This window comes from Mustelus asterias, chromosome 17 (assembly GCF_964213995.1).
Source record: "Mustelus asterias chromosome 17, sMusAst1.hap1.1, whole genome shotgun sequence".
Taxonomy (NCBI): domain Eukaryota; kingdom Metazoa; phylum Chordata; class Chondrichthyes; order Carcharhiniformes; family Triakidae; genus Mustelus; species Mustelus asterias.
Window position 1 is genome coordinate 76466831 of NC_135817.1, and position 102283 is coordinate 76569113.

Below are 102283 nucleotides of genomic sequence, written 5' to 3' on the forward strand. Positions count from 1 at the left end.
AAACCTATCTTTTTAGGCAATCTTTTGTCACCTGCCCACATGTGCCTTTTGGTGTCAGGAGTGTGATGGAATACCCTTCACTTGTCTACGTGAGTGAAGTTGCAACTACACTCAAGAAGATTGACACCATTCAGGATAAAGCAGTCCGCTTGATTGGCACCCCACCCACTGCCTTCAGAATTCACTCCCTTCAACACTAATGCACAATGTCAGCCGTGTATTTTGACAGCCCCTTCATAACCTGAAACTCCTATCACCCAAGACAAGGGCAGCAGAATGGGAACACCACACATTGTAAGTTTCCCTCCAAATCTCTCAACATCCTGACCTAGAAATATATTGCCATTCATTCACTGCCACTGGGTTAAAAGCCTGGAATTCCCTTCCTAACAGCACTGTGGGTGTACCTACACCACACAAACTGCAGTGGTTCAGGTCACCACCGCCTTCGCAAGGAAGTTAGGAATGGGAATAAAAATGGTGGGCTAGCCATCAATGCCCACATCCCATGAGAAAACATTTTGGAAGTATTTATCCATTTATGCTCTTGGGATTGAAATGTCTTTTCTAGGCTAAAGTTTGATTTGATTTATTATTCTCACATGTATTAGTATACAGTGAGAAGTATTGTTTCTTGCACGCTATATAGACAAAGCATACCATTCATAGAGAAGGAAAGGAGAGAGTGCAGAATGTAGTGTTACAATCATAGCTAGGGTGTGGAGAAAGATCAACTTAATGCAAGGTAGGTCCATTCAAAAGTCTGATTGCAGCAGGGAAGAAGCTGTTTATGAGCGGTTGGTACGTGTCCTCAGACTTTTGTATCCTTTTCCTAACGGAAGAAGGTGGAAGAGAGTTTGTCCGGGATGCGTGGGGTTCTTGATTATGCTGGCTGCTTTTCCGAGGCAGCAGGAAGTGTCGACAGTGTCAATGGATGGGAGGCTGGTTTGCGTGATAGACTGGGCTTCATTCATGACCCTTTGTAGTTCCTTGCGGTCCTGGGCAGAGCAGGAGCCATACCAAGCTGAGATACAACCCGGAAAGAATGCTTTCTATGGTGCATATGTAGATGTTGGTGTGAGTTGTAGCGGACATGCCAAATTTCCTTAGCCTCCTGAGAAAGTAGTGGCGTTGGTATAATTTATTCAGTTTGTTGAATGTAAGCCTTTCGATGTTCCGGTTTTTTGAGTACGGGATAATTTACTGCTAGTCACAAGTTTAATGGAATACATAATCCGGACAACTGCCCTTCTCTTTACTTCCTGTGTCGTACATCTTTCACTCGCTTGACAAACAACTTCATGTTGTAGTTAGGTACATACAATTAGTGACAGTCAAGTTCATCGTGTATAAATAGTTGTTCATTTATTCTTCATCCAGTGATTGCTCTTTATGAATTCTCTGACTCCTTCCTCTCCCTCCCCGCCCGCCCCCCCCCCCCCCCCCCCCCCGCTTCCCCCACCCCACCCCCAATGCGTCCCAATTTTGCTTTGGTTACTTGCAAACTGACTTTGCAGCTAATGGTTGGATGTTTTATTTCAGATTAAGCGACTCATTAAATCATTTATTAAACGACAAGAGACCATTAACCTCGTGGTTGTGCCGTGCAATGTTGACATCGCGACGACAGAAGCTCTGCAGATGGCCCAGGAAGTGGACCCCACCGGAGAGAGAACTCTGGGTAATTCGACTGAAAAATATCTTTTCTGACTATTTTTTTTAAAATGCCATTCCATTTGCTCAACCCTTAAGCATATTAAAGCTGGAAGTCAATAGGCTGTTGAACACAAAGCGAATGAAAGGATATGGAGATATTGAGGGAAGGTGGAGTTCGGGTAAAATATCAACTATGATGATGTAGAATTAGCTTAAATGTCCATAGCCTAAATTGGCCATATATTGTGTTTATATATATAGGGGTAACACCGAGAATAAAATAGGTTCTTGCCAACAAATGAGACTTGAGAGTTATTCACAGTATGGCATGAAATATACCCAGATAGGTAAATCAAATGTTTTCTGTTGCAAACTATTATTATGTTTTTACCTTTATTGTGCATCATTTTGCGAGTAAATGCTGTCCAGTATTCAGTTGAGGATAGTGTATACATTATATGGATGGACAGATCAGACGATTGCCCGCAATGGGAGGTATGTGGCCAGATTCTTCGGTCTCCCAGCCGCGTGTTTCCCGCCGGCGTGTTGTTTGCTGGTGGTGGGGCTCTCTGGTGCCACCGCTGTCAATGGGAATTCCCACTGACGTCACCCCACACCGGCGAGAGCCCCGCGGGCAGGGGTGCGCTGCCGGCGGGGCTGGAGAATCCCGCCGGCATGGACAGCCGGAGAATTCCGGCCGTGATCTTACGGCCTTGAAAGCTGTGCTGTGCCATGGAAATGTTCACGTGAAACTTCTGCAATAGGTGCTCCGGGTGCTCCGGTTTCCTCCCACAGTCCAAAGATGTGCGGGTTAGGTTGATTGGCCAGGTTAAAAATTGCCCCTTAGAGTCCTGGGATGCGTAGGTTAGCGGGTAAAATTAGCGGGTAAAAAAAAAAGAAAAGGGAATAGCGGGTATGGCCTGGGTGGGATTGTGGTCGGTGCAGACTCGATGGGCCGAATGGCCTCCTTCTGCACTGTAGGGTTTCTATGATTCTATGATTCTATGAGGTAATTTAAGAAAGAAGTTGATCTCTTTGAATAGCGTTCTAAGCAACTTCACCTGTTTGTGTGTAAATGTCACATAATACAGGTATGAAAGCATCATGGTGCCTGATATTGGATATCAGAGGTTGTGAGTTTAAATCCCAGCCTGGCAAATTCTGACATTGAAATCATTTTTATCTACACCTTAGAAGAGTAGAGGTTGCATGCACACCTGGGAGTATCTACTGGGATTTCAGGTGTAAAAGTGTAAAGGTGTAAAAATTAAAAAGTAGGCAGCACAGGTTAGCACTGCTGCCTCACAACACCAGGGACCCGGGTTCAATTCCAGCCTCGGGTCACTGTCTGTGTGGAGTTTGCATATTCTCCCCGTGTCTGCGGGGTTTCCTCCGGGTGCCCCGGATTCCTCCCACAGTCCAAAGATGTATGGGTTAAGTTGATTGGCCATGCTAAATTGTCCCTTAGTGTCAGGGGGACTAGCAGGGTAAATATGTGGGGTTACAGGAATAGGGCCTGGGTGGGATTGTTGTCGGTTCAGACTCGATGGGCCGAATGGCCTCCTTCTGCACTGTAGGGATTCAATGATTCTATGAAAAGTCTACAAGATCTGTGGGATTTTATATTTGGTTAGTTTTAACAGATGGAAAATCCCCTCGGGCCTATTGGTGTTTCCTCTCCCTGGTCGTCCACCGGACATTTTTCAAGGGAGGGGCGCAATGAGTGCAGTTAATGGTCATATTAATTTTTTAAAAGTTAAATAGATTTTCCTCAAATGAATCCTTGGCGAGCATGAAGGTTGGTTAATGTTTGTGGAAAATCAAGATTGACCCATTGAGCTCGATACTGAATTTTTGCACATATGCTCCTGTGAAACTCCTTAGCAGGAAAAGTAAAGTTGGAGAATCGCCCTTTGTACGTATTCAACACACCCTCACTGGTCTGTAGCTGCACACAGCAAGGCAGGACAGAGGAGAGCTACAGATTTGAAAGCAAATAAGAAGATATTTGTCACACAGCGCAGTGACAGTGGGGTGCCACGGTGGTTAGCACTGCTGCCTCATAGCTCCAGGCACCTGGGTTTGATTCCCGGCTTGGGTCACTGTCTGTGTGGAGTTTGCACGTTCTCCCCGTGTCTGCGTGGGTTTCCTCCGGGTGCTCTGGTTTCCTTCCACAGTCTGAAAGACGTGTGGGTCAGGTACAATGGCCATGCTAAATTGCCCCTTAGTGTCCTGGGATGTATAGGTTAGTGGGGTAAATATGTGGGGTGACGAGGGTAGGGCCTGGGTGTGATTGCTAGACTCGATGGGCTGAATGGCCTCCTTCTGCACTGTAGGGTTTCTATGATTTTATGACACTGTTATCTCACCAACAAGGTGTATTAAAATTGCAGGTATCTTAACCAAACCAGACCTGGTTGACAAAGGAACAGAAGGCAACGTGGTAGACATTATACAGAACCTAGTTGTGGAGCTGAAGAAAGGATACATGATTGTCAAGTGCCGCGGACAAAAGGAGATCAATGACAAACTGACATTGGGTGAAGCAATCGAGAACGAGAAAAGGTTTTTCGAAGACCATGAGGACTATAGGTAAAACCAAATACCATTTTTCAAAATCTTGAATTAAAGCTCCTCTCTGGCACCAAGTTGCATTCACACATCAACACTGCGTTCAGTGGTCTACACAGACTGGCATGGCGACACAGTGGTTAGCACTGCTGCCTCACAGCGCCAGGGACCCAGGTTCAATTCCGGCCTCGGGTCACTGTCTGTGTGGAGTTTGTACATTCTCCCCGTGTCTGCATGGGTTTCCTCCGGGTGCTCTGGCTTCATCCCACAGTCCAAAGATGCGCAGGTTAGGTTGATTGGCCATGATAAATTGACCCTCGTGTCAAGGGAATTCACATGGTAAATGTGTGGGGTTAAGGGGTTAAGGCCTGAGTGGGATTGTGGTCGGTACAGACTCGATGGGACAAATGGCCTCCTTCTGTACTGTAGGGATTCTCTGTTCCCAATCTGGCAACACCTGGATTTTAAAATTCTCATTCTTATTTTCAAATATCCCACCAGCCTCACCTCTCCCTATTTCTGTCACCTCCTCCAGCCCTCCCAAGGTCTCTGTGCTCCTCCAAACCCAGCCTCCTGATATTTCTTTCCTCTAACATTGGCAGCTGTGCCTTCAATCTCCAACTTCCTAAACTCTGGAATTCTCTCCCTAAACTTCTCTCTTTTGCCACTTCTTAAAGCTCTTTGACTAAACCTTTGGCCATAGGCTCTAATACTTCCTGATATGATCAATGTCAAAATTTATATTAGTTTAAGTTTATTCTTTCATCAGATATGGGTGTCACTGGCAAGGCCAACATTTGTTGCCCATCCCTAATTGCCCTTGAACTGAGTGGGCTTGTGAGGGCATTTCAGAGAGCAGTTAAGAGTCAACCACATTGCAGTGGGTATGGAATCACATGTCGGCCAGATTGGGATAAGGGTGACAGATTTCCTTCCCTGAAGGACATTAGCGAACCAAATGGGTTTTGATAATCAATGATCATTGTAATGGTCACCATTACGGAGACTAGGGCCGGAATTGTCCATTCTCACATGCCCCACTACCGCTGCCAGCAAGAACAGAGAGGACAGCACCTCTGCTGTCATGATCCAAGACCATAAGACATAGGAGCTGAATTAGGCCATTCAGCCTGTGGGATAGAGGGAAATTTGGCCGATTGGATAAGTAACTGGCTATCTCGTAGAAGACAGGGTAGTGGTGGATGGAAAATTTTCAGACTGGAGGCCAGTTACCAGCGGTGTACCACAGGGATCAGTGCTTGGTCCTCTGCTATTTGTGATTTTTATAAATGACTTGGAGGAGGGGGCTGAAGGGTGGATCAGTAAATTTGCTGATGACACCAAGATTGGTGGAGTAGTGGATGAGGTGGAGGGCTGTTGTAGGCTGCAAAGAGACATTGACAGGATGCAGAGCTGGACCGAAAAATGGCAGATGGAGTTTAACCCTGATAAGTGCGAGGTGATTCATTTTGGTAGGACAAATTTGAATGCGGATTACAGGGTCAAAGGTAGGGTTCTGAGGAATGTGGAGGAACAGAGAGATCGTGGGGTTCATATCCACAGATCTCTGAAGGCTGCCACTCAAGTGGATAGAGCCATGAAGAAGGCCTATTGTGTGTTAGCGTTTATTAACAGGGGGTTTGTGTTTAAGAGCCGTGGGGTTATGCTGCAACTGTACAGGACCTTGGTGAGACCACATTTGGAATATTGTGTGCAGTTCTGGTCACCTCACTCTAAGAAGGATGTGGAAGCATTGGAGAGAGTGCAGAGGAGATTTACCAGGATGCTGCCTGGTTTGAAGGGTAGGTCTTATGAGGAAAGGTTGAGGAAGCTAGGGCTTTTCTCTTTAGAGCGGAGGAGGATGAGAGGCGACTTAATAAAGGTTTATAAGATGATGATGGGGATAGATAGAGTGGACGTTCAGAGACTATTTCCTCGGGTGGATGTAGCTGTTACTAGGGGGCATAACTATAAGGTTCATGGTGGGAGATATAGGAGGGATGTCCGAGGTAGGTTCTTTACTCAGAGAGTGGTTGGGGTGTGGAATGGACTGCCTGCTGTGATACTGGAGTCGGACACTTTAGGAACTTTCAAGCGGTTATTGGATAGGCACATGGAGCACACCAGAATGATAGGGACTGGGATAGCTTGATCTTGGTTTCGGACAAAGCTCGGCACAACATCGAGGGCCGAAGGGCCTGTACTGTGCTGTACTGTTCTATATTCCACCCATCGAGTTTGGTCCACCATTCAATGCGATCATGACAGATTTGAAATGATAATCCTCAACTCCACTTTTCTGTCTTACCCTTGGAATCTTTGATTCTCTTATTGATTAAGAATCTGTCTATCTCAGCCTTGAACATACTTAACAAAGTTAAAGTTTATTTATTAGTCACAAGTTGGCTTACATTAACAATGCAATGAAGTTACTGTCGTCACACTCCGGTGCCTGTTCAGGTACACTGAGGGAGAATTTAGCACGGCCAATGCACCTAATCAGCACGTCTTTTGGACTGTGGGAGGAAACCGGAGCACCCGGAGGAAACCCACACAGACACAGGGAGAATGTGCAGACTCCGCACAGACAGTGACCCAAGCCGGGAATCGAACCCGGGTCTCTGGCGCTGCAAGACAGCAATGCTAACCACTGTGCTGACAGCCAAACCTCCACATCCCTCTGCAGTATAGAATTCCACAGATTCACTACTCTCATTGATATGTAGCAGGGTAGTGGTAGTCCTAGTACCAATCTCTGGAACCCTACTGTATACCTTCTTCTGGTCTGACTGCGCGATTAATTCACTCGGGAGGCTGGATCGTACCCGGGAAATAAAGGCTTTTATTAGCAACAAGAATGGAGCATACTGCTTAACAATACAATCCCAGACTAAAGGGTCACTAGGAAGTGCAGTGACCTTTATACTCCTATAGGTAGGCGGAGCCAACCGGAGTGTACCACAGAACGATACCAACAGGTGGAACACCCCAACCCTAACCCCAACAGTAACAAGAGTAACATATGTACAAGTACCCATAGTGATAACCATCTATGGTTCAGTACCCATAGTGGTAACCATCTATGGTTCACCACAACCACGTCTCTCTTTCCTGGATAGGAAAGGTTTAGAAGGATATGGGCGAAATGCAGGCAAACAGGGCTGGTTCCGTTTAGGAAACCTGGTTGGCTTGGACGAGTTGGGCTGAAGGAACTGTTTCTGGGCTGTATGTCTCTACGACTCGATGTCACTCACAACCAGTTACGTATCCATGTCTAGAATGTTCATAGAGAATAATTGCCATGCGACTAAGATGGTTGTGCAATTCCTTTGCTTCCCAGGCCTCTTTTGGATGATAAGAAGGCCACCATTCCATGCTTGGCCGATAGACTCACAACTGAACTTGTTGAGCACATTCTAGTAAGTTTTTGCCAAATGCTTTATGGTACAGCATGATTCACATTTCCAGAGGTTCAAATCAATCACTTTAACATGAGATTTTGCATGTTATTAGTTTGAGACAGAAATCATCTCTTTTCATTTATTTTTTTAAAGCAATCTTTGCCTGATTTAGAAAAGGAAATTGAAGACAAAATCTGTGCAACGTCCAAAGACTTGGCAATATATGGTGAAGGAGTTCCAGAAACAAGCCATGAAAAAGTAACTTTCATGATTCAGGTTGGTATTTCGTACTCGACATGAGTAAAAAATCGTCAAACCTAACAAGGGGCAGCACGGTAGCACAGTGGTTAGCACTGCTGCTTCACACTCCAGGACCTGGGTTCGATTCCCGGCTTGGGTCACTGTCTGTGTGGAGTTTGCACATTCTCCTCGTGTCTGCGTGGGTTTCCTCCGGGTGCTCCAGTTTCCTCCCACAGTCCAAAGATGTGCGGGTTAGGTTGATTGGCCATGCTAAAATTGCCCCTTAGTGTCCTGGGATGCGTAGATTAGAGGGATTAGCGGGTAAAATATGTAGGGATATGGGGGTAGGGCCTGGGTGGGATTGTGGTCGGTGCAGACTCGATGGGCCGAATGGCCTCTTTCTGTACTGTAGGATTTCTATGATATGACTCCGCTGGCTCTGGACCCTAAATTAGGCCAGAATTCTGACATTTGTTTTAGTCATTTGTGGAACATGGGCGTCCCTGGCTGGCCGGCATTTATTGCCCATCCCAAGTTGCCCTTGGAGGGCAGTTGAGAGTCAACCACATTGTTGTGGCTCTGGAGTCACATGTAGGCCAGACCTGGCAAGGACGGCAGATTTCCTTCCCTAAAGGACATTAGTGAAACAGATGGGTTTTTCCGACAATTGACAATGGTTTCATGGTCATCAGTAACATAGAAACATAGAAGCTAGGAGCAGGAGGAGGCCATTTGGCCCTTCCAGCCTGCTCCGTCAAATTATCACGATCATGGATGATCATCCAACTCAAAAGCCTAATCCTGCTTTCTCCCCATAACCTTTGATCCCATTCACCCCAAGTGCTATATCCAGCCGCCCCTTGAATACATTTCATGTTTTGGCATCAGCTACTTCCTGAGGTACTGAATTCTACAGGCTCACCACTCTTTGGGTGAAGAAATGTCTCCTCATCTCCGTCCTAAATGGTCATAGATTCTTAATTCCAGATACTTTTTATTGAATTCAAATTCCACCATCTGCTGTGGTGGGTTTCGAACCCAGGTCCCCAGAACATTAGCGATAATACCACTGGGTCGCCGCCTCCCCATGACGTGCTGTTCCTGGCATGCTATCTGGCACTCTTCATTGAACCAGGGTTAATCCCCTGGATTGGTGTTAGTGGTAGAGTGGGGGATATGTCAGGGATATGCCTGACTTCCAATGTCTGGCAATGTCTATCGACGCTACATCTGGGCCTTCTGATGGACAGAAATGAAGGAGCCCTTGCTCGAGGGAGTTTCTACTCTTGGGGTTTGCATGGAATGGATGAAGGTTTTGTCTGATGGAATCCCTGCTGATTTCAGCTGCACTTTGCGTCATGGGGGGGCGATGGCCTACCCACCCGGGACGTTGGAGCTCCAGGACCCCTCCCTGCTGGCCTAACCACCGATGCCACAATTGCTTCCCTCCCAAACCCACCGGCAATACTTTACTATCCTACCCCTGAACACCTGGGACTTGGCGTTGGACGCCAACTCTCAGGTTGCCATCCTTAAAATTCTACCCTCAAGAGTTTTGGAGAATTCCAGATGCAGGATCTTTGTGTGGGGACTTCCAAGAGATCTCCCAGTGCATTTTCCAGGGTAACTCCATGGTACAACCATCCAGAGACTGGAAGATCCAACCGGGTCAAAGTTTCTTTACTATGTATTGACATTACATCATTTAAAAATTAGCACCTTCTCCATCATATAGTAACTCAAATAAAAAAATAACTTGCTGGAAAAATGCAGCTGGTCAGGCAGCAGCTGTGGAGAGGGAAACAGTTTTAAGTCCAATGTGATTCTTTTGTGTAAACACGAGGTGCAATTTTGTGCCTGCGTTCATCATCAGCACGAATGGCAACACGGGTGCAATATCTCGCCGGTGAGATCTTGTTTCCCGATTTTCCATGCCCCCCACCAGTGACGTAACGAGGTTCCTGCCCATAAAAGGCAAGAATCTCACTGTAACGCAATTTAGGGGGAGCGATGGCCTATATCGTCTGTGGTATTACGGCTGGACTATTAATCCAGAAACTCCGCTAACGTTCTGGGGACTCGGGTTCAAATCCCACCACAGCAGATGATGGAATTTGAATTCAATAAAAAGTATCTGAAATTACGAATCTATTGATGACCATGAAACCATTGTCGATTGTGGGAAAAACGCATCTGGTTCACTAATGTCCTTTAGGGAAGGAAATCTGCTGTCCTTACCTGGCCTGGCCGATATGTGACTCCAGACCTACGGCAATGTGGTTGACTCACAACTGCCCTCGAGGGATGGACAATGAATGCTGGCCCAGCCAGTGACACCCATGTCCCATGAATGAAAATAAATAAATAAATGATAATATAGTGAGCGAGTCCCGTGCCACATGATATCCCTCCCCCTCCCCCAGTGAATATTCATTGGCAAGTTTTACAGCAGGTTTATAAAGGCCCCTCTGTCGAGCGGATTGACCTGGGGGGGCACAAAGGTAAGTATAATCCACGGTGGGGGGGGGGGGGAGGGGCATGGCCAAGCAGTGTCCTGCGCTGGGGCTTGTGAGAGGGGTCTTCGTGTCCCAATCTCTGTGGAGTCGTCCTTACTGTCTCTATCAGGCTCTGCCCTGACACTGTAAGCCCCACTCACCGATTAATTTTTCACAGTGCCAGAAAATTTGGTCTAAAAACTCAGCTGTGCCACTGGAGAGCTACATGCCAGTTTTCAGTCAGGGCCTGACACTCTGAAAGAATAGGGCAAAATTCCTGTTTCTCTCTCCGCAGATGCTGCCAGACCTGCTGAGATTTCCCAGAATTTTCTGTATTTATTTCAGATCTCTAACATCCGCAGGATCTTGTTTTTATAGAGTAAATCAAAGTTATTCACTAATTTAAGTACTTCATTCAGATTACCTGACTCCCCAAAGCCTATCCACCATCTACAAGGCACAAGTCAGGAGTGTGGTGGAATACTCCCCACTTGCCTGGATGGGTGCAGCTCCAACAACACTCAAGAAGCTTGACACCATCCAGGACAAAGCAGCCCACTTGATTGGCACCACATCTACAAACATTCAATCCCTCCACTACCGACTGCTCAGTAGCAGCAGTGTGTACTATCTACAAGATGCACTGCAGCAATTCACCAAAGATCCTGAGACAGCACCTTCCAAACCCATGACCACTTCCATCTAGAAGAAGAAGGGTAGCAGATAAATGGGAACCCCACCACCTGCAAGTTCCCCTCCAAGCCACTTACCGTCCTGACTTGGAAATATATCGCCGTTCCTTTGCAGTCGCTGGTTCAAAATCTTGGAATTCCCTCCCTAACGGCATTGTGGGTCAACCCACAGCACATGGGCTGCAGCGATTCAAGAAGGCAGCTCACCACCACCTTCTCAAGGGGCAACTAGGGATGGGCAATAAATACTGGCCAGCCAGCGAAGCCCACATCCCACAAATGAATAATAACCACTTCCCCAAAGCAATCACTCATTCCAACAGCAGTATTTGCCCGAGAAACCATAGTTCAAGGCCATAAGGAGCAACAAGTGATCAGCATTTTCACTGTGTCCGGTTTTGTTCACAGAAACTCAGTATCTTTGGTGAAAACCTCAAGAGTTTATCTTCAGGGGAGGAACCTGAAGATTGCATCAAGGAGGAGAGGTGCTTCACAAAAGTACGGATGGAGTTTGAAAACTGGAAAATTCAGCTTGATAAAGTTAAAGTACAATGTGAGTGCAAAACAAAATAGAGGCAACAGTCACGTCATTTTGAAAGCTTGTTCTTTTAGTCCCGCCAGAGCCAAGCAGGGATTTCTGATCGAAAACTGGAGAAATTATATTCATATCTAATTAAACCAGGCTGGAGAATCTTTTATCTTTTACCATATTCCATCAGAACTGTAGAAGTGTCCATCATTCACAGAGATTCTAAAACCTCCCCACGTTCATTCTCCCATTCCTGAGGCAACTTATTTATTTATCTATTTATATAAATAAATTTATCTATTTATATAAAAATAAAAAAAGTTTATTTATTAGTCTTACATTAACACTGCAATGAAGTTACTGTGAAATTACCCGAGTCGCCACACTCCGGCATTTGTTCGGGTCAATGTACCTAACCAGCACGTCTTTCAGAATGTTTGAGGAAACTGGAGCACCCAGAGGAAACCCACGCAGACACGGGGAGAACGTGCAAACCCCACGCAGACAGTGACCCGAGCCGCAATCTCCGTTATGACTCATAGAATCCCTACAGTGCAGAAGAAAGCCATTTGGCCCATCTAGTCTGCATTATCCCACCTTTTTTTTATCTTACCCAGGCCACATCCCCATAATCCCACAGACTGTGACCCAAGCCGGGAATCAAACCCGGCTCCCCGGGGCTGTGAGGCAGCAGTGCTAACCACTGAGCCACCGTGCCACCCTTTGGTACTGTACTCAGTCCCATATTAACCTTGCATTTACCAGACCCTTCTACTACACATAGTATGCTTCTAAATTCTTGGATTCTGAGTTGAGGGAGGAAAGAGAAGTACAAATGATGTCAGCTGTGGCTTAGGTGCCTCTGAGTAAGCTGGCTGTGGGATTTGAGCACTAAAATCTAGATGATACTCTAGAGTGGCACTGATGATGAGGAGTGCTATGCTCTTTGATGTCCCATACTTCATATGAGATGTCTAACCTTTTAGGTAGATTCCACAATCAACATCATTAAAATAGATGGTCCCTTGCTGCTTATGGGATCTTACTGCACATTTCAGCTTTTCATACATTGAAACATGACTACACTGCAACACTATAACCTTTCCTTCTCCCCTATGTACTCTATTAATGATATATTTTGACAGTGTAACACGCAAGAAACCATACTTTTCATTGTATCCCAATACATAGTCGGTGGCACAGTGGTTAGCACTGCTGCCTCACAGCGCCAGGGACCCGGGTTCGATTCCTGGCTTGGGTCACTGTCTGTGCGGAGTCTGCACATTCTCCCCGTGTCTGCGTGGGTTTCCTCCAGGGTTCTCCGGTTTCCTCCCACAGTCTCAAAAACGTGCCGTTTAGGTGCATTGGCCATGCTAAATTCTCCCTCAGTGTACCCGAACAGGCACCGGAGTGTGGTGACTCGGGGATTTTCTCAGTAACTTCATTGCAGTGTTAATGTAAGCCTACTTGTGACACTAATAAATAAACTAAACAAATGTGACAATAAGAAATCAAATCAAAAATATTTCATTAGCTGTGAAGCACTTGGGACAGCCTGTATATAATGTGACTGCCACAATACCAGCCTCCGAGGCCTTTTGCAATGTTCTAGTGAACCCCAATGCAAACTGGAGGCACAGCACCTCATCTTCCGATTTGGCCTTCCTGACTGAACATTGAGTTCAACAAGTTCAGAGCATGAACGGTCTCCTCCATCTTCACCCCATTTCCATTTATTTTATTTCATTTCTTCTTTTCATCTCATTCATCCATTTTTATCACCCTTTATTCCCATTTCCATTTTTCCACTTTACAATTCTCGCTCTCCATCTTGCCGCCATCCCATCACCCCCGCCCCCGCTGCCCTCCCTCCGCCGCCCCCCCCCCCCCCCCCCCCCCCGCTGCCCTCCCTCCTTTCAGGGCAAATGCCACATTCCTCAGGCAGTCCCTTAGCAGTCTGTACCTGTTCTGCCATTCGCACGTTCTGATCACTGAATGGACGCTCTTAGCACCTTCTCAGCCTTCTTCATCCTCATTTACATTTCCTTTGTCCAATTACAGCCCCCCATCCCCACCCCCACCATCATAGTATAAACCTCTTCTGATTTTCTTTGCTCTTAGCCCTGCCGAAGAGTCATCCAGACCCGAAACGTTGGCTCAGTTGTTCTCTCTCCATGAGAGAGATGCTGTCAGACCTGCTGAGATTTTCCAGCATTTTCTGTTTTTGTTTCAGATTCCAGCATCCGCAGTAATTTATTTTTTTAACCACACAATTAATTACCCTGTGTACTTGAAAATGTGACAATTTCTAATGTATTTATTTTGACCTGGAGATGCCGGCGTTGGACTGGGGTAAACACAGTAAGAAGTTGGTGTTGTTAAACCTGGTGTTGTTAAACTTCTTACTTTATTTTGACCAACAGTCCATGATATGATGAGTGTTAAAGTGCGGGAATATGAGAGGTCTTACCGTGGGCGTGAGTTATCTGGATTTGTCAACTACAAGACATTTGAAACAATAGTCAAGAAACAGATTGCAAAGTTGCAACATCCTGCTAGTCTCACACTAAAGAAAGTTATAGGTAAGTCAACTAAAACTTTATTGTTTCATCAAAGAACCATATCCATTCTTCACTAAATGTTGAAAGATTGTAAACTTCACTTTTCTTTGTTGTCCTGTCTTGACCTAGGATATCCTACGTCACTCCCCCTAACGATGCAGATTAGCAAGATGCTCTCTGGCATCAGTTAAAACTTCAACTAGGCTGGCCACAAGAAGGGAGAGTGATGATACTAATGAATCTTCTTCCCAGACCTCTGCAGGGGAGCAATATCCATGGCCTAAAATTGCCACAGTCCTTCTCTCGTTCCACGTGTAAACATGATTTCCATGACCCTTCCGGTGCTGTTCCAGTGGCAGGACAGAAGTATGTCTGAGGTAATTTCAGGCCACCATGGGGGCGGCATGATGGCACAGTGGTTAGCACTGCTGCCTCACAGCACCAGGGACCTGAGTTCGATTCCCGGCTTGGGTCACTGTCTATGTGGAGTTTGCATGTTCTCCCCGTGTCTGCGCAGGTTTCCTCCGGGTGTTCCGGTTTCCTCCCACATTCTGAAAGACGTGCTGGTTAGGTGCATTGACCCGGACAGGCGCCGGAGTGTAGTGACTAGGGGAATTTCACAGTAGCTTCGTTGCAGTGTTAATATACGCCTTACTTGTGACAAATAAATAAACTTTACTTTATAATTTGGCAAGTTGGAGGTCACTATTTGCCATTGAAGAGGTGTTGCCAATCTCTAGGCAAGAACAGCACTGTGTGAGCCCAGTGTCTGAAACAAGAGGAATGGGGAAGTGGTCCTCTCAATTTGGCAATGTCAACTGGCACAAACAAGCGCTTTCCTGTGTGTTAGTCACAAGAACAAGGGGTGGCACAATGGTTAGCACTACTGCCTCACAGTGCCAGGGTCCCGGGTTCAATTCTGGCCTTGGGTCACTGTCTGTGTGAAGCCTGCACTTTCTCCCCGTGTCTGCATGGGTTTCCTCCGGTGCTCCAGTTTCCTCCCACAGTCCAAAGATGTGCAGGTTAGGTTGATTGGCCATGCTAAATTATCCTAGTGTCAGGGGAATTAGCAGCGCAAATATGAAGGGTTACGGGAATAGGATCTGGATAGGATTGTGGTCGGGCAGACTCGATGAGCCGAATAGCTTCCTTCTGCACTGTAGGGATTCTGTGATATTATTAAACTGGAAAGAGAGCAGAAAAAAATTACTAGGATACTATTTAGATTTGATTGTTTGAATTACAAGGAGAGGCTGGATAGACTGGGACTTTTTTCTCTGGAGCGTAGGAGGCTTAGGGGTAATAGAACATAGAACATTACAGCGCAGTACAGGCCCTTCGGCCCTCGATGTTGCGCCGACCAGTGGTACCAATCTAAAGCCCCTCTAATCTACACTATTCCAATATCATCCATATGTTTATCCAATAACCACTTGAACGCTCTCAACGTTGACGAGTCCACCACTGCTGCAGGCAGGGCATTTCACGCCCTTACTACTCTCAGAGTAAAGAACCTACCTCTAACATCTGTCCTATATCTATCACCCCTCAATTTAAAGCTATGTCCCCTCGTGCTAGCCAACACCATCCGAGGAAAAAGGCTCTCACTATCCACCCTATCTAATCCTCTGATCATCTTGTATGCCTCTATTAAGTCACCTCTTAACCTTCTTCTCTCTACCGAAAACAACCTCAAGCCCCTCAGTCTTTCCTCATACGATTTTCCCACCATACCAGGCAACATCCTGGTAAATCTCCTCTGCACCCTTTCCAACACTTCCACGTCTTTCCTATAATACGGCGACCAGAACTGTACGCAATACTCCAAATGCGGCCGCACCAGAGTTTTGTACAGTTGCAGCATGACCTCCTGGCTCCGAAACTCAATCCCTCTACCAATAAAAGCTAACACACCGTACGCCTTCTTAACAACCCTATCAACCTGGGTGCCAACTTTCAGGGATCTATGCACATGGACACCCAGATCCCTCTACCAAGTATCTTACCATTAGCCCAGTACTCTGTATTCCTGTTACTCCTTCCAAAGTGAATCACCTCACACTTTTCCGCATTAAACTCCATTTGCCACCTCTCAGCCCAGCTCTGCAGCTTACCTATGTCCCTCTGTAACCTGCCACTTCCCTCCGCACTGTCTACAACTCCACCGACTTTAGTGTCATCCGCAAATTTACTAATCCATCCTTCCACGCTTATAGAGGTCTATAAAATAATGGAGGGCATAGATCAGCTAGGTAGTCAACATCTTTTCCCCAAGGTAGGGAAGTCTAAAACTGGAGGGCATAGGTTTAAGGTGAGAGGGGAGAGATACAAAAAGGTCCAGAGGGGCAATTTTTTCACACAGAGGGTGGTGAATGTCTGGAACAAGCTGCCAGAGGTAATAGTAGAAGCGGGTACAATTTTGTCTTTTAAAAAGCAGTTAGACAGTTACATGGGTAAGATGGGTATAGAGGGATATGGGCCAAACACGGGCAATTGGGACTAGCTTAATGGTTAAAAAAGGGTGGCATGGACAGGTTGGGTCAAAGGGCCTGTTTCCCTGCTGTAAACCTCTATGACTCTATGACTGAGAGTGCATCGATTGATGACCAGCAGAAATGGAGTGTCTACAAGGACAACTGGGCCAAGTTGCCTCCTCGGGCAAGGAGATATTCTGGACGGGATTTAACGCCTGCATTCGCCCCAAAAGCAGAAAATCCCACCCAAGATCAATCGACCTTTGCATGGTTCCCCCGCCCACCCCCCCATTACGATTCCCCTGGCGGACGGGATGGAAAAGCTCCCCCAACATTACTGTCTGGAGAGTTTCAGTGCAGGAAACTTGTGATCATTGATAGAGAGGCAAAAGTGTGGATCATGCTCAGCAGCTGTGATGATTTGGATCAGTGGTAACTCCCATGCTCTCAAATACAATCAGCTAAACATAATGTAATATCCATAGGAATTGAGTGCAGTTTATCTGAACCCAGCTGGTTTTTGAAGATAGCGCCTGAGACTTTACATCTGGTTTAGCCTAAATGTGAAGTTGGGTCCCAGGATTGGGCACTAAGGAAATTGATTATCCAATCTTTTCAATGGGATGTAGCATTGCTGGCTAGGCCAGTGTTTATTGTCCATCCCTAAAAGCTCTTGAGAAGGTGAGAGCGAGTCACCTTCGTGAACCACTGCAGCCCATGGTGGTGTAGATACACCCACAGTGCTGTTAGGAAGGGAATTCCCACTGTAATATAATTCCACGTCAGGATGGTGTGCCTTTTGGTGGGGAACTTGAAAGCGGTGATGCTCTCATGCCTTTGCTGCCCTTGTCCAGTTAGGTGGTGGAGTGGGGAGGCACTGTAGATGGAGCCTTGGTATGTTGCCACAGTGCATCTTGAAGATGATGCACTCTACTGCCATTGTGCATCAGTGGTGGAGGGGATATTGGGCCAGAAATTGATCAGAGTGGCAATCAGCGTCAGATTGCCATTCAGCCCCTAGGCCGGAATCTTATCACCGTTCACGTTGGTGGAATTGTCCCATCCTGCTGCAGTGAACGGAGATTTGGCTGGCTGCCAAACTCTCCGTCCTTGCTGCAGTGAGAGTGTGGCACAAACGGCAAGTAAGATCGCACCCCTAGCCTTTTATCTTAACATTTTCTCCCTGCCGTCTCACCTGACCTTCCAACTCAGGCTGGGGGAGATCTGAGTAGTGCAGTCCATCCCTGGGCTGTCATTGAAAAATAGATCTGTCGAAGAGGCCGTGGCCACTTTTTTAGAGCACTAGCTTGGGGTGGGAGAGGAATCTTTGTCAGGAAGGGTTAGCAGGCCTTCCAATTAAGCCCTAATTTGATGTCAATTATCCAATGGAAGTCACAGATGTACGAAAGGGGTTACAGATGGCACTGGGTGTTGGGGACAATTGTACGTGAAGTTGATTCAAAGAAATAAAGGTAGCTTTTGAAGAAGTAGAACTCATGCCTCCTTTACTGAACTGCAACTGAGAGGCTCAAACAATCTTATGGTTCCATACAGTGATTACCCAGAACTTAGAAGAGGTTTTAATTCTTTGAGCTTTATCTGAGTAACTATTGATGTGACCCAATTGGCGCCATCCACAGTTTCTGATTCAAATCATATTTTCAGATGTCTTCCAGTGCAGGGCAATCAGCCAGGGGAATTTGCACTTTGGGCGGTTGCCATGCAAACCAGGATTTTGCAGCAGAGTATTTCCACTTCCACTCCTCCAGCCCCCCCCTCTCCCTGCAAATACAACAGCTTGAAGGATGTGACCCCATGTTTAAGGTGGTGAACTCTATGGCGATCAGCCAAGCTGCTTTGTTTTTGGCTGGTTATAGTTTCTTGAGTGTTGTTGGAACAACAAAGAAAAGAAGTGAAGTAAATTCTTTTGAAGTTTACAAGTGGAGAGTTTTCCATTACCATCCTGACTTGTGCCTTGTCGATGATGGACAGGCTTTGGAGAATCAGGCGACGAGATGTTCTCTGCAGAACTCCTAGCCTCTGACCTGCTCTTGTAGCCACAGCGTTTATATGGCTGGTCTAGTTCAGTTTCTGGGGCGGTACAGTGGTTAGCACTGCTGCCTCACAGCTCCGAGGACTTGGGTTTGATTCCCGGCTTGGGTCACTGTCTGTGTGGAGTTTGCACATTCTCCCCGTGTCTGCGTGGGTTTCCTCCAGATGATCCGGTTTCCTCCCACAGTTCAAAGATGTGCGGGTTAAGTGCATTGGCCATGCTAAATTGTCCCTTAGTGTCTGAGGATGCGTGGGTTAGAGGGATTAGTGGGGTAAATATGTGGGGTTACGGGGATAAGGCCTGGGTGGGATTGTTGTTGGTGCAGACTCAATGGGCCAAATGGCCTCCTCCTGAACTGTAGGGATTCTATGATTCTATGAACAGTGACCCCCAGGATGTTGATAGTGGGGGATTCAGTAACGGCAATGTCAATGGGGGCAATGGTTAGTTCTGTCTTGGTGGTGGTCGTTGGCTAGCATTTGTTGTTGCGAATGTAATTTGTCAGCCGAGGCTCGGATATTGTCCAGGTTTTGCTCATGAATATATTATTGTTTGTTCCCACTTTCTACTGTAGAAATTGTGCGAGAGGCTTTTAACGACATCGCTGTCTACAATTTCAAAGGAATCCCAAATCTCTTGAGAGCTGCCAAGGTACTGTGTAGAGACAAACACTCAGATTTAAAATGATCATCATTTTCACCCAGAGAATTGATTTACTAGATTGTTTGGAGTGGAATCTAGCTGATAGAGTATCAGTGAATACCACAGCCCTAGGTAGGGACAGAGGGAGCTCATTGTTGAATGTATAATTTAAAATAAATTGCTGAAAAGATTGCCAAAGGTTTGTGTCCGTACTCAGCAGGATAAACACCAGGATGCCAAATTTCGTACCAAGACAACAATTTATGCTAACCAGAGTAAAGGGGGCTGTTCATTAACCCGGCCCGGCCAGAGGGCGGACCCGGCCCGGCCAGCCTGGTTGAGTATAGTCTGTACACTGTCGATTACAAACAGATGGAACGCATTGTTTGACTTGACAACTAATTGCTGGGACATACAAACCTGGCATTTTACCAGCACTAAATTCACTATGTTGCTCAACTGTGTGAGAGGCAGAACATTTTGGGTGTAGGCTCATTTAACGCAGAATCAACTGCTTAAGGGGCGGCACGGTGGCACAGTGGTTAGCACTGCTGCCTCACAGCGCCAGGGACCCGGGTTCGATTCCCAGCTTGGGTCACTGTCTGTGCGGAGTTTGCACATTGGGCGGCACGGTAGCACAGTGGTTAGCACTGCTGCTTCACACCTCCAGGGTCCTGGGTTCGATTCCCGGCTTGGGTCACTGTCTGTGTGGAGTTTGCACATTCTCCTCGTGTCTGCGTGGGTTTCCTCCCGGGTGCTCTGGTTTCCTCCCACAGTCCAAAGATGTGCGGGTTAGGTTGATTGGCCAGGTTAAAAATTGCCCCTTAGTGTCCTGGGATGCGTAGTTTAGAGGGATTAGCGGGTAAATATGTAGGGATATGGGAGTGGAGCCTGGGTGGGATTGTGGTCGGTGCAGACTCGATGGGCCAAATGGCCTCTTTCTGCACTGTAGGGTTTCTATGATTGTTCCTGTGTCTGTGTGGGTTTCTTCCGGGTGCTCCGGTTCCCTCTGACATTCTGAAAGACTGGTTAGGTGCATTGTTCCAAACAGGTGCTGGACTGGGGGACTAGAAGAATTTCACAGTAACTTCTTTGCAGTGTTAATGTAAGCCTTACTTGTGACTAATAAAATAAACTTTACTTGACTTAAGGGCCTCATGGGAACATTGAAAAACAGAAAGTAGGAGTAGGTCATCTGGCCCTTCGAGCTTTCTGCACCATTCACTACGGTCATGGCTGATCTTTTCTCTCAACACCATACTCCAGCACGCTCCCCATACATAGATCATAGATCATAGAACCCTACAGTGCAGAAAGAGGCCATTCGGCCCATCGAGTCTGCACCGACCACAATCCCACCCAGGCCCTACCCCCATATCCCTACATATTTTACCCGCTAATCCCTCTAACCTACTCATCTCAGGACACTAAGGGGCAATTTTAGCCTGGCCAATCAACCTAACCCGCACATCTTTGGACTGCATACCCAGTGACACCTTTAGAGTCTAGACATCTATTTCCTTCTTCAATATGCTCAGCTGGGGTGCGGGCTGGTGGGTAACCCCAATAGTCGCTCACCCCCCACTCTCCATAAATTGAGGACAGATCAAGGGTAGACAGGAGGATGGTGGGAAAGCCACCTGGGCAGTTTTCCATAAGAGCAGGTGTAATTCATCCAGTCCTTTGAGCCATGTCCATCATCCAATTAGACAACAGCCAATATTTGAACTCCATTTAATTTTAAGATTATGTTCTCTTGCTCTGGACTGCCTCGCGAGACCAAATAGTTTTTCTCTATCAAACCTTTTACCAGCTGAAACACTTCAATCAAATTGCTCCTTCGGTCATGCTCAAATAAATAAAAATCTAGTCTGCACATTGTGGGCGGCATGGTGGCACAGTGGTTAGCACTGCTGCCTCACAGTACAAAGGGACCCGGGTTCAATTCCGGCCTCGGGTTCATTCTCCACCTGTCTGCATGGATTTCCTCAGGGTGCTCTGGTTTCCTCCCACAGTGTGGGTTAGGTTGATAGGCCATGCTAAATTGACCCTAGTGTCAGGGGGATTAGTAGGGTAAATATGTGAGGTTACGGGAATAGGACCTGGGTGGGATTGTGGTCGGTGCAGGCCCGATGGGCCAAATGGCCTCCTTCAGCACTATAGGGATTCTTCTATGATTATGGCCTCATAATTCAATCCTTGGCACTGTTCTGTTATCCAGATAAATTGCCCATCCCAATCACAGAGACAAAATTGGGATGACTGCATATATAAAATCAGAGAATTCCAGTATTGGTGGTACGGTGGCACAATGGTTAGTATTGCTGCTTCACAGTGCCAGGGACCTGGGTTTGATTCCCGGCTTGGGTCATTGTCTGCGTGGAGTTTGCATGTTCTCCCCATGTCTGTGTGGGTTTCCTCTGGGTGCTCTGGTTTCCTCTCACATTCTGAAAGACATGCTGGTTAGGTGCATTGACCCAGAGTGTGGCAACTAGGGGAATTTCACAGTAACTTCATTGCAGTGTTAATGTCAGCCTTACTTGTGACACAAATGAATAAACTTTAATTTTAACTTATTGATGATGACTTCTTGTATTACCAGGTAAGAACTGAAGACCTAAAGAAACAACAGGAAAGTCAGGCAGAAGCACAGCTGCAAATACAATTCAAGATTGAAAATATGGTGTATTCGCAAGACAGCATCTACAGCCAGAAGCTCACCAAAGCAAGGTCTGAAAACAGTAAAGAGTTGGAGGAGAACAAAAATGGTTACCCTTCAAAAACCCACCATTTTGGAGTTTCACAACTGCCTGCCTCTGGTGCCACCATTGAAGAAATGGCAACGCATCTGAAAACATACTACAAGGTGGGTTCAGAATGGATGGAAATAGACATTTACATAGATTGCATGGAATTAATACAGAATGAAAAGATTATGTTAATACAGCTCCGAGCAACATCTCCACGTGATTAGCATGCGAGAAATGACAACGAATATTGTGTGAAAGCCATTTTATGCAAAGTAAGATCCTGTAGAAAGCAATATAATGACTGGTCAGTTAATCAAAGAATTTACAGTAAAATGTTTCACCAGATAGATAATATTCACCAGCATTTCACTAAGTTATCAATTCAATGGTAAGAACTGTGTTATTGTCAAAGATCATACTTTTAGTTTATTTACTAGTGTCACAAGTAGGCTTACATCAACACTGCAGTGAAGTTACTGTGAAAATCCCCAAGTCATCATGCTCCAGCGCCTGTTCGGGTACACTGAGGGAGAATTTAGCACGGCCAATGCACCTAACCAGGAAACTGCAACACCCGGAGGAAACCCGCGCACACATGGGGAGAACATGCAGACTCCGCACAGACAGTGACCCAAGCCGGGAATCGAACCCGGGTCCCTGGCACTGTGAGGCAGCAATGCTAACCGCCGTGCCCACCCACAAACCCTCTTCCGAGTTCTTAATCCCAGCATGGCATCTCTTGGCAAACGCCTTCATAATTGAGAAACCTGGCTGGGATTCTGAAGCCACTGGCAGATTTGGGAGAAGCTGGGAGGCAGTAGAAGTGGGAAACCTCACAACTTTTTAAAAAGTGCGAGGATGAGATGAGTACTTGAAGCGTCAAAACATTCAAGGCTGTGGGACAAGTGTTGGAAAGTGGTATTAATTTAGATTGTGTAGTTCTGTCAGCACATATTCAATGGGCTGAATGGCCTCTTCTGCACTATATCCCTCTATGACAACAACAAGTTCCATGGCTTTGAAGTCCTGGGAACCATGATGTGGAGATGCCAGTGTTGGACTGGGGTGGGCACAGTAAGTAGTCTCACAACACCAAGTTAAAGTTCAGCAGGTTTATTTGGTAGCACGAGCTTTCGGAGCACCGCTCCTTCATCAGGTGAGTGATGACCTGATGAAGGGGCAGTGCTCTGAAAGCTTGTGCTACCAAATAAACCTGTAAGTCCTGGGGAGTAAAGGGTTAAAATAGGAAATGATGGAATGAGTCTTTCTAGCGACAAAAACGAGGATGCTGTAAAGAGTTCCCTTTTTTAAATTAATTCATGGGGTGTGGGTGTCACTGGCTGGGCCAACATTTATTGAACATCCCTGAAGGTATTTAAGAGTCAACCACGTTGCAGTGGGTCTGGAGTCACATATAGCCCAGACTAGGTAAGGACAACAGATTTCCTTCCCTAATGAGCACTAGTGAACCAGTTGGGTTTTTATAACAATCAATAGTGGTTTCACGATCATCAAGGAACAAAGAACAGTACAGCACAGGAACAGACCCTTCAGCCCTCCAAGCCTGCGACGATCATGTTGTCCGATCTCGATCAACCGCTTATATCCCCCTATATCCCATCGGTTCATGTATCTATCCAAATAAGTCTTAAATGTCGCTAACGTAACAGCCTCGACCACCTCACTTGGCAGTGCATTCCAGGCCCCCACCCATCTCTGTTAAAAAATATTCCCTTGCACATCTCCACTGAACCTTTCCCTTCTTACCTTGAACTTGTGCCCCCTTGTAATTGTCATTTCTGCCCTGGGAAAAGGCTTCCAACTGTTCACCCTATCTATACCCCTTGTAATTTTATAAACTTCTATCAGGTTGCGCCTCAGCCTCCGTCTTTCCAGGGAGAACAATCCCAGTTTATTCAATCTCTCCTCATAGTTAATACCCTCCAGGCAACATCCTGGTAAACGTTTTTTGTACTCCCTCCAATGCCTCAATGTCATTCGCCTTTTAATTGCAGACTTTAATTCCATTCAAATTTCACCATCTGCTATGGTGGGATTCGAACCCGGGCCCCCAGAGCATTACCCTGAGTCTCTGGATTAATAGTCCAGTGATAATACCACTAGGCCATTGCCTCCCCCTATGATGGTGATGCAGCAGGAACCTGGGAAGCAAAAGGGAGGAACAAAAATCTTCGTCATTGGTTTCTGTCCATTGAAAAGCCCGCAAAGCCTAAGACGGTATCCCGGGTTTAACCCCATGGGGGAAGTCAATATGCTCATCGCTTCATCTGCTCCATCACTGTGACCAGCGTAAACCCCATTCATAGGTGGGATGGCCAACCTTCTGCCAAGGTAATGGCAGCAGAGAAGAAGCTCTGGGCAGTTTATACCCGCTACTAATTGTTGAAAGTTTATTCCCATAGTCTCACCCTCAATAGGCTTCTACAAAAGAGTAACATAAACTTTCAAATGCACTTTGTAATTGGCTTAAATTGTATTTCACTGACGAGTTTGTTTTTTGGAAGTGTGAAAAATCGGTGTTCAGAATCCAGCAAGTCCCAGTCGCCCTTTCATTAAAGAGTTAATAATAGAACATAGAAAAAAATACAGCACAAACAGGCCCTTCGGCCCACGAGTTGCGCCGGTCATGTCCCTACCTACCTAGGCTTATATATAGGCTTACCTATAACCCTCAATCCTATTAAGTTCCATGTACTCATCCAGAAGTCTCTTAAAAGACCCTATCGAGTTTGCCTCCACCACCATTGACGGCAGCCGATTCCACTCACCCACCACCCTCTGAGTGAAAAACGTACCCCTGACATCTCCTCTGTACCTACTCCCCAGCACCTTAAACCTGTGTCCTCTCGCAGCAGCCATTTCAGCCCTGGGAAAAAGCCTCCGAGAATCCACCTGATCTATACCTCTCAACCAACCAAAATAACAGTTTGTCCTTCAGTGTAATGTTCCCTTACCTCTTACTCTGAAGATAGTGCCTAGCAGAGGTACAGTTCCACGGGGATTATTCATCATCCACCAAACTCACCTCCCACACAAACACAGAGTTGAATTTTGTTGACTGCGCTGGTAGCCCCGATGATAGGGCTGAAATCCCAGGCCAACTGCGCCTTGGCCACTTCTGGGAGCCCCGGTCTAATTCGGGGGCCGTTGGAGAATTATTAACCTGCGCCAGGGTTCCCATCCCTTTCTAAAGGGTGGAGATCGTGTCTCCCACAGGTTACCGGCCAGTTGGACAGCTGGCAACTCTTCAGTCTCAGAAGCATCACCAGTAGCACCCGGCACTGCTGGGCCTGCACCTGGTCTGAAGCAGTAACATAGTCCTGGCACCCAGGCAAGTGGGGTCAGTATCAAGGGATTTTGTCGCTGAGGTGAGGGGGGGGGCCTCTGAGGGTCATAGGGTGCTTCATCAAACTCGCAGGGAGGCCATTGACTCTTTGAAAGAGCATTCCACCCAGGCCCATCCCTCCATCCTATTTCCATATCCCTGCACACTAACCGCGACTAATTTGCATAGCTAATTTTACTCAATGTTCTCCCAGTACAACTTGCCTCAGCTGAAATTAGTCAGAGACACAGTGGTTAACACTGCTGCCTCAATGTGCCAGGGACTCCGGTTCGATTCTGGCCTTGGGTGACTGTGTGGAGTTTGCACATTCTCCCCGTGTCTGCGTGGGTTTCCTCCGGGTGCTCCGGTTTCCTCCCACAATCCAAAGATGTGCAGGTTAGGTGGATTCACCATGCTAAATTGCCCCTAGTGTCCAAAGATGGGTAGGTTCGGTGAATTAGCTATGGTAAATGCACGGGTATATGGGAACAGGGCAGAGGGAAGGGCCTGGGTGGGATGCTCTTTCAGAAAGTGGGTGCAGTCTTGATGGGCTGAATGGCCTCTTTCTGCACTGTAGGGATTTTATGGTTCCCACAGAGCAAGGACCAAAACTATGCAAATATTCTTCATCTGAATGAGCTGGAGGATTTACTGGAATGAATTTGCAAGGAAGTTTATGGTTTATTTTTCACTTCTGTCCTTTATCCTCAGATTGCAACTGATCGACTGGCTGACCAGGTTCCCCTAATTATTAGCTATTACATCCTGCAAGAGTTTGCCTCCAAGTTACAGGTTGAGATGTTTCAGCTTCTGCAGGAGAAGGATCGCATTGACGAGTATCTCCACGAAGAGCGAAACATTGCTGACAGCAGGAAGAACCTCAGAAACAGACTGGCCCGACTGACACAAGCTCAGGATCATCTGGCCAAGTTTTATTGAACGTCATCGGGAATCAAGAAGCTTTCCAAACTACGCCCAGCTCACCTTCAAAGCCTGAATGGTCAAACTCAGAGTTGGAAAGCATTGCTGTATCACAGCTTGGTATAGCTCCTGCTCTGTCCAAGACCGCAAGAAACTACAAAGGGTCGTGAACGTAGCCCAGTCCATCAATCAAACCAGCCTCCCATCCATTGACGCTGTCTACGCTCCCCGCTGCCTCAGAATGGTATCCAGCATAATCAAGGACCCCACGCACCCAGGATATTCTCTCTTCCACCTTCTTTCATCCAGAAAAAGATACAAAAGTCTGAGATCACGTACCAACCAACTCACAAACAGCTTCTTCCCTGCTGCTATCAGGAAATGCACCTACCTTATATTAAGCTGATCTTTCTCTACACCCTAGCTATGACTATAACATTACATTCTGCACTCTCTCCTTTCCTTCTCTATGTACAGTATGCTTTGTCTGTAGCGCGTGCAAGAAACAATACTTTTCACTGTATCCTAGTATATGTGACAATAAATCAAATCAAATTGTTATGAAGAATAATCCCGCTGCTCATACAAATCATAAATAGAAGCCTTCTCAGAGAGGGGAGAACAAGCAAAGACTGACCTCCTTTCTCAACATGTCCCTCGATATATTTTTCTATATTAGGAGTACAGAACGTGTGTATTGCTGAAGAAAAGCTATTTGACTAGCATTCTCCAGGATAGTTCATAAGATAATAAGTGTAAATGGAACATCAATTTTTTTCACCAACAGTCGATATATTTTCCTCTGTGCTATGAATTGCTCCTTTAACCCTTTGTCGTCCAAACTGATGGTATCCTCTTATGTTACATAGTTTGCCTGACTTCCCTTCTAGCTTTGCATTCCCACCACCTTGGTAATTGAACCCTATTCCTTTACGATTGTCATTGTCAATAGCTTACTGCATCCTGACAACTTTGGAGCATTGCAAATTAAAGAACCAGCTTCAAGTTTTAATATTCTTTTATGGTAGCTCACTTCAAAATGTACCAATTGACAGAGACCGCTCCACTTCTTTTGTTAATACTGTGCATTAAAAGATTGAAATGTCCAATGATGCCTTGAGTGTCATTTGTAAGTGAAGGATGAACTCACGTTTTTCACACCAACCATCCATGCAAATCCAGGAGAAATACACAACCAACATCCTTGGCAGTCAAAATGAATAAAATATTGGCTACACGGAAAACTGGCAAAATTACCGGTGGCTCAAAAGAAAGGCAGGTATCGGCAGTAACAATCTGAAAAAGTTACTGCACAGTCTGCAATGGAGTTTAACATTGATGGTTATCCCAAAGTTAATGGGGGGGGGGGAACCCCAACAACAGAAAATGTTCACCAACACACGCTTGGCAGGGATCATCATTCATACTGAACATGCGTGTGCCCACACAATGATCAGAAGCTCTTGCTGGATGTGGGCCAAAGGCAGGCATATGGAGTTAGGCCACAGATCAGCTATGATCCATCTCAGGTTCGATGGGCTGAATGGCCCACTCCAGTTCCCAACTTCTGACAGGCCCTCAGTGACTTTTGAGACCCCCTTCAACTCAAATTAATTTGGGTCGAGTTCTGTATTTGTGATCTATCGCCTGGTGTGGGGTGGATAGGAAAGGGAATGTTCGGAACTGAAGGTCTGGCACGATCCGGGTTTTCGGCAGAATGGAGGTGCTAATCTCAGACAACCAAAACTCTCGGGTGGAAGTTTCAGACGTACGTTCAGGGTTTAGTAAGGCAATTAGAGGATTCAACTTTCCAATCCACCGGAAGTCTGCTGACCGTCCTGAACTTGGGTGGGATTTTGGTAGTTTACTGGTCACTAGGTAAGGGGGGGTTGCTGGGAGGCATGGTGGACCAGTGAGATGGTGGGGAACCCTTCAGGATGGCTTCCCAATGTAATCCACTGCCTGGCCATTTACCTGAGGGCACAAACAGCAGTGGTTTGTCAGCCCACATGCCAAAGGCAGGGGCTGCAAATTGAAGAATTAAAGGTTCAGTTGACAGCTATTGTCCTTGGCTGTTGGCAGATTTTGCAGGCAGAGCGGGCACCCCATCCACCAGGGGGGGGAGGTCTGGCAGCTGTCTCAAGGTGACTTACCAAGGGGGTGAGGAAGGGCACAGTATTCATCTGCTCTCTGGCTTACAGAGGGAGCCCCGGCAGTAACTGTTGCCCCCAAAGCCACCATTGGGGGGGGGCGGGGGGGGCGGTTAACCCTCTGATCATCAGAGCCTTGCCGCCTTGGGGGTTGGCAGAAAAATGGTTTGTTTTCCTCCGTTGTAGCCCCAGCAGGAAAAATACACCTCCTTCCCTCCCTCCCTTCCTCTCTCTCTCTCCCCCTCGCCTTCTCTTCTCTCAAAGTGATCACCACTTTGTGTTTGGTCTCCAGTGTAGAAGAGAGCGCAGTGTGAGCAGCGAGTTCAGTGTGGCAAAGTTGAAAGAAGCACAAGTGAAACTGCTTCACCCGGAAGGAGTGGTTGAGGCCTTGGACAGTGAGAAGAGAGGGGATAAAGGGAGCGAGTGTTACACCTCCTGCAATTGCGTGGGAAGATGTTATGAGAAGGGGTGAAACAGAAAATGGAAGCAGGAGTAGGCCATTTGGTCCTTCGGGCCCAGATTGATGGGAAGGGTAGAATGAGGGATATGCTGTACCATGAGGTCATGCATTGTGGTTGAGTACAATTCTGCTGCCGCTGATGGCCCACAGCCCCTTATGGATATCCAGTCTTGAGCTGCTAGACCTGTTCAAAATGTATCCCATTTGCACAGTAGTAGTGCCATACAACTCAATAGCGGGTATCCTCAGTGTGAAGGTTGGACCTCATCTCCACAAGTTGACTGCGTGGTAGTCACTCCTACCAACACTGTCATGGACAGATATATCGGCAACAGGTAGATTGGTGAGGACAATATCAGGCCTTGTTGGTTCCCTCACCATCTGCCTGCAGATGCAGTTTTGCAGGGATGTCCTTCAGGACTTGGCCAGTGTGGTCAGTGGTGCTGATAGCAGGCTATTCTTGGTGATGGATGTAGACATCCCCCATCCAGAGTACATTCTGTACTCCTGTCATCCTCGCTGCTTTTTCCAACTGGTGTACATCATCAGGCTGTTGCTTGACCAGTCTGTGGCACAAGGCCCTTGATGTTAGTAAGGAGGACTCTGCAGGGTTGGCAGGCTGCGTTTACCATTATCATTTCCGGTGCCTTGGTCGATGCGGGGTAGTCCGTCGGATCATTCTTTTCTGATTGTGATGCAACTGTGGGAATTGCTAGGCCGTTCCAGGCGCGATTAAAAATAAACCACTTTCCTGCGGCTTTGGAGTCACATGTAGACCAGACTGGGTAAGGATGGCAGATCCCCTTCCCTATAGGGCATTAGGGAGGGTTTAAAAACAATCGAGATTGTTGTCATGGTCACTGTTGTGATGGCCAGGAAGGCCGTGGGAGATCATTCATAGATTTCCCCGTGGACTTTGTGGAGTACAAGCTTCCTTATTGAGCAGTCGGAGGCTCACCCAATGAGAGGTGGTCAGCAGAGGTCCTTAAACCTGCTGAGCAACAGCCTGATGTAGTCATACTCACGGATTCATACCTTAAAGGCAATGCCCCAGAACACCACCCTCACCGACCTTGGGTATGTCCTGTCCCATCGGTAGGACAGAATCACCAGAGGTGGCAGCGGGACAGTGGGGTACATTCAGATGGGGCTTGTCTTGGCGGTGTCGTGGCGTTATGTCAAACATGGGCAAGGAAACCACCTGCTGATTACCACCCGATACCACAGCTGGTGAATCTGTACCCCGCCCCCCCCTGCCCACCCTCCCCCCCCGCCCCCATGACGTACATCAATTGGAAAAAACACCGAGGGTAGCAAGAGTACAGAATGTATTCTGGATGGGGGGACGTCTATATCCATCACCAAGTGTAGCCCGCCATCACCACCACTGACCAAGATGGCCAAGTCCTAAAAGGACATCCGTGCTCAATCCAGACCAGCATTGTAAGTCCCAAGTTATAAACTGTCTAGCTGTAAGCTACAGGCCTGGCCTTTCCCTTTGGTGCACAATAAAGGGTCTTTGGTGATGGGAAACTGGTATTTGGCTGATTTCCTATATTGGCGACAAGGAGGATTTTCTTTTCTCCATTTCCCTCTCTGGACAACCTCCGTAAGTCAAGACTCTTCTCCTTTAAGAAAAGTTATTATGCTTCTTTTGGGAAACTTGAACCCTATGACAGCAGTGGAGAAGACTGGGCCCAATATACAGAACACGTGTGTTACTCCTTCCGTCCTATCAACATTGAAGGAGACAAACAACAAAAGGTGATGTTGTTGACAGCATACAGATCCCGACTTTCGTGATAAAATGTCTGACCTATCTGGATGTCCCTGTCAAAAACTGGTCATGAGCTAAGAGACTTGGTGAAAAAAGCCCGCTGTTCAGTAATATCACTTCAACATGGCTGGGAGAACTCCTGGGGAGCCTATCACTGAGTTCTTGGCCAAGTTGTGGAAGTCGACAGAATACTGCAAATGAAATGTTGTGAGACAGATTGGTATGTGGAATAAATGGCCTACCTATCCAACAGAAGCTGTTGGCAGAACCCAATTTGAACTTTAAGAAGTCATTGAAATAGCCTTATCACTTGAGAAGGCAGAAACAGTAACTCAGGAACTATAGGGGGCATCAGGCAGCAATATTCTCTAACAAGGGGGAGGGCCGTTGTGTAATCCGTCTTCAATGGAAAGTCCTTGTGTAAATAGGTATTAAAGGACCCCTTTCAATGTAGGAACCCTAATGTCACCACCAGACAGTTAAGGAAAGGCAGTGATGACCCCAGGTATATTAGAGAACATACTCCAGGAAGGTGCAGTTGCCAGACAATGGATTATTCTAAGCACTGTCAAAGGGCACGGCCAAAGCGAAGTTTCAGGAACTGGCAAAATGTGTGCTGTTTAACAATGAAGCCAAGTCCAATACGTGACTGCACCATGCAGGGATCCCCTCTTCCAGACACAGGGACATTACAATGCAATCACAGCAGAAGTTGCCCCAATAATGGTACAATTACTGGGGAATGACCATCCCTTGAAGATGGAGGTAGACACGAGAGCTGCTGTCTCCGTTATTGGAGATCAACCCTATAAGTGACTCAAATCTAATATCCAAGACCTGAGGTTGGAAGATGCGAAGACCAAATTAGCCACGTACATGGGGGATCCTTTACTGATAAAAGGCACCCCCAGTGGCCCCAGTAACCTATAGGTAGCAATCAGCTCATGTCCCACTCATTGTGACTTCCCACAGACCAAGCCTGATGAAAAGAAATTGGCTCCAGCAGATCCAGCTGAACTGGTTGGAGATCTTGAGACTAGGCTGGAGGGAACTGTACAAAATTATCAGTAGATATCCTAGAGTTTTCCAAGAGGGCCTGGGAAAAATAAAAAAGGGCAAGGCTGAGATTTACGTTGACCCTAACGCCACACTGAAGTATTTCAGAATAAGATCAGCCCTCTTATTCCATGCTGAAGATGGAAACTAAACCAAGGTGCCTTGAAAGTTTAGATATATTAAGGCCCGTGCAATTTGCAGAATGGGCTGAGCATGTAGTCCCTGTTCTCAAGCCCGACAAATCAGTTTTTCTGTGTGGGGATTATAAACTAATAGTCAATCAGGTCTCCAAACTCGATAGGTACCCCATGCCCTGAATCGAGGATTTGTACACAAAACTAACAGGTGGCAAGACATTCTCCAAGCTGGACATGAGCCATACCTACCTTCAGCTTGAATTGGACGAGTCCTCACAAAAATATGTGACGATCAACACACACAAGGAACTCTATGAGTATACTCACTTGCCCTTTGGGGGTCTTATCAGCATGTGCAATCCTTCAAGGATACCCAAGGTGGCAGTATACTTAGATGCCGGCTTGGTCACGGGCCCTTCAGAATAAGAACAGCTGGCCAACTTAGAAGAAGTCTTGCAGAGATTTTCTAGAGTGGGAGTTTGTTTGAAGAGGGAGAAATGCTTTTTCCAAGTGGCTGAAATAACTATTTAAGATACTGAGTAGATGGCAAGGGGTTACATTCAGTTCAGGATAAGGTTTTAAAGTTTATTTATTGGTGCCATGAATAGGCTTACATTAACACTGCAGTGAAGTTACTGTGAAAATCCCCCAGTCTCCACACTCCGGTGCCTGTTCCGGTACACTGAGGAAGAATTTTAGCTTGGCCAATGCATCGAACCAGCACGTCTTTCTGACTGTGGGAGGAAACTGGGGCACCCGGAGGAAACTCATGCAGACATGGGGAGAACGTGCAGACTCCGCATAGACAGTGACCCAAACTGGGAATTGAACCCGGATCGTACTGTAAGGCAGCAGTGCTAACCATTGTGCCATCAAGGAAGCACCAACCCTAAAGCAAACCACAGATATGAAACCCTCCCTGGGATTAGTAAATTATTCTGGAAAATTTATCCTGAACTTGCCTTCCATGCGGGTAATCTTCCACACCCTTCTACAAACGCCAGAGATGGTCTTTGGAAGCTCTGCCGGCAGAGGCTTTCTCTAAAGTTAAACGTCAGCCACCATTATCCAACCTACTGGCCCATTTTGACCCTAAGGAAGAACTTGTGATGCTTCGCCATACAGTATTGTGGCAGTGCTGTCTTTGCTGGAAAGGTAGGATGGAAATGCCCTTTGAGTAAGCCTCCAGATCCCTTTCGGAGTGGAGTAAAGGTATTCTCAGATTGAGAAAGGAAGATTGGTGGTTGTATTTGGTGTGGAAAAGTTCCATCAGTACATCTACAGGCGACGTTTTGTTACAGTTACTGACCATAAACCCTTCCTGGGTCTCTTCAGAGAGGACAAGGCAATTCCCCCCTATCGCCTCCGCTCGGATACAGCACTGGGCCTTGTTATTGCAGCCTACAAATAGCTTCTGGAATCCAGATAACCAATGCTAATGCATTGAGTCGTCTCCCATTGCCCACATGGCTGGCTCCTTTACCAGCACTGGATTAGGTTGTGAGGACTCTGAATGTTTTGGAGATTTTGCTGTGTTCGCAAGGCAGATTAAGGCCTGGACCTAAAAAGAACCAGCCTTATCTAATATAATGCATTTGATCCTAGACGGTGGATTACAAGGACAACCCTATCTTATTAAGAAAAGTGAACTTAGTGTTAAGGACGGGAATCATTCTTTGTGGAGGTCCCGAATAATTGCCCTGCCCCAGGATGACATCCAATATTAACTATATAACGGCAAGCCAGGAGTGTCAAAATGAAAATGCTGGCTCGGAATTATGCTTGGTGGCCAGGTCTTGACTCTGATGTCACATACTCAGTGAAGTGATATGACCTGTTCCAGGAAAATCAAAAACTCCCTCCCTAAGCCTCCCTACATCCATGGGAGTGGTCTGGCAGGCCATGGGTGCATGTATGTGTGGACCTTGCGGGGCTCTTCATGGGTTCCATGGTTTTAATCATGGTGGATGCACACTCCAAGTGGTTGGAGGTGCATCACATGGTTTCCACGACATTTCAGGCTACAATCAAGAAATTACGACAAAGCTTCAGTACACACGGAATACCGGAAGTCCTGGTTTGCGATAACGGCATGGACTTTACTCGTGGTGATTTCCAGAACTTTGTCCTCACTAATGGGTACCCGACAAGCCCAAACTGCATCTCATCATTCATCGTCAAATGGACTAGCAGAACGGACTGTGCAAACCTTCAAAAATGGCATGAAGGAACAAACAGCAGCATCCATGTCTATGTGGAGCTTGCACATTCTCCCCGTGTCTGCATGGGTTTCCTCCGGGTGCTTCAGTTTCTTCCCACAGTACGAAGATGCGTGGGTTAGATTGATTGGCCGTGATAAATTGACCCTCGTGTCAGGGGGACTAGCAGGGTAAATATGTGGTGTTACAGGAATAGGGCCTGGGTGGGATTGTGGTCAGTACAGACTCGATGGGCCGAATGGCCTCCACCTGCACTGTAGGGATTCTATGAGTTAATGTGCCTGACCCAGCTCGGCCTTTGATGGACCTCAGACTGACTGTTAAATGGTGGAATGGACCTTCTTGCAGTGGGGATACTGAGAGAGACATGGGCCAAAGGGAGGAGAGATGTTATGGTGGCCACAAAGGCCACGGAGGGTCATTGATAAATCTCCTTGTGGACTTCGTGGAGTACATGCTTCTTTATTGAGCTACCAGAGGGTCATCAAATGAGAGCGGACAGCGGGGGTTTTTAATCCTGCTAATCAAACCAGACTGGCATTGGTTCCAAGGGGTAGACTGTCTGGCTGTAACCGTCAGGCAAAGACATTCACTTTGGTACCGAATAAAGGGTGTTTGGTGATTGGAAACTGGTGCCTGGCTGAATTACTGCAGTCACCATTACTGAGACAAGAGTGCACAGCTGACCATTCTAGAGACTTCTTTGTGACGGCCAAATGATAAAAAGAGCTTGGCCCATAACCTCCGACTAGCGACGGAAAGCCATGGACCACCAAAAACAGTTGAATTTTTTGCACTTACTTCGGTTGAAAAATTGCATTCCAGGTGGGTGGCACAGTGGCACAGTGGTCAGCACTGCTGCCTCACAGCACCAGGGACCCGGGTTCAATTCCTGGCTTGGGTCACTGTCTATGTGGAGTTTGCACTTTCTCCCCGTGTCTGCATGGGTTTCCTCTGGGTGCTCCGGTTTCCTCCCACATTCTGAAAGACAAGCTGGTTAGGTGCATTGACCCAAACAGATGCCGGAGTGTGGCGACTAGGGGAATTTCACAGTAACTTCATTGCAATGTAAGCCTTACTTGTGACTAATAAATAAACTTTCCTTCTTAGCTCCCTTTGGCCTTCAGTGGGACTATCTTCACAGGCCCCAGCGTGGCGCAGGAGGACTCTAACCAGGCCCTTATGACGGGGCCAGACTGACAATGTCCACTGAAGTCTAGCTTGGAAACAGAAGCTTAAAAGTGAAGGCAGAGAGATCAAAAGGATTCTCTCCTAATATAAATGTATGTTGAAGCTTTATTTGGTTTTTTTGCTACTTCTTTTAAGTAGTTAATCCTATTGTTATTGGCTCATTTAAAGTGTAATTTTTAATTTTATTTAATATGAATAAATGAACATAGATTTTATTATTTGTTTTAAATCTGTGAAACTACTTAAATCCCATCCCCGTAACCCCTTGCATTTACCCTAGCTGATCCCCCTGACACTAAAGGGCAATTTAGCGTGGCCAATCCACCTAACTCACGCATCTTCGGACTGTGGGAGGAAACCAGAGCACCCAGAGGAACCCACGCAGACACGGGGAGAACTTGCAGACTCCACACAGACAATGACTTGAGGCCGGAATTGAACCCGGGTCCCTGGCGCTGTGAGGTAGCAGTGCTAACCACTGTGCTACCATGCTACCCATTGGGGCAAGACTGCAGTGCAACCCTTGAACACCTAGATAACAAGGACACCTATATCAGACTCTTATTTATTGACTACAGCTCAGCCTTCATCACCATTATTCCCACGAAACCCATCTCCAAACTCTGTAGCCTGGGCCACGGCACCTCCCTCTGTGACTGGATACTGAACTTCCTAACTCACAGACCACAATCAGTAAGGATAGGCAATAACACCTCCTCCATGATCATCCTCAACATCAGTGCCCCACAAGGCTGTGTTCTCAGACCCCTACTATACTCCTTATACACCTATGACTGTGTGGCCAAATTCCCCTCCAATTCAATTTTAAGTTTGCTGATGACACCACCGTAGTGAGTCAGATCTCAAGCAATGACAAGACAGAGTACAGGAATGAGATAGAGAATTTGGTGAACTGGTGCAGCAACAATAATCTCTCCCTCAATGTCAACAAAATGAAGGAGATTGTCATTGACTTCAGGAAGCGTAAAGGAGAACATGCCTCTGTCTACATCAACGGGGACAAAGTAGAAAGGGTCGAGAGCTTCACGTTTTTAGGTGTCCAGATCACCAACAACCTGTCCTGGTCCCCCCCATGCCAAAACTATAGTTAAGAAAGCCCACTAACACCTCTACTTTCTCAGAAGACTAAGGAAATTTGGCATGTCAGCTACGACTCTCACTAACTTTTACAGACCATAGAAAGCATTCTTTCTGGTTGTATCACAGCTTGGTATGGCTCCTGCTCTACCCAAGACCGCAAGGAACTACAAAAGGTCGTGAATGTAGCCCAATCCATCAGGCAAACCAGCCTCCCATCCATTGACTCTGTCTACACTTCCCGCTGCCTCGGCAAAGCAGCCAGCATAATCAAGGACCCCACGCACCCCGAACATTCTCTCTTCCCTCTTCTTCCTTCGGGAAAAAGGTACAAAAGTCTAAGGTCACGTACCAACCGACTCAAGAACAGCTTCTTCCCTGCTGCTGTCAGACTTTTGAATGGACCTACGTCACATTAAGTTGATCTTTTTCCACACCCTAGCTATGACTGTCATACTACGTTCTGCACTCTCTCCTTTCCTTCTCTATGAACGGTATGCTTTGTCTGCATAGCGCGCAAGAAACAATACTTTTCACTGTATACTAATACGTGTGACAATAATAAATCAAATCAAATCAACACTTTAGTCATGTCAGCTTTAAGAAAGCAAACTGTTGGTTTAAACTTGGAATGATTTCACATCGGGACTTCCCTGCATAATCCCTGTAAATTGGGATTCAGGCTGGAAGTTACGGACCCCAGACTGTCGAGCTGTAAACCGCAGGCATTGTCTCTGGGATTTTCACAGTAACTTTATTGCAGTATTAATGTAAGCCTACTTGAGACACTAATAAGTAAACTTAAACTTCTCTTTTGTACACAATAAAGTGTGTTTAGTGACGGGAAACTGGCATTTGGCGGAATTACTACAGTCACCATTACTGAGACAAAAAGTACACAGCCGGAGGGGTTCCAGAGACTTCACTCCGATGGCTAGCTGCCACAAAAGAACTTCTCCCAGAAGCTGCAGCTGATTAACTTTCAGTTTCAATTCACCAGAAACAAAACCGAAATCACTCAGATGACTTCATTCCAGCCAGCCCCTGTATTAAAAGTGTTTGTGTGATTGGGCTGGCTGCTTTATCCTGAGGGTCGGGAACCTCAGTTTTCAACTGCTCTGTTGTAATTCTAAGCTCAGAGGTTGGAGTTCTGAGTCATTGTAGCTCGTCTCACTCGCAACTGAATTGTTCAGAAGTCCTGCACCTCTGAGTAGCATTATCCATTCACTGGGTGAGATCGAGACATCTAATTTCTGTCTGCCAGCCTAATACAGGTAAAAGTTTCTTAAACTCTACCGAACTGGTTCAGTTTAATGTCATTTGTTGTACAAAAGATTTGCAATGATTTCAGTAATTTCCGTCCCAAACCTGTGAGTCCTGCTTTCTGAATATAAATGTTTACTTTTTCATGTCATTTAATTTCCTTTTTCCTTTGTGTCAGTTTCAGAAAATGTAATGTTTATCGCGTTACAGATCTTGTCAGATCCTGTTGTTCCTGTAGGTTAGTGCCTTTAGCTAAGGCACCCCCCACCCCACCCCACCAATTACCACCCCGTCCAGTCGCCGCCCCCGCTCCACCCCCTCCATCCCACTCCGGCCGATCGCCATCTTGGCTAATCCCCGATGCAGAGTATCCCGCACTAGAGGTACCCCTGCCTCCCCGTCATGGCCTCACCCTTGTCATGAAGCTTGCCCCTTCAGACCCTGCTCCCTCAGCAACCACCCCCCCCCCCCCCCCCACACCCCCTTGGCACTGCCTGGTTCCTGGTGGGCACTGGCAGGGCACCAGGCTGGCAGTGCCAGGCTGGCATTGCCCAAGGGACATAGCCCAGCCCTGTCCCCAGCCACCCAGGGGTCTTCAATGCCTGCCGGTCCCACCAGCGAGGCCATCACATCAGGTCCCCATTGGTAGGGAAGATAAGTGATGGTGAGGACCTCCACTGGCGAGATGGTAAGGATAACTGAGCCCAGATGATTGTGTCCAGGACTCACTAATATGTCTGATTTGATCCAAGTTTTCAAGTTAAGGCGAACAGAAAGGGTTGGTAACCAAAGGTATGAATAGATAGGGAGCAAAGAGTTGAGGAGATCTTGTCCCACAGTGGGAAGTCTCTCTCTAAGTCAGGAGCTCCCAGTTCAAGTCCCACTCCTAGTCCTGGTGGCCATGGAAGATGGGTTCATAATGTGAACAAAGAGGTTGAATGTCAATTACTAAGTATCGCCCGCAGGTGCCAATGGCAGACAGCAAGATTAGCCATGCAATGGAAAGAAATTGGAGCCTCCACCATCACTACCCATAGCTCTAGGCTCCAACATGCATTTAAAAGCGTATGTTGCCACAGCAACTCAGACCCCTTGTGGGGAGGGGAGCCAGTTGTCTCGGTTGTCTGGTCCGCTGGTGCAGACTGACCACTGGCAACAGCACAGGGTTACATCCCTGTCCCAACAGGGGTGGGTTCAGGACCTGTGTCCTTGCCACACAGTGGTGGAAGTTGTGTGGATTGGACCTGCTCTTGGGAAGGTAGTAAACACTGTAAGAAGTTTAGCAACACCAGGTTAAAGTCCAACAGGTTTATTTGGTAGCAAAAGCCACACAAGCCTTTTGCTACCAAATAAACCTGTTGGACTTTAACCTGGTGTTGTTAAACTTCTTACTGTGTTTACCCCAGTCCAACGCCGGCATCTCCACATCTTGGGAAGGGAACCCTGAGGAAGTAGGGAATGAGGTGACAGCTTGTGATTGAATTGAATGACAGGGCAGGTTTGCAAAGCTATAAGGGACCCACCATGTTTCCAAAACCCAATGTTCCTGCAAAACATTGAAAGTTAAGAGGATCTCCAGGTGTACTGGTCACAATTTATATGAGACGATGTGGATTGCTCTACAGGAAGCCAGCATGGATTTGAGAGGCCGAATAACATCCCTCTGTGCCAAATGACTCCATGAGCTACATTTTCCGGAGTGGCAGAGACCCCACATGTCTGGCTAAAAGGTCGGGCGGGAGCCTGGAAAGGCTGCCTTGCACCAATGAAATGGCCAGTGAATTGAGGCTGGACTTCCATTCGTTAGGACAGGCCCCACCCCCAAGAGTTGCTGGCTGATCAGAGGCCAGCAGCTCTCCAGTACCAACAGCGCCACTGTGAGCAGTGGCAAATCCTGGTACTGCACCAGGAGCTTGATGTGGCATTCAGCGCTCGAAAAGTAAGCTTACATTAACACTGCAATGAAGTTACTGTGAAAATCCCCGAGTCGCCACACTCCGGCGCCTGTTCGGGTACACTGAGGGAGAATTTAGCATGGCCAATACACCTAACCAGCACGTCTTTCGGACTGTGGGGGGAAACCGGAGCACCCGGAGGAAACCCACACAGACACGGGGAGAACGTGCAGACTCCGCACAGACAGTGACCCGAGCCGGGAATCGAACCCATGTCCTTGGCGCTGTGAGGCAGCAGTGCTAACCACTGTGCCACCTTGCCGCCCTAATGGGACTTGGTAAGTAATTGGGGTGTTATAGTGGGGTAAGGGGTTTGGGGAATGGGTGCGGTGGGAGGGTGCGAGGGTTTGGAAGAGGGAGCGGATTCTCCCGGCCCGCTCGCCCCCATCCCATATCGCGATTGCCCGGAGAATTGGGAGTGGACGGGAAAGCGGGTTTGGTGCCATTCGCCAAACCCGCTGCGACCCTCGCAAGACCTGCTGCCGGCCCCGATCGTGTTCCTGGCCATAGTGCGCAGGAACCTGGTGCATATTAAAAAGACAAACATTTAAATATAATTAGTGGATTTGCAGCCTGAGTCAAACAGTCCTCCCTATCCACCCGCTTCCCCAGCGGGATCTGCAGCGAGCGGGGCTTTGTACTGGCGTGTTGGACCCCGAAGGTCGAGGAAGCACCACCCACCCCTCAGCAAATGAGAGGCATCATCCCCCCCCCCCAACCACCCCCCCACCCATCATGCAGGCCTGAGGTTTATCCGACCCGATCCCCCACTCAAGCTTCCTCCCCCCTCAGACACCCACTGAGGCCCACAGTCAGTACCCCTTTACCCTCAGCCCCCTCCCCACCCCACTCAGCTTCCCTCCAGACCTAGCACCTTGGCAGTGCCAATAGTGCACTGCCTCAGGCACCCTGGCACTGGCACCCTGGCCTTGAGGGGGCTTGAGCAGATAGGTGCAGTGGCCATTTGCCCCTCTGCTGCTGCCAGGCTGCAGAAGAAGGGTGCCTCCAGGGTCCTAGGGGTTGGGTGGTCCCGGGCTGGGGGCAAGGGGTTGACCTCACCACTCTCTGTTGAGATGGGGGTGTCATGGCTGGACTGCCTCTTCTAGCCCTGGCAAACTTGACCCCTTGGCATGGTGATTTCATGATGTGGAGATGCCGGTGTTGGACTGGGGTAAGCACAGTAAGAAGTCTCACAACACCAGGTTAAAGTCCAACAGGTTTATTTGGTAGCAAATACCATAAGCTTTCGGAGCGCTGCTCCTTCGTCAGATGGAGTGGTCTCTGTTCTCCAACAGTGCACAGACATAGAAATCAAGTTACAGAATACTAATTAGAATGCAAATCTCTACAGCCAGCCAGGTCTTAAAAGGTACAGATAATGTGGTTGGAGGGAACATTAAACACAGGTTAAAGAGATGTGTATTGTCTCCAGACAGAACAGCTGGTGAGATTATGCAAGACCAGGGGCAAGCTGTGGGGGTTACTGATAATGTGACATAAATCCAACATCCCGGTTTAGGCCGTCCTCATGTGTGCGGGACTTGGCTATCAGTTTCTGCTCAGCGACTCTGCGCTGTCGTGTGTCGTGAAGGCCGCCTTGGAGAATGCTTACCTGAAGATCCAAGGCTGAATGCCCGTGACAGTCACGGGCATTCAGCCTTGGATCTTCAGGTAAGCGTTCTCCAAGGCGGCCTTCACGACACACGACAGCGCAGAGTTGCTGAGCAGAAACTGATAGCCAAGTTCCGCACACATGAGGACGGCCTAAACCGGGATGTTGGATTTACGTCACATTATCAGTAACCCCCACAGCTTGCCCCTGGTCTTGCATAATCTCACCAGCTGTTCTGTCTGGAGACAATACACATCTCTTTAACCTGTGTTTAATGTTCCCTCCAACCACATTATCTGTACCTTTTAAGACCTGGCTGGCTGTAGAGATTTGCATTCTAATTAGTATTCTGTAACTTGATTTCTATGTCTGTGCACTGTTGGAGAACAGAGACCACTCCATCTGACGAAGGAGCAGCGCTCCGAAAGCTTATGGTATTTGCTACCAAATAAACCTGTTGGACTTTAACCTGGTGTTGTGAGACTTCTTATGGTGATTTCAAGCAGCCTGTGATCAACATCTGCATTCCTGCCTGCCAGCTGTGCAAATTCTGAGGGGGGCAGGGGCTGGACACCCTCAATCCTACATGGTTTGGATGGGAGGTGTCACCCGTTATTTGTGGGTGGGGGTGGGGAGGACACCCGTCTCAGGTGAGGGGTTGGTGGTGCTCCCCTGGTCAGTGGCGAGGTGGGCACCATTCCATTTTTTTGGCGGAGCGGGGGGCTGATAAACAAGCACGGAGATCCGGTCACCCTTTAAAAATGGCGGCCCTGTCTCAGAACAGCGGGGCTGGCCACTGGGTTACCCGATATGAATAAATCAGCATCTATCAGGTGGGAGAATCCCATCAGATAGATACTGTTAACACCAGCGGGAAACTCTCCAGGTTTCCCACTGGTGTGGGCACTTTGTCCCAATTCGGGAGAATCGCGGTTGGACTGTGGGGGGAGGAGGGATGGGGAAGCTGTGGGGATGACACCTTTGGGTGAGCCCTTCAATGGGCAGAAGGAAACTTGACAGGCCGGGCACTAACGTCAGCTTCACACCACTGGTTAAATGCCAGCGGTGAAGGGTTGAAGCCCTTAAGTAAGCAATCACTACCCCCTTAAGTGTCTCAGTTGGCCGACTGGTGGCCAGACTCCCAATAACCACCACCCCCCCCCCCCCCCCCCCCCCCCCCCTCTCCCCGCACCACTCGCCTCAGATAAAGTTGGGACAGGCCACAGCTGGATTTTACCCGTTGCCCCGCCTTCAAACCCAGCAGCAGAGGAGTGTAATACCACGTCCTATAACTCTATAAATGGAACCGTCAACATCGCTGATCACGTTTGTTGTTCTGTGGAATTGTGTCCTGGATAAATTTTCCTGAAAAACAACTGACTATTCTTCAAAAAATAGTTAATTGGGTGTGAACCCCCTGGGAAAGCCGCATGTTATCAAAAATATAAAATGCAAGTCCTTCCTCTTGTCGCTGCTGCTGTATCGTGCTAAGGTGTGGCGTCACAGCCACATGTGATCAACATATTAGCATGACTTACCCTTCATGCCATATTTCATGCAGCAAAAGTTTCACTGAAGGGGAAAAAAAAGAAAGCCCTCCAACGCTTGGTTTTTACAGTCATACAGGAAACAATGCAACCCGTACACCTATCAGGTAGAGGCAGCCCCCAATGTTTGGTTCTCGGGTTTTCTTTATTCATTCCTAGGACATGGGCGTCGCTGTCTGGCCAGCATTTATTGTCCATCCCTAGTTGCCCAAGGAGGGCAGTTGAGAGTCAACCACATTGCTGTGGCTCTGCAGTCACATGTAGGCCAGACCAGGTAAGGACGGACGGTTTCCTTCCCTCAAGGATATTAGTGAACCAGATGGGTTTTTAATGACAATCAACAATGGTTCATTGGTCATCAGTAGATTCTTAATTCCAGATTTTTATTTATTGAATTCGAATTCCACCGTGTGCCGTGGCGGGATTCGAACCCGGGTCCAATGAAGATTGGCTGAGTTTCTGGATGAATAGTCTAGCGATAATAGCACTAGGCCATCACCTCCCCTCTCTCGATTAGTACCAGTGCTGGCACAATGACCCAGGTTTTACTCATAGAGTCATAGAGTTTTACAGCACAGCAAGAGGCTCTTCGGCCCATCATATCTGTGCCGGCCAATGCTGGGGACAGGGAAGAATGATCAGTCTGAACTTTGCCTCCTTGGTACAATTCATGAAATCCCCAACCCAGGTGTGGGAGCCGTAAGGTGGTGCAGTTGGGATTTAATTTGGCGGTGTTTAAATCCTAGTGGTATAGATGCATAGATGAATGCATAGAGGCTCGATGTCAGCTATAGGTCAGTTCCTAGCACTGAGTCTGAAGGTTTTAGTGTCAGGTCTCACCCCTGAGACTGAAAGTCAAGAAATCTAAGGTGATGTTTGTGTGGTGAGTAATCAGTCAGTAACTGTCGGAGTTACCGGATTTCAGGCGAGGGTTAAATCAAGACCCTGTCTGCCCTCTGGATGTAGAAGATGAATCTTCCATGGAGTGACAGATCTGTCACCTTAGATTGTGACACCACTCCTATTCACATTCGCAATGACAGAGCACCGGACTTCTGGCCTAGGCCTCGGAGTCAGGCCCCAGGCCTCTTCAGAAATACGGAGCCTTCCTGATAGCAGAGCCCTTTCTCATTGCGCAGGATTGACAGCCCCTTTTCACAGCGCTTGGCATCATATTTTGACAATTCTTCATTTACTAACAGACTGAAAAGCCTCATCGGAAAGAATGGTGACGCGAGACTGCAAATCTGGAGAGAATCGGGAAACGCAAGTCTCTCTGGAGAGATGGGGTTCTGCAATATTTCCCGCTCCTTCCTAGTGATGTCACAAGGTTCAAGCCCGCAGTGGAACTCCATTTAAATATATTGTAATCTAATTAACTGACCCCCCCCCCCGCCACCCCACCCCTGCCATATTTCCTCCCCATTTGTATTTTCATACTTTGCCAATGTGACATCACATCGCCGCGGGTTACAAGAGGATCTTCCCCAGATGTGAGCCTGTCATGGGGAACCCCGCTGAGGTGTAAAGTTGAATATAGCTCCAGTGCGATTCGGACATGGATAGGTACTGCCCCCTGGCACAGGTTGGCACTGGCAGGTTGGCATAGGCCAAACTGGCAGTGCCAATGTGTGCCAGGCGGCAGACCCTAGGGGGAGCCTCATGGTGCGCAAGGGGGACATGTGTGTATAATGGTGGGGGGGGGGGGTTGGGTGTGGAGGGATATGGTGGCGATGTCTGTTGTTGGGGTGGGGGTGGGGGGGCGGGGAGGGGAGGAGAGAGAGAGGGTGATGCCAGCGTTGGACATGGGAGTGGGGACGTTGCTGGTCTTGATCCCGGGGGAGGGGCAATGCCAGCATTAAAAGGAGCAGCGGGGGGGGGGGGGGGGGGTGTATGGTGTGGGAGGGTGTGTTGAGGGGAAGCTGCCATTGATCAGAGGGGGTTGGGTGGTTGGAGCCCCTGAGACCTCTGTGTGGAGGTAGGGGGGAGGTTATTTCTTAGTTTGATCAGGGCACCCTTCTCAGTGCAACCGGCTTTACCAGTGTGTTTAGCCCCCGCCCCTCAAAATGATGGCGTGGAACTTGCCTCCCAGCTTTCCATTGACAAAGTGCCATAGGAAGTGGAGAGGAAACCGCCTGTTTCTCTGGATAATCAGTAAAACAGATTATCTGGCCATTATCCTATTGCCATCTGTGAATGCTTGTGTATAAATTAGCTGCCAAGTTACCCCAGTGATTATACTTCTAAAGCACTAAGGGCTTTGTGATATCTTGAAGTTGTGAAAGACTCCAGATAAAATTACATTTATCTTTCTTTTATAAGGCAGTATTGAATGTAATGTCCAAAGCAATTTCAATTAAGCGAATGGATTCAAGAGAAGGAACTTCAGTCCATTTCCCCCCCAGCTGAGGCTAGTTTATGGTCAGTGTCTCTATCGCTGCTCTACCTGAGATCAGCCAGTTTAGCACAAGGTTAGTTGGTACCATCCCAATCACTTACTGCAGGTACTTTAGTGTGAACATGATTTGCCTGCTGTGTACATGGTAACCTGTATAAGGACATTTCATAAACACTTCCTGACGATGCATCAGTATAATTACCCTCTAATCTCTGAAAGACATTGGGTGGAATTTACCCGTCCCGCCTGCCACAGAAATCGGGACATGGACCTTGCAAAGGTCTGTTTTTTAAAGTTTATTTATTAGTGTGACAAGTAAGGCTTACATTAACACTGCAGTGAAGTTCCTGTGAACTCCCCTAGTCACCACACTCTGGCACCTGTTCGGGTACACTGAGGGAGAATTTAGTATGACCAATGCACCTAACCAGCACGTCTTTCGGACTGTGAGAGGAAAGCAGAGCACCCGGAGGAAATCCACACAGACACAGGGAGAACGTGCAGACTCTGCACAGACAGTGACCCAAGCTGAGAATCGAACCCGAATCCCTGGCGCTGTGAGGCAGCAGTGCTAACCACTGTGCCACCGTGTCTCAGGTGGGATTTTCCGGACTTGGGGCGAGTGGGGCAGGAAAATCTCGCCCATTATGCCAGTTGAACATAAGTGCACTAAATTAAAAATAAATCAATTATTTCATTTATATAGCACATTTCATGATCCCTGGACGTCTAAAAGTGCTTTCCAGCCCTGAAGTACAATCACTGTTCCAGTGTAGGAAATGTGACAGCCAATTTGTGCACAGCAAGCTCCCACAAACAATAATTTGATAATGACCAGACAATCTGATTTTCTGTGATGTTGACTGAGGGGTAAATATCGGCTGGCACACCAGAAGCAACTCCCCTGCTTTCTTCCAAAACCGCGTGGTCAGATACTGACATCTTTGAAAGTGGAAGGGAAAATTTTATATGGCCAATCCACCCAACCTGCACACCTTTCGGACTTTGGGAGGAAACCAGAGTACCCGGAGGAAACACACACTGACATGGGGAGGACGTGCAGACTCTGCACAGACGGTGACTTGAGGTCGGAAATGAACCCGGGTCCCTGGCGATGTGAGACAGCAGTGCTAACCACTGTGCCACAGTACTGCCCATTATGCCACAGTGTCACTGAGGCTATTCACAAAAGCTCAACTTTGCTCCTTGACGTGAGGTGTGGTGACCCTCAGGTTAAATCACCATCAATCAGTTTTCTCTCTCTCAAAAAGAGGCTCTGGTCCTCTGGGACTTGGCCACTTTCATAAATTTCAATACCTGACCACATGTAGGCCAGACCAGGTAAGGACAACAGATTTCCTTCTCTAAAGGACATTAGTGAACCAGATGGGTTTTTTCCGACAATCGACAATGCTTTGATGGTCATCAGTAGATTCTTAATTCCAGATATTTTTATTGAATTCAAATTCCACCGTCTACTGTGGCAGGATTCGAACCTGGAACCCCAGAACATTAGCTGAGTTTCTGGATGAATAGTCTAGCAATAATGTCACTAGGCCATTGCCTCCCCGTTGAACCTGTACTGTTGGCAACACTCCGCATCATGATGCAGCAATCCAGCCAACTGGGTTAAGTGATCCCCGAGTCAGATAAGGTCTCAGTTCAACATCTCGTTCAAAAGACTGAATCTTAAACAATGCTGCACTCCCTCAGTTCTGCACAGCAATGTCAATCTTGATTTTGCTACTCAAGATGTGGAGATGCCGGCGTTGGACTGGGGTGGGCACAGTAAGAAGTCTCACCCAATAGGTTTATTTGGAATCACGAGTTTTCGGAGCGCTGCTCCTTCATCAGGTGAGTGACTCACCTGATGAAGGAGCAGCGCTCCGAAAGCTCTTGATACCAAATAAACCTCTTGGACTTTAACCTGGTGTTGTGAGACTTCTTATTTTGCTACTCAATCCCTGGAGTGGGCCTTGAACCGACAGATTCAAAGGGAAGAGTGCTACCAACTGAGTCACTGTTGCTTCAGGGGAAAAGCCAACCAAAGCTGACACTAAACACATGCAGCTCATGGAGAATACTGGAGATGTCATCACCAGTTTTACAAGACCGATCTTCATTCTGAGCTGGGCTTATCAACATGTCACACAATAATATTGTCCACAATGTTGTAACATTGTTCAAGGTGATAAGGACAGTTGCTTACTGGAACATAGCAGCATGAGCCCTTCACTCCCATTCTCCCAATCAATGAGATCATCCGTGGCTGAGCAGTATCTTATCTCCATCTTGGCTCATTAGTGGCTGTTACAATGGTTTTCTTGTTGTATTTAAAACTATTGTTCCCCTCGAGTGTGCAGACAAAGGAACAGAGTGGTTCAAGATGAATTTTACTAAAGCTGTAGGATTCTGAATGAACCCATTCAGAGTGAAAAATTCTGAAATACAAAGGCAATTGAAGTCTCAGCTTCGATTGCAATGCGCTGCCGGGGAGGGTGGTGGAGGCGAGTTGCCTCATCTGCTTTAAAAAGTACCTGGATGAGTGCTTGTCACGCCATAACATTCAAGGCTATGGGTCAAGCGCTGGGATTAGGTGGGCAGGTCAGAGCCTTCCATGCGTCGGTGCAGACTGCACTGTAGTATTCTGTGATAAGAGTAATTAGCATATTACCAATAGACAAATAGGAGTTATCTCTATCCAATCATAGTTGAGGTCACATCATGCATACATAAGGGTATAGTGTCCAGTTAAAACTTGTGCATGTTATATTATGAAAAAATGGTAGCTATATCTCTGATCAATGGTATAGCAATCTCCATTTTTCCATTATTCCTTGTTTTTATGGGCAAACATGAACTGCAGCTGCACATCATTCGATTAGATGGTCCTTGCCTTTTATCTGGGCTTACTTTCCCTGTGTGACTGAGGTTCAGCTTGCAGCTTATGTGATTTTTAAACCTGTGAGATTATTAACCCTTTTATGACGTAAGGGCTCCATATCATTGTACATCCTCCTGTGGCAAAAATCTATCAATCTCAGGTTAAAAAGTGATTGATTGGGCTGGCACCTACTGCTTTTCTGGCGAGAGTATTCTGCATTTCTACCACCCTCTGCATGAAGAAATGTTTCCTAACTTCTTTTTTGAATGGCCTGTCCCCTTGTCAGAGAGTATCCCATCAGTGGGAAAAGTTTCTCACTATAGAGTATTTTACCGGCACGTCCACCCCGATTTCGGGGGCGATGAGGCTCGGAGAACGGCATCCTCTGTTGGCCTCGGGCGGGATCTTACAAACCTCGGGCGGACGTGCCAGTAAAATTCCACCCAAAGAGCCATACAGCGCAGAAAAGGCCCTTCGGCCCATTGAATCTACACTGACATTATCTACCACTAAAGAGGCGCTAATCCCATTTTCCTGCACTTGTCCCATATCCTTGAGTGTTATGATATTTCAAGTGATCATCCCAATATTTTTTAAAGGTTGTGAAGTTTCCAGCCTCCACTACCTTCACAGGCAGCGCATTCCAGATTCGCTACTCTACTCCATCAATTCCTTCCAGAGTCCTAAAACCTTCAATCAAATCACTGCTTACCTTCCTATATCATGGAGATCAATGCAGGATTCTTCATCAGCCCCTTTAACATGCATTCTCTATATAAAATGATAACTGTTCCCCATTACCTGCATTGCTGTATTTTTGTTAATCAATTGATTCAGTTTGACTAGTTAACCAAGTAAATGTCTTGTGAGCCTCTTAGCCAGTTGGTGATGGTCTTCTGCCATTAACAATTAACACTGGAACAAAAATCTACTATTTATCTCCACAGATTAACTGCAAGACTTCCATAGACACTGGAATTTGGCGGCAAGCATGAACCGGAATAAGAAATCGCGTTCCCAGGTACTGTGTCCCCAGGTACTGTATCCCCCAGGTACTGCGTCCCCCAGGTACAGCGTCCCCCAGGTACAGCGTCCCCCAGGTACAGCGTCCCCCAGGTACTGCGTCCCCCAGGTACAGTGTCCCCCAGGTAGTGCGTCCCCAGGTACTGCGTCCCCAGGTACTGTGTCCCCAGGTACTGTGTCCCGAGCATGTAAAAGGAAAATTCAAATTGAGTAATAATGCTAAACGCACAGTATCGCACTGGTTGCCTTTACATTCCACCATTACATTCTCCACTTCTTACTGTGCCCACCCCGTCCAACGCTGGCATCTCTGCATCATGCCTCTCCACCTGTTACACTCCCACCCATAAGCAATCTGTCCGTTACACCCCACTCCCAGGAAAAGTATCAGCTATGAGGAGAGACAGGATAGGCTGGGGGGGGGGGGGGGGGGGGGGGGCGTTGATAGAGGTATACAAAATTATGAGAGGCATAGATAGATAGGGGAGATTGTAAAGAATATTTTCTCCATGGCAGAGATGTTTACGACCAGAGGGTGTAGGTTTAAGGTGAGGAGCAAGTGGTTTAGAGGGGATCCATAGAAAGATTTTTTTCACCCAGAGGGTGTTGGAAATAGGGAACGCGCTGTCTGAGAGTGTGATGGAGGCAGCTACCCATTGAAGAAGCATCTGGACAAGCACTTAAATCACCAAGGCATAGTAAGCTACGGTCCAAATGCTGATAAATGGGATTAGTATAGGTTGATTTTGATGTTTGACATAGACATGATGGGCCGAAGGGCCTGTTTCTGTGCTGTATGACTCGATGATTACAGTCCCTACCCATTACACTCCCCGCATGTTATACAACATGTTCATTACATGTAACGAGTAGGAAGTGCAGTGGGCAAGGAGTGTAACAGGACGAAGAAGCAACACTGTCCATTTTCAAAGGCACAAGTTCAAATTTCTTTCCAGCAATTGTTGGAATCACAGTGGTTAGCACTACTGCCTCACAGCGCCAGGGACTCAGGTTCGATTCCCGGCTTGGGTCATTGCCTGCGGTGGAGTTTGCGCGTTCTCTCCGTGTCTGCATGGGTTTCCCCCGGGTGCTCCGGTTCCCTCCCACAGTCTGAAAGACGTGCTGGTTAGGTGCATTGACCATGCTAAATTCTCCCTCAGCGTACCCCAACAGGCGACTAGGAGATTTCCACGGTAATTTCATTGCAGTGTTAATGTAAGCCTACTTGTGAGAGTAATGAATAAATTTTAACTCTTCAGACTTTCTTGATGGCCTTGGGAGATCAGAATAGAATTTTCCATGAATTTTCCAGATTTTTAACATCTATGTGTTACATTGATCTCTGCTTCCTGGAGTGATGGCTGGAATCTTTCTGGAAGCCAGGTCTGGAGGAGAAAGTTGATGTGAATAAATCCGGGTGGCTGAGCATACGCGATCTTCCTCTTTCCAGCCCATTAATTGAGCATCAGCGAAAAGGTCAGAAAGGTTGTGCTGGGACAGGAAGAAAGACACCCAATGGGAACACGGGATTAGAGAAGACAGATTTAGAATTACAAGTAATCTAGTAATCCTTAACATTACAGGATGTTTTTCATCCCACAGAACAGTGAATAATATACTACAGCCTCCGAGCTAAAAAGCTCAATGTTAGCAATGTTACTCAATGTAATCCAAAGATGTGCAGGACAGGTTGATTGGCCATGATAAATTGACCCTAGTATCAGGGGGATCAGCAGGGTAAATATGTGGCCTTACGGGAATAGGGCCTGAGTAGAATGGTGGTCGGTGTAGACTCGATGGGCCGAATGGCCTCCTTCTGTAGGGAGGCACGGTGGCACAGTGGTTAGCACTGCTGCTTCACAGCTCCAGGGACCTGGGTTCGATTCCTGGCTTGGGTTACTGTCTGTGTGGAGTTTGCACATTCTCCTCGTGTCTGCGTGGGTTTCCTCCGGGTGCTCCGGTTTCCTCCCACAGTCCAAAGATGTGCGGGTTAGGTTGATTGGCTATGCTAAAAAAAAAATTGCCCCTTAGTGTTCTGGGATGCGTAGATGAGAGGGATTAGCGGGTAAAATATGAAGGGATATGGGGGTAGGGCCTGGGTGGGATTGTGGTTGGTGCAGACTCGATGGGCCGAATGGCCTCTTTCTGCACTGTAGGGTTTCTCTTCTCTGAAATTCTATGATTGTTATGCAGTTGATTCCTCAAAACAAACAACTTTAATTCTGCCTAAGGGGAGACAATTGCTACATTTATCACAAAGCCAAGGCAATAAGTGGTGCAGTGTGAATTTGGGATCATCACTGAGTGATATGCTGCAAGACAGATTCGTGAATAATTTAAATATTCAAATAAATATCTGATTAGGATTGAATCTGATTGGATAAGAAGAGAGAGACACCATTAGGTACCCTATGGGATTTTCAGTGTTCCTGAAGCAATGGCCAGAGAAAGGAGGCCATTCGGGCCATCGAGTCTGCGCCGACCACAATCCCACCCAGGCCCTATCCCCATAACCCCATGCATATACCCTAGCTAGTCCCCCAACACTAAGGTGCAATTTAGCTTGGCCAATCCACCTAACCTGCGCATCTTGCAAGCTGTGCCCAGCATACCTTCTAATTCTATCTTTTACCACCCTTCTATGCTTCTAAAACTTCATTCTAACTCTTTTAAACTATCTTTCTCTACACCCCAGCTATGACCGTAACACTACATTCTGCGCTCTCTCATTTCCTTCTTTATGAATGGTATGCATTGTCTGTATAGTGCACAAGAAACAACACTTTTCACTGTATGTTAATACATGTGACAATAATAAATCAAATCAAACCGGAGAAAACCCACGCAGACACGGGTAGAATGTGCAAACTCCACACAGACAGTGACCCAAGCCAGGAATCGAACCTGGGTCCCTGGTGCCGTGAGGCAGCAGCGCTAACCACTGTGCCACCTAAACAGGTCATGAGGGAACGTGCCTGATTAACATTTGATCTTTTTACACCACGTTCTCCTCTCTCTGTGGAGCCCATATTAAGGAGTCTGAAATGTTGCTTCTGTTCCTGTTGGTGGGGGGAGTGAGTGGGATGTGAGTTTGAGGATGTCCATGGGAGACAGCAGCCAGGCCAGGAATGAGTAGTCGGGCTGGGATTTGTTTGATCTTTTGGAATTGTGTCTGTTGATGTCAAGTTACACAGTTACTTTCTTTCCTTTCCAAGGGGCTTGAATATTTGTTGCCGTCAACAATTAACCCACTGCCGGAACTGCCTCAAACCGGTATTCCAAGCGCGGTGCCGGTTGTTAATGGAGGTGATGCTAACTGCACGGGCCCTGCTGGTCTGACTGAGGTCTGGCTGTCTGCATTTGGTACACTGGACACACAAAAGGAAGAACAGAGAAAAATCTCGGTTAAGGCAAGCGACTTTGTGTTGTGAAAGTAATGCAGGAACCACAGCCTCCTGCAATCTATCCGCCCATCCTGCACCCCTCCACCACCCCGCCTCCCCCACGCCCTCTACACCCCCCCACATCCCACTCACCCCCGCCCCCCCCCCACACACACACCCGCGACTTCTCCATTCATCTCTCAAGGGCATAGATATGCATGATGGTGGGAACTAGTGGCATTGCCCAATTAGGCATGACAGAAAAAAAAGGACAAGCATTTATATATCACCTTTCACAGCCTCCCAGTGCACTTTACAGCCAATGAAGTACTTTTTGAAGTACTGTAGCTATGTAGGAAGTGCAGCAACCAATCTGCACGCAGCAAGCCCTGCAGACAGCAATCAGATAATCAATAGCTGAGGGATATGTATTGGCCAGAAATCCCCAGTGTTTGTTACATTGCTATTTTTACACGCATCTGGCATTTCCTCACGTGGGCAATGGCCGGGAGCTTCTGGCCTCCTCTTGGTGACACCCGCTGAAGGAGATTCGCTGGTCTAGCCAAAGGTCCGTCGATTTTCAGGGAAACCAGGCAACCCCAGCGGTGGGCGGGGCCAGGAAATCCAGCCCAATGTCTAGATCTCAGTTAGCACACCACCGTGCTCGATTATAAAATGCAACAAGAGATTTTTGCTCTTGCAAGTCATCGCTGTGTACAGTTTAGTGCCCTTATCCGAGGAAGGATGCCCTTGCTATAGAGGGAGTGCAGCAAAGGTTTACCAGGCTGATTCCTGAGATGGCAGATCTGCCATGTGGGGAGAGACTATGTCGGTTAGCATTATATTCACTGGAGTTTAGGAGACCATGGTGTGGAGTTGCTGGCGTTGGATTGGGTAAGTAGTCTCACCTGATGAAAGAGCGGCGCTCTGAAAGCTCGTGCTACCAGATAAACCTGTTGGACTTTAACCTGGTGTTGTGAGACTACTTACTGAGTTTAGGAGAGTGAGAGGGGATCTCGTGGAAACTTATAAAATTCTAACTGGATCAGACAGGGCAGATTCAGAGAGAATATTCTCGATGGTGGGGGAGTCCAGAACTAGGGGTCATAGTTTGAGGATAGGAGGTAAAGCTTTTAGGACTGAGGTGAGGAGAAACTTCTTCAGTCAGAGGGTGGTGATTCTGTGGAATTCACTACCACAGAAAGTAGTTGAGGCCAAAATGTCTGATTTCAAGAAGAAATTAGTTCCAGCTCTTGGTGCTAAAGGGATCAAGGGATATAACGGGGAAGGTGAGATCAGGATATTGAATTTGTTGATCAGCCATGATCAAAATGAATGGCGGAGCAGGCTCGAAGGGCCGAATGGTCTATTCTTACTTCTAAGTTTCTATCTTTCTATCAGGCATGAGGGGCAGCTGCTTGGACAGATTTTTCTCAAGCAGATAAAACAATTATGGTGGACTCAGAACATCATGGCAATCCATAGACAGCTACTCGTGATTGTCAAGAAAAATACCGACAATGCACTCTGTAGCACGTGGTAACCTTGTGGCGCAATGGGTAACGTCCCTGCCTCTGAGCCAGAAGCTCCAGGTTCAAGTCCCAACCCAGGACTTGATGGCCAAAGATTGAGTGTCAACCTGCAAATAGTTTTAATAGACCCAAGGCTGGCAGTAAGAGTGGGAGAGTCTCCTAGTCAGCCGTGCTTGATGCGGAGTGGCGCCCCTCAAGCTATAAGCCTCTGGTGACAGATTAGTGACCTGCTCCAGGACTAACTAGCTATGGAATCAGACAAAAGAAGTCTGCCTTAGTGCCCCACTAGGTGCAGGAAGGAAATTGGAACTCTGTAATTGTGTTAGGGAAAGAGTGGATATGTAATAAGAACATAAGATATAGGAGAAGCATTAGGCCATTCAACCCATCGAGTCTGCTCCACCATTTGATCAAAGCTGATAACTTTCTCAACTCCAATCTCCCATTCTTTCCCCGTAACCTTTGATCCCCTTACCACTCAATAACCTGTCTATCTCTGTCTTAAATACACAAGTATAATATCTTATTCCTACTCTGGAAACTCAATTAAAATATCATTGTTAAAAAGAATATTGCATTTATTTGTTTGACAATGTTCTCTCTTTCAGGCAATGGACACCGCGTTTTACAATGAGTACGAAATGAAGGTACGACCTTGCATCGATCTCATTGACTCACTGAGAGCATTTGGTGTGGACAAGGACTTGGGACTTCCTGCCATCGCAGTGATCGGAGACCAGAGTTCCGGGAAAAGCTCAGTGTTGGAGGCACTGTCGGGGGTGTCACTTCCCCGGGGGAGCGGTAAGGCAATTTTAGAATCAATCATTACCTGTTCGTCTCACACGCTCTATGTGTTTCTTAGTGTGTTTCCTTTTCGTTCAATCAGCACTCTATCCTATGACAACATTATAACATGATGTGGAGATGCCGGCGTTGGACTGGGGTGCGCACAGTAAGAAGTCTCGCAACACCAGGTTAAACTCCAACAGGTTTATTTGGTAGCAAATACCATAAGCTTTCGGAGCACTGCTCCTTCGTCAGATGGAGTGGTCTCTGTTCTCAAACAGTGCACAGACACAGAAATCAAATTACAGAATACTGATTAGAATGCAAATCTCTACAGCCAGCCAGGTCCTAAATGTACAGACAATGTGGGTGGAGGGAGCATTCAACACAGGTTAAAGAGATGTGTATTGTCTCCAGACAGTACAGCTTGTGAAATTGTGCAAGTCCAGGAGGCAAGCTGTGGGGGTTACTGATAATGTGACATAAATCCAACATCCCGGTTTAGACCGTCCTCATGTGTGCGGAACTTGGCTATCAGTTTCTGTTCAGTGACTCTGCGCTGTCGTGTGTCGTGAAGGCCGCCTTGGAGAACGCTTACCTGAAGATCCAAGGCTGAATGCCCGTGACCGCTGAAGTGCTCCCCCACAGGAAGAGAACAGTCTTGCCTGGTGATTGTCGAGCAGTGTTCATTCATCCGTTGTCGTAGCGTCTGCATGGTTTCCCCAATGTACCATGCCTCGGGACATCCTTTCTTGCAGCGTATCAGGTAGACAACGTTGGCCGAGTTGCAAGAGTAGGTACCGTGTACCTGGTAGATGGTGTTCTCACGTGAGATGATGGCATCCGTGTTGATGATCCGGCACGTCTTGCAGATGTTGCTGTGGCAGGGTTGTGTGGTGTCGTGGTCACTGTTCTCCTGAAGGCTGGGTAGGTTGCTGCGGACAATGGTCTGTTTGGGGTTGTGCGGTTGTTTGAAGGCAAGAAGTGGGGGTGTGGGGATGGCCTTGGCGAGATGTTCGTCTTCATCAATGACATGTTGAAGGCTTTGGAGGAGATGCCGTAGCTTCTCCGCTCCGGGGAAGTACTGGACAACGAAGGGTACTCTGTCCACCGTGTCCCGTGTTTGTCTTCTGAGGAGGTCGGTGCGATTTTTCGCTGTGGCGCGTCGGAACTGTTGAACAGGAGCACTCCTCGTCACAATGGATGTCTCGGCACTCTACACCAGCATCCCCCACGATGATGGCATTGCTGCAACGGCCTCAGTACTCAATGCCGTCAACTGCCAGTTTCCAGATGCAATTTTACAACTCATCCGCTTCATGCTGGATCACAATATCTTCACCTTCAACAACCAGTTCTTCATCCAGACACACGGAACAGCCATGGGGACAAACTTCACACCTCAATATGCCAACATCTTCATGCACAGGTTCGAACAAGACTTCTTCACCGCACAGGACCTTCAGCCGATGCTATACACTCGATACATCGATGACATTTTCTTCCTTTGGAGTCATGGTGAGCAATCACTGAAACAACTATATGATGACATCAACAAGTTCCATCCCACCATCAGACTCACCATGGACTACTCTCCGGAATCGGTTGCATTCTTGGACACACGCATCTCCATTAAGGACGGTCACCTCAGCACCTCACTGTACCGCAAGCCCACGGATAACCTCACGATGCTCCACTTCTCCAGCTTCCACCCTAAACACGTTAAAGAAGCCATCCCCTACGGACAAGCCCTCCGTATACACAGGATCTGCTCGGATGAGGAGGATCACAACAGGCACCTCCAGACGCTGAAAGATGCCCTCATAAGAACAGGATATGGCGCTCGACTCATCGATCAACAGTTCCGACGCGCCACAGCGAAAAACCGCACCGACCTCCTCAGAAGACAAACACGGGACACGGTGGACAGAGTACCCTTCGTTGTCCAGTACTTCCCCGGAGCGGAGAAGCTACGGCATCTCCTCCGGAGCCTTCAACATGTCATTGATGAAGACGAACGTCTCGCCAAGGCCATCCCCCCACTTCTTGCCTTCAAACAACCACGCAACCTCAAACAGACCATTGTCCGCAGCAAACTACCCAGCCTTCAGGAGAACAGTGACCACGACACCACACAACCCTGCCACAGCAACCTCTGCAAGACGTGCCGGATCATCAACACGGATGCCATCATCTCACGTGAGAACACCATCTACCAGGTACACGGTACCTACTCTTGCAACTCGGCCAACGTTGTCTACCTGATACGCTGCAAGAAAGGATGTCCCAAGGCATGGTACATTGGGGAAACCATGCAGACGCTACGACAACGGATGAATGAACACCGCTCGACAATCACCAGGCAAGACTGTTCTCTTCCTGTGGGGGAGCACTTCAGCAGTCACGGGCATCCAGCCTTGGATCTTCAGGTAAGCGTTCTCCAAGGCGGCCTTCACGACACACGACAGCGCAGAGTCACTGAGCAGAAACTGATAGCCAAGTTCCGCACACATGAGGACGGTCTAAACCGGGATGTTGGATTTATGTCACATTATCAGTAACCCCCACAGCTTGCCTCCTGGACTTGCACAATTTCACAAGCTGTACTGTCTGGAGACAATACACATCTCTTTAACCTGTGTTGAATGCTCCCTCCCCCCACATTGTCTATACATTTAAGACCTGGCTGGCTGTAGAGATTTGCATTCTAATCAGTATTCTGTAATTTGATTTCTGTGTCTGTGCCCTGTTTGAGAACAGAGACCACTCCATCTGACGAAGGAGCATTGCTCCGAAAGCTTATGGTATTTGCTACCAAATAAACCTGTTGGACTTTAACCTGGTGTTGTGAGACTTCTTACTGAACATTATAACAAACATTGCCTCTCCATCTTGCCATGCAGTTTTGCAAGTTTACTAAACTAAACTGAGGAAAACATCTTTATAATCGGTTTATGTACTGAACACATTAAAATGAGGGAGTGAGGACTAAGTCAGTGAACCTTCTTTACCCCAATGGGAATAGAGTTAGAGTCATAGAATTCTACAGTGCAGAAGGAGGCCATTCGACCCATCAAGTCTGTCATTTCATCACGTAGGCAATGGCCGGGAGCTTCTGGCCTCCTCTTGGTGGCACTTGCTGAAGGAGATTCGCTGGTCTAGCCAAAGGTCCGTCGATTTTCAGGGAAACCAGGCAACCCCAGTGGTGGGCGGGGCCAGTAAATCCAGCCCAATGTCTAGATCTCAGTTAGCACACCACCGTGGTCGGTTATAAAATGCAACAATAGATTTTTGCTTCTGCAAGTCATCGCTGTGTACAGTTTTGGTGCCCTTACCCGAGGAAGGATGTCCTTGCTATAGAGGGAGTGCAGCAAAGGTTTACCAGGCTGATTCCTGGGATGGCATATGAGAAGAGACTATGTCGGTTAGGATTATATTCACTGGAGTTTAGGAGACCATGGTGTGGAGTTGCCGGCGTTGGACTGGGGTAGGCACAGTAAGTAGTCTCACCTGATGAAAGAGCGGCGCTCTGAAAACTCATGTTACCAAATAAACCTGTTGGTCTTTAACCTGGTGTTGTGAGACTACTTACTGAATTTAGGAGAGTGAGAGGGGATCTCTCACTCCCGACCATAATCCCACCCACTCCCTATCCCCATAACCCCATGCTAGTCCCCCTGACACTAAGGGACAATTTAGCATGGGCAGTCCACCTCACCCACACATCTTTGGACTGTGGGACGAAACCGGAACACTTATAGAAGAGTTGCTAAGAAGGGCCTTACTACAGCTAGCTTAATGCATAGAATAGTTACAACACAGAGGCTATTCGGCCCATTGTGTTCATGTTGGGTCTCTGCAAGAGAAACTCAGCTCATCCCACTCTCCTGGCCTTCTCTGGGACAGTACATTCCAGATCCTAACCATTCACTGGCAATAAAGATATTACAATCCCCATGGAGACCAATAATTTAAAAAAGAAGTGTTAATGTAAGCCTACTTGTGACATAAATAAATTAGCTTTAAAAGCTTTTGCCATTCGATAGGGGACAGAAATGCCAGTAATTCTCCTTTGGAGGAAATAATAATCAAAAGGATGGACTGTTAATGAAGAACGTACTTATTGAGTTTGTTTGTAAGAGGTTCATAAGGTACCAACTCGGACTATCCAGTCAATTTAAATTGTATTTTTAAGAGAATACACCAATGTTTAAAATGGAAGATTCTGTAAGACAGACTGTTGTTTAGGACCACTTTGCCCTAACAGCACATCTCCAAAATAATCCCTCGCACAACCCACATGTTGATCTGAATTGAGATGTTATTTTTAGTCATTGGTTTTGTATTCAACATGACAGGAATTGTGACAAGATGTCCACTGGAACTGAAGCTCAAAAAAGTCAAAAAGGAGAATGTTTGGAAAGGAAAAATAAGCTACAGGGATTACTCACACAGACTTAAAAGTGCAACCGAGGTGGAACAAGAAATTCGTAAAGGTTTGTCCCAACAGTTTTTTCTTTCGTCCAGTACTGATAAAGAAACATAGAAAAAAGGAGCAGGGGTAGGCCATTCGGCCCTTTGAGTCTGCTCTGCCATTCATTATGATCATGGCTGATCGTCTAACTCATTAAGCTGACCCCATGTTCCCCCCCATATCCTTTGATGCCCTTTAGCCCCAAGAGGTACATCCAACTCCTTCTTGAAAACATATAGGCCGTGCACAATCTTACCATTTTGCCCCAAAGGCCGATGGGCGGGGCAAGCCGGTAAGAGCATGAGGGAGTCAAGAAATCAGGTTTGCGCCCAATTTCTCGCCTCTCTTGATCTTACCAGGACCGGATACTCGGTGAGGCCAACCTCGCGCCCATAACGGAGGCGAGACTGATTTCGGTATTTAATTCCTATTTAAAATTGAATTGAAATATTACAAGTTAGCCCCGTCCGGGCTCACTTGCCTCTGCAGCCTTGTCGGTGAAGGTTCTCTCCGGCGAGGATAACGTATGGTCCCCATCAAACGGGAAAAGACATGATGGCCTCACTGGTAGAACCGGGAGCCATGGAGGCCCTCCTTGGGAGCTGGGGAGAAGGGGGGCTGGAACCTGACACTGCCCACCGGGCACCCTGGCACTGCCTTTTAATTTATCCCTCAATTTGTTGATTCAGTTTATTTGGTTAACCCAAAAGAAGCACTCACACACACAGACACGCAACCTTCTTTACAGAATAACACAATTCCCCAAAACTATTTTTAAAAATAACATCCATCCTCACACTGTCAGATTGCAGTTTGATTGACAACTCCAAGTACTTGTTGAGTCTTTAAGGTGGGACTATGAGTAAAAATGCTTGAGATAAAAGAAAGTTAAATGTAGTGAATCGTCCAGTACAGATAAAGAAACATAGAAAAAAGGAGCAGGGGTAGGCCATTCGGCCCTTTGAGTCTGCTCTGCCATTCATTATGATCATGGCTGATCGTCTAACTCATTAAGCTGACCCCATGTTCCCCCCCATATCCTTTGATGCCCTTTAGCCCCAAGAGGTACATCCAACTCCTTCTTGAAAACATATAGGCCGTGCACAATCTTACCATTTTATCAATTTTTTAAAAATATTGAATTGATCAATAGTCATTTAAGAACTTTATTTAGTCTCCGCACAGATCCTGAGGTCTGCCCAAGGTGGACACCGTGGGTGAGTTGGCACGGAGGGTGTAAAGGTGGTGGGTGGGAGGCATGGTTTCACATGAGTTGGCACTAAGTTGGCACACTGGCTATAAAAAGACTTTGGGGATGAATGGGGTGGGGTATGGATTGGAATGGAAGGTGTGAGGGGTCTTGGAACGTTGCTAAAGGAGCATATGATGGTATGGGGTTTGTGTGAGGTGGGGGTGAAGGGGTATGAGATACAATTCTTTTTGGGGAATTGTCTGCACTCTGCCCCCCGAACCCAGCAGTGAATATTCGGGCTTCATTATACCATAAGATACTGAGGAATAGCCTGAGAAAACACAACGACAAATCCCCATCCCGAGTATCATTATTGCTGTCAGATTCTGATCGAGTGATTATCCTCCAATGTGACATCTTAACAAAGTGCATTTCATGATAACAAAGCTATTACAAGGCCAGCATCTATTCATATAAGAAGGATGTCTTTTTATTCAATAATTCAAGAGTATAATATTACATAATATGTAATATATTCGTTCCTTTGAGACCTGAGCACTTTCATCATGCACTACTTCTTGGTCAATTCCCCAACCACTCTCACCTTTTCCCCTTGCCCTTACTATCCTACCTAACTGAAGCAAGCTGTCTACACAAACTCATTCAATACTTTTTTATTCATTTGTGGGACATGGGCGTCACTGGCTGGTCAGCATTTATTGCCCATCTCTAGTTGCCCGAGGGCAGTTGAGAGTCAACCACATTGCTGTGGTTCTGGAGTCACATGTAGGCCAGACCGGGTAAGGATGACAGATTTCCTTCTTTAAAGGACATTAAGGATGACAGATTTCCTTCTTTAAAGGACATTAGTGAACCAGATGGGTTTTTACAACAATTGACAATGGTTTCATGGTCATCAGTAGATTCTTAATTCCAGATATTTTTTATTGAATTCAAATTCCACCATCTGCTGTGGTGGGATTCGAAGCCGGCTCCCCAGAACAGTTTCTGGATTTATCGTTTAGCGATGATTCTGGATTAATAGTCTAGCCTTTGCCTCCCCTCTTAATCATTTACTTCAATCAAATTACCTCTCAGTCTACTCACCTCTAAGGTTTAGAGTCTCAGGTCCCTGAGATTATCTCACAAGTAAGATGCTTCAAACTTGCAATTAAGCTCCTGACCCTCCTTCCGTACCCTTCCAAAAGCTTCAATATTACCCACCATGTCAAAACTGCACACAGTCTTCTATCTGAGACCATATCAAGGCCTTACAATGTCAAGTTCACTTATGACTCAGATGCTAACAGATCTATAACAAACATTTGGGTTTTGGATGAATGGCATATCTTAGCTATCAGCTTATATATTGATTTGCAGTGATGCATATATCCATCATATATGAAATCTCATCTGGACTAATAAAGACCACGCGGTATGGATCACCTGACCCATCCTCTTAAAGGGTCATGCCACAACGTACATCACAATATCTATTCCATATTTTTGATAGATGCATCAAATGCTTCTCAGTAGGTGCGAATAGTTGGGTGATTGGCACAGAATAAGTTCAGGGCATTAGCTGAAGGGAGGGAAGATGTTGTAATAAGCCTCATAAACAATATATTTGAGCCTGATTTCTCTTTAAGCTACATTAACTACTCACTGCACAAGATAGTGTGTCTTATCACGATGTCTAATCTAGCTACTTTTCAATATGTGACATCTTACCAGCCCAGAATGCAATCGCAGGAGAAGGACTGGGAATCAGCTGTGAATTGATCAGTCTTGAAATCGAATCCACCAGTGTCCCTGATCTGACTCTTATAGATTTGCCAGGAATCGCCAGAGTTGCAGTTGGCAAACAGCCAATAAACATCGAAGACCAGGTACGAAGAACTCAATTAATAGATCACCTTTTCTATTTGCTGAAAATAAGGACGATTGTCTCATTGGTTTTTGTGAGGTCTTGATCATAAGTTTTGCATCTGGAATTTGGCTAGGATAAGCATGATAGGTTTCACTTCAGGTGTGATTCAAATGACCCATAGGGAGCTTTTGCCAAACAAAGTTTATTTAAGAATACAGTTAACATGTATAGTAAGAATATTAGCAACAACTTCTATCAATTACAAACAACACCAAAACAACAACGATAATGCTTAACCTTTAATGAATATAGAACCTGTCTCAATCAAACCAATCCCATAAACAGGACCCTTCAACAAGTTTAATACAGCACAGCCTAATGCTCATGTGATACTGGAATTGAGTCTTTTGGATGAAGTCTGCAGTTCTCTGGATAGACTCAGAACAGTTTGATGTCTGACCAGCTTCCCAAAACACCAAGGACTCTAGGCAAGCCACCAACAGCAGATTTTCAACTCCACGAAGGCTTTCAGCAAACCCCCAGAATTTCCAAAACCAGGGAGAGACACTTCTTTCCAGCTTGCTGTCCCTTCTAAAACTAAGACCTGCAGCTCAGAACTGAAAATGAAAGCGCTCCTGTCACCTGACCTGCCAACCAGTTTTTTTCCCACCAGTGCAGAGTCATAAACACCCAGTAAAAATAAACAAACCCCCTTTAAGCAGCAATAAAAGGACTCCTCCTGACAAATCGGTGCCATAATGAGAAAACAACTGAAGCCAAAACTGCCTACTTACAACTGCAGCAAATATGATTTAGAAAAAAACATCTCTTAAAGGTACACTAACGTCACAAATTTAATAAAATAACATATACTGTAAGTCATTATCCCTGATTTAGGTTTAGAAGTTTATTCTGGGTATCAACAACCACCAAATTATTGTTTGCGCACAACATATTTATCCAGCGCTCTACAAATCTTACACTCAATAAGACTCATAACCAACCATGTGTCCACAAATTCAAAGTTGCCTGGGCTTAATGTTTGAGGATCAGAGCGGTCAGAGAGTCAGAAAGTCAGAGATCAGTTCTCTCCTTCTGGTCTCCAAGTGATTGGTCAGCCTGCTTTATCCTGAACTAACCAGTGATCACCTCAGGGCCTGGTGTTTTTATACTCCGTTCAGTGGATCCTGCCCACATGATGGGCTCTGGATCAGCTGAACCTGCCTTCCCGAGGTTCAGCAATTGGCCAGTTGTCTCTTGGGGCCTTGTCAAGTTTTAATCATTTTGCATAGCTAGTTTCTTATGCTCCAACCCTCACACGATTAACAAGCCAATGAACTCATCTCAAACAAATTCTCGGTTTCCAAGCAACCAGTGTATGTGGCACATTCGCTAAAATTTAACTATAATTTTAATCGTACCAATTTAACATTTAATCTCATTGAACGCCAACCTGTAGGATTTTGTCTGTTCAATTCCTTTAACAGTAGCACAGTACACCACATCAATCAAGATAGCCAGACCTTAAAGTTAAAGATTACTTAAACTTTGATTACTGCAAATAAACATCATGCCAGTCCTTAAAGGTTAACAGGATCAATTGAAGACCTTATTAGATTCAGTATGTTCCACTCCTGTCTTCTTCAGACTCTTCTTAATTTGTCTCAGTTATTTATTATTTACGTACATCAGTTCCCCCTTCGATAAGTTTCTTACCGTTCACAGATTAGGTGGGAAAAGGGGGATCGCTTATACTTTAATCGTACTTCACTGCTTGTAAAACAACCTCCAGAAGTTAAAAGCAAATTTCTGCGGGTGCTGGAATCTGAAACAAAAGCAGGAAAATGTTGGAAAATCTCACATCAGGTCTGACAGCATCTGTGGAGAGAGAATAGAACCAGCGTTTCGGGTCTGGACAACCCTTTTCATCCAGACTCGAAACGGCTCAATCCTCTCTCCACAGATGCTGTCAGACCTTGTGGACATCCTGAAATGTTATACAGACACAAGTCTTTTCTTCTCTTTCTACTTTATATAAATGTCCCACTTTTACTAAATCTACTGATACTGAACTCATTTTCTGAATCAATGCGCTCTTAAGAACAAATCACAGAACTCTTACAGCACAGAAGGAGGCCATTCAGCCCCTCCCTGTAATCCTGCACATTCTTACTTTCCGGGTAACTCTAATTCCCTTCTGAATTCCTCGACTGAATCTGCCTCCAGCACACCCTCCGACAGTGCGTTCCAGATCTTAACCAATCGCCGCGTGAAAATATCTTTCCTCATGTCGCTCTTGCTTCTTTTGACTTAAATCTGTGTGCCCTCTCACTTCATGAATGGGAACAGATTTTCTCTCTCCGCTCTGACAAGCCCACTCATGACTTTGAATACCTCTTTGAAATATCCCCTCAACCTTCTCTTCCCCAAGGAAAACAGTCCCAACCTCTCCAACCTAAGTACGTGACTGAGATTCCTCATCCCTGAAACCATTCTCATGAATCTTTTGTGCACTCTCTCTAATGCCGTTACATCTTTCCCAATGTGTTGGGCCTTCAACTGAACACAGTTGAGGCCGAAGCAGTCTTTTATATATGAGTTTACAATAACCTTGTATTTCTCCTCTAAGCCCTGATTAATAAAGCCCAGAATACCGTGTGCTTTATTAACTGCATGCCCAGCCTGTCCTGCCTCCTTCAATGACTTATGAGCACAGATACCCAGGTCCCTGTGCTCCTGGACCACTTTAGAGTTGTACACTTTCTTCTATATGGGACAGAATTTTCCATTTGTTTAACTAAGATTCCCCTCCACGCTCACGGGTAGAGCCCCCCTCCCCCAACCATGCATACTGGGGCAAGGGGAACCCCCTCACCTCACAGACATGGAAAACACCCACACCCTCACGGACACTGGGAATCTGCCCCCACCTCCCATGGACCTCCCCAGTGGAAGCCCCTCTGACACTGCCCCCTGGCACTGCCCCTAGTGCAAATTTTGTAATTACACCAACCTTCACATATCGCCTCAAGTGTTTTCCACTCCATCAGCACGCACACAATAAACCTTCCTGTCTGTAAAAGGAAAATGGCACTTGTTTGATGAACTTGAACGTGGAGTTGATTGCCATAAGTTTCATCATTCCTTTTGATTCTGCAGTCACATGATCTGTGTCCCATTTCAGATTAAGAGCCTCATTAAGAAATTTATTAAACGACAAGAGACCATTAACCTCGTGGTTGTGCCGTGCAATGTTGACATCGCGACGACAGAAGCTCTGAAGATGGCCCAGGAAGTGGACCCCACCGGAGAGAGAACTCTGGGTAATTGTATATCAGCTAAGGAAAGGGAACTATGAACCCTTTAATTGGACCCCGCGACAGAGAATAATCTTTCTGTTGTGGTGTTAGTAAAGAGAAAAGGTTGTGAAAAGAGTTTGTGTCTAGCCAACATGTCCAGTGCAATGTCTGGGCATCTCTGGTCCTAGTCCCCATCCGATATTTATTCTTTTCTGGAGAGGTTGGACAATAGAGACTGTGGCAGGAAACTATAGATTCTATCAGCATGAGTGGGCAAAGATGGGCCAGATGATTTTGAAATAAATCCTCAGAGGCTGTCGTCCCTTTTCATAGTAACTTCATTGCAGTGTTAATATAAGCCTACTTGTGGCACTCATAAATAAACTTCACCAGTATCCCTTTATTTACAAACTCATCTCCACTCAGATAGAAAGTCAGAATCTGGAGTGTCAGTCGACCTGATACTCCTCATTATATACACAGGTGAAATTCTCTGGTCAGGCAATCGTTACCTCAATCAGGGAGCTCATACTCCAAGAGGTTCACCTCAAGGGCCTCGTTGAGATCATTACAGTTTCTTCATCCATAATCTTGTGACACAGCCACACTCATAGCTACTAATTTGTGTTTGCTCTGGAAGACTATTAGGTATTACTGTCTGGTGATATGTGTTGGTCTCAGGTGGTAGAAAGAGTTTTACCGAAAAATAATTCATCCCAAATGGTTCATTGAGGCAGCATTGTTGCCCTGTCATTTGGGAGTAGCAAGAGGAAAGAATATGGCCGGGATTCTACCATCCTGCCCGCCACTGGAATTCTAGTGGGCGGGGGAATAGACCATGTAACGGTCCATTGAAGACGGGCGGGAATCTCTGGTTTTCAGAGCGCTGCCGGAGAATCCCGCTCTATACTTTGAATCTGTGACTCTCCACACATTTTATGAAAGATCCCTCAAAGTACAAAGACTGACTAAAGGTGGGGAACACTGATTATTCTAGGTCAAAACACCATAGCCCTATCAGCCACTGGCTCTGTTGATGAATCCCTGCAAAGGCTTCAGCAGGAGACACGTTCCAGCATATCTTAATCTAAACATCCACGTTATTGTTGTACCTGTTAATTCTCAGATACTTTCGACCAGTTTGCTTACTCCAAGGTTTTACCCTGGTGCCCTCATTTGCAAGATTTGCAAAGAACAAACACGAGTAAAGGTTCAATACGTTTATTAATAATAACACTATTAACCTTTAAATTACCCAGCCTCACCAAATTCCCACTCTCACCAAATTCCCATTCTCCCCAAACTCCCACTCTCTCCAAACTCCCACTCTCTCCAAACTCCCACTCTCTCCAAACTCCCACTCTCTCCAAACTCCCACTCTCACCAAACTCCCACTCTCACCAAACTCCCACTCTCACCAAACTCCCACTCTCCCCAAACTCCCACTCTCTCCCACTCTCCCCAAACTCCCACTCTCTCCCACTCTCCCCAAACTCCCACTCTCTCCAAACTCCCACTCTCTCCAAACTCCCACTCTCTCCAAACTCCCACTCTCTCCAAACTCCCACTCTCTCCAAACTCCCACTCTCCCCAAACTCCCACTCTCCCCAAACTCCCACTCTCTCCCACTCTCCCCAAACTCCCACTCTCTCCCACTCTCTCCAAACTCCCACTCTCTCCAAACTCCCACTCTCCCCAAACTCCCACTCAACCCAAACTCCCACTCAACCCAAATTCCCACTCTCTCCAAATTCCCACTCTCTCCAAATTCCCACTCTCTCCAAATTCCCACTCCTTCCAAATTCCCACTCCGTAATTTTCAGGCCCCGTTCACAGCAGATGCAAATCCCGTTATGGCCGCTAGATTGCACAATGTCCGGGGATTGGGGAGGGGGGCCTTTAACTGCACTTTGCGAATAGGCCACCATTTAAAAATGGATGCCCCAATCTCTGAATCACAGCCTTGCCGACGGGTTTAGGCCACCGCCCCCCCCCCCCCCCCCCCAACCTCCACTCCCCCAATGCCGGCTGTGTAATCCTCAGCCGGAAGTTTAAAATTGCACAGAGTGCCATTGGATCTGACTCGAAAAGGCAACTGTGAAACCAACGTGTTTCGTACTGATTTTCCCATATTATGCAGCATGTGCAATTTTGGGAAAATTCCACCCCCACTCTCACCAAATTTCCGCTCTCAGCACGAATTCAGATCCATTCGAAGTTGTTTGAAAAGAAATAGTGCAGCTGAGTAAATTTATTTTGTCTTTATTTCCAATCTGAAGGCATTCTAACAAAACCTGACCTAGTCGATAAAGGAACAGAGGCGAATGTGGTTGACATTGTACGAAACATCGTGGTGGAGCTGAGGAAAGGTTACATGATTGTCAAGTGCCGTGGGCAAAAGGACATCAATGACCACATGACACTGGATGATGCAATCATAAAAGAGCAGGCATTCTTTGAAGACCATGAACATTTCAAGTAATGTGTGAAGACTTTTTTCCAATTAATTTCCTCTCTTTTTTCTTCCCGCAGTGGCACAGTGGTTAGCACTGCTGCCTCATGCCGCCAGGGACCTGGATTCCATCCCAGCCTGGGATGTGGAGTTTGCACGTTCTCCCCGTGTCTGCGTGGGTTTCCTCCGGGTACTCCGATTTCCTCCCACACTCCAAAGACGTGCGGGTTAGGTGGATTGGCCATGCTAAATTGCCCCTTAGTGTTCAAAGATATCTAGGTTAGTTGGATCAGACATGGCAAATGTGTGCAGTTATGGGGATAAGGCGGAGGAGAGGGCCGAGGTAACCCTAGGGATTTTTCAACTGCGATCGCCCAAGACCGAGGTCGATGGACCTTTGCTTGGTCTGTGTCCCGCCCGCTAAGATTCCTGTGGCATGTAGGACGGGAAAATTCCACTCTGTCAGAGAGTCAGTGCAGACTCAATAGGCTGAATGGCCTCCTTCTGTACTGCAGGGATTCTATGATTCCAGCTCTTCAACTTTTGTCCCTGGATTGACCTATGACCCATTTTACACTTTATTGCTTGGATTTTGTCATTTTTATGCCATTTTCATGTGTGGAATTTAAAAATATTTTTGATCTAATTAACCATCAGAATGCGAATTTGATTCCACTTCATACATTAACCCAAAAATATTGAAATAGTCAATGTTTTTGAGGTCAAAGGTGGGGATAGTCCCAAGTGTGGAAGATCATTAACTTGTTGGGATTTAGTCATATTGAGGCAATGCGAACATTTGAAATAGCTTCTTGAGGCTGCACGGTGGCACAGTGATGAGCAATAAATGCCGGCCCAGCCAGCGACGCTCACATCCCATAAATGATTTTTCTTTAATTGAAATTTTCCTGACCGCACATGGGTCCCCCGCTGTGTCAAGAGCACAGCAATGCAGTGGGAGGACAGAGGAGTGAAACATTTGAGGCCTTTTACTAATCTGTCAGCAGCAAGGCATAATGCTCAGGCCTCACCAAGCTAGAAGGTATCTCATTGCTGCTGTTGCATGAAGACTGATATCTCCACTTATGTTTTGACTCCTACAATATCAGCCGCTCCCCTCCTCTGCGGTGATGCTGCTATTCTAGCTACTGGCCCCTCGGCAAAAGGAGACCGATGGGCAGCACTGAACAAACCTCCCCATGCTGGAATCCAATCCCCAGCCAAAACTCCAAAGTCACTTACTGGTCCTCAACTCAGAATTGAGGAAAACATCGGGATAACCACCAAGCTGGAAAAATTTACCTCAACTAGGGCAATATGATCAATAGCATGGTCACATTGCCCTAGATGAATGCCATCAAGGGTGAGAGAGAGGTGAGAGGTTTGGGGAGGTAATTCTAGAGCTGAGGGCGTTGGCAGAGGAGAGAGTGCAGAATGTAGTGTTACAGTTATGGCTAGAAAAAGATCAACTTAATGCAAGGTAGGTCCATTCAAAAGTCTGACAGCAGCAGGGAAGAAGCTGTTCTTGAGTCAGTTGGTACATGTCCTCAGACTTTTGTATTTTTTTCCCAATGGAAGAAGGTGGAAGAGAGAATGTCCGGGGTGCGTGGGGTCCTTAATTATGCTGGCTGCTTTGCCGAGGCAGCGGGAAGTGCAGACAGTGTCAATGGATGGGAGGCTGGTTTGCATGATGGATTGGGCTACATTCACGACCCTTTGTCGTTCCTTGAGGCCTTGGGCAGAGCAGGAGCCCCATACCAAGCTGTGATACAACCAGAAAGGATGCTTTCTATGGGACATCTGTAAAAGTTGGTGAGAGCCGTAGCTGACATCCCAAATTTCCTTCGTCAGAATTCAGGGGTGGCGGGGCTGCAGCAGATACAGAGATAGGGGAGGGAGGAAGCAATGGAGGAACTTGAAAACATGGACACCCTGATACAACATCAAAAAATAAAATGCTGTTTCCTTGTTGGAATGTTTAGCTGTTTTCTCACAACGCATCAATCCTAACCACTGGCATTTTTCTTGTTCAATTTACTATTTAGGCAGCTTCTGGATGAGGGGAAGGCCAGCATTCCGTGTTTAGCGAGTAGACTAACAACAGAACTTGTTAATCACATCAACGTAAGTTTTATTTTGTCAAAGTATCTATCTTTGATGTCTGGATTGCCATGATTCCTCATTATCCATGATGTGGAGATGCCGGCGTTAGACTGGGGTAAACACAGTAAGAAGTTTAACAACACCAGGTTAAAGTCCAACAGGTTTATTTGGTAGCAAAAGCCACACAAGCTTTCGGAGCCCCAAGCCCCTTCTTCAGGTGAGTCTCACCTGAAGAAGGGGCTTGGGGCTCCGAAAGCTTGTGCGGCTTTTGCTACCAAATAAACCTGTTGGGCTTTAACCTGGTGTTGTTAAACTTCTTACTGTCCTCATTATCACCCAGGGTCCAGAGGGAGAATTCTTCCAAGTTGGCATTCCTAGAGAGGGCTTCATTTGATTCAGGCACGTTTTGAGAACTCCCGTGGGATTTTCCACATATTAAAATCATTCTGGGAATTCTGATCTCCATGCTCGAAATTCTAGAATGTTTCCCATTGCGTTGGTGGGGGCGGGGGGGGGAGACATTCTGCTCAAGAGTATTCATTCCAAAATCCATTTTCTGGGCTATTATCGTTCATTAAATACGAGGGGGGCAACGCAATTTAATTACGAGAATGTTTAGTAGTGAACAGAGACTTTTTCACTCAAATGCAAGTTGAGGCATAACTCACGAGGGAAGGCCACTAGATGAGACAGCGTAAATGGGTGGGGTGGTTGATGGTCACCTGAGTCTTTGTGGTAGCACCCTTGCCTCTGCGTCTAAAGGTTGTGGTCCAAGTCCCACTTCATAAACCTCAGCTCAAAAATCTAAGCTGATCCTCTGATGCAGAACTGGGGGAGTGCGCTGTTGAAGGTGCCATCTTTTGGGTGAAACCATAAACTGAGGTTCCGTCTGCTCTCTTAGATAAACATAAAAGATTCTGTGGCAAAGATAAGCTGGAGTCTTTTGACCGTATCTATTCCTCAATCTCAACAGGTTATCAGATGGCATGTTGTGGGACCTTGCTGTGCACAGCGATCCTCTGCAATTTTTAAAATTCATTCATGGGACATGGGCAACGCTGGCTGGCCAGCATTTACTGACCATCCCTTATACTCTCTTGAGAAGGCAGCGATGAGCTGCCTCCTTGAAACACTGCAATCCATGTGCTGTAGGTTGACCCACAATGCCAATGCATTTCCAACACCATACCAGCGACGTCTAGACTTCCAACAGTGCCTCACTGGCTATATAACTACTTGGAGGTTTTCCTCAGGTCACGATAGGCAGGTCTTTCTTTCTTATTTCATCAGGGGCAAGGGATTGGGGGGATTGCGGGGAAAGGGGGTTAATGGGGGTAAGGTCTGATCAAAATGACCAGGTTTGCTCGCTTAATCAACTTGTTCTGTTAGTAAAAATGATCTTCTCCTGATTTGTCTTTGGAAGAAATCATTGCCGCAGTTGAGGAAGGATGTTGAAACAAAACTGTCCTGCACTATGCAAAATCTGAAAATGTACAGCACTGGAGTTCCCATCGCCTACGATGAGAAGGTGGTGTTCATGATCGAGGTGAGGTCATTTTTAAAAATTCATTTGTGGCACATGGGCATCGCTGGCTGGCCAGCATTTATTGCCCATCCTTAGTTGCTCTTGGGGGGCTGTTGAGAGTCAACCACATTGCTATGGCTTTGGACTCACATGTAGGCCAGAAGACCAGGTAAGGACAGCAGATTTCCTTCCTTAAAGGACATTAGTGAACCAGATGGGTTTTTACAACAATCGACAATGGTTTCAGTGTCACCAGTAGATTCTTCATTCCAGATTTTTTAAATTGAATTCAGAAGAAGGCAAATTACCACTTGAATGGTTGTAAATTGGGAGAGGGGAGTGTGCAGCGGGACCTGGGTGTCCTTGTGCACCAGTCACTGAAGGTAAGCATGCAGGGGCAGCAGGCGGTAAAGAAGGCAAATGGCATGTTGGCCTTCATTGCGAGAGGTTTTGAGTACAGGAGCAGGGATGTGTTGTTGCAATTATACAGGGCCTTGGTGAGGCCACACCTAGAGTATTGTGTGCAGTTTTGGTCTCCTTTTCTGAGGAAGGATGTTCTTCTCTCAAGGGAGCGCAGCGAAGGTTTACCAGTTTCCGGGGATGGCGGGATTGATGTATGAGGAGAGATTGACTAGATTAGGATTGTTTTCGCTGGAGTTCAAACGAATGAGGGGGGATCTCATGGAGACTTATAGAATTCTAACAGGACTAGACAGGGTAGATGCAGGCTGGATATTCCCAATGGTGGGGGAATCCAGAACCAGGGGTCACAGTCTGAGGATTCAGAGTAGACCATTTAGGACGGAGGTGAGGAGACATTTCTTCACCCAAAGAGTGGTGAGCCTGTGGAATTCATTACCACAGGAAGTAGTTGATGCCAAAACATTGAATGTATTCAAGAGGCAGCTGGATATAGCACTTGGGGTGAATGGGATCAAAAGTTATGGGAAAAAGCAGGATTGGGCTACTGAGTTGGACAATCAGCCATGATTGTAATGAATGGCGGAGCAGGCTCGAAGGGCCAAATGGCCTCCTCCTGCTCCTATCCTCTATGTTTCTAAATTTCACCATCTGCCGTGGTGGGATTCGAACCCGGATCCCCAGAACATTAGCTGAGCTTCTGGATTAATAGTTTAACAATAATAACACTAGGCCATCACCTCCCCACAAACTGGATTTACCTGGATGAGCACTTGGCACGTCATAACATGCAATGCAATGGGCCAAGTGCTGGTAAATGGGATTAGGGAATGTTTCTCGCATGTTGGTGCAGACTTGATGGGCCGAAGGGCCTCTTCTGCACTGTATGATTCTATGTTCCATTTTCCGTAACATTAATCCTCAGTGGACAGGTGAAGTTGCACTCAGTGGGATAGAGAGAATCATGCAGTGAGGCAGTGTGTAAAGTGGGCTCCTGTGGCCGGCGTTACAACCGAAGACCAGTTTCGCTCCCAAGAAGTGTTCACTCGTAAATCTCTGGTTCATTTCACTCCTGGGCCTGATTTAAAACAGGCCACCAACTTGATCAAAGGTAAAAGTCTGAGATCAGGGTTTGACTTGCCAGCCTGTTATTGCTCCCATCCTCCTCCCCACCCACTCCCACTCCAATGCCAGAAATCAGTGGAATGGATATGGTGATCACCGCAGAGAGAGTGCACAACACAACCACCAGCCTGAGAATCATATGCTGGAGTTGAATTCCAGATTGTTCCTTTCTCTGTCTGAACTTGCCGTGATTTTTCAATTTGTGCTTTTTCTTTGAGTAATTGGGTGAGCACTATGAGTTAGCAACGCTGGTATTTCATCGAGGTCTGAGAACCAGCCCCTTATACATGAGTAGCCAATACATTGAAATTACATGCACGCAGATGAAACTGACAGGCAGGAAAGGGCCAACTTGTCCCTCATCTCTGTCCCATGTTCATGATAGCTGGAGCATCAACACTGACAATTTCCCCACACCCTCACCCCCAGCAAGAACCACCTTCCCTCTCCCCCAGCCATCCACCCCCACCCCCCCCCCCTCAACCCAGCCCACCCAACACCCTGCCATCACTTCCGTCCATCCCCACATCTAAGGAGCAATTTAGCATGACTGAAGGAGGCCATTCAGCCCATCGAGCCTGCGCCGACAATTATCCCACCCAGGCCCTATCTCCATAACCCCACATATTTAGCCCGCTAATCCACTTGATGCTAAGGACAACTTACCATGGCCAATCAACCTAACCTGCACAACTTTGGACTGTGGGAGGAAACCGGAGCACCCAGAGGAAACCCACACAGACACGGGGAGAATGTGCAAACTCCACACAGACAGTGGCCCGAGGCTGGAATTGAACTCGGGTCCCTGGCGCTGTGAGGCAGCAGCGCTAACCACTGTGTTACTGTGCTGCCCTATGGTAGTGAGAAAGGCAGCTAAATGCATGAATCCAGAACAATGTCCCAAGGTATGAAAAACGGAAGCTGGACTAGACAGACAGACACCCAAGAAGAAAGCATGAAGAAAAATTTGAAGAAGCTTCACCACTGAAAATTGCAAACACCTGAGGGACACAGTTAGAAACATATAGAACATAGAACAGTACAGCACAGAACAGGCCCTTCGGCCCACGATGTTGTGCCGAGCTTTATCTGAAACCAAGATCAAGCTATCCCACTCCCTATCATCCTGGTGTGCTCCATGTGCCTATCCAATAACCGCTTAAATGTTTCTAAAGTGTCTGACTCCACTATCACTGCAGGCAGTCCATTCCACACCCCAACCACTCTCTGCGTAAAGAACTTACCTCTGATATCCGTCCTGTATCTCCCACCACGAACCCTATAGTTATGCCCCCTTGTAATAGCTCCATCCACCCGAGGAAATAGTCTTTGAACGTTCACTCTATCTATCCCCTTCATCATTTTATACACCTCTATTAAGTCTCCCCTCAGCCTCCTCCGCTCCAGAGAGAACAGCCCTAGCTCCCTCAACCTTTCCTCATATGACCTACCCTCCAAACCAGGCAGCATCCTGGTAAATCTCCTCTGCACTCTTTCCAGCGCTTCCACATCCTTCTTATAGTGAAGTGACCAGAACTGCACACAATATTCCAAATGTGGTCTCACCAAGGTCCTGTACAGTTGCAGCATAACCCCACGCTCTTAAACTCCAACCCCCTGTTAATAAAAGCTAACACACTATAGGCCTTCTTCACAGCTCTATCCACTTGACTGGCAACCTTTAGAGATCTGTGGATATGGACCCCAAGATCTCTCTGTTCCTCCACAGTCTTCAGAACCCTACCTTTGACCCTGTAATCCACATTTAAATTTGTCCTACCAAAATGAATCACCTCACATTTATGAGGGTTAAACTCCATTTGCCATTTTTCAGCCCAGCTTTGCATCCTATCTATGTCTCTTTGCAGCCTACAGCACCCCTCCATCTCATCCACTACTCCACCAATCTTGGTGTCATCAGCAAATTTACTGATCCACCCTTCAGCCCCCTCCTCTAAGTCATTAATAAAAATCACAAAGAGCAGAGGACCAAGCACTGATCCCTGCGGCACTCTGCTAGCAACCTGCCTCCAATCCGAAAATTTTCCATCGACCACCACCCTCTGTCTTCGGTCAGACAGCCAGTTACCTATCCAATCGGCCAACTTTCCCTCTATCCCACACCTCCTCACTTTCATCATAAGCCGACCATGGGGGACCTTATCAAACGCCTTACTAAAATCCATGTATATGACATCAACTGCCCTACCTTCATCAACACACCTAGTTACCTCCTCAAAAAATTCAGTCAAATTTGTGAGGCACGACGAAACGTAGAAACTAGAAGCAGGAGGAGGCCATTCGGCCCTTCGAGCCTGCTCCACCATTCATCATGATCATGTCTGATCATCAAACTCAATCCCTGATCCCCCCCCCTTCCCCCCATATCCCTCGATCCCTTTAGCCCCAAGAGCTATATCTAATTTCTCCTTGAAATCAGACAATGTTTTGGCCTCAACTACTTTCTGTGGTAGTGAATTCCACACATTCACCACCCTCTGGATGAAGAAATTTCTCCTCACATCAGTTCTAAAAGGTTTACCCTCTTATCCATGACCCCTAGTCCTGGACTCCGCCATCATTGGGAACGTTCTTTCTGAATCTACCCTGTCTAACCCTGTTAGAATTTTATAAGTTTCTATGAGATCCCCTCTCACTCTTCTGAACTCCAGTGAATATAATCCTAACCGACTTAGTCTCTCCTCATTTGACAGACCTGCCTTCCCAGGAATCAGCCTGGTAAACCTTCGCTGAACTCCTTCTATAGCAAGGACATCCTTCCTCAGATAAGGACACCAAAACCATACCCAATACTCCAGGTGTGGCCTCACCAAAGCCCTTTACAATTGCAGCAAATCATCCCGATTGCTATACCCAAATCCTCTCACTATGAAGGCCAACATACCATTTGCCTTCTTTCCTGGGATAATGTTTTTACCATTAAGCTAGTCCCAATTGCCTGCATTGGAAGAAACGCACTGGAAAAAACGTAACCACAGAAAGCTCATAGCCGGAATTTTACCACCCCGGCCACCATGGGAATTGAAGCGAGCGAGGGGCGGACAATGGAAAGGTCTGTTGATCTCAGGCGGGATTTTACGGCTTCAGGACCAATGAGTGACCGTCTTGAAGAAAGAACATATTCAAAGTGGTGAATACAAGAGATAGGAAAACAGCCATGGACAGAAAATTACAAGAGACCCCAGGGAGGGCAACTCCTCTGAGGGGAACAAGATAATCCCGAGAGAGGGCAACCCTGCCAAGGGCAACAAGAGATCCCAGAGAGAAGGTAAGAGTCCAGAGGGTAACACAAGGCCTCAGAGAAAGGCCAATGAGAGAATAAACAGTAGAAAGAACAGTTGATTATCGGTTCAGAATCAAATGCAAGAGGAATGTGTGATCTATCAGCAACATGAAGAAAGGAAGACTGTCTCAATCAGCAGAATGGAAGCGCTGTGGAAGGCATTTGCGGTGACTCTACTCAACTGCGGGAAAGCTCAAGATGAAGAAAGCAAGCTTCACAAAGAAAAGAGAACCCTTTTGAAATGCCTTTACATCACACAAGAATCCCTCAGGACAGACGATATTCTTCTAGAAAATTATGAAGAGAAGGAAAGTGGATTTAATATCGCTCGGAACCAACTGACAAAACCAGTTAGCAGAGAAGACTCAGCGATGTTCTATATTCCACGAGGAAGCCAGAAGCTACAAGGAACAGACTGAAGAGTTGAAGGAGCAGCTGAGTGGCTCAAAAGGAAAAGCTATAGAACTTTCCAAGCTACAAGAGGATAATGAAGCCATAATCACATAACTCAAAGATGTCAACACTTCATAGAGACTGACCTGGCCAGCAGTGAAACCAAAATGCAGGAAAAGGACAAAGTTCTGTTACAAAGAGAAAGAAAAGACAGAACCACAGAATCTCTTCAGCACAGAAGGAGGCCATTCAGCCCATCAAGTCTGCACTGACTCTCTGACAGGGCATCTTACCCAGGCCCTATCCCCGTAATCTCACATATTTACCCCACAAATCCCCCCTAACCTACACATCTTTGGACACTAAGGGGCAATTTAGCACGGCCAATCTACCTAACCTACACTTCTTGGACTGTGAGAGAAAACCAGAGCACCCGGAGGAAACCCACGCAGACACAGGGAGAATGTGCAAAATTAGATATAGCTGTTAGGGCTAAAAGGATCAAGAGATATGGGAGGAATCAGGATATTGAATTTGATGATCAGCCGTGATCAAAGTGAATGGCGGAACAGGCTCGAAGGGCTGAACGGCCTACTCCTGCTTCTAGTTTCTATGTTTCAATGCATGGAGACAACAGCTACATGTATGGCCAAACCTTGGACCTGCAAATAGTTAAGCACTATCAATAGAGGATTCATTCGTGGGACATGGGCGTCGCTGGCTGGCCAGCATTTATTGCCCATCCCCAGTTGCCCGAGGGCAGTTGAGAGTCAATCACATTGCTGTAGTTCTGGAGTCACATGTAGGCCAGACCAGGTAAGGACGGAAGACTTCCTTCACTCATGGACATTAGTGAACCAGATGGGTTTTTCCGACAATCAACAATGGTTTCATGGTCATCAGTGGATTCTTAATTCCAGATCTTTTTTTATTAAATTCAAATTCCACCACCTGCCATGGCGGGATTCGAACCCGGCTCCCCAGAACACTAGCTGAGTTTCTGGAGTAATAGTCCAGCGATGATACCACTAGGCCATCGCCTTCCCAAGTCTCCAAACCTCTTTGGTGAGACAGCTGTATTACAATAGCTAGGATGATGGAAGGCTTGGCATTTAGGAATTGCGAATGAAGAAAGGCCATGGTCCATCTCCATTGCCTAGAAGGTTTGGCGGTCAGACAGAACAACAGCATTGGAGCTGTCATTTAACCATAGTACTCAATTAATCTGCAGCAGGTCCAGACATGCCCGCAAGTGGCGAGCTTTCAAACTCAAGTGAGATGTAAGATTGGATAGGATTCTGGAATGTTTCCTGCAAGGGAGGGAATATTTTGAAGAAAGTTTCCTTGGGAGTTTGAATGGGTAGATAAAGTTTAAAGTTTATTTATTAGTGTCACAAGTAGGCTTACATTAACATTGCAATGAAGTTACTGTGAAAATCCCCTAGTTGCCACACTCCGGCGCCTGTTCGGGTACACTGAGGGAGAATTTAGCATGGCCAATGCACCTAACCAGCACGTCTTTCGGACTGTGGGAGGAAACCAGAGCACCTGGAGGAAACCCACACAGACAAAGAACAAAGAACAGTACAGCACAGGAAACAGGCCCTTTGGCCCTCCAAGCCTGTGCCGCTCCTTGGTCCAACTAGACCAATCGTTTGTATCCCTCCATTCCCAGGCTGCTCATGTGACTATCCAGGTAAGTCTTAAACGATGTCAGCGTGCCTGCCTCCACCACCCTACTTGGCAGCGCATTCCAGGCCCCCACCACCCTCTGTGTAAAAAACGTCCCTCTGATGTCTGAGTTATACTTCGCCCCTCTCAGTTTGAGCCCGTGACCCCTCGTGATCGTCACCTCCGACCTGGGAAAAAGCTTCCCACTGTTCACCCTATCTATACCCTTCATAATCTTGTATACCTCTATTAGATCTCCCCTCATTCTCCGTCTTTCCAAGGAGAACAACCCCAATCTACCCAATCTCTCCTCATAGCTAAGACCCTCCATACCAGGCAACATCCTGGTAAACCTTCTCTGCACTCTCTCCAATGCCTCCACGTCCTTCTGGTAGTGCGGCGACCAGAACTGGACACAGTACTCCAAATGTGGCCTAACCAGCGTTCTATACAGCTGCATCATCAGACTCCAGCTTTTATACTCTATACCCCGTCCTATAAAGGCAAGCATACCATATGCCTTCTTCACCACCTTCTCCACCTGTGTTGCCACCTTCAAGGATTTGTGGACTTGCACACCTAGGTCCCTCTGTGTTTCTATACTCCTGATGACTCTCCCATTTATTGTATAACTCCTCCCTACATTATTTCTTCCAAAATGCATCACTTCGCATTTATCCGGATTAAACTCCATCTGCCACCTCTCCGTCCAATTTTCCAGCCTATCTATATCCTGCTGTATTGCCCGACAATGCTCTTCACTATCCGCAATTCCAGCCATCTTCGTGTCATCCGCAAACTTGCTGATAACACCAGTTACACCTTCTTCCAAATCATTTATATATATCACAAATAGCAGAGGTCCCAGTACAGAGCCCTGCGGAACACCACTGGTCACAGACCTCCAGCCGGAAAAAGACCCTTCGACCACTACCCTCTGTCTCCTATGGCCAAGCCAGTTCTCCACCCATCTAGCCACTTCTCCTTGTATCCCATGAGCCTTAACCTTCTTAACCAACCTGCCATGTGGGACTTTGTCAAATGCCTTACTGAAATCCATATAGACGACATCCACGGCCCTTCCTTCATCGACCGTTTTTGTCACTTCCTCAAAAAACTCCACCAAATTTGTAAGGCACGACCTCCCTCTTACAAAACCATGCTGAATGTCACTAATGAGATTGTTTCGTTCTAAATGCACATACATCCTGTCTCTAAGAATCCTCTCCAGCAACATGGGGGAACGTGCAGACTCTGCACAGACAGCGACCCAAGCTGGGAATCGAACCTGGTGCTGTGAGGCAGCAATGCTAACCACTGTGCCACCGTGCGGGTAGATGGTGTTAGTGTTAATGATGGTATAGTGTTAATTACACATGGTCTGAGGAAGGAACAAAGCTCAATGGTAAAACAGTTATTCTTTGTTGGATGCTTTCCTGTGTTTTCACAATGGTAACTTTCCAATACGTTGATTGATTACAGAAAATCAACAAGTTCTGCAATCATACAAAAAGCTTGACAGCTGGGGAAGAACCTTCAAATCACCTGAATGGGAAAAGGTACATCACCAAAATACGGGAGGAGTTTGCAGATTGGAATTCATTTCTGGACAAGAATATATCAAACTGTGAGTGTGAATCATTTGAGTTCCCTTTGTTTAATTAGACTACGAACTGAGGTATGATTGGCAGTAAAGCAGTGTAATTTAACTTTCTGATTGAGGGTCTATCTCGAGGAAGGTCACATTGGAGATGATGACCAGCCCTCCCGTCCCCCTGAGACATCCTGGGGAAGACAAATTCACAGAATCATAGAATCCCGGTAGTGCAGAAGAGGTCATTCGGCCCATCAAGTCTGCACTGACTCTCCGACACAGTATCTTAACCAGGCCCTATCCCCCGCCCTATCCCTGTAACCCCGTGCATTTAACCATGGCTATTCCATCTAACCTATACATCTTTGGACTGTGAGGGGAATCCGGAGCACACGGTGGAAACCCACGCAGACACGGGGAGAACGTGCAGACTCCATACAGACAGTGACCCAAGGCCAAAATCGAACCCGGGTACCTGGGGCTGTGAGGCAGCAGTGTTAACCACAGTGCAGAAGGAGGCCATTTGGCCCATTGAGTCTGCACCAATTCTCTGACAGAGTATCTTACCCAGGCCCTTTCCCTGTAACCCCACATATTTACCCAGCTAACCCCCCACACATCTTGTGACACAGGGGGCAGTTTAGCATGGCCAATCAACCCAACCTGCAAAATCTCTTTTCCCCAAGTCTGGGTGAGAAGGTTGATGGATTCAAGTCCTACACCAACACATAATCTATACTGAGTGAGCGCGATACTGTCGAAGGTGCTGTCTGCGTGGGTTTCCTCCGGGTGCTCTGGTTTCCTCCCACAGTCCAAAGATGTGCAGGTTAGATTGATTGGCCATGATAAATTGCCCCCTCGTGTCAGGGTCACCAGCAAGGTAAATACATGGGTTAATAGGGATAGGGGCGAGATGGAATTGTTATAGATGCAGGTTTGATGGGCTGAATGGCCTCCTTCTGCACATTAGGAATTCTATGCTTCCATTTCTGTTTTAAACTGCAGTTAGTACTGCATCAGTTCAATTGACTGCAATTAGAGATAGACCATTTGGTTGGAGAATTGACCAAGAAGTAATATGTGGCGAAAGTGCTCAGGTTTCAAAGGAGCAAATATATTAGATGTTATGTAATATTTATACTCTGTGTAGGTTAGGTGGATTAGCCATGGGGAATGCACCGGGTTACGGGGATAGGGTGGGGGGAGGGCCTGGGTAAGATACTGTGTCAGAGAGTCAGCACAGGCCCGATGGGCCAAATGGCCTCTTCTGCACTGTGGGGATTCTATGTTTCTCTTAAACCAGTAAACAAAAAGACACTTGGGGCACGATCTTACCTTCTGTTCACGCCACACTCCCGCTGTGGCGAGGTCAGAGATTTTGGCGGCCAGCCAAATCTCCATTCCCTGCGGTGGGACGGGAAAATCCCGCCGGCGCGAACGATGGTAAGATTCCGACCTTGGGGTTTTACAAAGTGATTTTGCTCAGTTGGCTTATTTTCTTTTTTAGTCCGGGATTACCTACGTGACGAAGTTCTACAATTTGAGGATTCTTACCGTGGGAGAGAGCTGCCTGGATTTGTCAATTACAAGACATTTGAATCACTTGTAAGGAGTGAGATTATGAAGTTGGAAGAACCGGCGATGAAAAAATTGACAATCGTTACAGGTACCTGACTGTATGATTAACGTGTGTAACCCTGCATCGTAAGATCACTGGCTCAATACTGTGACAGGAACATTCATTAAGTGTACCAGATGAATCTTCACTCACCAAGGAATCGTCTGGAATTCAATCATCCTGACTATCCATAGGAGTTAATTGTGCCTAATCTCAGCATATCAAAGTCCCCTTACATCAATCATTAAATGAACCAGTTCAAATTAGAATTTATACGACTAATCACATATCAGGATCCACACTAGCTACTGAATAAATTAATCATGGAATCCTCTACAGTGCAGAAGGAGGCCATTTGGCCCATCGAGTCTGCACTGGCAACAATCCCACCCAGGCCCTATCCCCGCTTAGTTGCCCTGCTAATTCCACTAACCTATCACATCTCGGGGCACTCAGGGTTAATTTAGCACGTCTAATCAACCTAACCCTCATATCTTTGGACTGTGGGAAGGAAGCCCTCGCAGACGCGGGGAGAACATGCAAACTCCACACAGACAGTCACCTAAGCCAGGAATTGAACCCAGGTCCCTGGAGCTGTGAGGCAGCAGTGCTAACCATTGTGCCACCGTGCTGCCCTTAAAAGGAGTCGCCCTTTTTTGTGTTATTCTTTCAGAGGCGGTGGGCATCGCTGGCTAGGCCAGCATTTATTGCCCCTTCGCTAATTACCCTTGAGAAGTTGGTGGTGAGCTGCTTTCTTGAATAACTGGTGTCCATGTGGTTCAGGGACACAGTGCTGTGAGGGGTGGGGGGGGAATTCCACGATTTTGACCCAGCGACAATGAAGGGACAGCAATATATTTCCAAGCCAGGATGTCCTTGTTTTCGATTATCAATTCTCTATACTCACTGCCTATAGAATCAATACTCACTTTGTTACCTCATTTAACATGAGTAACATTGGAGCCACACAAGTGCCAGGCAATGATTATCTTCGACAAGTGAGGATCCAACCATCGCCCCTTGACATTCAATGGCATTACCATTGCTCAATCCCCCACCATCAACATCCTGGGGGTTACCAATCTGAGCTGGACTAGACATATAAATACTGTGGCTACCAGAGCAGGTCAAAGGCTAGGAATCCTTCAGAATGCAACTCACCTCCTGACTCCCCAGAGCCTGGCCACCATCTACAAGGCACAAGTTGAGAGTGTAATGGAATACTCTATACTTGCCTTTCTCCAGCAACTCTCAAGAAGCTTGACATCATTCAGGACAAAGCAGCCAGCTTGATTGCTACCCCTTCTACAAACATTCAATGCTTCCACCATCAATGAACAGTGGCAGTGTAACATCTACAGGATGCACTGCAGGAACTCAATAAGGTTCCTTCGGCAGCAACTTCCAAACACATGACCACTATCACCTAGAAAGACAAGAGCAGCAGATACCTGGAAACACCACCACCTGGAGGCTCCTAAGTCACTCACCATCCTGACTTGGAATTGTATCGCCGTTCCTTCACCGTCGCTTGGTTAAAATCCTGGAACGCACTCCCTAACAGCACAGTGGGTGTACCTACACCTCAGGGACTGCAGCAGTTTAAGAAGGCAGCTCACCACCACCTTCTCAAGGGCTATTAGGGATGGGCAATAATTGGTGGCCAGACAGCGACACCCACATCCCATAAATGAATTTTAAAAACTTGTGTATTTTTAACATATTTATAAAAACGCTTCCTATCTATTGTTATATTTCTGGTGAGCTTACTCCTTCCTTATTAATCTTTTAGTTAGCCTTTGCTGTTACTTACATTTTGTCCAATCCTCTGAACTTCCACCTGTCTTTGCATGATTGTGCCTTTCCTTTAAGTTTGATTCTATCACCAATCTTCCTAGTTAACCACTAGTTAAATCTTTCCACTGCACCTCTGTTGACTTATCCCTTAACCTAATTTGCCAATTCACTTCAGCCAACACCGTTTTCCTTCCCTTGTAATCGTCCTATTTTAAAATTAAAAACATAAACTTGAATTTCCTGGTCCCGCTCGCCACGGGACATCAGGGGGAATTTGGTGCAACTGGAAAATCCCATCCACAGTCTTGGACCCACTCCTCTCTCCCCCAAACTGAATGTAAAGTTCAATCATATTATGGTCACTGCTACCGAAAAGCACCTTCAATAGGAGATCCTTAATTAATCCCATCTCATTGCACAATGAGGGCGGCACGGTAGCACAGTGGTTAGCACTGCTGCTTCACAGCTCCAGGGACCTGGGTTCGATTCCCGGCTTGGGTCACTATCTGTGTGGAGTTTGCACATTCTCCTCGTGTCTGCGTGGGTTTCCTCCGGGTGCTCCGGTTTCCTCCCACAGTCCAAAGATGTGCAGGTTAGGTTGATTGGCCGTGCTAAAATTGCCCCTTAGTGTCTTGAGATGGATAGGTTAGAGGGATTAGCGGGTAAAATATGTAGGGATATGGGGGTAGGGCCTGGGTGGGCTTGTGGTCGGTGTAGACTCGATGGGCCGAATGGCGTCTTTCTACACTGTAGGGTATCTATGATCTATCTATCTATCTATGAATACTAGGTTTAGTATAGTCTGTCCTCTGGTTGACTCCAGAATATGATCCAAGAAACTATCGCAAAAATATTCTATAAATTCCTCATCTATGCTCCCTTTGCCCATCTGACATTTCCAGTCGATAGGTAGATTAAAATCTCCGAAGATTGTCGCTGTACTTTTCTGACAAGCTCCCATTATTTCATCCTTTTTGCTTCACCCTACCATGTGGTTACTACAACATGACATGACAAGGGCAGAATGGTGGCACAGTGGTTAGCACTGCTGTCTCACAGCACCAAGGACCTGGGTTCGATTCCTGGCTTGGGTCATTGCGTGAGTTTGCACATTCTCCCTGTGTCGATGTGGGTTTCCTCCGGACGCTCTGATTTTCTCCCACAGTCTGAAAGACGTGCTGGTTAGGTGCATTGACCCGAACAGGTGCTGGAATGTGGTGACTCGGGGGATTTCATTGCAATGTTAATGTAAGCCTTACTTGTGACTAATAAATAAACTTTAAAAAAATGACTCCCACAAGTGACTTCTTGCCTGTACCATTTCTCATCTCTACCCAATCTGTTTCCGCATCCTGCTTTCCATAACTTAGGCCATCTCTCTCTATTTATTTATTAGTGTCACAAGTAGGCTTAAATTAACACTGCAATGAAGTTACTGTGAAAATTCCCTAGTCACCACACTCTGGCACCTGTTCGGGTACACTGAGGGAGAATTTAGCATGGCCCATGCATCGAACCAGCACGTCTTCAGACTGTGGGAGGAAACCGGAGCACCTGGAGGAAACCCACGCAGATATGGGGAGAACGTGCAAACTCCACACAGACAGTGACCCAGGCTGGGAATCGAACCCAGGTCCTTGGCACTGTGAGGCAGCAGTGTTAACCACTGTGCCAATACCATCACTAACTAACAGAGCTACCCCTCCACCTTTTCTTGGCTTCCTGTCCTTCCTCAGTGTCCTGTACCTTTTAGTATTCAGGTCCCAATCCATGTCCCCCCCACAACCACGTCTGTGCAATGGTTATCAAATCGTATATACTTACTTCTGTGTGCCCTCTCAGTTCAGCTGTTTTGTTTGGAGTGTTTCTTGCATTCAGATACAGAGCTTTTAGTTTTATACTTTTCTTTTTATAACTTCTTCTCAAATTTGATTCCTTATCCCCATCATTTAGTTTTAATCTCTCTCTATTTCCCTAGTTATGCAGCTCACTAGAACATCAGTCCCAGCACAATTTGGATGTGGACTGTACCAACGATACAGATCTCACTTTCGCCAGTACAGATGAACCAGATCCCACTTCTCCCACACCAGTCTTTGAGCCAGATTTCCCTAATCTGACTTTTCCTACACCGATTTGTATGTAGCTCAGGTCATAATCCAGAGGTTATTACAAAGAACAAAGAACAGTACAGCACAGGAAACAGGCCCTTCGGCCCTCCAAGCCTGTGCCGCTCCTTGGTCCAACTAGACCAATCGTTTGTATCCCTCCATTCCCAGGCTGCTCATGTGACTATCCAGGTAAGTCTTAAACGATGTCAGCGTGCCTGCCTCCACCACCCTACTTGGCAGCGCATTCCAGGCCCCCACCACCCTCTGTGTAAAAAACGTCCCTCTGATGTCTGAGTTATACTTCGCCTCTCTCAGCTTGAGCCCGTGACCCCTCGTGATCGTCATCTCCGACCTGGGAAAAAGCTTCCCACTGTTCACTCTATCTATATCCTTCATAATCTTGTATACCTCTATTAGATCTCCCCTCATTCTCCGTCTTTCCAAGGAGAACAACCCCAGTCTACCCAATCTCTCCTCATAGCTAAGACCCTCCATACCAGGCAACATCCTGGTAAACCTTCTCTGCACTCTCTCCAATGCCTCCACGTCCTTCTGGTAGTGCGGCGACCAGAACTGGACACAGTACTCCAAATGTGGCCTAACCAGCGTTCTATACAGCTGCATCATCAGACTCCAGCTTTTATACTCTATACCCATTACCTTTGAGATTCTGATTCTTAATTTGGTGCCAAAATCCTCATACTGACGGTGTAGAACCTCCTTCTTTGTCCTGCCTCTGCCGTTGCTACCTCCAAGGACCATGATGACTGGGTCATTCCCTTCCCACTACAAGTTTCATTCCAGCTCCAAGTAGGTGTCCCAAACCCTAGCACTGGACAGGCAACACAGCCTGGATTCATAGAGAATGGTGTCGATCCCTCTGACTATATTGTCCCCTACTAACACCATTTTTCTCGTTAGGTTCCCCACTTGAATGGCTTCCTGTACCACGGTGCCACAACCAGTTAGCTCATCCACCCTGCAGCCCCCACTCTCATCCAAACAAGCTGAAAGACCTTAAACCTGTTGGACAAACTCAAGACCCTTGCACTCTGTGTCCCCTTACTTGCCTCATTTGCGGTCACATCATCTGACCACTGGCCAAATCAAAAGACGGCCTCCGGGTATGAAGCATCCAGGTAACTTTCTCCGTCCTGATGTGTCGCCGTGTCTGCAGCTTGGCCTCCAGCTCAATAACTCTGAGCTGCAGTTCCTACAGCCATGAACAATTACTGCAGGCGTGTATGCCCTGGCTCAGAGAATATTTCCAGCATTTTCAGTTTTTATGAAAGTTAAGCCTCGGCCTGATTACAGCGCCCAAACAAGCTTCTGAAAGGGGGGATGTTTTTTCCCTGATTTGCATTTAACGAGACCTAGAATAAGATCTGGATAAAAACAAGTTACTGCGGATGCTGGAGTCTGAAACCAAAAGAGAAAACGCTGGAAAACCTCAGCAGGCCTGGCAGCATCTGTAAGGAGAGAAAAGAGCTGACGTTCCGAGTCCAGGTGACCCTTTTTCAAAGCTCCTTTCTCTCCTTGCAGATGCTGCCAGGCCTGCTGAGATTTTCCAGCACTTTCTCTTTTGGTCAGAGAATAAGATCGTTTTCAAAAGGGATGAAAGCATAACGAGAAATGAAAAACACAAACTGAAACTCGTTCTGGATAATTAAGGTTGTGACTGGAAGATGTGATTCTATCCCTCATTTTCTGTTACAGAAATTACAAGAACAGCTTTTATTGATATTGCCGAGCAACATTTCAGAGCTTTTTGCAACATTTTGAAAGCTGCCAAGGTACAGTCTAAATATGGCATTATAACAAACCATTTAAATAAGGTTTGACTACAATAGCCAATGGTTGGGGTTTATTACCAGTGGCAAACGATGTATTGCTAATTGATTCATGCTTTTTGTACATATGAACTACGGAATAAGGGTAGACCAGACAGCCCTTTGAGACCATCCACTATTCAGTCCCAAAGTTTTTTATATTCTATATTCTTATATTCATTCATGGGACATGGGCATCGCTGGTTGGGCCAGCATTTATTGCCCATTCCTAGTTACCCTTGGAGGGCAGCTGACAGTCAACCACGTTGCTGTGGCTCTGGAGTCACAAGTAGGCCAGACCGAGTAAGGATGGTGGATTTCCTTCCCCAAAAGGACATTAGTGAACCAGATGGGTTTTTCCAACAATCGGCAATGGTTTCATGGTCATCAGTAGATTCTTTGGTAAAGGCAAAAAAATCCAGATTTTTTTTTTTAATCGAATTCAAATTCCACCATCTGCCATGGCGGGATTTGAACCCAGGTCCCCAGAACATTAGCTGAGTTTCTGGATTAATAGTCTAGCGATAATACCACTAGGCCATCGCCTGCCCAGAAATGTGGTTGATATCTACCTCCATGCGGCAAAGAATATCAAGCGACTTGGAGCTAACAAAGTTCAGTCTCAAAATGTTCAAGTGACCCATTATTCTGGGGAGAAAGTTCCAGGTTTCTGCATCTGACCTTCTGCTGGAAAAGCAAAAGCCTGCAGATGCTAGTAGTCAGAAAGAAAAGCAGAAGATGTTGGAAATGCTCAGCAGGTCAGGCAACATCTGAGGAGAGAGCAACTGGAGTTAAAAGTTTCAGTCCTAGGTGACCGGTTGTCAGTCATCTCGACCTGAAAAGTCAACTCTGTTTCTCTCCACAGGTGCCGCCCGGTTCTCCAACCTCTCAAGTGACAAAGTGCTTCCAGTTGCCACTTAGAAATGGCCCTGTTCCAATGTTAAGATCGCTATGGGTTTCCCCAACAGCAAATATGTTTTCTCTGTATCTACCCTATCAAATCACATAATCATTTTAAACACCTCAGACAGATCAACCCTCAACCTTCTGTGCTGAAGGGAAATACAGAGAAACAGGCCCTTCGATCCATCTTGTCCATGCCGTCCAGTTTTTACTGCTAAGCTAATCCCAATTGCTTGCATTTGGCTCTCTATATCCATCTTATAGAATATAGACGTTTATATTACCTATCCTCATTATGCAACACATAGGGCCTGATTTTACCATTGCGTCACGCCCATTTTTGGGCGCGAAAACCTGGTAAAATCGGGCGTGAGGCCATTAACACGACCCGTGCCCGCGTCCACGCAAATGCCCACTTTACCGAGGCCCGGGAATGGCCGTGATCCGATTCGCGCCCAAAATGGGCGCAATGCCGATTTAAATGCATTTGGGCGCTCCAGCTGCTGAAGAGGTGAGTTCAGAACTTCCAACGGCTTTCTGACTCAGATCGGTGCTGCGGAGGAGCTGGGAGGCGGACCAGATCATTCTCTGGTGAGGGAGGAGGGAGGCAAGATCATTGTCTGGTTGGGGGGGGTGGTGGTGGGGAGGTATCTCTGGTTGGGGGGGGAGACCAGATGGATCTCTGGTGGGGGGGGGGGGGAGTCCAGATGGATCTCTGGTGGGGTGGGAGGGCGGAGAGGCAGGGGGGTCCACTGCCACTCTGCGGGTGATCGGTGGGGGGGGGAAGGGGGCAGCGGGTCGCGATTGGTCTGGGTAGCGGGGGGGGGGGGGGGGGGAGGTGGTGGATGAGGGGGACAGTGATGTCTGTGGGGACCATCGCTCCCGGGCCGCTTTCTCCGCTTTCTGCGGCCCGAGAGCAATCTGACACGGGCACGCTTTTTCAATTTTTTTTCTAACTGCGCATGCGCAGTTCAGAGCTCCGATCGTTTTGGATGCGCTAAGTCCCGCCCACAGCGCAATTTAGACTGGCAATTTTTTTTCAGGCTAAGTGCTAATGGGGCGCCTGAAAGCAGATTTCCAAGTCGGATCTGAATTGCGGCCAGATTCAGCACTTAGAATGAAAATGGTAAAATCAGGCCCATAGAGTCCCAGTATCATTTTGGTGAATCTACATTGTTCTTAGTCTAAGGCCAATAGATCCTTTAGAAGTTGCAATACCCAAAACTGAATGAAGTCATCCAGATGTGGCCTGATAAATCTCTGTAGAAAATAAGTATCATCCCTTTCCCTTTTGTAATCCAGCCACTTTGAGATTAAAACCAACAGTTTTTGATGGGATTAGACAGGAACTTTGAAAAGTTGATTGGGGGAGTCTGTTGGCAGGCAAAGGGACAGCTGGTAATTGTGAGGCTTTCAATAATTTGTTAACCAGGGTTCAGGGTAAGCACATTCCTCTTAGAGTGAAGGGCAAGGATGGTAGAAGTAGGGAACCCTGGATGATTTGGGATATTGAGGCCCTGGTCAAGAAGAAGAAGGAGGCATATGACATGCATTGGCAGCTGGGATCATGTGGATCCCTTGAAGAGTATAGGGGGTGTCGGAGAGGAGTTAAGAAAGAAATCAGGAGGGCAGAAAGGAGACACGAGATAACTTTGGCAATCCAAAGAGCTTCTAAAAATACATAAAGGGTAATAAAGTAATTAGGGAGAGAATATGGCCTCTTAATGATCAGCAAGGTCATCTATGTGCAGAGTCACAAGAGATGGGTGTGATCCAAACTTAATATTTCTCATCAGTTCTGTTGAGAAAAGCATGGATGTTAGGGAACTTGGGGAAATAAATAGTGATGTCTTGAGGAGTGTACATCTTACAGAGAAGGAAGTGTTGGAAATCTTAACGTGCATCAAGATAGATCCCCAGGACCTGATAAAGTGTATCCCAGGATGTTGTGGAAGGCTAAAGGGAAAACAGCCACAGGTGACATGCCTGAAGGTTGGAGGGTTGCAAATGTTGTGCCTTTATTTAATCTTAGAATCCCTACAGCACAGAAAGAGGCCATTCGGCCCATCGAGTCTGCACTGACCATAATCCCACCTAGGCCCTACCCCCATATTCACCCACTAATTCCTCTAACCTACGCATCCCAGGACACTAAGGGCAATTTTAGCATGGCCAATCAACCTAACCCACACATCTTTGGACTGTGGGAGGAAACTGGAGCACCCAGAGGAAACCCACTCAGAGACGAGGAGAATGTGCAAACTCCACACATGAAGTGACCCAAGCCAGGAATCGAACCCAGGTCCCTGGAGCTGTGAAGTAGCAGTGCTAACCACTGTGCTACCGTGCCAGAAGGGGTGCAGGGAAAAGCCAGGGGTGCAGGGAAAAGCACGGTAGCACAGAAGGGCGGCACGGTAGCACAGTGGTTAGCACTGCTGCTTCACAGCTCCAGGGTCCTGGGTTCGATTCCCGGCTCGGGTCACTGTCTGTGTGGAGTTTGCACATTCTCCTCGTGTCTGCGTGGGTTTCCTCCGGGTGCTCCGGTTTCCTCCCACAGTCCAAAGATGTGCGGGTTAGGTTGATTGACCAGGTTAAAAATTGCCCCTTAGAGTCCTGAGATGCGTAGGTTAGAGGGATTAGTGGGTAAAATATGTGGGGGTAGGGCCTGGGTGGGATTGTGGTCGGTGCAGACTCGATGGGCCGAATGGCCTCCTTCTGCACTGTAGGGTTTCTATGATTCTACAGGCCAGTGAGTCTAACATCTGTCGTGGGTAAGTTGTTAGAAGGTATTCTGAGAGACTGGATCTACAGGCACTTAGAGAGGCAAGGACTGATTAGGGACAGTCAACATGGCTTTGTGAGCAAAAAATCATGTCTCACGAATTTGATTGAGTTTTTGAAGGGGTAACCAAGAAGGTAGATGAGGGCAGTACAGTCACATTGCCTACATGGTCTTTAGCAAAGCCTTTGACAAGATACCGCATGGTAGGTTGTTGCATAAGGTTACATCGTATGGGTTCCAGAGTGAGATAGCCAATTGGATTCAAAATTGGTTTGATGACAGAAGACAGAGGGTGGTTGTAGAGGGTTGGTTTTCAAGCTGGAGGCCTGTGACCAGCAGTGTGCCTCAGGGATCGGTGCTGGGTCCACTGTTATTTAACATTTATATTAATGATTTAGATGAGAATTTAGGAGACATGGTTAGTAAGTTTGCAGATGACACCGAGATTGATGGCACAGTGGAGGCAAATGGAATTTTGTCCTTCATTGCTAGAGGGATAGAGTTTAAAAACAGCGAGGTTATGTTGCAGCTGTATAAGGTGCTGGTGAGGTCACACCTGGAGTACTGTGTACAGTTTTGGTCTCCTTACTAGAGAAAGGATATACTGGCACTGGAGGGGGTGCAGAGGAGATTCACTAGGTTGATTCCAGAGTTGAGAGGGTTGGCTTATGAGGAGAAACTGAGTAGACTGGGGCTATACTCATTGGGATTCAGAAGAGTGAGGGGAGATCTTATAGAAACACATAAGATTATGAAGGGAATAGATAAGATAGAAGCAGGGAAGTTGTTTCCACTGGCGGGTGAAACTAGAACTAGGGGGCACGGCCTCAAAATAAGGGGGAGCAGATTTAGGACTGAGTTGAGGAGGAACTTCTTCACACAAAGGGTTGCGAATCTGTGGAATTCCCTGCCCAGTGAAGCAGTTGAGGCTACCTCATTGAATGTTTTTAAGGCAAGGATAGATACATATTTGAACAGTAAAGGAATTAAGGGTTATGGTGAGTGGGTGGGTAAGTGGAACTGAGTCCATGAAAAGTTCAACCATGATCTGATTAAATGGCAGAGCAGGCTCGAGGGGCCAGACGGGCTACTCCTGCTCCTAGTTCTTATGTTCTAATGTTCTTATAGTGGACAGTGAAGAAGGTTATCTAGGATTGCAATGGGATCTTGATCAATTGGGCTAGTGGGCTGGTGAATGGCAAATAAGAGTTGAAGTTCGATAAATGCAAGGTGATGCATTTTGGTAGATTGAACAAGGGCAGGACTTACTCAGTTAATGGTTGGGCGCTGGGGAGAGTTACAGAGCAAAGAGATCTCGGGGTACAGGTTCATATCTCCTTGAAAGTGGAGTCACAGGTGGACAGGGTGGCGAAGAAGGCATTCGACATGCTTGGTTGGGACATCTTGTTGAAGTTGTGCCACAGGTAGTAATGCCAGAGGTAGTAGTAGAGGCCGCGCTCACCCCAAAACCGGAAAATCCCGCTCGAGGCCAACGTAACTTTCCGTTGTTCAACTCCCATCCACTACAATTCCCGTGGCAGGCAGGACCAGAAAATTCCACCCTATCGTTGGGATTCTACCACCCTGCAAACCACGGATTTGGAGCGGGCGCGGGGCGAACAAAGGAAATGCCGGTTGACCTCAGGTGGGATTTTCTGGTATGGGGTCGAGTGAGGCCATAGAATTCCACCCTGTATCTCTTATCACCAAACCAATTATCAACCAATGTCAAAAGCTAACATCCACTTCCAATTTATTTTGAGAAGTACGTTGAATGGGTTGAGATTGAAACATGAGATCAAATGGTCCATTTCCTACTCTTAAACATTTTTACATCCTGAGACGCGAGCTTTACTGAGCAAACACCTTTTCTCATTCCTGATTTCCTCATGGGGAAATGGACTTGGTTCTGACTGAAACATTTTTATCTTTGAGTACAGATCAAAATTGAGTCCATCAGCCGACAGGAGGAGAGTGAAGCAGAGAAGATGCTACAAGCCCAGTTCAAGGTTGAACGTATGGTGTTCTCCCAGGACACCATCTACAGCAAGCAATTAAGCAACGTAAAAGTGAACTCATTTATTCAGACTGCAAATGCCAGCATCCAGGAAATGTCACACCATGTGCAAACGTACTACAAGGTAAGAAAACCATCAGGTTAACCAAAGAGCGTCAGTTAACGCTCTGCATTGTGTCCTGTTTTTTGATTTGATTTGATTTTATTCATTATTGTCACATGTATTAGTATACAGTGGAAAGCATTGTTTCTTGCGTGCTATACTGACAAAGCATACCGTTCATAGACAAGGAAAGGAGAGAGTGCAGAATGTAGTGTTACAGTCATAGCTAGGGTGCAGAGAAAGATCAATTTAATAAATCATCAAAATCATAGATTCTTACAGTGCAGAAAGAGGCCATTCGGCCCATCGAGTCTGCACCAACCACAATCTCACCCAGGCCCTATCCCCACATATTTACCCACTAATCCATGCATCCTGGAACACTAAGGGGCAATTTAGCATGGCCAATCAACCTAGCCCGCACATCTTTGGACTGTGGGAGAAAACCAGAGCACCCGGAGGAAACCCACGCAAACACAGGGAGAATATGCAAACTCCACACAGACAGTGACCCAAGCCGGGATTCGAATCCAGGCCCCTGGAGCTGTGCAGCAGCAGTGCTAACCACTGTGCTACCGTGCCGCCAATGGTAGATCCATTCAAAAGTCTGCTGACAGCAGGGAAGAAGCTGTTCTTGAGTCGGCTGAATGCGTCATTAAAGTGATTGGCAAAAGAACCAGAGGTGCACATGATGGGGCCGATTCTCCTGTCCCGCTGCGCTACACTTTTAGTGCAGTGGGCCTGGAGAATTGAGGGGGGGTTGCGATTCACGGGATTCCAGCGCGCGTTCGCGCCCAGCTAACATCTCCCAGCAACGGATTTCCAGCGCAATCTGCTCCACGCCGGAAATTGCCGAGCAGATGGGGTTAGCATTTAAATGACAGGGGCATGCTGGGCTGAATGGCCTCCTTCAGTATTGTATCATTTGTGCTGGCATTACTGGTAAGGACAGTATTTATTGCTGATTTCTAATTTGTCTTGAGAAGGTGGAAATTAACCATCTTCTCCGAATAGACCAAAGTGATTTATTCGACCGTTTCAGGGTGGTTAGAAGTCAACCACGTTCCTATTGGTCTGGAGTCACATGGCTAAGGACAGCAAATTTCCTTCCTGGAAGGACACATTTGGGCCAGACTAGTTTTTAATTCCAGGTTTAATTAATGAATTGAATTTAAATGCCCCAATTGCTTTCTTTTCGGTTAAACTAAAGCAAGCAAACTGAGGGATAAGGCCAGGCGGGTGGCCCCTTCAAAGGGGAGGATTGCCCGAAACAGAGAACAAAGCATTGAGGAAACTTAAAACATCAAACCAAAATGTGATTCAAGGGTTCGATAGTACACCCCAGTCCCTGCAGTGCCCAATGGGCATGGAAAGCCTCGAGAGTGCCCTTGGACACCGCATGTTCCCTCTCCAGGGACACCTGGCTGTGAATATAGCCATGGTAGTGGGGCAGGCAGTCAGGTTGTTCGACCCCCTTGGTTGCCCGCTGCCTGGACCTGTTTAATGCATGTTTGGCCAGGCCCAGAAGCAGGTTCACGAGGAGGTCCTCCTCCTTCCCCACCCCACCCCCCGCACCGGGTGAATGCCCAACTGCAGTGTTGGAATTTGGACTCATATCTCCACATTATTAGATCAGGCCTCTGGTTTGCTGGTTGAGTAACATCGTCACTAGACCATGTTACCTCAACATTTGCCATGGTTCTTATATTAATTGGCTAATGCGTAATTTTCAATCTGCATTTTTGGTCTCCTATTCCAGATTGCTTCAAGTCGACTGGCTGACCAGATTCCCCTGGTGATAAGCTACCATATTTTCAAAGAATTTGCTGATAAACTAGAGGTCGAGATGCTCAAGCTCCTCCAAGATAGAGACCGTATCAATGAATATCTGTTTGAAGATCAAGAAACACAGATGAGGAGAGAAGGCCTTCAGAGCAGAGTGGAACGGCTGAAAAAAGCTCACCAGATATTGCTTGAATACGCTTAAGTGCTTATTGAACAACTAGTTTAACTTGATGTGTTCTGTTTGCTCCTTCACCTCCACTTCTCAAATTGTTCGTTTTGTATAGTTCCACAGTCGCTGGTCATTGGTCACGTTTGAGCTTTTGGCAATCAGGAATAGCCAAATATTCAACTGAGCTGGAGGAGCATCAGAATGTTCAAAGTCCGCACGCACAAACCATCTTTCACCAGGAGTCACAGAGAAGACATTGGGTGAATCAACCCTGACAAATTTACTCTCCCCTACATTGTGGCAGCTCTGAGTGTCATCCTGAATGGAATCATGGGGAGGCGATGGCCTAGTGGTATTATCGCTAGACTATTAATCCAGAAGCTCAGCTAATGTTCTGGGGACCAGGGTTCGAATCCCACCACAGCAGATGGTGGAATTTGAATTCAGTTTTAAAAAAAAAAAATCTGGAATTAAGAATCTACTGATGATCATGAAACCATTGTCAGAAAAACCCATCCAGATCACTAATGTACTTGAGGCAAGGAAATCTGCCGTCCTTACCTGGTCTGGCCTACATGTCACAGCAATGTGGTTGACTCTCAACTGCCCTCTGAAATGGCCCAGCAAGCCTCTCAGCTGTTCAGGAAGATACCGCCTTCTCAAGGGCAACTAGGGATGGGCAATAAATGCTGGCCAGCCAGTGATGCCTGTATCCCACGAATGAATAAAAAATCAGTTAATGTAAAACACTCCATAAAGTGCTAACCACTGAGGGTGGCACGGTAGCATAGTGGTTAGCACTACTGCTTCACAGCTCCAGGGTCCCGGGTTCGATTCCTGGCTCGGGTCACTGTCTGTGTGGAGTTTGCACATTCTCCTCGTGCCTGCGTGGGTTTCCTCCGGGTGCTCCGGTTTCATCCCACAGTCCAAAGATGTGCGGGTTAGGTTGATTGGCCAGGTTAAAAATTGCCCCTTAGAGTCCTGATGCGTAGATTAGTGGGTAAATATGTGGGGGTAGGGCCTGGGTGGGATTGTGGTCGGTGCAGACTCGATGGGCCGAATGGCCTCCTTCTGCACTGTAGGGTTTCTATAATAATAAAAAAAAATACCCAACCTTGCAATCCCCCTGTCCACATAACTCCATTCTTAGGAAAGAGAATTAATTTACCAGAAGTCCTTGAACTTGTCTTTGAGGCATCTTATGTAGAATCTCTTACCTTCAGCTCCCAAAGTAGCAGATTCTACATTCTGCATTATGAGTCACGATCCGTTACAATTCAGAATGTGACAATCACCAAATGCTTAATCTGAAGTAGGGTAGAAATACAATCCAATAAATGTCAGCTGTTACCTTCACAAGAGTACCGACAGTGGGGGGAATGGAGATTACTCTTCCATAGAACAGTACAGCACAGGAACAGGCCCTTCGGCCTAGATGTTTATGACATACATGACACCAAATTTAATTAATCCCTTCTGCCTGCTCTTGGTCCATATCCCCCTATTCCTTGCATATTCACATGCTTATCTAAAAACCCTGTAAACGCCCTTGTTCTATCTGCCCGCACCACCACCCCTGGCAGCATGTTCCAGACACCTATCACTCTTTGTGTAAAAAAACCTGCCCCTCCTTTGAACTTTCCCCCTCTCACCTTAAGTGCACACCCCCTAGTATTAACCATTTCAACTCTGGGATAAAGATTCTGACTGTCAACCCTGTCTATGGCTCTTATAATTTTCTAGACTTCTATCAGGTCTCCCCTCAGCCTCCACCGCTCCAGAAAAAACAACCCTAGTTTGTCCAGCCTCTCATAGCTCATTCCCTCTAACCCTGGTAAACCTCTTCTGCACCCAAAGCCTCCACAGCCTTCCTGTAATCCTTATAAAATGACCAGTTCTATTTATACGTAGAGACCTGTCCTCTGCAAGCAAAAGGAACATGTCCAGACATTACGCCTTTTTTGAATTAAACAAAAGCATGGAGGACAAATAGTCCCCTGGTGCATTGTCCATGGTGATGCTTCAACCAATCAGAGTCAGTTACTAAAGAATCAGCATTCTTTTCTCATTTGAAATTTGGAATTCTGTCCTGATGAGTGCAAGATGAAAACCTTCAGAATGTATCTTTTTTCAGCAATATCTCAAGATAAGCTGCTAATAAGTGGTTGGCTTCTCTCTGGAGCCAAGGGAACCTGGCAGTTAAGGGCTGTGTTTCTTTCTCTGTCTGCTTAAGTACTGTAACATGCAAGCGTGACTTGTACAGGATGCAATATTTATTTTTAATTGTAAATGGCGTCAAAAAAGGATCTACACTGTGCTTTTAGAAAAGAATGATTAAAACCTATCTCACCATCTTTAATCTTATTGTTTCTCAGGGTCTCAAAGCTTTTTACCTCCCTTTATCATCCCCTCCCCTTCAAAACTTACCATTTAAAACCTACAATTGTAAAGCGCTATTTACCGTCATTATTTCTATCTATTTTATCCTATTCCCTGCACCGTCATTCTGCACCACAAGCAGTTTTGGATTTGAACTCAATGGGACAGGAAATTCAAAGTGAGGAAGTGATGTTTATTGTATACTTAATGGGCGACATGGTGGCACAGTGGGTTAGCACTGCTGCCCCACAGTGCCAGGGACCCGGGTTCAATTCTCAGCTTGAGTCACTGTGTGGAGTTTGCATGTTCTCCGCCTGTCCGTTTCCTCTAAGTGCTCTGGTTTCCTCCCACAGTCCAAAGATGTGCAGGTTAGGTGGACTGGCCATGCTAAATTGCCCCTTAGTGTCAGGGAGATTAGCAGCGTAAATACAGTTACAAAGAGAGGGCCTGGGTGGGATTGTTGTCAGTGCAATCTCGATGGGCCGAATGGCCACCTTTTGCTCTGTAGGGATTCTATGACTTGTTTAGGTCAGACCCCATCTTATGCACTGCATCAGTTTTGGGGCACTAGATTTCAGATAGGTTGGATTAGCTTCAGAACGGGAAAATTCACCAGAATGCTATCAGAACCTAAAGAGATAAAATAAACTGATTGGGAAGGTGGCAAAGTGCTTAATCCTTGGAGATTTTGACAAACCTACTTTTTCAGTGAGTATTTTGGAGCAGGAATCAGGCCTCAAAGACCAGGCACTAAGGCCACCTCCACCCTTTAAAAAAAACACAAGAGGCCGAGTAGCTGTTAATATTTAATCAGAGCTCCATGGCAGCCATTGCTGCCTCAGAGCTCGCAACCCCAGAATCCTGTGGGGTCATAACGCACATTTCAGGAATCCTTGGATTGGGGGATTCATTAGGATCGAGGAGGAGGCAGCCTTAAAGCTTCTTAGGCGCTAAATGAACATCTTCGGATCCAATATAGCCGAGGATACAATTCAGGCACTGACTGAGCATGTGCATATTTTGTGCCATGTTGGATCTTTGGATGTGATCAGATTTCTAGGCCAGTGGATTACTTACTATGATAGATGAATCCGGAACACCCCGACGGGCATACTCTTACAATGATAGCTTGGCCACTTAGGAGTGAAGTGAAGAAATACCTTTTCAACCAAAGACTTGTAGAAATCTTAACTCGCTCCTCTAAAAGGTAGTGATGGCTGAAAGAGGTGGGAGGGAGCTGGGGGGGCGGGGGGGTGGGGGGGGCGCGGTGAGGGGGAGGTTAGAACATTTCGAAGGCTAAGGTGGGCAGGTTTCTGTCAGGAAGGAGTATCACTGATCTCAAAGGCAAATGAATGGAGATGTGCGAAATGGATCACCCATGATCTAGCAGAAAAGCAGAGTAGGTTCGAAGGGGCTTCAATAACATACTCCTGTTCCACCATCAACAACTTCCATTTCTTTATCAACCTTTAGGGCGGAATCTTCCCATCCCACCTGCCATGGGAATCGGAGCAGGCGGGACATGGACCATGCAAAGGTCCGTAGACCTTGGGCGGGACTTTCCGGTCTTGGGGCGAGCGCGACCGGAAAATCCCGCCCTTAGTATCTAAATTGTCCCATGTGCAGAAGCAAAATCAGACCACACCAAGCCAAGGAGGGAGACACCCAACTTTCGAACAGAGTTTTAAAGGAGAGAGGGAGGTGGAGAGACCAAGAAGATTTTATTTTATTTGCTCACAGAATGTGGACATCACTGGTGAGGCCAACGTTTACCTTCAGAAGGTAAGCCATTTTCTTGAGCCACTGAAGTCCATACGGTGTAGGTATGCCAACAGTGCTGTTAGGGAGTTCCAGGATTTTGAACCAGCAAAGCTGAAGGGGATGATATATTTCCAAGTCTGGTTAGGGTGCGGGTTAGAGGGGAACTTGCTGCTGGCGTTGTTCCCATGCATCTGCTGCCCTTGCCATTCTATGTGGTAGAGTTTGTAGGTTTGGAAGATAATGACAAAGGAACCTTGGTGAGTTCCTGTAGTGCATCTTGTAGATACCAATATGCAGCGATGGTAGAGGGATTGACTGTTTAAGATGGTGGATGGGTGGCAATCAAGTGGGCTGTTTTGTCCTGGATGGCACTGAGCTTCCTGAGTGTATTGAATCTGTACTGATCCAGGCAAGTGGAGAGTATTCTGTTAAACTCCTGACTTGTGCCTTATAGATAGCGGACATTCTTTGGGGGGGGGGGGAGGTCATGAGGTGAGTTACTTGCTGCAGGATTCCTAGCCTCTGGCCTGCGCTAGTAACCATAGTATTATATGGCTAGTCTAGTTCAGTTTTTGGTCAATGGTAACCCCCAGGATAGTGATACAAGCGACTCGGCGATGGTAATGTGAAGTGGTGATCGTTACATTCTCTCTTGTTGGAGATGTTTGCCTGGCACTTGTGTGACATGAATGTTGACATTTAGCAGCCCAGAGCTGGATATTGTCCAGGTCTTACTGCACTTGGACATGGACAGCTGTAGTATTCAGCAAATAGTGCTGAACATTATGCAATCATCAGCAAACATCCACTTTCTGATCTTATGATGGAAGGAAGGTCATTGATGAGGCAGCTGAAGATGGTTGGGACCTAGGACACTATCCTGAGGAACTCCTGCAGTGATGTCCTAGAACTGAGATGACTGACCTCCAACAACCACAACCATCTTCCTTTGTGCTAAGTATGGTTCCAACCAGCAGAACATTTTTCATCTGATTCTCATTAACTCCAGTTGTGCCAGGGCATCCATAAAGCCATACTCAGTCAAATGCTGCCTTGACGCCAAGAGCAGTCACTCTCTCTAATTCAGTCCAAAGATGTGCGGGTTAGGTTGATTGGCCATGCTAAAATTGCCCCTTAGTGTCCTGAGATGCGTAGCTTAGAGGGATTGGTGGGTAAATATGTAGGGATAAGGGGGTAGGGCCTGGGTGGGACTGTGGTTGGTGCAGACTCGATGGGCCAAATGGCCTCCTTCTGCACTGTAGAGATTCTATGATTTCTCATTCATCTTTTGGGAGGGAATTCCAGAATTTAGGGCTCAGGTATTTATAGGCAGAGCCACCAACCTATGTGCAACTGGTGACAACCTAACAGCTCATTACAATACATGACTCTGATGGGGTTCCTTTCTAAACTGAAATTTGGAAGAAAGATTACTGGTCATGCTGAGATAGACATTTCCTTTTACTGATCAGCTGGGCAGTAATCTGGCACAACAGACCACGTATTGAGTAGAGCCTGTCCAATCAAGCACTTCATCATCTTAAATTTACCATTTAATTTAAATTTATTAATATAAATAAATTTACCCCAGAGTCTTGATGATTGTCAACAAATGTGCGTCTTGTAGGGCAGCACGGTGGCACAGTGGTTAGCCCTGTTGCCTCACAGCGCCAGGAAACTAGATTCAATTTCCAGCTTGGGCCATCGTCTATGCGGAGTTTGCACGTTCTCCATGGGTTTCCTCCGGATGCTCCGGTTTACTCCCACAGTCCAAAAGACGTGCTGGTGAGGTGCATGGGCCATGCTAAATTCTCCCTCAGTGTACCCGGACAGGCGCAGGAGTGTGGCAACTAGGGGATTTTCATAGTAACATCACTGCAGTGTTAATGTAAGCCTAATTGTGACACTAATAAATAAACTTTAACTTTTCTCCTCTTAATTGCATTTTTGGATGCGAGGTCTGAGGAATGTTTCCTCATTGGATGATTTCAATCCGCCAAAGTACCTTTTGATCAAAATGCCTCCACGGGTATAAAACGTGTTTGTTTTTTTTACATCTCTCGCTCAAAGACAAATAAGATAATGCCAGGATTATGAGCTGCTTACAGATTAGCACTGCTTACAACCTGCCCAGCATACTAAACTATCAAAGTACAGGAATACAACACGGGAGAAAGCCTTCCCATTCTGCCTGTGCTGTCTAAAATTTGCCAATTCTGGTTGGGTGTAATGCTGGAGGTTACATCACATGGCCACTCCCCCCCCCTCCCTCCCAACCCCCACACTCATCCACTGCCCTACCCTTGATTTCCCCCATTGGTTACTTGACCCTTCCATTCACACAATTCCTTGTCTTCCTGCGCCATTTGAAGACAAAACTATATTTTCCTTATCTGATTGGATTATTCTTGTCAGTCAGCCGAGTTGCCTTTGGGTGGAGTGGCACAGAGAGAGTCTCATTTCTTACATTTGTTGTCACTGAAAGTTTGAAATCATTTTTGTTTAAACCACAAACCTGCTCCTGGAAATTAACCTTCAATTCCAAGAGATTGGCAACCTTGGAGCAGAATTATTTTTCTTCATTCCATCGTGGGATGTTGGCGTCACTGGAGAGGGCAGTTAAGAGTCAACCATGTTGCTGCGGGCCTGGTGTCGCGTGTAGGCAGATGGAAGATTTCCATCCTTGAGATGGGCTTTTAGTGACAATTAATGATAGTTTCATGGTCACCATTACTGAGACTAGCTTTCAATTCCAGATTTTATTAATTGAAATCAAAATTTCACCATCGGTTGCGGTGGAATTTG

The 102283-nt window shown here is 46.7% G+C and overlaps 2 protein-coding genes across 2 annotated transcripts in view; both read left to right on the forward strand.

Moving 5' to 3' along the window:
- LOC144506633 (interferon-induced GTP-binding protein Mx3-like) overlaps positions 1 to 27438 on the forward strand; it is a 39437-nt gene extending 11999 nt beyond the window's left edge. The window contains exons 5-13 of the mRNA XM_078233003.1: positions 1543 to 1681; positions 4050 to 4248; positions 7568 to 7646; positions 7782 to 7904; positions 11464 to 11608; positions 14008 to 14166; positions 19247 to 19323; positions 21917 to 22180; positions 26122 to 27438. Of these exons, the coding sequence (XP_078089129.1) occupies positions 1543 to 1681; positions 4050 to 4248; positions 7568 to 7646; positions 7782 to 7904; positions 11464 to 11608; positions 14008 to 14166; positions 19247 to 19323; positions 21917 to 22180; positions 26122 to 26349 (1413 nt within the window). The 3' untranslated portion in view covers positions 26350 to 27438. The remainder of the gene's footprint in view (positions 1 to 1542; positions 1682 to 4049; positions 4249 to 7567; positions 7647 to 7781; positions 7905 to 11463; positions 11609 to 14007; positions 14167 to 19246; positions 19324 to 21916; positions 22181 to 26121) is intronic.
- Positions 27439 to 37465: 10027 nt separating this feature from the next.
- LOC144506634 (interferon-induced GTP-binding protein Mx3-like) lies at positions 37466 to 97695 on the forward strand. Its single transcript, XM_078233004.1, has 15 exons — positions 37466 to 37693; positions 49026 to 49099; positions 52317 to 52511; positions 54625 to 54817; positions 59161 to 59298; positions 62203 to 62357; positions 65523 to 65661; positions 67917 to 68115; positions 70135 to 70213; positions 71616 to 71738; positions 80113 to 80257; positions 81732 to 81890; positions 87467 to 87543; positions 93205 to 93405; positions 95144 to 97695. Exons 2-15 carry the CDS (start codon positions 49070 to 49072, stop codon positions 95369 to 95371), a joined length of 2061 nt encoding a protein of 686 aa, XP_078089130.1. The 5' UTR covers positions 37466 to 37693; positions 49026 to 49069; the 3' UTR covers positions 95372 to 97695.
- The last annotated feature ends 4588 nt before the right edge of the window (positions 97696 to 102283 follow it).

Excerpts from the sequence above, each read along its gene's own strand:
- LOC144506634 (XM_078233004.1), top strand. The coding sequence starts at position 49,070 with ATGAACCGGAATAAGAAATCGCGTTCCCAG. Across the intron at positions 65,662-67,916 it reads CACCGGAGAGAGAACTCTGG|GCATTCTAACAAAACCTGAC; the intron begins GTAATTGTATAT and ends TCCAATCTGAAG. Across the intron at positions 81,891-87,466 it reads AAAATTGACAATCGTTACAG|AAATTACAAGAACAGCTTTT; the intron begins GTACCTGACTGT and ends TTTCTGTTACAG.